A 140,377-nucleotide genomic window follows, 5' to 3' on the forward strand; every position below is an offset into this window, starting at 1 on the left:
CATACCTTAAAAGGAAAAAATAAGCATGAGATGTATGGTTGTGTAAAATGGGGAGGGGGGCTGAGAGGGGCTGCAGGCGAAGAGAAGCAGAAGCTACCAGGATGTGATGTGTCAGGCCTCGGGTGGAGCCAGCAAATGGCAGGGCCGTAAAGGGGGGCAACAATGTAAGGAGGGAGAGGAACTTCCGAATCCTGGAGAGACCGGACGCTGTCTGCGACAAGGACTGATCACCCTTCGCTGCTCCTCCCGCCTGCTCGTGAGTTAAACAGAGTAGTGTGAGAATACCTATTGGTACCACGAAGGAATTTGTAACAGTATAGCTTAGATAGCCAGATGCAGTGTTTTGTTGTTTTGTTCCTGGACTTGCTCAGCTGCATAAGTAAAAGTTAGCATTTGCATTTTTATCTCTGGTTTTCCTTTTAGTACCCTGCCATAGGTATGGGTATTACTGTGTGTATGTCTTTAGTTTCATGAGCCTGTAAGGATCATGTGTAAGGCTGAGGCCAATGACCGGGAAGTTCTGACAGCAAGCTGCCTCAGCTGGGAAGCATGGTCCGCTGAACCTCGTGTGCTACAGGACAGTTTGTTTGTTTGTATCTGTACATCACACTCTCCTATTAACCCTTAAGTCCTATCCCCTGAAACTTGAAACTCTCGCTTCCTGGGGATAGATGACAGCTCTTAGAAATCAGGATGAGTAACAGCCAATGAATTCCCCAACCCGTGGGCTGTTTTAGATAACTACTGGGAGTTAGAAACACCTCAGGGGGTGTTTCTCTTTCTTTTGGGTGTAATCCTATTCCTCCTGTTCGTAGTGTGGTGTAAGCCATGGCTATAACTACATCAGTTTCGTAACAGCAGAATCTATCTCATGGGTGCAGGTCATCATCGAGAAGCAGCCCTCCTTTTTTCCCACTTCACCCACATCTCACCTCCACCCTTATTTAGGACTTGGAGCACAGCGTATTTGCTCCTCAGATCTGAGATCGCTGTCAGTGCTCTTGGCCAGAATCAAGGCACTTCAAGCTGAAATCTTTAGAATCTTGAGGGACAAAGACACTAACTGGTTAGATCTGTGAGGATGTAAGGCAGAGCTGGCTCACCATTACTGTCTACAGTAGCATTTATAGGCCGTGTCTACACTAGCCAAAAACTTCAAAATGGCCATGCAAATGGCCATTTCGAAGTTTACTAATGAAGCACTGAAATACATACTCAGCACCTCATTAGCATGCAGGCAGCTGCGGCACTTCGAAATTGACGCGGCTCGCCGCCGTGCGGCTCATCCAGATAGGGCTCCTTTTTGAAAGGACCCTGGCTACTTCAAAGTCCCCTTATTCCCATCTGCGCATAGGATGGTTCAGGTAGGAAAGGGAGGGATTTTGAACTGCAGAAGGGTTTTGGAAACAGATATTTGAATTAGTCCTGTCAGAAAAATGAGTAGAACAGAAGTGTCTGGGGAGAGAGGTCTCAGCTTGAAGGACGGAAGTTTTGCAGCTAAATTATAATTTTTTCCCCATGGGGGGAGTCCAAGCCTCACAGAGACTGAAAATGAATTCAGCTGGAAAGCCGGAAGACGGATAGAATAAAGAATACAGCAGTCGTGTCTGAAGTAGTCACTGTCCTAGAAGGAGCAGTGTACAAAGTCTAGCATCATGCTCAGAAGGTATCAGAGAGGGCTGGGCCCTGACAGTTGGAAGAGGCTGAACTTTTTCAGGGTTACAGCAGTCTGGGGTTGTGGGGATGAGGCTGGTGAGGCCCGGATGTGGGGGATCAGGTGCAATTCTGAGTGGCTGTGCGGAAGTTCTGTTCAGTAGAGGGAGTTTCTGAAATGGAGGTGTCTGACCAAGAGAGGACTGAGTTAGAGACAGAGAGAGAGCCAAAGAACCTCTGGGGTGCTTCTCAGCCAGCAGGGGGCCTGGTCGGTATGCCGGAGATGAGTGAGGGTGCCTGGAGAGAACAGGGCGGCCGATGGCACATACAAAAGAGAAGAGCTGGTACCTCAGTTCTTTTGGAAATTTTACAGGTAAGCCTCATTTCCTGCCTTCTTGTTGGTCCCCCAATACATCTGCCTAGAACGGAATCTAACTTAAACATTATCTTGGTTTGGTCAGTTGAACTGAAACTCAGTTCAAGTCAGTTCAGTGGCAGGTCACAGGTTACTGTGAGGGGCTGAGGGTGTACTGTGAGACTGAAATGCTACTGGACAATTAGTTGCAATGAGCTGGCTTTATCTACAGGTTGGGTGGGGGACTCTTGAATTCAGCAGTGTTTACATACATAGGAATACTGGACTTTGTGTTACATTGTCCCCAGAGTCAGAAATAATCAATAAACAGAGTGCAGGCCAAATTCAAACCACCAAATGCTTCTGAATGGATGCTGGACATTTCTTTATTTACTTATTTATCATCCTTACAGTTGGGGAGGGGCTTAAATATTTTCTCTGGATCTTGACTATATCTTGACCAAGAAATGGGGACCATGGCAAGATATAATTGACTCCTCTTGCCCTAAGATCTGAATTCTGGACATGGCAGAAGCACATGAAAAGAGCATGTTGGAATGCTAAGCTTCGTCACCCCTAGCAATTCACTGGCAACCAAGTGAACTTTATAAGAAGTTAATCGTTTACCCCAGTGTTTCCCGGAACCTTTGTAAACTCAACAGAATTTTGTGGAATCCCCAATAACCGTCTTATATATGGAGCTGAAAAAGTAGACCACAAATAAGCACGGATAATGTGAACAAACGCTAAACAAAGTTTAACTATACATATTTAAAAACAGAAATCACATCAGAAGTTGTGTGGCCCTGGGGCAGGGGGAGAGGTGGCCCCCTTGTGTTGCCTGTGTCCAAGGTGACAAATTCAGCTCAGAGATCCTGGGAAAACAGGCAGTAACTTTAAAATAAATGATGATAAAGTATTCTTTCATGTTTGGACTTTCATTTGCTGCACCAAGTCATCACCTGGTATAAATCAGCATAGCTCCATTGCTATGGGAGAAGAAGGAGAAAGGAAAATGGCTCTCAATATCTTCTTGTGAATTCTGCCACACACACCCCCCCGCCGCGACCCTGACTCTTCTTCCCCAGTGCTTTGGGGATTAAACTGTTCCTGGATTCTAAATGAGTGATGGCCCTGAGAAGGGTCTGCACTGCACTCCTTTATGCATCCTTCGATGTGGGGCTGCAGGAAAACTCACAGTGCATGTGCAGCCTCAGGCACTGCTCACAACAATCTAGACCCTCCTCCTCCTCCCCTCCCATGTACAGTAGGGATGCAGGCAAGCAACCAGTGACTGTTAATAGCACTCATTCTGGGGGGAGCTTCTTGTATGCTACATGGCCCCTCTCGTTTTTAACCCCCTCATTAAAAGGTATCAAATCAAAACTTGGAATATGCAAACAACAAAGCAAATTTAACCCTCTGAATTCATGTAATTCTTCTTGGGCGTGCAGGGAAACAAAATATCAATAGTAAACTGATGCAGCAGCTCATGTTGGAAAACTTAAGGTTACATAAAATTAATCATTTTAACATTTGCTGGTTTTATTTTTAAAACCTGGGGCTAGTGATTTCTGAGTGGGTTAATGTCTAGTCGGCAGATTCCACTCAATCCTTCTTCAGGAGAAAGATGAAATTAAGTACTCCTTGGTTTGGCATCTTAAGTGCCTTTGCTGAAGCCTATAAGGATCTCAGCCTCGCGTTGAATAACAAAAAGACCAATGGGCTCCACCAACTCACACCGATGGAACGATCTCATGTACCTTCTGTTGAAGTTGTTGAAGCACAAGACGTCTCTGTGTTTAGGTGGCTAACATTCAGCTTTATTGAATTCAATAAGGCAACAGATGAGCCAAACTGGACACTAGTAAAACCAGGTCCAGCCAGGCTGCTTGATGCAGCTAACTCTAGTATGTTATACCCTTCCACAAACAAAGCCCAGTGTCAGAGGCAATTAGTTAGAGAACTGTAGATCACTTCTCCAAGAGAAATGGTTATCAGCCAGGAGAGACAGGTACCGGGGAGCTGGAGCCTTGACTCCAAACAGTTCATTAACACATTCCACAGAGCTCATCCTCCCTGCCATTCCCAAACAGGTCAAGGAAAATACAGGCTCTTGTGTGCATGCAGAAGTAAGGGATGTGAAATGACTTCTCTATAAGATGGCTTCCACAAAGTGGGAGAACTGCTGGAGAATGTGGAGCATTTCCCATGCCTTGGAAGTCATCTTTCCACCAAAGTCGACATTGATGCAGAAATCCAGCATCATCTGAGCTGTGCAAGCTCTGCTTTTGCCTGCCTGAGACAAAGGGCCTTCGAGAACCAGGACCTCTATGACAAGACAAAGCTCCTTGTATGCTGTGCACTGGTTGTTCAGTTCCGATGTCACTGTACGTGCGTGAATCCTGGACACTATACAAGCATCATTTGAAGGCACTTGAACAATATCATCCATGCTGCCTCAGGAGAATACTAAATATCTCTTGCGAGGATGAGCACATGAACATGAGTGTCCTGGACGAGTTGAACATGACCAGTATTGAAACCATTATCATTCACCAATACCTACTTTGGGCTGGTCACATGGTTCAGATGTCTGATCAGTGCCTCCCAAAACAGATTCTGTTTTCTGAGTTGAAGAAAGGACAGAGGAACGTTGGGGACAATGGAAGTGATATAAGGACATGCTGAAGGCACACTTGAAAAAGTGAAGCTTTGGTGTCGACACTTGGGAGAACTCTGCCCAAGACCATTCTCATTGGAGAGTGGTAATCCATGAGGAGGTGACACACTTTGAGAGATCCCACTGCAGTGCAGATGAGGAGAGGAGGAGAAGAAGAAAAGAACATAAATACTGCCTCGCGTCCATCCAACAGCTATTAATACCTGCCCCTTTTGTGATAAGATCTGCGACTCCAGAGTTGGGCTGATCAGCCATCAGTGGACTGATAAATAGGAGAGTGACATGAAGATGTCCTACTCGTTACTGAGTGACCACCAAGAAGAGGGGAGCTTGACAATTTGGGTTACGATGATGACAGTAAGTGAGAGAAAGCAACGCAGGGAAGGAAGAAATATTGGGAGAACCAGAAGCTAGAAAATAGATAGTTAAGTTCAGCATTTCACACCTTCCACCTTCTGTGAATTAGCAGGCCTTTCTACTGAATTATGCTTGCCTAATTTGGAGTGAAGTTGCTGAGTATCTCAAACTTTTATCTAACCTCAGCGAGGAATTTAAATCTTTGTGGAGGGCAGATAGAGAAAATTCCCCTTTCTGTCTCCCCTGATGCTGCCAATACGTTGCTGCTATTGATGGCAGGAGTGACTACTATACAGTACGTGTCATGGTTCTAGTTTTCTAAGTTGTCATAGTAGGTACAAGCTCCCCTGCCAGGCCTCCCATTTGATAGGAGTCTTCTGATTAGATCTAGAAATGAGGAGTCATAACTGTACACTGGAAGTCTTTCATACCAGGTTATGGTCATTGGGTCTCTCACACTTTCCAATAAAAGAAGCAGCAGTCTTGATAGCAGACTCAGCTGAAACAGTTTTTCAATTCTTCTCATTTCATGTGTGATGAAGGAAAGTCAAACAGAGCAAGGCCTCAGTCATTGCAGTGGTGCTGGATTGGTCCAGAAAGTGCTGGTTCATGGAAATAAAAAAAATAGCAATGACACCTAAAATATCTCTACCTTGTCTGCCAGATTTAACTGTATAGAACAACAAGACAACATTTCATCCCAATTTGTCATCTCTACACCTTACGTCATGGAATCTGTCTGGCTAACAGGCGTGGAGAAAAATCATTATGCTGCTATGTGAAGCATAATGATTCAGTGCAGAAAGCGGTCCCTCAATCTACTTTGCAGAAAGTGTTTCTCCTCTTTGTCTTGCAAGAATAATCTTGCTCTGGGAGAGACATCAATTCCTCATGTCCCTGGGTATTTCTTAGCCTTGAAAAGCTCTGACTTCACTGTTAGCTGGTTACAGGTTTATTTAGCAGCTATCTCACTGCGTCATTCAACAATTTGAGACAATGCCTTTTTTTCATTCTTTGGTAAAAGTTAGTGAAAGATCTTCTGAGAGTTTTTACTCTAGTAAAATAATCCTCTCCATTATGGAGTCTTAATATGATGCTTCCCAGCTTGAGGTGACCTCCATTTGCCCTGTTGCCTGATGCTCCCTACTCCAGTTGCGTGTGAAGAAAAGTGTTCCTTGTTGCAATTATATCACCAGGTACAGCGCAAGCCCTTATGGCAGGACCAGGAAAATACATGATTTTTTCATAGGGGTGAAGTTACAGTCAGTATCTCAATCAGTCCATTCACTTACGTGTTTTTTCCACCAAAGATTCATTCATTCAAGGGAGCGGGGGGCTGCAGTACATACTCTAGATGCCTTCTGAGCTCTGCCTTTTTATCTGATTAGAACAGAGCATAGGTTCTCGAGCTAAAAAATTGTGGTGTAGCTGTTTATGCAAGAGTGGAGGGCTCCAGAGCCTGAACCCAAAAGTCTACACAGTGGTTTTCAGTCCTAGAATCCAAGCCCCATGAGCCTAAGTCAGCTGACATAGGTCAGCCACAGGTGCATTGTTGAGTGTCTTTTATCCTTGCGAAGACCTAGCTATCAAAATAAACCCCACAGAACTCCTCCTAATAAAGTAAGTAGTTTTCCTCTTTGTCAGTTCAGGTGAGTTCAGTGCAGTTGGTAATCTAAGACATTAATAGTGAAGGGCGTAGAGGAAATTCACAGGATGTTTAATGACAACTAGACAATCAGCTGTGGTCATCTTTTGTGCAGTGCATGTTCAGAGGACAAACAACAAGAAGTCCTGGGACACCTTATAGACTAACCGATATTTTGGAGCATCAGCTTTCTTGGACAAAGACCCCACTGCATCAGATTCATCTGAATCTCCTCTACGCCTTTCACTATTAATGTCTGAGATTAGATGCGTCTGATGAAGCGGGTTTTTGCCCGCGGAAGCTGATGCTCCAAAATATCTGTTAGTTTATCAGGTGCCACAAGACTTCTTGTTGTTTTTGAAGATACAGACTAATACGGCTCCCACTCTGATACTTGTCACCATTCAGAGGACAGTTCAGTGAAGTTCAACTGGATACAGCCGAGTTTGTGTCTACATGTACCAGTGAAAAAGTAGGTAAATATTTGCAAAAGATTGCTATCAAAATCATTTGTCAGACTGATATCACCACTATTTAGACTAGAACATCACTGAACTACAGTTCAATTAAGTTTATGAAGATTGGCTCAAATTGCTGTAACATACATGGTTTCCTAGATTCACTAGCAACAAGCTAACAACTATGTCCTTCCTTAGCTTTTCCCCAGCTCGGTGGCTTTCACTATAGACAGCATGTGTACTGGGGATGTCAAATCCCATTTAATTAGTGAACCTATTAAACATTAAGTTTAATCAGTTAACTGATTAAAAGGGAGAGGGATGGGGAGGGACCACTCCAGCCCGGCGGCTGCCACTAACGGGCTGTTCCGGCCTGGCTGGGAAAGTTCCTGCCTGTGGTGCTCCTGTGTCCGCTGCAGACCAGGATAGCTCCAGCATTCCCAGGTCCACTGCGGACCAGGGTTTCTCTTGCCAGCTGCAGCCCATGGGATTGGAGCAGCCCCCTGCCAGTGGGTGAGGGGCTGCTCCAGCCCCTAGTGATTAACTAGTATCAGAGGGGTAGCCGTGTTAGTCTGGATCTGTAACAGCAACGAAGGGTCCTGTGGCACCTTATAGACTAACAGAAAAGTTTTGAGCATGAGCTTTCATGCTCAAAACTTTTCTGTTAGTCTATAAGGTGCCACAGGACCCTTCGTTGCTGTTAGTGGTTAACTGTAACTGGTTTCCAGTTAGCTGTTAACGTCCCTAATGTCGACGTTATCAAGCTTTGTTGAGGAAACTAATATTGACATAAAGATGTTTCCACGGAAAAAGTTGCCAAAGCTTGGTTATGCTTGCTCCCTCTGTTGACAGATTGTGTCTACATCTGTAACTCCCTTGTCCACAGTGGGAGAAATGCATTGTGGGTACGTATCCCACATTACCTGGTGATATCAGCTGTCAGTAGGCATTGTGGGAAAATGGAGCAGTGGGGGGCAGCTTTGGATGGTGCAAATCATCCTGTCAGGACCATTTGCATTACTTCCAGGTGGTATAAGCAGTGACAGATGTGTCCTGAAGATAATTTAAGTAAGTTACTCTTCTCAGGGCCTCCTCTTATAGGGATTTCCCCTCAAGAACAGGTTCAGTCATTGCCTCCTGGTGCTCTAGCAGAGGTTGTCCCCTGGTATCAAGAAAGAGGGTTCTGTGATGGGCCCCCTGTGCTTTATGGAAGATGGGTTATATCTATAAATATGCATAACTCAGACATACAAAATGTGGCTTGGAACCTGTAAGTGAATGGATACCTGTTTTCCAAGTAAACGATTAATTGATCTGATGAAGTGGATCTGTCCCAGGAAAGCTCATCACCGAATAAATCATTTTGTTGGTCTTTGAAGTGCTACATTCCTGCGGCTTTGTTTTGTTGGAGTACAGACTAACAGGGCCACCTCTGTTAGTACAGTCTTCCCCCACCTTACGAGGGTAACTCGTTCCTGAAAAACCCCTCTTAGGGTGAATTCTCGTAAGTCGAAAATGTAATTGCCATTAATTTCAATGGGAAAAAATGTTATGTGTTCCTGGGCCCAAAAATGGACACACATTTATGCAAAAAAACCAACAAATCCCATTAAATCCGGTGGAAGGGGGAGGACAGGGCAGAGCAGGGCACAGGGAGGCAGCCCGGCCTGAGCGCAGCTTAGGTTAAGTGGGGAGGGGGCGCTGCCAGGGGCTGGCTGCGTGGGGAGCTAAGCAGGCACAGTGGGCCCCCAGCTGGGAAGGGGCGATGCCTCTCTTGTGTGGGGCAACGTGGCGGAGTGGCCCCGCCGGCGGCAGCGGCGAACAAGCCAGGTGCTAAACGGGAGGGAGAGCCCCAGACGGTGAGCGGCGCCGGAGGCACAGCTGCGCAGGGTAGGCAGCGACGGTCCCCTAGCCACCCAGGGGGTGAGCGGCAGCAGCGGGGCTGGGCTGGGCTGCACGCCCAGCATCCAGGTCTCGCAGAGCGGCGTGATCTACTGCCGGGACTCGGACGAGTCTACCTCCCCGCTCCAGACTGCCTCCCCCCAGCACGGCGCCACCACCCCGCTGCACGGCCTCTTCGTCAAGACCAACACGTCGGACTCCATCCCCTTGGTGCTCGCCTACCAGAGCCGCCAGCCTCCAAATCGGTCCTCGTAAATTGCGAAGAAATGCCTCGTAAACTGAAGTAGGGGTATTAAATTAAACTTGTAAAGTCGAATTCTTGTAACTCGAATGAGCGTATCTCAGGGTATGACTATATTTGTTTTCCAAGTGTTTGCCTGTGTAAAAACCTCAACAGGAGGTGTGGCTACCCCATCCTCAGAGCATGGCTTGTGATGGGAAAGCAGTACTTAATCAACAAAGGGCCTTTAATGGGTGTCAATCCACATCTGAAGAACTTTGCTGTTTACATTCTAAGGAGTTAGCAGTCAGTGGCTGATTGCTTGAAAAGGACTGGGACAGGTGATTTCACTTGGGGATAGCCTCCATCTTGGAGTATCCTTTTACACAAAAAGAAAAATGAAATTCCCTCCACAGGGGAAATGTATAAAGAGGGCCCTGGGGTTCCTCCATCTTTTGCCTTAAGCCTGTCTTGGAAATTGTCTGACACACCCTAAGAAAGTCTGAGAACTTTACTGGAGGCACCCAGGCCTGGGTAAGATCATTTCTGATCTGAAAATGTCACCTGATAGAAAGGCAACGTAGAAGAATACAATTAGCCACATGTTTTCTTTTTTAACTCATTTTGATCTCCCTGTGTTCTTACAACCACTTCAATCCAACTGATTTGCTTAATAAAAACGGTGTTGGTTTTAATCGAGCCCAGTGTAAATTATGACCGGGGAGGGCTCCCACTGGACGCATCTCCCTTTTCTTCATTAAAAAGGGCTTACCTAATGAGCTCTCCTTGTGCAAATATTTTGCAAAGAGAGAACCAATTTATTTTGGGTTTTGGTCCCTTCTTGGGGTTGATTTCCTGAGTGCTGTGCCCTAGAACGACATCCATCAAGAGCTGTGGTTAACCAAAGCCTTCATTGCTCTGCTGGAAGGCAGTAACTCCAACTCTGTATTGGCTGGGGGTGATGAGAAGATCTGGACAAGAAGGAAAAGGTGATAGAGCGTCCCAGAGAGCACAAATGTGTGTGTCAGTGGCATGATGAGCACACGGGGGAAGGTCCCAAGGGGTTCTCTGACCGAACGCTGTCACAGCATCTGTTCCCCATATTTTCCAGATCCCCAAAAATTCAGGGCCGGGAACCCAGTGTTGGACCCAAAAGAGAGGAACTCCCTAGCTTTTCCTCATTCTGATGGTAATCCTGTCCTCCACATATCCTTCCTTAGGTCCTTTAGACGGAGCTTCCGCTTGCAGTCTGCAAATAATACATATTTCCATCTATTCAGCATGCAGGAAATACTTGCATTTTGTGGTGAACAATGCACGTTACCAGTACAAAGGGCTACCATTGGGTTGTTGACGGCTCAGAGAACTTCCACAAAATTCTGACTCTATTAGCAGCACATCTCAGAAAGTTTGCCAGAGCTCAGCAATAGGTTGGTGAGAAGTTTGTCTCCAGAACAAGTGCTAAGCAGCGTTCAGGACATCAGTCCCTGACAGAAAAGAAATGTGAACACCCCTCTTTTATTCCTAATGCTCTAATCCATTCCATGGTGGCTCAGGCATACCTGACACAGACCAGATTCAGCTACTGTTAGAAATGACAAATCAATTTCCTGACAATCTGTGTACGAGCGCAAGGACGTGTCATGTACTCTAGTGACTTCATTCCACAGACTTGCATCTTTGTTCTCGTCAGAGGTGGTTACAGGTGATCTTTCATCCTACTGTTTACCAGACAGGTTGGGGGCATGCACGTACTTCAAGAGGTTTTGAACTCCGACAACTGCTGGAAAGAGCCAGCTCAGCTCAGCACACCACCTGCCATAAAGTTAATGGTGCAACAGCTGCTTCCATGTTGGATTGAGGAGCCCATCTTGCAACTATACAGTGCAGGGTCAAAGTGTCATCTGCACATCGTTATCCTGGAGCTCAGCATACCCTGGAGCTTTCCTGTGTGACCTCTTGGCCTTATCTCAAAGATCAGCATGTACAATTAAGGATTGGTCATACTGGCACGAAGTAATAAGGAAACAAAGGAGAAGGAACCAGATCAACACGTTCAGCCAGGGATACATTCCTAAGGAACTGGTGTATTTGGCACAACATAATGCCAACTGCAATTCATCGACCAGTCTACACAACGCATTGGCAGATCATCTAAGCAGGCATTTTCTCACAATCACATGTGGGCTGGAAAGGAGACCAACCTCAAGTCCACTGTCTGTGCACAAATCTTGTTGTGACCAAACAGAACAAGAAACACAGAGTATTTTGTTCCATGGGAATATGGAATCCAGGTTGTTGAGGAGCTGCCTTCCTAATCTCCTGGACTCAGAGCCTACTGTACCCTTATTCCCCCAGTTCCTCTCATCCCATGTGTGACAAGCAAAGTTGCACCCCTGGATAAAGTGTTCAGTTCTCAAGCCTCTGGGCATTGGCACTCCAGAAATGGAGCACATATGAGGTATATCTAAACCAAGGTATAAAAACCTATGGCTGGTATGGGTCAGCTGACAGGCTCACAAAGCTTAGGCTCTGGAGCTGAAAAATTGCTTTGTAGCCATTTCCAGATTGGCTCAGCCAATGCTGGTTCAAGGAAATTCAAAATCGCTCACTAATACCTCCAATATCTTTACCTCTTCTACCCAATTTATTTGTGGAGAACAACAGGACAATATTTCATTCCAGTTTTTATCTCTTCCCCTTACAACGTGGAAGCCGTCTGGCTCACCAGCATGGAGAAAAATTGTTATGTGGCTATGCAGAGCATACTGATTCAGTGCAGAAAGCAGTCTGTGAGGGCAATCTGTTCTGCAGAATGAAAGTGTTCTTTCATCCTTGTCTTGCTAACATAATCCCTTCTGCCAGAGACATCAATTCATCATATCCTTGAGCAGTTTTTATCCTTGAGAGCCTCTGGTTGTCTGTAAGCGTATTAGATGTTTATTTGACTGCTATCTCCGTACATCGTTTGAGGATTTGAGACCAGACCTTTTTGTTTTCATCCTCCAGCTGAAGTTTGTGAAAGATCTTCTGAAAGTTTTTACTCCAATAATATAACCCTTTCCATTATGGCGTCTGAATCTGATACTTCCCAGCTTGATGGGAGCCCCATTAGCACTGTTGTCTCATGTTCCTTACTCCAGTTGTCTATGAAGAATGGTATTCCTGGTTGCAATTGTATCAGCATGGAGAATCTGTGCATTGCAAGCTATGGGCAGGACCTAGGATTAAGTTACACTTCAGCACTTCAATTGGTCCGTTCATTTCCCTGCCTTTTTCACCCAAAGCTTCATTCATTCAAGAATGGGTCTGAGTTATGTTGTTTGATATGTCTTCAGAGCTCTGTCATTTTACCTGGTTAGAACAAACCCACTGAAGCAGTCTCTTAGGCTTTCTATTTCTATTACTGAGAGATGCTGGCATCAGACCATCTCAGCCATGGAAGTATGTAACTTGGGGTCTCCCTGCACCAAGTTATGAGCTGAGCAGGTTAGAACTACTAGGTCATATATGACAACATAGTAGTAGAAACGGGCCACTTCTGCATCCTCTTTTGGAGGAGTACCCACAGCTGATATAGGTAGGCGCACTTAGGGAAACATGCATACTCTCGCCAGCCATTTCTCTTTATTTCAGGTCTCTTGTTCACATTTGACAGGACAACAAGAAGTCCTGTGGCACCTTATAGACTAACAGATATTTTGGAGCGTAAGCTTTCGTGGGCAAAGATCCACTTCATCAGATGCATGAGTGGGGCAGGTTTCAGAGGGGTATTTAAAGAGGGGAGTCCCAGTAAAAGGGAGGCCACAGCTGACAAAGTCTATTAGTAAGTATCAAAAGAGGAAAAAACAAGTCAGATCAGATGGCTGGGGCGGGAGGGGGTGGGAATGGCCCATTGTCGGAGTCTAATGTGGAGATGTTAACACCCAGGGCAGAGAAGCTGCTTTTGTACGGGGTCAGCCACTCCAAGTCTCTGTTTAATCCTTGGTTGATGGAGTCAAATTTGCAAATAAATTGCAGCCCAGAGATTAGCCGATTAGCATGAAAGTTTATGCTCCAAAATATCTGCTAGTCTATAAGGTGCCACAGGACGACTTCTTGTTCTCGAAGATACAGACTAATATGGCTGCGTCTCTGATATTTGACAGGACAGTGTTTCAGTCTTTGCAGAATTAAACTTGTGTAACTGGGTTATTGCATCCTGTGTCAAGAAGCACTTGAAGAATTGTTACTTACCATTAGTAACTGGACTCTCTGGGGGTGTGTTGTTGATGTGTTCAATAACCCACCTTGCTTTTACAGCTGCTATTGAATCTAATAGGTTGGAATTGTTAGTGGGATAGAAACTGAGGGTTGCTTGGTCACTCTGCCTCCTTTATACCCTTGAGTTGGAGGGGCTTGAGGTCATGAAGGAAATGGGTGTGATCAGTGCATACTGCCTGGTAAAGTGTTCAGTTCTTGAGCACATGGGGTGTGTGCACATTTGTTGTAGAGCACACACAGGCTGCACCTACACTACCAAGTTCTTCAAAAAAAAAAACAAAAAAATGGGCCTTTCCTGAAAGAACCCGCAGAGCGTCTACACACAAAATGCGCTCTTTGGATCTGAAATTGAAAGAACACAGCACTTTTTCTGACAGCCCTCTCCCTCTCCCAGATGAGGAAGAATGCTTTTTTCCGGAAGAGTCTTTCAGAAAAAATTGTGTAGACATCCGGGGGGGCCCTTTTTTCGAAACAACAGTGCTCATGGTGCTGGGTTTTTCAATCCCCGGCCGTTCTTTTGGAAGAGCGGGGACCGTGTGGATGCTCTCTATCAAAACAGCAGATCAATTTTTTGATCTGCTTTTTTGTGTGTGGCGGTGCTCTTTCAAAAGAAGCTTTTTTGGAAGAGATTTTCTTGAAGAAACTTTTTGAAAGATCGCTGTAGTGTAGATGTAGCCAGAGAGTACGTCTACACAGAAGTATAAAACCCCATAGCTGGTCTGGATCACCTGACTTGGAGTCACAGAGCTTAGGTTCTGGATCTGAAAAATTGCTGTCTATCCATTTCTGCAAGAGTAGAGGGTCCCAGAGCTCAGGTTCCAGCCCGAACCTACATGTCTACACCAGTGGATCTCAAACTTTTCGGCATCATGCCCCCCTTTTGATTTTTGAGAAACCCTTAGCCCCCCCCATCTATTCTTTATAATCATCCAACCCCCCTTTTAGCAAAAAATTAAATTAGTAATTTAAAATAAACACAAACTTGATATAAAAATGTTATTTAAAATTAAAGATAAGCACAAATAATTTTTCTTGGTCCCTTGTGGGTGCCTGGTGCAGCACGGCTGTCCGGCTGTCTGAGCCCCATGCCAGCTGCCCCAGCTGCCTCCCGCCAAGAGCCTGCCCACGCGTGTCTTACGCTGCAAGAGCTGCCCACCTGAGCTGACCCAGTCCTCTACTGCTGGGGCCAGCCACCTGCCAGCCGCCTGAACCCTGCGCTGCTGGGGCCAGCTGTCTGCCCAGCAGCTGCTCAAGCCACATGCTGCCAGGGCCAGCCACCCACCCAAGTGGCGGGCCAGCTACCCAAGCACCATGTCTCCAGGGCCAACCACCCACCCGCCAGCCCAAGGCACTTGAGACCCATGCTGCTGGAGGCTAGCTGTCCAAGCCTCATGAGCTGTGAGCCACCCACCCAAGCCCCGCTCCTCTCCTCCCTTCCCCCAAAGCCGGGCACCACCAGCCCTCTGGTCTTCCCCCATCTGTCTTCCCCGAGCCAGGCACCCCCAGCCCCCCATCTAACTCCATCCTCCTCCTCCTCCTCCTGCAACCCACTCTCATTCAGCTTTGCAAGAAGCAGCTATCTCCACATGGAACTTTGCTGGCTGCCTGCTTTTTATAGAGGCATCACCAGGTTGCCCACGTAAAATGGCAGGAGTGGAGAGCCGGAGGCAAAGGCCAGCTCTTTCTTGGGAATGATGGGGGTGGGGAGAGGCTGGGTAACCTTGTGCCCCCCCAGGAATTTCTTCATGCCCCCCCCAGGGGAGCACACTCCCCAGTTTGGGAAACCATGGTCTACACAGTGGTTTTAGTCTTGGAGCCCAAGCACTGTGAGCCTGAGTCAGTTAACCTGGGCCAGCCAGAGGTGCACTGTGGGTGACTTTTATCCCAGCTCATAAATTACATCCCAAAGAACTCCCCTTAATAAATGAGTAGTTTTCCTTTTAGTCAGTTCTTGTGAGTTCAGTGCAGTTGACAACCTAACACAGGAATAGTGAAGGGCTTAGAGGAAATTCACAGGGGGTGCAGCTACACTAGCCAGCTACTTCGACGGAGCTGGCACAATGTCGAAATAGCACACATCACATCTACACATGCTGTGAGTTATTTCAACGTTGAAATCGAAGTTAGGTGGTGAGACGTCGAAATCGCTATTCCTATCCAAAGATGGGAATAGTGCTCTACTTCGACTTTCTACATTGAAGTAGGGCGTGTGTAGATGATCCGCATCCTGCTACGTCGAAATAGCGGGGTCCTCCATGGTGGCCATCATCTGAGGGGTTGAGAGACACTCTGTCCAGCCCCTGAGGGGCTCTATGGTCATCACGTGCAGCAGCCCTTAGCCCAGGGCTGCTGCTGCAGCTGGGGGTCCATGCTGCATGCATGGGGTCTGCAACCAGTTGTCGGCTCTGTGGATCTTGTGTTGTGCAGGGTGAGTGTGTCTGGGAAGGGCCCTTTAAGGGAGCAGCTTGGGGCTTTGCTGGCCCCTTATTTCGATGGGGAATGCTTGTGTGTGTGGACGCTCTTCATTTCTTTCCGTGGTGGCTCCTTTCGACGTTCTCCGTTGCTACTTCGACGTTGAACGTTGATGGCACCAGCCCTGGAGGACGTGTAGATGATACGTGTCAGAGTAGCCTATTTTGATGTTCTTATGTCGAAATAGGCTACTTCAACGTAGTGTGCTAGTGTAGATGTAGCCAGGATGTTAAAGGACACCACTAGACAATTGGCTGTGGTCATTTCCCTTTGTGCAGTACACATTCAGAACACAGTTCAATGAAGTTCACACGCATATAGCTGAGTTTGTACCCAGATACGCTAAAGAAATGTTGGACAAATCCTGTGCAAAACATTGCTGCCGAGGTTTAATTTGGAAAGGTAAATTATATTGAATTGACTTGAACTTCACTGAGCTGGAGTTCAATTAAGCTAATAAAAATTGGATTAAGTTCCTTCTGTAACACACAGGGTTTAGTAGATTCACTAACAACAAGCTATCCCCTCTACTCTTCCTTAGCCTGTCCTCAGTGCAGTGGTTTTCGTGACAGAAAGTTTGCCATTTAAAAAAGCAGTGAGCAGCATCAAACACATCCTTTTGTTGGGGCGGGGCTGAGTGTGGGAAAGACCCCATCTGCGTGGTGCCTGTGGGGGAGGAGGGGGGTTTGGGCACAAATGTAAACCACTGAGAAGTTTCTCAGCCTCTTATGCAATCACAACCCCCACAACAGCCTTGCTGCCACGTGGTGCGCCGGGGCAGTGGCTGGCACTGGGCAGTGCAGAAAAAAATACCAATGTCTGAGACAGAACCACGAACTCCATGCTGGGGCTATTTGTAATGGGTAGATGCGCTCACAGCACTAATCCTGAAGAAAGGCAGACATTTCTCAGGCTCTCTTACAAACAGGAGTCCAGAGCCACAGGCTTCCTGGTCCCGATTTGAAATTCACGGTTTTCCTGTTACCTAATTCCTGCACACCTGGAGAGCAGTGGCCAGAGTGGAGCACTGAGGAGCATTGTGGGATACGTACAGGCCACCTTTGGAGGCTAATAAATTCCATTTTAAGACATGGAGCTTCCACACTGGCCTTTATATGAACTTTTAAATTCCAAGTTGATGCTACACCTAGCTGGTTCTAATAAACTATTTTGCTAGTCTTTAAAGTGCTGCTTGACTGCTTTTTGTTTTGATAGTGTATAGACTAGCACGGCTTCCTCTCTGTTACGAGCGCGTTCTGATGATATTATGGTGTCAATATTAGTGCTCCCCAAATTGAGCTAATGGTATTTACAGTGAAGACAGTCATGTGGCGATATCGAGCTACCTGCCCTAAATTTGAGTTTATCTCTGAGTGTAGACATTGTGGAAGTATAAGAGTTACATTATAAATATCACACTATGATACAATGTTGCTTCTGAGCTCAAGAAGGGGAAGTGACGTTGATGGCTGTGTGTAGGAAAGTAGGGTGGGTTTGGATGGAGCCAGGTGTGCCTGGGAAAGCAGGAGCCAGAGCAGTAGGTGCTAGCCGGTAATTAATTAAGGTAACCAGAGAGTCATTAACAGGAGATTGCTGAAGGTGATATGGAAATGAAGGTATGTGACTGGTCTCAGGGGCTACGGGAGATGAGTGTGAGTCTGGCTTTTTCTTTGTTTATGAATCACTTTCTTGTGCTGAATAAATGAAGAGACCCAAGCCCCAGGTGTCGGGGTTGGGGGGGACGGACACTCACGTTTCTGGATGTATTAGCAGAGCAGCTTTGCTAATAAACAGAGTGGTCTGACAAATTGTGAGTCTCTAGTCTAACTTTGACAACGTAGCCAAGGTGTCTGAGGAGCAGGTGTGGACCCGCAGACACTGCTAACAAAATCTCCAGTTAAGAGGGCTTGGGCATGCACATAGCCTGACATGGAGAACCCATTGGGGGATGCATCTTGAACACCCCGAGTTACTGTAGATGGTAAGTAACCTTCCCTCTCTGGGTGAGTTCTCAATTTGCGTGAAAACAGTCTCCAGGGCTTTCCCCAGCCTTTCTTCAAACTATATCATTAGCATTCAAACTGGCTGTTACCTTTGTGCACACGTAGTGGAAGCCAGTCATTCACCCTCCAAGTTTAGAGGTTAAGGTCTGGTGGGTGTGATTTGGCTAGCACAAAGGTACTTTTCAATACGTCATGCACTTTCCCCTCAGAGAATGCTTATAAAAGTGGAGAATCGCAGGCAGAAAATGGGAGGCAAAGAGGAGGGGATCAAAATTTATTGAGGAACAGCCAGAACCTTAAAAAAGACAGGCAGAATTCAGAGCTGCCCACAGCGTGGACAGGTAAGGCAACAGGGCAATGTTGGGGATCAGTGAGCTTTTAGTGGCTTTGGTCACCACTCTCTTTATTGTTCAGTTTCTGAAACTGAAGTGGGCATGTAGCCGGCTTCCTCCTGGACCAACTCCCCTCCCCTTCATCGGCGCCCTGTGGATGGTGGATTTCGCACACCCAGACGAGACTTTCACTAAGGTATTGTGCAGGTGCATGCAACTTTAACAAAGTAAATGGTAGCTAGCATGATCAAAATGCAAATGTAGAATAAGATACTCTGCAAGCTAAATAACATTTAATCTGGCTGGAGAAAGCAAATGATGGTCATAAACTCCATTGCCTGTTTGTGTGCAAAGTATGACATTAATGACACCTGCAGAGCAGAGGCTGAAGAAGAGTAAAATCTTCCTTACTCAGGCAAAATAATTGATTTGTTTAAAGGAGAGTGCATCAGTCCCTGACAGGCCACAAATAGGCTCTTAAATTTATATGCAACTATCTAGAGAACTTGAACTTTCGAGGTGCTGAGCTCTTACAGGTCAATGGAAGCTGTGGGTGTTACATATGGACATACCTGGATGCCCTACTTTGAAATCTATTCAGCTGTCACCTGGTTTCATTCAGGATTTCCTGCCACATTTGCTTGTATCCAAGGCATTTATGCTACACCAATGGAGGAGCTGGTCCTCAGCCGCCTCCCTACCCCACAGCCAATCCCATGGCTGGGGCTGTCAAGGTGCCCGTACTCAGTACCATCAAGTACTGGCCCAAAAAGCACGGGTCTTCACTGAGCCCATAATGCTTAATAGGCACCATCACATTTGCTTCTCTGGTAAGAACTGGTGGGGGGAGACACAAGTTCTTGCCCTTGCCTCAGGATCAGGGAGAAGGACCAGCCGCCGTGTGAGAGAGAGTAACAGACAGCGAGCTGTGCTAGTCTATATTCTGTCAAAACAAAAGAGCCGTCCAGTAGCGCTTTAAAGACTAACAAAATAATTTATTAGGTAGTGAGCTTTTGTGGGACAGACCCACGAATTATTTAAGGCACAGAGAACCAAAAATAGTGGTTCTCTGTGCCTTAAATATTGAGTCTGTTCCGGTATGGCTGTGGGCTGAAGAGGTGGGTCTGTCCCACGACAGCTCACCCCCCACCTCATAAATTATTTTGTTAGTCTTTAAAGTGCTACTGGATGGCTTTTTTGTTTTTTTTAGTGCAAGAGAGCTTTTTCAAACACCAGGGATAGACGAATGAGTGAGCGCAAATGGTTTGGCAGAAAATGACCAGCTGCCTTAGGCAGAAATTTTCCAATGATAACATGCAGAGAAAATTTTATTTTTGTTGCAAAGGATTGAGAAAACTAGGGCAGGTAAGAGGAACAGTGAAGGGGATGAGGCTGGGGGGACTAAATGAATCAGGATTTGTAATTGTTTGTAATTTGCCATGAGTGCTATTAAAGGAGAAAATGAGATGCTACAATGAATTCAGAAGGAAGTAGCTGCAAGGGACACTTACAAAGACTGAGACAGATAAGACTGGCTAACCACCGCATGTAACTAACCCCAGTAAACTGTGATTCCAAGGGACAATAATGCTACAAGAGGTCACTGTTGTGCAGTTGATCAGGCTGTCCACAGCAGTCTCTTCGGCTAATTACAGAACAAAAAGGATCCCCAGGACAGAATATGCATATTTCTTAGCAAACTTGATTGTAAGCAATTAAGAAGCAGTTCAAAAACCATGTTTAAATTGAATAGTGAATCATGAGAAAGCAGATCATAAATCAAGTGAATAGTTAATGGTCTAATTCTTAATCCAGTTTAGCAGTCTAATTCTTAGCCCCGTTTTAATACACACTCCTATAAGCACATTCACACACACACACTCACCCTCTGTGGCTGGCTGAACCCCAGATAATGTTGGTGAGTTTATTGAAGCAAGAGTCCAATGTGCACATCACTCCAATATGCCAAATCGATGGACTCTGGCCTGTGTGTCATATACATTCCCTTGGCAGATGCCAGTCTTCAGGAAGTCCAGTCCAGTCCGCTGGTCATGCACACAATTTGGGTGACGTGAAAGATAGTCCATTGATTGAACCCCCAATCCAGGTAGGGTGCTGCTAAGTTCATCGGTTGCACCCCTTCTTCCTCTGTGTGTGTGTGTGTTCCCATGACCAATTTTGGAACCTCCTGTTTATACCACCCAATTCTGCTTGCCTCGGCCACGAGCAATGAGCACCAGATTGTCCTCGATGTTAGTCCCTTCCTTGTTAATTTTTTATCTGGGTACTTGCCTCCGTTTGTGCACTTCTGCTGTCTTAGCATAAACAGTTCTGTTCTCAAGGTGGGTAACAAGTCCATAATTCACCTGTTCACTGGCTCATGGCCTCTCTTCAGCCTACTCACTGTTAATTTCCTCATGCTGAGCATTCACACTACCCATCATTTGTAACAATAACAACAGTCTCCCCTGAATGTCACTTACCACCTTTATTCAAAACAAAAAGCAGTCAAGTAGCACTTTAAAGACCAGCAAAATAGTTTATTAGGTGAGCTTTCATGGGACAGACCCAAGTGGGTCTGTCCCACAAAAGCTCACCTAATAAACTATTTTGCTGGTCTTTAAAGTGCTACTTGACTGCTTTTTGTTTTGATAGTGTATAGACTAGCACGGCTTCCTCTCTGTTACTATTCACCTTTATTCAGTGTGTTTTGCAATGCTTATACAGATGGTGTTAGAAGAGACACCACAGAATTGTTCCATTAACTGGGAGGCATGAGCCAAGTTCTACTCCTGGGACATCTTTCCAATCATGAGGTGAAATTCACCTGTGGTAACTCTAACCCCATTCTGTACAAGCCATTGAATCGGCATCCCCATGTTAGCTACAGAGACACCCTGTTGCATTATCTCATTGTTGGCTATGATGTTTGTCTGACTTGATCTCTTCTTTCACCATGGTTTGGGCTTTCACTGCAGCCTCCCTTACCCAACAAGAGTGGGACTATTGATTCCTTGTGTACAATTTTCCTGACTTGTGGTTTTCTGGCACTGATGATCTCTAGCTGTCACAGATATATGGCAACATCTTCACCGTGTGGCTGGGACATAGGCCTGCTATTGTACTGAATGGATTCCAAACGCTGAAGGACGGCCTGATTGTCCACTCTGAAGATGTTTCTGGACGGCCAAAGATCCCCTTTTTTCAGAAAATAAGTGGAGGAAAGGGTAACGTTTTCTTTTCTTAAAATTATACAGAAAAAAAAAGTGCATATGGTATGAAAATGTGCTGCTCTCTAATTCAGCAGCTCTCTCCCACGGGAGAGAGCTGCAAATGGTTAAAATCACTGCAAGAGTAATTGTTCTGCTACTAATCAATGAGGCAAGCAAACACTGAGGAGCAAAAACCTGACTAATAAGAATTTTGTCTGATGCATCAGCCAGGAATGTGAATATTGTTGGCATTATGCCCATTTTACATCTTCTTTACATGGTACCAGTTTTGAGATAGTAGTCACCTGGCTAGACAGCTTTTTCACCTGGGCAGAATCTTCCCACCTGCTGGGCTTGAGACTCTGCACTGTCTTTCAGACACAGCCACCCTTGCTGTTTTACTCATGACTTGCTTAAGGCAGCAAATTTCACCCCTGGAATTCCCCTCATCTCTAGAATTCCTCATGTGAATTCTCAACAGTAGAATTATCTCGCACGTGGAAGGGAGCGCAAATGATTTATGAAAACTACATCCTGAGTTTTTGAAGCCCTACTTCCTATTTCTTGTATAAGAGCCACACGACTTCGTAATATCAAGGCCTGTTCTGCAGTTGTTGCAGTCTTTGTCTAAAGTGGTTCAGCAGAGAGCCATAGTCTGGCTTCTGCGCTTAGAAAAAGAATGATTTGAGATGCAACCGTTACACTGTGAATGAATTTGCGTTGTACAAATAACAGTTCTTGATGGCCTCAGGTATTATTTTTTCAAATGGTCACACCTGGAAGCAGCAGAGACGCTTTGGGTTGATGGCCCTGAGGAACATGGGGCTGGGCAAAAAAGCCATGGAGCAGCGAATCCAAGAGGAGGCCCATCACCTGGTGGAGCACTTGCTGAGCAAAAGAGGTACATCATTGCCAGGACAATAGGGACTTTTCACTTACAGAACCATGTCTCTGTCCTGATAGCAAAAGGAGAGAACTCCAGGTCCCACATGGCTAGTATGGGAAGAGTTAACACTAGGACTTTATCCGATCGCAGGCGTTAATACACATTCTGAACCTGCATAAGTGAGGCTCTAATGCAGGCAGTAATCAGAGCCCTGCAGCTGGACCAAGATCCCATGGAACCCATAGGACCTGCTGCCATAATAGCAGAAGTGGGTGGGAGTATAGCAAGGTGAGGTCAGAGAAAGATTAAAAATAGTTCTGCTCAGGGACTCATTTTATCCAAGCTGGAGTCCAGTGCTATTGTAACCTTTGGGTGGGTTCGTGTCCACTTCATTGCCCTTCTCCTGTACCATAGAAAATTCGTTGGAGACCCAGAGTTCAGTGTCTAGGGATTTTCAGCAAGGCTTGAACAGGATCAACCTCCCCACCTTTAAGCCCCCAAAAGAACGAAAGAAACAAATTTAATTGAAGAACTTTATAAAACTTTATGACAAAGAAACAACTAATCATCTAATTTTTACAGCATAACATGGCTAATTCATAATTCACAGACATTACCATCACAGTTATACCTAGACAAAGAAAACAAATTAAAATCGAAACCATTCAGTGCCCACAGAAGCACAGTGAGAAGAAACTCGAGTTCTGGAAAACTTAGGCTGAGTTCCTCTCAGTCACAGTGTCTTTGATCACCAAAGCTACGTAGTCTGCTGCCTCCAAAACATCTTTTCTCCCTTTGCTCGTAGGAATCCTCCTAACGGGTTCCTCTGATGATTAGCCAGTCTGCTACATAATGAGACAGTCACTCAGTTAAGTGTGTAAATCTTACAAAACAAAAAAAACAAACCCACCAAACCTGTTACAAGGAAATACGAAACGGAGAACAGCAAAATCTTGCTGACTCTTTCCCTTTGCTATAATTAACACTGATCATGCTTCCCTCTTACAGGAAAACAAAAAAGCAGCCCTGTAGCGCTTTAACAACTAACAATATATTAATTATATATATAATTTATATGATAAATATGTTAATAATATAAAATTGCAAGTCGTTAAAGCGCTACAGGACTGCTTTTTTGTTTGTGAAGCTAGACTAACATAGCTATCGCTCTGAGACCCCTCTTAGAGGGTGGACAATATCTCTAACCTGCTGCAAAATGCTGCAGCGACTGGGGTAACAGCCTGCTTTCTGCTTTTGTCTCCACTTTGCCCCTCCCACACAGGGCACATGGCTCCCTCCAAGCAGCTGCCCTGAGCCCAGGAACAGGGAACCTGTCTTGGTGCAGCCCCAGAACGACCACTCCCACTTCCAGAAGCTTTGGGATGTGGAGCGCTAAATCTGCCCAGCAACAGCACCCCAGAGCTCCCTTCTACTTGCCCTGCCATGAGTCTCTAAAAAGATCTCTCCCATGAGTTACTCAAGCTACGGCGAATATGTGGAACATGAGAACTCAGTGGATGCACTCACGGGAAAAAAAATAGTACAAACTCAGCTGTATCCAGCTGAACTTCACTGAACTGTCCTCTGAATGGTGACAAGTATCAGAGAAGTAGACATATTAGTCTGTATCTTCAAAAACAACAAGAAGTCCTGTGGCACCTTATAGACTAACCGACATTTTGGAGCATAAGCTTTCATGGGCAAAGACCCGTGTCATCAGATGCATCTAATCTAAGACATTAATAGTGAAGGGTGTAGAGGAAATTCAGGTGCATCTGATGAAGTGGGTCTTTGCCCACGAAAGCTGATGCTCCAAAATATCAGTTAGTCTATAAGGTGCCACAGGACTTCTTGTTGTTTTTACTCTGATTTATGTTCATCTTAAATAATGTAGGGTCAAGAACAAATCCCTGTGATACCCGACACCATAAACACACACTCAGCGATGAGTCCCCATTTACAAATACATTTTTGAGACCTATGAATTAGACCAGGGGTCAGCAACCCCTGGCACATGTGTCAAGAGTAGCATGTGAGCCAATTTTTATCAGCATGTGAGGTGGGAGCTCGGGCTCACCCCCCCGCAGCCCGCTCCCTGCAGCTGGGAGCTTGCTCAGATAAAGGACCAGCTAATGATACCAACCACCTCCTAAACAGTAATGCTCTACGTCTTAATTTATTTATTGGTGAAGTTCTTGTAAGTAGGACTATTAGTGCCTTTTAAAAGTGTCACTGGCACTCGGCTGGTACCTAGAGGTCAAATTTTGGCCGTCCGCGTCAGAAAGGTTGGTGACCTCGGAATTAGACATTTCTATGTCTCTTTAAGGTGTGCTAGGTTAATTCTGTATTGGTCCTTTTTTAAGTGAACTGTCAAGCAAGGGGATGTTGTGAATGCCAAGACTATAACAGTAACAGCGAGGGAGCCGTGCTAGGCTATATCCTCTCAAAACAAAAAGTAGTCCAGTAGCACTTTAAAGACTAGCCAAATAATTTACTAAGTGAGCTTTCGTGGGACAGACCCACTTCTGGATCTACTTGGCTGCTTTTTGTTTTGAAGACTATAACAGGTTTTTTAACAGCAACGAAGGGTCCTGTGGCACCTTATAGACTAACAGAAGAGTTTTGAGCATGAGCTTTCGTGAGCACAGACTCACTTCATCAGATGCATCAGATGAAGTGAGTCTGTGCTCACGAAAGCTCATGCTCAAAATTTTTCTGTTAGTCTATAAGGTGCCATAGGACCCTTCGTTGCTGTTACAGATCCAGACTAACAAGGCTACCCCTCTGATACTTAACAGGTTTTTTAAAAACCTAGATAAATTCATGGAGGGTAGGTCCATCATGGCCATTAGCTAGGATGGGCAGGAATGGTGTCACCTGGGATTGGGTGAGAGAGGAGAGATCACTTGATGATTACCTGTTTCATTCATTCTCTCTGGGGCACCTGGCAGTGACCGCTGTAAAACACAGGATACTGCTGGACCATTGGTCTGATCCAGTGTGGCAGATCTTATGTTCAGTACCAAGTCAAATGCCTTGCAGAATTCTTAACACTAATACCTTTATCAAGCTCACCTTGTCGCCTCGTCAGGAGAAGATACCAAATTAATTTGACAGGATCTATTGTCCATAAACCGATGTTGATTGACGTTAATTATCCTCCTTTAATGCTTTATTAATAGAGTCCTGTATAAGCACCTCCATGTACCGGGGTGGGTGTGTGTGTGTCGGGGGGAGGTTGGGGAGAGCAGTCTTGGCTGTTGCTTCACCTGGGCATTCACACCCAGCAGGTGGTCTGGTAGGACCACCCATCTGACCACTTTTCTAGCAACAGTTGGCCAAACCTTTTCAATCAAGCTTAATTCATGTCAGCTGGCCAGGGTTTAGTGGCAGACGCCTGGGGGCTGCTTAAGCACCTTAGAAAATCAGATCATGATTAATTTGGTGTTTACTTATGGAGACGGAAACCTACTTATGCAAAATCAGGTTCAGGGAGTGTGTATGTTGAGAGTGCTTGATCCCCCTGCAATACCACAGCATCAGAACCACTCGGCATGAGAGAGGCCTGCTAAATCATGGCCTGCACAGGATTCATCTCCTGGTAGATATAGGGAGGAACAGTGTTGGAGGACATTCAAACAAAACTTCATCACTACATTTGCAGGAGAGCCTCTGGATCCTTCTTTCCACATCTTCTATTCGGTCTCAAATGTGACTGTGGCTGTGCTATCTGGCCATCGCTTTTCCCCTGAGGACAAATATTTCCTCCAGCTGATTGAAAACTTTGACAACCTGATCAAATTTGGAGGCAGTCTTAGTGAAGTGGTGAGTACGTACAAGCTCTTCTCTTTATTTTATCTGTATGCAAAGCAAAGGCAGGTTTCTCACCTCAGGAAGAAGGGAGTGAGCTTTTGGCATGGAGAAGTTCACTAAGTATTACACAATTTGACTACCTCTATGCCAGGCAGAATAAGTCAACCATAGATACGCAATTCTAGCTACAGCAATTGTGGAGCTAAAATCGACGCATCTGTGCTGAGCTCACTTCGCTGTCCTTACTCGGGATAGCCAAAGGGAGAGTTTTCCTCATCAACCTTCTTACTCCTCTTATCACATGAGGAGTACAGGGGTCAACTGTGACCTTTCAGAGGTCAATTTCACACGTCCGTACAATCCACATGAAATTGAACCCTGGAAGACCGACCCCGAGTGGGTCGATTCAGAGTTGATCTTCTAGGGGAATTGTAGACGTAGCCTTAGTGAAGGCAGGTGTACCAAAGGGGGGGACTAAAGAAGGTTTCCAGTTTTTGGAGTAAATAGACCCTTAGTTGGCTAACTCCAGATAGCCATCTTTTTGTCAACAATCAGTGCCACAGCCTCTTCTCCTTGATGCTTTGATATTGCGTACCTTCAACGCTTGGCGGATGCTTCAGCCTAAAGGCATGAGGCACACACAGGTGTTAGACCATGCATACCTGTAATGCAGCCTCACCTGTTAGTCTTAGATTGAGACAAAGCCTGAAGCTTCAACACATGAAATTTTTTCAGCTGTTCGTGTTGGGCCAGCTTCTAGGGCGTGGTTGCTCTTACAGCAGGCTATATGAAGAGCTTCTGGCTGCTAAAACTAAGCACACTTAGTATCAGCAGGCCCTGGGTCTCCCCCGCCTTGGGAACCTTCTCACTTCTCCCAGCCTGTCTTCCATCCCCGATACAAGTTCACCACTGGTCAGCCAGACAGGAATGGGCAGGGAGTCGTGGCAGCTGTTGGTATGGTGGCTCAGGGACAAATTGTCATATATCATTCTCAGCTATAAAAAAAAATGGAGTACTTCAGCTTCTTCCGCATCGTCTGTCGCTAGGTTGCCTTCCCCATTCAGTAAGGGTCCCACGCTTTCCCCGACTTTGTTGCTATCATACCTGTAGAAATCCTTCTTGTTACCCTATGTATCCCTGGCCAGCTGCAAATCCATTTGAGCTTTGGCCTTTCTGATTACAACCCTGCATACTCAAACAATATTTTCATACTCTTCCCTCTCATATTGTGGATGGGAAGGTCCAGGTTGAACATTAGTAAAAACTTTTTCACTAGGAGGGTGGTGAGGCATTGGAATGGTCTACCCAGGGAAGTAGGGGAGTCTCCATCCCCGGAGGTGTTTAAGTCTCGTCTCGACAAAGCCCTGGCTGGGCTGATCTGATGCGTTGGTCCTGCTTAGAGCAGGGGGCTGGACTTGATGGCTTTTTTAGGTCTCTTCCAGCTCTATTGTTCAAAGATTCTATGAGTCTATGATTCATCTGTCTAAGCTGCCACTTCTTGTAAGCTTCTTTTTTTTGTGTTTAAGCTCATTGAAGATTTCTCTGTTAAGCCAAAATGGTCACCTACCATATTTGCTAGTCTTTCTACATGCTGGGATGGTTTGTTCTTGTGCCCTGAATAGGGCATCTTTAAAATACATCCAGTTCTCCTGGACTCCTTTCTCTTATAAGACTCCAAACAGATCCTGCCCATCTCTGAGGGAGCCAGTTTGCTTTTTTGAAGTCTAGGTTCTATATTCTGCTGCTTTGCTTTTTCCTCTCTTCAGGATCCTGAACTCAACCATCTCATGGCTGCCACTGTCAAGGTTGTTGCCTACTTCTACTTCCCCTACCAATCCCTCCCTGTTTGGGAGCAGCAGGTCAAGAGGAGCAGGGCCCCTGCTTGGTTCCTCCAAGAAATTGTCCTCAACACTCTCCAAAAACTACCCGGATTGTCTGTTTATGGCTGTGTTGCTCTTCCAGCAGATCTCAGAATGACTGAAATCCCCCATGAGAGCCAGGCCCTGTAATCTAGAAGTTTCTGTTTAATTGTTTGAAGAAACCCTCCTCCTCGTAGTCTGAGGGTTTATAGCAGACGCCCACCACAACATCACCTTTAAACTTAATCCAAAGACTCTCAACATGCTTTTCTCCTGTTTCATATAGGAGCTCAGAGTAATACCATACTTCTGTCTTACATACAGTACAACTCTTCCACCTTCCCCCCCACTCGTCTTTCTAAACCCTTTATACCTATCCATGAGAGTGTGCCAGTCCTGTGAGTTACCCCACCAAGCCTATGTTATTTCAATCACCTCATCGTTCCTTGACTGTGCCAGGGCTTCCATCTCTTTAGTGTTTCCCAGGCTTCTTGCGTTCGTGTACAGGCACCTAAGATAACTAGCCAATTGTTCTACTGTTTCAATATGAATCAGAGCCAGACAGCTGAAAAGCAGAAACATCTGAAAGAACTAGAGGTGCTAACAAACAGCGGTAATTAGTCACCAGCTGGCAATAGGATATCATGGCAAAAATGACTTTCTGTCCCAGCAGGATTTTCTGTCCATGCCTAGCCAGGGGTGCTGGAACAATTTGTAGAGTGGGAGTGCTGGGAGCTGTTGAACCAAACTGGAAACCCTGTGCAGAATGCAAACTGCTTCAAGCCAGGGAATGCTGCAGCACACCCCAAACTCCCTTGATCCTGCCTCTGTGAGTGGAGGAAGCAGACAGCTGAACCACAGCTTCTCTTTTTGAATCGGTTTTCTTTACCTTCTCCTTTCTGGGCTCTGGGGCTGTTGCACAATAGTGTTTTAGCCATGTGCCTGAGTAAATATAACTGGAGTCCCAAGGCTGAAACTCCCACGCAGGATGCCCAAATGTGCCCCACCAAGTAAATGGCACGATTTTGCCCAGATATGTTATTGTTTTGAGAGACCTACGACGAATTTGTTAAGAGCAGCGAATGAAAGCATCTCACCTTTCCCCCTCTCGCAGCTGTATAATGTTTGCCCCTGGCTCATGGATCACCTCCCAGGGCCTCACCAGAAGGCATTAGATAGCCAAGAGTTTATCCACTCTTTTGCAAGGAAGGAGATCAGAAGCCATCAAGAGAGTGGATCACCTGATGAGCCACAGGATTTCATTGATTTCTACATGATTCAGACAGACAAAGTAAGCGTGCTGTATGGGATGAGTGTGGTTTTAGGTCTTCACTGCTGTCTTCGAAGCTGCCTCATCCATAGGATGCTTTGGGGAAGCAGCTCCAGGCCCTACACTTTGGGGAACCCCATGGCGGCCACTTCAACTGTCCTATGGATGGGACATGTGGGGCCCAGAGCAGCCCAAAGGGGTTTCCAGGGGGTCTGGTGTGGGGTGGCAGCAGTGGGTGGCCCTGCTCCTGCACTCGCCATGGCAGTGGGAAATGGAGCAACCCGGCAACCTGAGCTACTCCACCCCAAAGCCCTCTCCCAGCCCGCCGTGCTCCACCTCACCACGGTGTTTTGTCCATGGGAGTAGGACCAAGTTAATTGATTTTCTAGACAATCTGGGAAGTGATTCTTCCTTAAATACTCTAAGACCCTAATATTAGTTAGTACCCAGAGGCACTGAGACCTCATACTAGGGTGAGTGAAGTCTCTGCTCTGCAGCCTTGGCTGAGCGCCAGCTGGCCTTTAGCTCATGTGGTAGAGCATAGGGCTTTAGCTTCTATGATTGCAGGTTCAGTCCCTGGTACTGGCAACCTGGGTCTGTGGGCATTACATTAGATGAATGCTTTAACAGATGGGAATGAGCTATTACTGCCCAGTAACTTAAATGCTTAGTGATGGAGTGGAATTAATAGTGAGCAGAAATACACATGGGAACCTCCATGATTCAGACCTTGGCTCACTGAGGCTCCCCAGCTGGAGGAAAAGCAGAACAGTGAAGTGATGGTCTGGAGGCTTTCCTTGCAACCCCAACTGCTCCCACAGTGCCTGGGAACAGCGGGAAACCACATTTACCCTCTGGTGTCAGGGGGTGCCAGGTAAGTGCTCCATCAACCTGAGCCCCGATCCCGCTCATGCACCCTCCCTCCTCCCAGACACACCCATCAGCACCCTCAGAAAATTTCATAATCCAGCATTCCCTATTTCCCAGGGTTGCTGCATTAAAGAGGGTCAAGTGAACATCTTTCAGTCAAAACTCAGAGCCATCAGTATTGTGAGTCGTAAATAGAACGAGGATTGAAAATATACGTCATACAGCACTAGACAAACTTCATGGGTTTTTAAAAATGAATCACAAGCCTACTGGATTCACAGAACACATTAGATCTAATATTTGATAGGGTTCATAGACTTTTTCATGTGAAAATGTTCTTGTCTGCAACAACAGTGCCCATGGAAAATGTCCTCTAGTTCAGTGTTTCTTAAACTTTTTGGGACCACAGAACACCAAATAATATTTTTTTATGCTGAACACCTATAAATGTTGCTGTCAGACCAAAAAAATAAAAACTAAACACCAACATGGACAGCAAAAACAAAACCAAGTAATTTAATCGGGTATCATAGCAATGAAGTAACTCTGTATCTGGTTTTAATGACAGAAAATATAGACCATCAGTGCATCACATCCAAAAAGTGTCAGACACTTGGAGCACACCTGTGAGTTGTTCCTGGAACACCAGTGTTCTGCGGAACATAGTTTAAGAGACATTGCTCTAGCTGGCTTGGAAACGGACACTAGGACACTGAACAGAAAAAACTGTGTGAAGGACCCCAAACAATTTAGAATTGTACCTCCTTACAGAAGTAAGCGAATAATTAATATTTTTGGTTTGGGGTCCAAACTGAAAAATCCGAAGGGAAAAAAAAAAAGATGCAGGCTGAAAACACCTGAAAAATAACTGAAAAAAGATCATTTTTGGGTTGAATGTAACAGTATTCGGAGTAAAATGGGTTGCTTTTCAGTTAGTTTTGGGGTGCTTTGCACCCTTTGAAAATAAATATTGCTAGATTTCCAAACAAAAAGTTAGAAATGTTTAGACCATTTTTCATTTTTTTTTTAATCTTCTTTCTTTGGCTGAAACGATTCACCACATTCAACCTGCACTCACACATAGGTTTTGGTACCCCGAAAGATGCATTTGTTATCAGATTTGCTATCTGGGGAAAAAACTGACTGGATCTAGTTTTTCATCATTACCATAGCATCCAGGAGACTTTCTACCCAGCCTAGGGGATTCTTATCTAGTTGGTCAGTGTGTCAGGCCATGAATAAATGTCTCCCGATGTGAGGCACTGCCAATAGTGTTCACAGAGCCCCCAGTTCCTGCTGCCTCCTTTACTACCTAAGAAAAATCACAGATATAAATCACTGCTCATAGAATCATATGGTCGGAAGAGACCTCAGGATGTCATCAAGTCCAACCCTCTGCGCAAAGCATGACCATTCCCATAGCATAGTTGCCCCCCTCCCCCCAGCAGCACTTCATGAACTTTCATGAGCTTACCTGGACTTAAGGCAAGCAGAGGATACTCTGCATATGTCTTGTTGAGAATTGACAGGTTCTGAGTTTGAACAGTACTAACTACAAAGTAATTAGGTAAATCCTGACCCTGTGAGGTGCTGCCAGCAGAAACAAACAAACCACCTAACGTCCCTGGGACTGTCTATCAGTTCAGCCAGTAGGATTCTGCAACTTTTGTGGTGGAAGCAAAGAAACTTTTCTTCACATGCTGCACAGCCAAGGGGTCAGATTCCAAAGCTCTTTCTGTTGCAGTGGGTCCAATTGGGAGGGAGATTTCAGCTGCTAGTGTTCGAGCCTCCCAGTCGTTTAGTTCTTAACAGTCCCTCTGAATACAATCACTGTTTCCAACCCTGGAGCACAAAGAAAGCTCGATTGTCAGGGTGCTGCATGTGGAAACAAGGAAGGAGCATGGAGGGATAGACACCCCCTCCCACCGGTTCATGTTTCTCAGTGTTTCTTTAAAAACAAATGCAGGGTTTTGTTTTGTAAAGTTGTAGACACAGCACATTGCTGGGCATTAAACCAGTACAGAGTGACACTCATTGCTACCTCCTTTGCCCTAACCTCCAACCTCTGACTGTCACCTGCAGAGCAAGGCTGATCCCCAATCGACCTTTGATGAAGACAACCTGGTCCAGACAGTTTTCGACCTTTTCTTAGCTGGCACAGAAACCACAACCACCACCATGTGCTGGGCAATACTTCTTATGATCCTTTATCCAGACATCCAAGGTGAGGGGGAAGGTACATGCACCATAGATAAGGTTATTATTTATGCAGAAAGTACCCACACATCTGGTGGCCACCCCGCATCCTTTATGCATACACAGGACCATCATCTGTGTGCATTGTCCAAAAGGAGGGCCTTGAAGCCTTTGGCCACCTTTCTATATCCCAGCTACTGCTTTGGTCTTGCTAGAATGCCTTTTTACTTGCTGGAATCTGTTTAAAACCATTGCACCCTGGTGGCACGAGAGAGCTCCCCTTTCCTGCTGAGACAACGTATTGATTGCTCTGTACTTTAAACTCACCTGGGTCTTATTCCCACTTGATCTCCCATAACATAAAACTTTGCTGTTCTTCTAGTACCAACCCCCGCCCCCCACAACTCTGTATTACACGGGTCTGGGCACAGCACAGAAACAGAAGTCTCGTCCATGAAATGAAGCCAGGGAAAGCTTTCTCCGGGCAGCAGGCTTGTTGCTGTCTGCCTGAGAAGCAGATGCCATAGAGTGATAGAATTGTGGGATGGAAGGGACCTCCAGAGGTCTTCTAATCTAGTCCCCTGCACTCCTGGCCATGATTGGGTCCTGGTGGGGCTGCTCTTCATATGAGGGAAAACATGAGGAAAGCTCTGCATTAGAGCCAAGATTTGTCTGGGTCTCTGTGGAATTTGCTGATAATCTCTTCCAGGTACCGAGATGCACCAGTTACTGTAAAACAAACCAGCAGTCATGGAGCACTTTAAAGACTAACAAAATGATTCACTAGGTGATGAGCTTTCATGGGACATACCCACTTCTTCAGCTCAATAGCATTTCCAGTACAGACTGGCAGTTATATAACACAGAGGTCCAAAAAAAATGAAATAAAAACTGACAACAGATACATGCAACTAAAGTGGGGCCTAAGGGGGAGAGATACTAATTGTCTTGGCGGAGATCATTACAAATACTGGGAAAGAGTCCTTGAAATGCATGAGATAATTGCTGTCTCTATTGAGACCAAGTGATAATGTATCGATTTTGAGCATAACTCCACTTCACACATCTCCCTTTGTAACCTGCTGTTAACGTCTCTTTGTCGTAGGGCGCAGTTTCAGTAAACTCTTTCATATTCTGCATTCTGTCATCCAGAACTCTCAGATAACCACCTTTCTAACCATACACAAATCTTAGTTACATTTTCCATAAGTATGGTATAGTGAGAGTAAATACAAATAAATACAGTGTAAGTTTATAGTGTACACTGCCACTGTTGTTGGTAAATCAAGTACTCTGCATACATTTTTGTTTGTTTCTTAGTATCTAATCTTGGTTTTTCTTTAGCGTTATGCATTCTAGGTGCACCTCTCTCTTACCCAGAATATTTGAATATCCAGCAACCTCCTGGTCCTGGGACTGCCGGATATGAAAGAGTTTACTGTATTTGCTAACTTTGTCCTGCTCTCTCACTAATCTTAACTCAGCAATAAAGGAGAAATTCAAACAGGATTCCAGCAGGGGAAAAAAGGCTCCAGGTTTAGGGTGACTGGATGTCCCGATATTATTGGGACCCTACCAATATGAGAGACTTTGTCTACTCCAGCCTGAAAAATGGACCCTGATTTTTCTCGCTTGCTACTTGACCAACTTCTCCAGGACCGAAACACACACACAGCCCAAAATATGCATCCTTAATGTGTCTCCTCAGAGAAGGTCCAGAAGGAGCTGGATGCTGTGCTGGGGGCCTCCCAGTTAATCTGCTATGAAGATCGGAAGAAACTGCCCTACACCAACGCTGTGATTCATGAGATCCAGCGCTACAGCAAGATTTTGCCACTCGGGGTTCCTAGAGAATGCGTAAAAGATACAGTGCTGCAGGGATATCACATTGAAAAGGTACAGTGCCGTTTTCTTCTCTTTCGTTGCCTGGTCTTTAGACTGTGTTTTAATTCTGTTCTGCTGAAGAATCCCCAGTTATTGTTCTCTGGCTCTTGCTCCAAGAGCAGCCCCAGAATTGTTATTCCCTTTGTTAGACAGTTGGGAACCTCGCTGCGCACAGTTACAACACTCATGCTCGGCACTCTCTTTCCTGGTTGCAAATATAGGTCACTTATGCATTCAGCACAGTGACAAACACCCCAACTCAGTGCAGCCAGATGTACACACTGTTCCTTGCAGAACAACCTGATGTCATCGTCTCCCTCATCTTCCCCATCAGCACTTGCCGGCCATCATTGTGGCACCTCCCAAAGACGACATCTCTTCCTTCTACTGCCCCGCGGCTCGGATGCCACTTTTATAAGCCATATCACGCTGCTCTGTTTGGTGCCTATTCAGTAGCTGATTTTCTGCCTTCTCCTACATTTATATTTCTTCTGATTTCTTACTAATGGTCGAGTGTCTTTTTCCTATGGGTGAGTGTATCAGCAATGCCCACTTACTATCATATGCAGTAAACCCACAAGTTAAGGGCAGTTGCATTCCTGCAACCCCTGCATAACTCAAATTTTTGTGCGAGTTGAGGGGAGATGAGAACCTGGCTCTGGCTTGGTTCACAGCTCCCCTGGGCTTGCATGAGGGGGGAAGCTGACAGGACTGGTCAGTTTCCTGGCTTGCAAAGTGGTGGGGAGCCAGGAACCAGGGGGACAGCCTGGTTCCCATCTCCCTGCTGCTTGCAGGACCAGGAAACTAACTAGCTGGTCAGTTGCCAGGGTCTTGCCAACACAGGGGAGCTGGGAACCAGATTGCTGCTTGGCTCCCAGCTCCCTGCACCTTGCAGGAACCAAGAAGCTGACCAGCCATGAGGTGGTCAGTTTCCTGGGTCCTGCAAGTGGCAGGGAGATGAGTAGCTGAAAAGGGTAGGGACTTAAGCATGCTCCTGTGACAATCTTCTTTAGCACAACCTGTACGTTAAAGGTCACTATCATACATGGAGCTTGTTAGCTGATCACCAGCTATCTAAATGGAAGATCCCAAACGGATACGCTAACTTTGCCTGAGCTCAACATGGTGTGCCTGCGGGCAAAGGGGGCAACTGCATCAGGGCCAGGTGGGTTTAAGGGGGCCTGGGGCTACCACTGCCCGGGTCCTTTTAAGTAGCACTGCCATACATAGCAGCATGGTAGGAGTGTGGGGAGCCCCAGAGGTTGGCTCTGTGGAGCTGGGGAGTGGGAGCAGGGGCGGAGGCTGTAACCAGGTGAATGAGAAGGGAGGGAGCAAAGAAGCCAGGCTGGGACCAGAGCAGGGTACTGGGCTGAGAAGAGAAGGAGGGACTCGAGCTCTGGCGTAGAGATGGGTGTGGGACTGTGGAGGGCGAGGGCCTAGTGGGGTGGAGGAACTGGGCTAAGAAGGGAAAAGAGTGGAGGGGTGGGACAAAGGTGGGCAGGGATGGCTGGGAGAAAGGAGCCGATCTGCTCTGGGGTGGCACAGGATAGCTGTGGTGCAAAAATGGACACGGGGGAGGTCAGAGAGGGGCAGACGCTGAGCTCAGGACTGCTGAGGGGGAGCTGTGCAGGGGTGACTTTGGTGGCAGAGATGGGTAGGAGGGGCACCTCCCTGCAAGTGGGGGAGGGGGTTGTGGCCAACCAGGGGGTCCTCTGATTGCTGCTCGGGGTTTCCCTGGTTGGGAGCTGGCGTGTGGTCTGGTCTGAGGGAACGGGACCCAAGGCCCAATGATTGTGCTGTCCTGGGGCTGGAATTCCTGTCAGCGGGCCTGCCTGCAGAGCAGGAGTGAGGCAGAAGCACTTGGCCAGTGCACCACCTCAAATTGCCACACCAGTCGTCTTAGCAGGACCCTTTAAATCATGAACGGAGCCTGTGTGGTGCAGTCCAGGCAGCAGTAAGAGCCGGGGTTGGGGGGGCCCAGCCCTGCCCTGCCCTTCTGCCTAAGACCCTACCCCTTTCATGGGGGCCCAGAGCCGCCCCTCCACTCCATCTTGCCCAGAGTCTGGCGAATTCTGTCACCAGCCCTGCAAGCGCATATACAATTGACCTGATTCTCTTTTTCTGCTGAGCTCCTTCCACTTTCTTCCAGCACCTAAATGATAAAGCAGATGGATGAGGAGACTGGGAAACACCCCTTATTTCAGGGAGCTCCTCAGTCAGTACAGGGTCAGCGGGGACCGTATCCCTTCTCCGTTTATTAATCTCACACTGAACATCCTTGTTTTTCAAATTCCATATCAGCCCATTGAACTCTTGTCACTGTCCTGGCTACTTTCACAGAAGGAAAATAGACCTGCCTGTCTAAAGCAATGGTTTAAAAAGACCAACCGTTGCTCTTTCAGCTTACGACAGGGAGGGTTCTGGGTGTAAGACTGGTCTCTGTGTTGCTGGGGTTTCCAGCCATATGACTACCATCATCTGATTCCAAAGGCCAAATAGAAATATAGTGTCTAACAAACCCCACATTTATTCCTGAGGGCCTGCGGTTTTCTCTAGGGGTGGGTCTACACAGCAAAGTTATTTTGGAATAACAGCTGCTATTTGAAAATAGCTTGGCAAGCATTTGCACAGCAAAAGCGCTACTTTGAAATAATTTTGAAAGAGTGGACGGCTTATTTGAATGTGTATAAAACTCATCCTACAAGGAATAGCACCTGTTCTGAAACATATAGATAGAGAATAGGGGCTATTTCAAAATAGGAGGCTCCAGTCCTCCCTAGGGTGGCCTTTAATGCGATTCAACGTCCCATCAGTGTGGACGCTCTATTTTGAAACAGCTGAGCACCATTTTGATGCACATTTTGGCTGTTTCCACATGTCACTTTTCCCAAAAGCGGCATGCGAATAAATGGTCTGAAAAATGCTAAAGAGCTGTGGATGTAAATTTCTGGTGCCTTATTAGCATACAGTCACATGATTTGGCATCCAGAAGAAACTCTTCTGGACTCCAAAACAGTGTGTAGAGCTGTGGCCCCTGGCGAATCTCCTGGAAGGAAATTTTCAGGAAGAAGGGGCTTCCAGAAGGAGGATTTCCTTCCCGGAGACCCCCCGGGGGCCACACCTCTACACACTGTTTTGGAGTCCAGAAGAGTTTCTTCTGGACTCCAAATCATGTGACTGTATGCTAATGAGGTGCTGGAAATTTACATCCACGCCTCATTAGCATTTTTGGGTCGTTTATTAGCGTGTTCCTTTCGGAAAAAGTAGCATGCGTAGAAACGGCCTTTCTGTGTAGACGTGCTAGTTTGAAATAAGCTCTTCCAGAAAGTCTCTTCTGGGTAGACATAGCCTCAGCCACCTTTCATGTAAGGTGATAAACAAAAACTGAAATTTGTCTATCCTAGCCCATCCATCTGGAAGGACACTAAACTGAGTCAAATTTTCCCTTGCAGGGTACCGTTATTCTCCCACATTTAACCTCTGCCTTGTTTGACCCCAAGGAATGGGAGACACCTCAGCTGTTCAACCCACACCATTTCCTGACTCAGGATGGAAATTTTGTCAGCAAAGAAGCTTTCTTACCATTCTCAGCAGGTAAAAGTGGGTTTGCTTACAGTAGGGGAGAATTAATGGATTAGCCCTGGAACCTTGCTAATCCTCAAACTTTTTAAATTACACAAAAACAGCAGTTTCATCCCAGTTTTCAGTGAAGATTTAATAACAAAAGGCTGTAGTGGTCTCTCATATTATTAGGAACTCATTATTTTTGCAGAACGTACTACTGTACACTGGGTGTCATTAAAATGTCAACATCTGCCACTGGATTTGGCATATGGGACACCACTTTTTGCATCCTTAAAAATCCAAATATTTTATTGGCAATTACTATATAGGAAATTCATCCAAATGGTGGGTTCTCAATTATTTGTTACTAGTCAAGAAAAAGCTCTTGGGCTCATTGTGGATAATTCTCTGAAACATTTGCTCAATGTCCAGCAGCAATCAAAAGACCAAACAGAATTGGGAACCATTTAAAAAGGGATAGATAATTAAACAGAAAATGTCATAATCCCACTACCAGTTGAAACTTTAACATAACATAAGAACGGCCCTACTGGGTCAGACCAAAGGTCCATGCAGCCCAGTAGCCTGTCTGCCGACAGTGGCCAGTGTCAGGTGCCCCAGAGGAGGTGGACCGAAGACAATGATCAAGCAATTTGTCTCCTGCCATCCATCTTCAGGCTCTGACAATCAGAGGCCAGAGACACCACTCCTACACTTGGCTAATAGCCTTTTACAGACCTAACCTCCATGAATTTATCTAGCTCTTTCTTAAATTCTGTTATAGTCCTGGCCTTCACAGTCTCCTCTGACGAGGAGTTCCACAGGTTAACTGTGCGCTGAGTGAAGAAGAACTTTCTTTTATTAGTTTTAAACCTGCTCCCCATTCATTTCACATGGTGTCCTCTAGTTCTTGTGTTGTGGGCACATGTAAAATAGCTTCTTCTTATTCACTCTCTCCACACCTGTCATAATTTTATATACCTCAATCCTGTCCCTGGTCAATCTCCTCTTTTCTAAACTGAAAAGTCCCCATCTTTTCAGCCTGTCCTCATACAGGACCACTTCCAAGCCCCTAATCATTTTAGTTGCCCTTTTCAGAACCTTCTCCAGTGAATACCTCTCTCACAGAGCTAGAAGGGACCTCCAGAGGTTGTTGAGTCCAGTCCCTATCACCATCCTAGCAGGATTTTTTTTTAAATCTATTTGCTACAGGTCCCTAAATGCCCCCTCAAGGATTGAATTCACAACCCTGGGTTTACAAAGCCAATGCTCAAAGCCCTAAGCTACCCCTTCCTTCCTTTTTCATGTGGAATACTCTTGTCCTGCAACCTTTATACTCTGGCATGACTTTAGTTAGTCAGATAACCACTTATCAGGGTGCAGCCAAGATTCCCATGGTCCCATAAAATTTGTTTACAACCACCAGTGCTGGCTGTCAGTGTTCTGTGACATTCTTTAGCTGTAATTTACCCTTAACTGTCCTCTAAGAGCCCAGTAAGCAGTGGAAGTGTTGGTAATGCTGCTAGACAATATTGACCTCCTGTGGTCTGGCAAATTCTCTCATCCGGCATGGATCAGGTCCTAAGGGTGCTGGACGAGAGAGGTTCAACCTGTATATAAATCCACGGTATTAGCTGCACCTTGAATACCGTAAGCAATCTGGTCACCCCAGCACAAAAAAAGATGTATTACAATTGGACAAGGTACAGAGAAAGGCCCCAAAAATGTTTAGCAGTATGAAATCGCTTCTAAACAAGGAGAGATTAAAAATATTAGGACTTTACACCTTGGAAAGATGACTAGAGACTCATAATAGAGGTCTATAAAATCATGAATGGTGTGGAGAAAATGTACAGGAAAATTCCAGTTGCAGTTTCATATGAGACAGGGAACTGGGGTCATGCAAAGAAATCGATAGGCTGCAGGTCTAAAATAAACCTAAAGGAGTAATTCTTCACACAATGCACAGTCAACCTGTGGCACTTACTGCCCTGTTCTGTCCATTCCCTCTGGACCTCTGTCACTGGTCACAGTTGGAAGACAGGACAAAGGGCTAGATGGACCATGGTGCGACCCAATGTGGCCATTTTAATGTTCTTATTAACATTAAAGTAAGAATTGTTGAAACAAAGGAAGATATATTTTGTGATTGCTTTTAATTGTTCACTTGCTAATTTGTGAAAATGCTTAATATGCATTAGGTCTCCTGATCATTAGGACATATTAGCCTAATTCTATTGCATTTAGAAATTAGAAGGCAGTAGTTGTTGTGTGGAAAGTGATTGTATCACTTGTATCGCAAGAGCTCTTTGAGTTTCAGAGAACAGAACATATTGTGCTTTTTGTGCACAGACTTTTCCTCAAACCCCAATAAGGTCAGCTGTACTCAATGACTTCACTTTCAGCAGACGGTATTTTTCTGCCACCAGTGAGAAGTAGGATTTGACCAGCTTTGGCCATTTCAGACACGCAGGAATTAGAATCCATGAAAATCCAACCGTAATGCATTTTTTCAAATGGAAAACTCCCCACCTTTCCCCCTCTCAATTACTGTCCTTCTGCTCTTTCAGGGCATCGTGTGTGTTTAGGGGAGCAGCTGGCAAGGACCGAGATCTTCATCTTCTTCGCCAACCTGCTGCGGGTATTCACCCTCCACCTGCCGGAGGGAGTGAAGGAAATCAACACCGAGTCGATTATGGGGGGGACATTGAGGCCTCACCCCTATAAAGTCTGTGCTGTGCCTCGTTAGGCTGTAGCACCCCACAAAGCTCCATTAGGCAGGTGGGCAGGCATGTGTTTTGTGAATTTTCACCTGGTACCTCTTACCCACTTCTTACTTCCAGCTTTGATGGTGATGTTAGTTCAGGCCTACGGACTCATGTGATGGAGTGGGGGATACCTGTGTGTATGTGAGTGGCTCACAGAGGGTGTGGGGCTCCTGCTGAGGGTAACCCTGACGACCAGGTAACACCTTTGTACTGGAGACAAAGGAGGAGGTGGAGCCTGAGGGGTTTGAATTGGAACTGGGAGTTGGAAGCAGAGAGTCTGGGCTGAGGGAGAGAGAGACAAAGGAGGGGGCCAGGCCCCAGCTCTGGGGGCCCCTCGGGGCCTCCTCTCCCCAACATGGATTGGACTGGCTGTCTCTGCCTGCTGCACTGACTCCTCTGTACGATGCTGTGTCCTGTCGGCTAATAAACCCGCTGTTCTCCTGCTAAGTGAGAGACTCTCCTGCCTACGGCCGGGGTGCAGAGCTTGGGGGACCCCAGAACCCCATCACACTGGTGTCAGAAGTGGGATGTTCTGCACCCCGAGGATGGAGCATCCAGCAGTAAGTGACCGGGGCCCCGGAAAAAGTGGGGCCTGCGAGACCCAGGTGTGCTGAAGGGCAGTGAGGTGCAGCTCCCCAAGGCGGAGGGGCCTGCGGCCGAACCCAAGCAACTGCGGTCGTGGTTCTCGAGAGGGGGTGCCACACCCGAGCAGGGGTTACTCCTGGGAATCTGTTGGAGTCGGTCCCAGAAGGTGGAGGGGCCGAGGGCCCAACCCCCAGAAAACAAGTGACCCACAAGGAGGCTGACGCTGAATGAGTTCTTCCCAAGACAGGGTGCTCATGGTCCTTGATAGCGGGTGTCACACTGAAGAAGGGGTTCCTCTGAGAGTCTGTTGGAGTCGGTCCCAGAGGGCGGACGAGCTTAAGGCCTAACCCTGGGCAGCTTGTGACCCGCAAGGAGCCTGGCACACTGAAGGGATTCTTCCAGGAATCATGGGGTGCAGAGGGCATCAGCCTGAGAGCCTGCAACCACACTGAGCAACTCTGCTGTGAAGTGGCAGCACCTGGAAACCGAATCGAGATTAAAGGAGCTGGACAAGGCGGCGTGGATGTGCAGTGGCAGAGCTGAGGGTTAAGGAGAATCCTGCAGAGGTGAGCCCGGATCGGGGCAGGGAACCCTGGACTGCATGGAGCTCTGAACCGAGTGGCCTGCCGCAGCTCAAGGAGGGAAGGAGCGATTCCAACCCATCATCCACTAGTGGCCAAGACAGACCTGCGAAGAGTTTTCCAGGCCTGGGCCGAGGAAGGTGCCTGTGTGTCTGTGCAGGAAAGCAGCTTGTCCACTGGGAATGGCAAGTTGTCTGTGAGAGAAGCTGCTCCACCTTCTGTGTGTGTGTGGAGACCAGCCAGGGGGCTGGGACAAAGGAGAGAGTGTCTCCCATTGTCTGTCTGTGTTGAACAGCAGCAGCAGCCTGGGGAGAGAGCAGAGCCTGCGTTGGGAAAAGGTGCCAATGAGGAAACTAGCCCATTGTCTGAGGAGGATTCCTCAGCCTGGGGTGGCTGGAGAAGGATCCACCAGAAAAGAGCATTCTAGGTGTGTCTCTGAATCCAGCCATGGGGGCTGGAGCAGAGGGAATGGCTCTGGGATGGGCAGTGGTATCCCTGCTAAGGACACTGGTCCTTGGTGCAAGAAAAGTGCTTCTGCTTCTGGGGAAGTGAATCCTTTGCCTGAGCCTGTGGGGGCTCGAGATGGAGCCAAGATCCCAGAGCTGGATCTGAGGGCAGCTGAAGCCCAGATGGGAAGTGGGCCTACCTCTGTGTCTCTCAGGGGGAATGATGCTTTAACTTGGTCTAATCCAGTTAGGATCATCAGGGAATCCCAGAGACCAGACGATTCTGGTACCTGTTCTTTGCCTGATGCTGAGGTGTTACTGGGAGGGGGTGAGAGGACTCTGTCCTACCAGAGTCATCCTCTCGCCAGGACACAAGAACAGACGGGCAATGAAGTTACGCTGACTGATGAAGATAAAGGAGCTGGTAGCAGAAGGGAGGAAAGGGATCCTAACCTTCTGTCCGGTGGTACTGGCTGTCTGCCTGGAGGGGGATTACGTGGGAATCTGCCTAATGGGCCAGAAGTGATCCTGGGCGTAGGTGAAACCCAGGAGCTGGTTGTGGCTCAAGGGAGCAGTGCCCCTGTGCAGGCAGACGGGGGTGAGTTGTTGTTTTGGGGAAGCTCTTAAGGAAGAGAATTTCCCTGAAACTTTTCCTGACCCGTCTGTGGGGACTGCAGAAAATGGGAGTGAGGTGAAGGAGAATGAACAGGAAAGGTGCTTGTCTGTAAGAGCCAGAGCAGCCCTTTGCCTGGGGAGAAGTTTGTTTCAGCTCCTGATGGCCAGGACCTGCCTGAGTATGAAACCACTGGCTGTGCTCTGGAAGGGTCCAAAGCAGGCAGTGTAAAAGTTTCTCAGGAATTGGAAGTTGGTGCAAGTAAAGTGAAAACTATCAGGGAATGTGAGCAGCCCTGTGAGAACCAAATAAAACAGCTGCACAGTCAGTCTCTGTAGGATGCAGGAGAGCACCAGCAATTCCCCATCTCCAGATGGTGGAAACACTTATACTCTCATACTGGATTCGACTTCTGATTCCATGGGGAGGCAGTAGTTGGAGGTGGAAAGACAAAGGAGCTTTGGGCCTGGTGGGCCAGTAAGGGATAAACAGGGATTCCTCCATGTGGATTCTGCGTCTGGGACTCACAAAACAACTCTCAGAAAGCAGTTTGGATTGCAAATTTCCAGGCTGGCTGGGAGGGGGCCGTCTCCCTGAGATCATCAATGGCCCAGCTCTTGTTAGAAGGGAGGGCACAGCCAGAGAGATCAGATTTCCACCCCAGGGGGCAAGGGAGAAGATTAGAACTTGATGGTGCTAAGAAAGGCCTCAGCCATTTATCCCCAAAATACCAGATTCTCGAGGATGTTGCACAAAGGTTGTGGTCTACCAAAGAGCAACGTAAATGTACAGTTGCAATGGGTTTGTTCTGTTACTCACGCTGACTGCTGTAACCAAGGGGTGCTGCTACCAAAAGCTGTAGAATTGTACCATGCACTGAATGTTTGAAAAGAGCCATGTGACATGATGACATTGATGTAGAAGCATGAATTGTATGTTGAAGGAGTCTGTAACTCTGAAATGTCACCATTGTTCCCTGTAACTAGTCTTGCAACCTCTGACATGAGAAGGAACATTCCAAACCTATTGTGTGGCATGGAAGGGGAAACTGAGGCACACAGCCATTGTGGTGGTCTGGCTAAATGCCAAGGATGGAAGCATTTGTACCTTCTGTTACTGGACTGTAACTGAATTCCAGACATTGGCTGGAGCAGCTGTATGGACTGGTGGTCAGATGGGGCAGGACCCAGACCACAAAAGACCTGTTTGATCTGTTGGTGCTGCAGCATCTGTATGGGCTCTGCCTGCCCGACTTGAGAACGTGGCTGACGGACCGGGGCCGAAGCAGGGAGACCAACCAACCCAAGGGAACTAAATGGACTTGCCCGGCTGCATCACATGAAAAGGGCCAAGACCAAGGTCCTGACTTGGAGCCTTCCCCAGCAGGACTATGATGTGGAGGTGGTGCACATCGAGCGGAGAACAGAGGGTACAGCCGATGCCCTGTCACAAGGGGAGAGCCCCGAACTTCCCCAGGTCACCAGTTGAGTGACCCCGCTCAGTTCGGTCTGGAAGGGGGGAGAGATGTGATGGAGTGGGGGATACCTGTGTGTATGTGAGTGGCTCACAGAGGGTGTGGGGCTCCTGCTGAGGGTAACCCTGACGACCAGGTAACACCTTTGTACTGGAGACAAAGGAGGAGGTGGAGCCTGAGGGGTTTGAATTGGAACTGGGAGTTGGAAGCAGAGAGTCTGGGCTGAGGGAGAGAGAGACAAAGGAGGGGGCCAGGCCCCAGCTCTGGGGGCCCCTCGGGGCCTCCTCTCCCCAACATGGATTGGACTGGCTGTCTCTGCCTGCTGCACTGACTCCTCTGTACGATGCTGTGTCCTGTCGGCTAATAAACCCGCTGTTCTCCTGCTAAGTGAGAGACTCTCCTGCCTACGGCCGGGGTGCAGAGCTTGGGGGACCCCAGAACCCCATCACAACTCATTTTCTCAATCAGTTAGACCTGGGGAAATTTATCTGCACGCCACTACTCCTTCATTGTTGTTCTCTGTCCAGGCTTCCTCCTTCGTAGATCACAGAGAAGGAAAATGAAAACCAAGGAATTACGGAGTCAGGCTTTAGACAGGGTGAACCTGGAACTTGTTAGCCATGTGACACCGAAGTTGGAGTTGTGGTAGCAGCACAGAGAGGAGGGGAATGGAGGAACGTAGTTACCTGTCTGTTACCAGGTTTAACTTTATTCAGCAAATTATGCCCCACAGCAATAATTTCTGCTACAGGCCGTGACATCTGATCTGCTGCACTATTCATGTCTGATGAAATGAACATAGAAAAGTGGGCGTGATCTCCAAACGAGTAACACTGCAATCAGAAGCATTGTCCTCTCGCCATTGTTCATTATGCGCACGTATTCTAGCAAAAGGCAGATTTCGTGCACTATTGATCAACAACAACTTTCCGTGACTGTCCTTTGAATGTTTAATGACTTTGCTGCGGCTGTTTTTACACCTTTTGGTGTTTGCTTTTCACAGAGGTTGTAGTGAGTAAGCCGGCAAGAACAGCTGCCAAAGTAGTTAATTTTAGATAAGCATTGCACAGCATCCACTGGGAATTTCACATTCAGAAGTTGGATATGAGCTTGGAAGACGGTCCTGAAAGCCATGGGTGGCAGGTGAAGCTTCCCCTGGGGGTAGTTAGCTTCCTGCCCTGCCTTTTCTGGCTCAGGGTCCATGTGTATTTGCTGCTCTGAGCCCCCTCAGGGGTCCCAGCCATGTGGAGGAAGCTGAGAGCTCATTGTGGGCGGGCCAAGCTGAGTGCTTGGGTGAAGCCCTCAACCTCAGCTTGGACCACAGCACCAGTCATGTCCTGGTGGGAACTTTGAGTCTGGAGTCCCTGTGCTATTCTGCTCCATCTGCCGTGCCACCCCTCATTTTAATTCTCCCCTCATGGTCCCATTGCATTTCAACCCCGGCACGTCCATCCTGAGACAGATTTCTAGACATCAGAGAAACATATCAGCATCTGAAGGATGTTCCCAAAACTGCGGAAGAGAACCGTCTAGGTGTTCTGAGTCACGTTGCCTAGTGCACATAAATGCCTCAGCATATCAGTCTTCACCTATGTTTATAAGACCGTGGAAGCAGGAATGTGTTCTTTATGTAACCCTTCTGTTAATGCCAGATGCCTGCCCGAAGGGCCAGGTTCAGCTCCTAGGGGGTTTTCCTGTCAAGGATACAACCAACCAGCTCGGGCCCCCACCCAGTGGCCTGGGACAATCTCACCCCATTTGCTGGGTGCCTGTAAGGCAGTTCTCTCCCTCCCTCACAAGCACAGAGTCTAAGATAGAAACAGCTTATTTAATGACAATAACCTACCCCAAGTTTATGGTGACGGATGCAGTATATCGAAGCAAAGGAGAAACAAACCCCTTTAACAAGATACCATTCCCATGTGCTATAGAACCAAGTCTCTTGCTGGGGCTCTTGGTTTTTACCCCACACACAGTTACAGGGTGTACCTCTCGCGGTGCAGTCCCGGACCCAGAGCCCACAGATACATCACCAGGGCAGTACTAGCTGTCCACTTGTCTGCAGCATCCCACTGACTGACACCTGCTGCCCGCTGGCTACTCTTCCTACCGGCCGCCTGCCGGTCACGCTGTCTGCCGCTGCTCCCTTACTGGCCGCCTGCTGGTCGCTCCGTCCGCCGCTCCTCCTACTGGCCATGCGCTGGTCGCTGTTGTCCACCACTGCTCCCTTACTGCCCACCCGCCGCTCCTCCTAACAGCCGCCCCCCAGTCGCCGTCATCAGCTGCTCCTCCTACCGGCCGCCTGTCAGTTGCCATCATCCGCCACTCCTCCTACCGGCTGCCTGCCGGTCACTGTCATCCGCTGCTGCTCCCTTACCAGCCGGCTCAGGTGGCCGGCAGAGAGCAGCAGGCAAGGAGCGGCCAGCAAAAAGCAGAAGGCAAGCGGCCAGGAAGGGGTGGCTAGTGGGAGCAGCAGGCGTCTGGAAGGCGATCCTGCTCCTTGGTGCATCTACACTAGCCAGCTACTTCAAAGTATCTGGCACAACGTCAAAATAGTACGCGACGTGTCTACATGCACCGAGCGCTATTTCGACGCTGAAATCGATGTTAGACGGTGAGACGGCGAAATTGCTATTCCTATCCAAAGATGGGAATAGTGCGCTACTTCGACGTCCAACGTCCAACGTCAAAGTAGGGTGTGTGAAGACGATCAACATCCCTGTTGAAGCACAAGACTTCTCTGTGTTTAGGCAGCTAACGTTCAGCTTTATTGAATTCAATATGGCAACAGATGAGCCAAACTGGACACTAATAAAACCAGGTCCAGCAAGGCTGCTTGAATGCAGCTAACTCTGGTATTTTATACCCTTTCACAAACAAAGCCCCATGTCAGAGGCAATTTAAATCACTTCTCAACGAGAAACCGTTATCAGCAAAAAGAAACAAGTATCAGGGAGCTGGATCCTTAACTCCAAACAGTCCATTAATGCATTCCATAGAGCTCATCCTCCCTGCCATTCCCAAACAGGTCGAGAAAAGTACAGGCTCTCGTGTGCGTGCAGAAGTAAGGGATGTGAAATGGCTTCTTATACAAGATGGTTTCCACAACTCCCCGATTTTAACCTTAAAAAGGCTAACTCAGAAGCCATTTCATGGATGCATGTTCATTAAAGTATTTACATACATCTCTTGTTCTTTTCTTTGCTCATCATGCCTTAAAATCCTTAGCTCCATTTCCCTATTAGTAAGGACCTGTTCCGTATTTTTCAGAGCACAGGAAAGACAGCATTTGATTAACAGGAAACAGATGTAAGGAATGTGGCAGCAGGAATGCAGTGCTGCTGAAGGCTGGGAGGAAAGCATCTCCCAGAGGTCATTTGCATGAGAATGCAAAGGGGTGCATGTGTGATACCTTTCAGGCAAAGCCTAATGGGTAGCAAGTAAGCCATGAGATGTTCTCTATTGTAAACACATTGTTGAAAAATCACAATTTATGCTGACACTCAGTATGGGAGTTGTAGGATCTCACCAATGCTCTGGGTTGTTGTGGGGGCCAGGGCAGTCGCCATAGCATAAGACATTAATTGCACAGCACTCCCTGGTTTAAAGTATTGTAAAGGAGACGGGTGAGGGGTATTTGTTGAGCCAGCTTGCTGAGTGCCTTGGCTATACAGCTATAAGCCTGGCTTGACTAGTCCTCCCCACCTGTTGAAAGCTGGAGCTGGCTACTAGGGTTTTCATGAAACACCACACTGGAGATACTAAGAGCTGAAATTATGGAGTGGCTGCTAAGGCCACGCAGAGCTGAAATCACAGGGTTCTGCCTCAGGGGGATCCCTCAGCAGATGCTGGTAGGTAGCTGGTAAGGGAGCAATGACAGCAACGGGCGGCTGGCCGGCTGGTAAGGGAGCAGCAGCGGACGATGGCGACCAGCGAGAGGTCGATAAGGGAGCAGCGGTGGACGACGGCGACTGGCGGGCGGCTGGTAGGAGGAGTGGCCAGTGGCCAGCAGGTGTCAGTCAGTGGGATGCTGCAGACAAGTGGACAGCTAGTACTGCCCTGGTGATGTATCTGTGGGCTCTGGGTCCAGGACTGCACCACAAGAGGTACACTCTGTAACTGTGTGTGGGTGAAGGGCAAAGAGCCCCAGCAAGAGACTTGGTTCTATAGCACATGGGGATGGTATATTGTTAAAGGGGTCTGTCTCTCCTTTGCTTCGATATACTGCATCTGTCACTGTAACCTTGGGGTAGGTTATTGTCATTAAATAAGCTGTTTCTATCTTAGACTCTGTGCTTGTGAGGGAGGGGGAGAACTGCCTTACAGGCACTCAGCAAATGAAGTGAGATTGTCCCAGGCCACTGGGTGGGGGCTCGAGCCAGTTGGTTGTATCCTTGACAGCAACCCGCTAGGAGCTGAACCTGGCCCTTCTGGCAGGCACCTGGCATTAATAGAAGGGTTACACAGAAATAGACACAAAGGATTATTGCCAATATTAATGTTATTCCTTGCAAAATCCAAGTTCCCACATGTTCAACCCAACCTTCCAACCAACCCCATAGGGTTCAATTTTCCTCCTGCTTAAGGCTCATCACAGCCTTTTCAATTTCTGAGGCATCTTCCTCTACTTCATTGCCATTGTCTGTAATGTACACACAGCATTCCTTTCCCACCATGGCACAGACCCCGCCCTTACTCGCTAGGACGTAATCTAGGGCGATTCGGTTTTGGCGTCATTTGCCTCACTTCCCCTAATTCCTTATCGATGGCTCAGAGGGCTTTGGTTGTAGCATTGGGTACTTTCTCAAAAGCTTCCTCCAGCCTCCGGATTTCCTTCTTTGCAAAGGCCACACCCAAACCCTGGGTTGTGACTCCCCAATACTGTTCCACGTTTGTTATGTCTCGGTAGTTTCGGACTCTGCTACCGGGAAGACGGTCTATTATCCGAATGGCTGGGAAGGCTGCCCCAATATAGCAGGTTCCACTTCAATTTATGGGCAGAGTTTTATATGTCCTTTGGCCACATATGAAATAATGGCCAATCTTAGCTATTAAGGCTTTACTGCATTGGGGTTTCATCATCCACTGGATATAGTACCCGAAGATGTCAAGGTTGGCAGGGCCTTTATCTTATACCAAACCCCATTCTGGACAATGCTTATCTCACACCTGCTTTTCCCCATCTGAGCTCCTGTGCCATTGCACGTCCAGTAATATTCTCCAACTGAGGTTATGGCTAAACGGACATATCCGAGGCCATTAAACCCTTTATCTAACATATGTCATTCTGGCCCAATTCACCAAACCACGTGCCATTCATCTGAGTGCTATTTAGCGAGACTGGAATCATTGGGACACCTCCTTCTGAATGTACAGGGATATGAGCATGTATCCAACAATCTGTGGTGTTAAATTCTAGGGAAACTTGGTTTATTAAAAGCATAAAAATATTTGAGCCATATAGGCTATATAGCTACGAGGTATTAAAAACAAAACTAAACATAAAGTCAGCAGGATTAGTTTGGCCAGCCCCATTGGGCTGTACTTCAGGACTTTGTTGCTTTCTTCAGCTATCACTGGCAGGTTTTCTGGGCTACAGTTGGTACCTTAGTCTTGGTCCCTCAGGTTCGTCTGCTTCTAGGCCTGGATTGCTGGTACCAGGCCTGCACTGAATCCCATCTACTTCTGGACATGGGTTTCCGGTACCAGGTCTGTGGCGCTCCTCTTCAGGACCAGCCTCTGTAAGAGCTGGAATTGGTTTGCAGTGGGAGGCGTGGATCCAGGTGGGCAGTCCCTTGCACTTCACAGCAGTATGGGTTGTCAAAAGGACTTGATAGGGGCCCTTCCACCTTGGTTCCAGGGCAGTCTTTCGCTGGTGGCCCTTTACACAGGCCCAATCTCCTGGTTGCAGCTTATAACACGGTTCAGTCAGGGCCTCCAAGAAAGCATCCTTGACCTGTGCATGATAGGACTGCACACACCTCATAAGTTCCTGACAGTACTTAACTATGCTTCCTTTGATAAGTGTGGTATTGGCCTGGTCAATCTCCGGGCTGCTCAGCTGTCTCATAGGCCAACCACACACAATTTCATAAGGACTGAGTCCAGTTTTTCGGTTAGGAGTGGCTCTCATTCATTAGGGCAATTGGGAGAGCTTCTACCCAAGTTAAACCAGAGTTTTCACATATTTTAGTGAGCTTATTCTTTACAATCCTTTTTTATTTTTCTCACTGATTCCGCAATCTGTGGGTGTTGCAGCCAGTGTAGAGCCTGTTGGATAGAGTGGTACTTTGCCAAATCTTGAAAAATTTGTCCAGTGATGTGCGTACCTCTATTACTGGAGATCACGAGGGGTATTCCCCAGGATGGGATATAATGATTTAAAAGTCTTTTTGCCACTGTGATGGTGTCAGCTTTCCTGCATGGCTAGGCTTCTACCCACCCCTGAGAACAAACAAACAATAACCAGCACATATTCAAAAGATTTACATTTTGGTAGTTGAATGGACTTTATTTGTAAATTTAGGAACGGTCCTAAAAGGCAGAGATCTGGTTGCCAGAACTGTCTTTACAGTTTTGCCCATGTTGTGGGCTTGGCAGACAGGGCAAACCAGACCTTAGCCTTGGGCCACTTGGGAGAATTTGGGTGCAAACCAATTTTGTTTGAACAGCAGTAATCATCCCCCCCTTTTGCTTACATGAGCCACGCTGTGGTGCATGCAAGCAAGATGGGGGTCCATGCTGCGTGCAAGGGGTCTGCAACCGGTTGTCGGCTCTGTGGATCTTGCGCTGTGCAGGCCGAGTGTGTCTGGGAGCGGCCCTTTAAGGGAGCGGCTTGGGACTTTGCTGGCCCCTTATTTCAACGGGGAGCACTTTTCTGTGTGGACGCTCCGCATTTCCTTCCACGGCGGCTCCTTTCGACGTTCTCTGTCGCTACTTCAATGTTGAATGTTGATGGCACCAGCCCTGGCGGACGTGTGGACGATACACGTCGAAGTAGACTACTTCGACATAGTGTGCTAGTGTAGACGTAGGCCCTGTGTGGCAAGCGTATCCATGCTGGTGTATCTGTGAACTCTGGGCTGATATGGACCAGACTGTGCTGTGAGTGGAGAGTTGAGGCAGAGGTACACTCTGTAAGTGGGAACGTGCAGATAAAGAGCTCTAAGCAAGGGGCTTGGCTCAGCAGACTCTGGAGACGGTGCCTTGCTTAATGGGGTTTTCCCTTCCTTTGTTTCGGAATACTGCGTGGGTGACTGTACAAGTGTGTTAGGCTGCCATTATTAAACCAGCTGTTTCTATCTCAGACTCTGTGCCTGCGAGAGGTGAAGAACGGCCTTTACAGCAGGTAGACTGAGATTGTCCCAGGTTACTGGGTGGTGGCTCAAACTGGTGTGGTTGCATTCTTGATGGACTCCCCTCGGAATTGAACCTGGCCCTTCTGGCCATCACCTGCCATTAACAGAAGGGTCACACAACTGTCCTCAGAGGTTCTCAGTACTGCCCACCAGCGTTCCCTGTAAGCTGAGCACTTGGGCAGCCACCCAGGAGAAATTCGGGTGCTGCCTGGCTGATTGGCCGAGTGGCTCCAGCCAGAAGTGTGTTTCTGCTGCACATCTCAGCATGTCTTGGCACATACAGAATTTATGCTGCCCCTGAGCACATAAGAACATAAGAACGGCCATACTGGGTCAGACCAAAGGTCCATCCAGCCCAGTATCCTGTCTGCCAACAGTGGCCAGTGCCAGGTGCCCCAGAGGAGGTGAACCGAAGACAATCAGCAAGCGATTTGTCTCCCGCCATCTGTCTCCAGCCTTTGACTAAAGGGTAGGGGCACCATACTTTACCCTTGGCTAATAGCCATTTATGGACCTAACCTCCAAAAATTTATCAAGCTCTATTTTAAACTCTGTTAGGGTGCTGGCCTTCACAGTCTCCTCCAGCAAGGAGTTCCACAGGTTGACTGTGTGCTGTGTGAAGCAAAATTTTCTTTTATTAGTTTTGAACCTACTACCCATTAATTTCATTTGGTGTCCTCTAGTTCTTATATTATGGGAACAAGTAAATAACTTTTCAATATTCACTTTCTCCACACCATTCATTATTTTATATACCTCTATCACATCGCCCCTCAATCTCCTCTTTTCTAGACTGAAAAGTCCTAGTCTCTCTAGCCTCTCCTCATATGGGACCCTTTCCAAACCCTTAATCATTTTAGTTGCCCTTTTCTGAACCTTTTCTAATGCCAGTATATCTTTTTTGAGGTGAGGAGACCACATCTGCACGCAGTACTCAAGATGTGGGCGTACCATAGTTTTATATAGGGGAAGTATGATAGTCTTATTTTCTATCCCTTTTTTAATAATTCCTAACATCCTATTTGCTTTACTGACTGCCGCTGCACACTGCGTGGATTTTTTTCAGAGGACTATCCACTGTAATTCCAAGATCCCTTTCCTGATCTGTTGTAGCTAAATTTGCCCCCATCACATTGTATGTGTAATTGGGGTTATTTTTCCCAATGTGCATTACCTTACACTTACCCACATTAAATTTTATTTGCCATTTTGCTGCCCAATCACTCAGTTTGCTGAGATCTTTTTGAAGTTCTTCAAAATCTACTTTGGTTTTGACTATCCTGAAGAGCTTGGTATCATCTGCAAACTTTGCCACCTCACTGCTTACCCCTTTCTCTAGATCACTGATGAACAACTTGAACAGGATCGGTCCCAGGACTGACCCTTGGGGAACACCACTAGTTACCCCCCCTCCATTGTGAAAATTTACCATTTATTCCAACCCTTTGTTTCTTGTCTTTTAACCAGTTTCCAATCCATGAAAGGATCTTTCCTCCTACCCCATGACCACCTAATTTATTCTGCTCTGTTGAAAAGTCCAGCTGAGGCAGAAGAAGGTGAGTGTAAGAAAAGTGTGTCTTATGAGCCATGATAGGCCTGCTATGTGTCCCAATCATGGGCAGGCTCGCTGATAACAATGCTGGGCCCCAGGGCAGAGTAGTCACTGGGCCAACCCCCAGGAGAGGGCACGGCCTGGGCACCACCCCCTGCCATAGGCCCCTCCCCACCTTGCTTTTCCTCCACCCCGCCCTGCCCCCACTCCACCCCTTCTCTAAGCCTATCCCCCCGCTTCCAGCCCCTGCTCTGCCTCTTACCTGAAGCCCCCTCCACTGAGCAACACAAGCCAGGCAAATAAAATCTCACTCCTAGATAAAACTATTATGTAAGGAAGGTTTGAAATGACAGTACACATAGTTTTCAGTCCGAGAACTCTCACATCCGCATGTTTTCAATCATGAGGAGGCTGCTGTGTTTGCAGACCCAAAGGTTAATGTCCCCTGGGAGTGCTTTATGCAGTATAAAAGTCTGCTCAGATAAACCTGAGGCTGACATATCTCCAGTGGGATGGTGAGCCTAAAGGAAGGAAAACAAAACAAGTAGCGTGGCTCATCGGTGTGTGAAAGCTCTCTGGGACCTGGCCAGACACCAGCACCCTGAGAACTCTGCCTGCTAGCACCCGTGGTTTTGCCCAGAGCCGGACGCTAAAGGCAGAACAAGCTGATGTTGGGGATCAGTGAGTTTTTAGTGGCGCTGATTGCGTTTCTCTTGACTGTGCAATTTCTGAAGCTGCAATGGGCAGGTAGGCGGCTCCCTCCCGGGCCAACTCCCCTCCCCATCATTGGGAATTTGTGGCTGTTGGGATTTAACCTTCACCCTGAGACTCTGGAGAAGGTAACTATTTTCATACACTTAATTAACCGACTTCTCAGACTCTTCCCCAGGCAGCGACTGAGCTCGGCAAAGGCACTTCAGACCGGGGGGGGGGGGGGGTGGCCTGCCAGCACCCCATGTGTGGGATGGTCTTTCTGGGTCTGAAATGTGCCCCGGTGTGTTGATGCTCTGGGGACGCACCAAAGCCAGCTGGGCTGGGCTTTGGGATGGTGTTCACTCTGCTGACTGAGGAGCGCTGCGGGTGAAGGGGTGGGAGAAAAACAAGCATTGGTTGATGGCTGGTTTTGTTAACACTCCTTTTATACTGTATTTTTGGGTTACGTGATGGGCACCAGCCTCCCCCCCCTCCGAGGGGAGGTATTTGGTGTGGCCTTTTAAACCTCCATCTGTTGGATAAGTACTGTGACAGTCAGTGTCACTCCTGGGCCCCCCGCCTCTGCTCAGTCCACAGTTCTGTGGGATGGGGCCAGCTTGCCCTTCCCGGGGCTTGGGCTATGGTCCCTTGGCCTACAGGGCACCAGGTAGGATCCCTCTTGTCTGACTGGGCTGAGTGGCTGCATCTCCCAGCCTCCAGCTGAGCCCTGAGGTTTAGCAGGCACAGAGCCCAAACGCTCCCCGCAGGCGCTCCTCACCTCCTCTGCTGTCTCTGGTACTCTTGGTGTTCTCCTTGGTCACCCTCCAATCTCCTCACCTCTCTCCACCCTCCTCTTCTGCGCTCTCCCCCGCCTCCCTGCTGAAGGAAGGCTTTTTAAAAGGCCCTTGGCAGCCTCACATGGGGACAGCTGGCCCTTCGCTGACCTATAGCAGCTTCTTCCCCGCTACTTCCACTGTCTAGGATGGTACCTGATCAGCCAGGGCTGTTTCTGGCCTGACCCTGTGGCATATCCCCCGCCCCTGCTTAGCACGATGGGGCCAGGCTACTTGGGATGACAGGCGGTGCACCCTCAACAGGCCGTCTGTGTTACCACGTTGGGCTCCAGCCCTCCATCACCCGGGGAGGTGGAATGGTGGTAGGGACAGGCACCGCTGTGGTGTTCTTGCTCTCCTGTCCTGGTTCCGGTGTGCCCACTGCAGGGGTGCGGGGTCTGTAACGAGTGTTCGTTGCCACCCAAGAAAGTAATCTTGCAGACTCTCCAGGGCCCACGTTACTGCCAGGCACTCCTCCTCCACTACCGCATAATTGCGCTCCCGTGGGAGGAGCTTCCAGCTCAGGTACAGGAGGGGGTGCTCTTTCTCCCCAGTCACTTGGGACAGTACAGCACCCAGCCCAACTGCCGAGGCATCTGTCAGGTGCAGGAACTCACTCTCGAAGTCCAGGGCTATGAGCACCAGGTCACTGCTCAGGGCTATTTTTCAGGTCAGCAAATGGTTCCTCTGCTTCAGGTGGCCATTTCGCCACCTCTGGGCCATGGGCTTTTGTTAGGTCCGTCAGGGGAAAAGCCCTGGAAGCAAAGTGGAGAATAAACCTCTGGTACTACCCACTAGTCCCAGGAATGCCTGGACCTGTTTCTTTGGGTGGACAATTCTTTACTGCCACCACTTTATTCAGTTGGGGCCTTACTACACCTTGTCCCATGTTATACCCCAAGTGTTTGGCTTCCACTAGCCCCATCGCACATTTTGCAGGGTTTGCAGTAAAGCCAGCCTTCCTCCAAGTATCCAGCGTGGCCTCCACCTCTCCTAGGTGTGCGTCCTGTTCTGGGCTGGGTATGACGATGTCATCAAGATAAGCCACTGCATACACCACCTACGGCCACAGTAGCTTATCCATGAGCCGCTGGAATGTGTCAGGGCCCCATGCAGCCTGAACGGGAGGACACTGTACTGATATAAGCCCTCCAGTGTGGAAATGGCCATCCTCTCTCTGGCTTCCCTGGCCAAGGAGATTTGCCAGTACCCCTTGGTCAGGTCAAGGGTGGATAGAAACCCAGCCTTTTCCAACCCAGCAATTAGTTCATCTGTTCAGGGCATGGGATACGCATCGAACCTGGACACGTCATTCACCTTCCTGAAATCATAACAGAATCTGATGCTGCCACTGGGCTTTGGCACCAGAATGATTGTGCTAGATCATTGCCTGTGAGATTCATCAATGACATCCAGCATCAGCATCTTCCCCACTTCTTTCTGGACCTCGTCCCGTTTTGCCTCCAGGATCTGGTCGGGGCTCCTGGTCACGCTTACTTTTGGGTCTGTGATGATGTGGTGTTCAACCTCGATGGTCCTGCCGAGTTTTGTTGAGAACACAGCTGTATGTCGCTCCACCATGTTAAGGACCTTCGCCTGCTGATCCAGGGTTAATTCTCTTGGCTTCCTTCTGGTGTCGCCATCCCCAGGGCTGCCAGCTGCACTTCCTGGTCTTGCCAGGGTTTCTGCAGCTTGATGCAGGAGATTTCTTCTGCCTGCCGGTGGCTCAGTTGTTGTACCTTGTAGTCTTCAGCCACTCACAGGGCCCCTGCCACTTGGCAAGAAACTTGCTCTCTGCTGTCTGGACCAACACCATCACCCATTGTCCCACCTGGAACCTCTGGACCCTTGCCTGACGGTTACAGTAGGTCTGCTGGGCTTCTTGGGCCTTTTCCAGGTGGTCCCTTATGATTGGGGTAATCCAGGTGATCCTGTCCATCAACCGGAGGACATTGCACCTGTGGTTCAGTTGATGCCCTGGGGGTTACACCCGTACAATAGTTTGAATGGGGAAAACCCTGTGGATACCTGAGGAACTTCTCGTACAGCAAAGGTGAGGTAAGGTATCCCAGTCTTTCCCATCCTGGCTCACCACCTTCCAGATCATATATTTGAGGGTGCAGGGAAACCTCTCAACGAAGCCATCTGTCTGCGGGTGGTAGACCGACATCCTCAGGGCCCATATGTGGAGCAGTGTGGCAAATCTTTCACCAAATTAGAGATGAAGGGAGTACCTTGACCTGTTAAAATCTCCTTGGGTATCCTCACCTTTGAAAAGATGTGTATTAACTCCTGAGAGAGCATCTTCGAGTGTGTATTCCACAGGGGCACCACCTCTGGGTATTGGGTGGCATAATCCAGGACTACTAATATGCTCAGATGGCCCCAAACTGATGTCTCCAGTGGGCCAACCATGTCCATGCTGATCTGCTTAAAAGGAGCTTCATTGATAGGCAGGGGCACCAGGTACAGGCGGGGTCCATGCACTTGGCACTTGGGACAGAAGGTGCAATATCTCCATACTTCCATGTACACCCCGGGTCAACAGAATCATCATAGGACCCGGTCCAGCGTCTTATCAACCCCTAGGTGGCCTCCTAAACAAATGGCTGTGGGCCAGGTCAAGCACAGGTCTCTGGTGTTTCTGGGGCACCAAGAGTTGTTTAACCTCCTGGTCCTGGACTTGTACCACTTGATACAGTAGGTTCTCTTTGATCATGTAATATGGTCTAGGACCATCTTCAGGTGGGGGGTACTCTGACGGAAAAGTCTGTTGTTCACCTCTGCTGGTGACTAATACTTTCACACAGACAGAAGAATTTATGCCCAGTTGATTATACACAATGCCTTACATAATACCTGTACATGCATGTCACGCTACTGTTTGAAAGAGCTGTGACACCAGCTTTCAGGTAGGGTGCCATATGACCTTCTTGAGTGAACCATGATGTACATACCTGCATAGGCGCCAACTCTGTGGGTGCTCCACCCATCAGCCACCTGTTGATCAGCTGTTCGACACTGGGCAGGAAGCACTAAAGGAATGGGGGGGGAGAGCGGGGGGGCATTGGCAGAAGTGGGCAGAGGAGGAAAGAAGAGGCATAGTGAGAACAGGGCTTTGGAGGGAAGGGGTGGAGGCGGAGCATCCCCTCAGAAAAAGGAGAGTCGGCCTTCCTGCATACCACAGTCAGGACATTAACACACTTACCCACTGGCATTAAGAGAGTCGGGGTCACAGTTGGTTGTATGCAGCTTTTCACTGGTCATGTCTGTAGTTGGCACAGATTTACGGGAACATCTTCACCCTGTGGTTGGGACAGTGCCCCGTGATTGTGCTTCATGGATTCCAAGCAGTGAAGGCTGGTCTCACCACCAACCCTGAAGATGTTTCTGGCCGGCCAACAACACCTTTCTTCAAGGAAAAGTCCACTGAAAAGGGTAACGTTCTCTTTCCTCAGGCACTGTGCAGAAACCTGCTGTAAGCGGGTGTTCCGTTATTCCATAGCTCCCTCCCCATGGAGTTCCATCTCCAGACTGCCAGACTAGCCACGTGAATATCTGGTCTGGTGATGTGACGGTGCTAGCAGCCACTGACTGGGACTGAAGGGCAAACTCCCGAGTGTCAATGACTTGTTTGAACCAGTCGTTATCTCTTTGGGTCTTTAAAATCAATGAGAGTTAGACATCTGAGTAATTTTGAGGATTGGACAACAAACCCCATGAAATAGGGGAGTTTTCTGGAGTTGTCACAGCTGGGCCATGCCCCTGGCCCCAGATAAAGAAGCTAACTAAGTGCTGGTTTTCCTAGATGTCTCTCTCATGTTAGGAAATACATGATCTCAACTAACACTTACAAGGTGAAGGATTTTGCTCATCATGGATTCTCGATGGCCCCAGGGATTGTTCTGACGAGTGGTCACACCTGGAAGCAGCAGAGACGCTTTGGGCTGACAACCCTGCGGAACCTGGGGCTGGGCAAGAGAGGCCTGGAGCAGCAAATCCAAGAGGAGGCCCGTCAACTGGTGGAGCACTTCCTGAGTGAGAGAGGTAGGGCTCTACCAGCACAGCTGGGGCTTTCAGGCCCACGGGAAGCATGAATTCCAGAGGGGCAGCCTCCTCACAAAGGTGACTTGGCTTCTGAGCCGCAGAGCGTTTAATAGCAGACAAGGCACTTAGGTTATTTTGCATCGCAACAGTTTGAAGCAGGTCACTAAGGCAGCCAGCAGCCAAACCACAGAGGGCTTCATAGGTCAAAATCAGGGGTGGTGGGTATAGGAGGCAAAGGGAGGCAATGCCTCCCCTGTGTCTTAGCACTCACCACCTTTTCTCTCCCTAGAGGGATAGCTCAGTGGTTTGAGCATTGGCCTGCTTAAACCCAGGCTTGTGAGCTCAAACCTTGAGAAGGCCATTTAGGGATCTGGGACAAATAAGCAGGGGGAAGGGATAGTGATGGGTCGTGCCAAGAGGGCAGCTGACTACACTCCATGATTTCCTAAGGTCCCTTCCAGCTCTATGAGATGTGGATCCCTATTCTTACAGTTCCTGAAGGTTCCTACAGCCGTAGACTCTTCCCCTCCTCTCCAAGTGCGTCAGCTTGCCAGACCAATTAGCAGGTAGGTCTGGCAATCTGTATGTGCAGTGAACCTGTGAAAGAGCCTTGAAGTAGTAATTAAAACCATTTAGCAGGCCTGTGCCACCCCTGAATATACTGACAATACCAGCTGTACATTACTACATCTACAGGACCTTAGCTGGGAAAATTGCTTAAAGTATTTCATTAGTTTGTGGCTGAATCTTATAAAAATCACATCTCTAAAAATTTCTGCATAGATATTTAGCTGCACAATCTGAGTATTCAGCTTTAGACTTCCGGTCGGTGACTGGGAAGGGCCAGGCTCCATAAAAATGGCTGCCGGAAGGGATACTCTCCTTACAGGTGGTGGGGTGGCCATCCCACCCCACTCCACCATGGAAGGGTTGATGGGCCAGATAGGTCAATTAACTGCCCAGGCTGCACCTGGAGGAGGTGTCCAGGAGCAGGAAATTGATCAGGGCATAAGTTGCCCCAAAGTCTCAGCCTGGTGCTAAGTGAAATCAACAACAAAGACGACCCGCAACTGTGCGTGTACCATGACGGGGTCTGTAACTCAGGTGAAAGGGGTCTTGGAAGGGAATGGAAGATGGATGACAGTGAACGTACGGATGGGAAGAGAGAGCACATCAACTGGGTACGAAATAGGAGAGGGGGCTTTGGTGATGCATTCAATGGACCTATAGTGCAGGTGTCTCACAGCTCATCACCAAACAATGGGGAACACTTACCGCCTCACTCTGCTCCCTTTGCCTGACTGGTGTCATCTGTAGAAAGGGTCAAGCGGAGTATTCAGGAGCTGTAACCAGCTTCCTGCTGCTCTACCCACCTCCTTTCTGCTGCACCCAGCAAGCCCCAGCAACCGCAGAGAATCTGGCCCTGTGAGGTCCATGGGGAGGAAAATGCAGCCATCAAAGACATGCCCAGCAATCTCTCTCATACTGCCCGGGACAGGAGAACCTGCTGGCCTCTGAGGGGTGTTACTACCCGGAAGCTGCACTCCCTTCGCAAAGTGATCAGTGATGTCCTGCTACTGCCTGGACAGCTGCAGATATGGGCAGGGTCCCTTTAACACACTGAACTTTCCACAGCAGATTGGTTTGTGACTGGCTCGAGTTTTCTTTGGCGTTTAAAATGTTTATTAGGGAACCATCATAGAATTGTAGAATATTCGAGCTGGTGAGGCTCTCGAAAGGTCATTGAGTCCCATCTCCTGCCCTCACAGCAGGATGAAGCACCATCATCCCTGGAAAATATTTATCTAACCCACCCCAATGAAGGAGAATTCCCAGCCGCCATAGGCAATTTATTCCAGTGTTTAACCCGCTGTCAGTTAGGAAGTTTTTCCTAATGTCCAACCTAAGCCGCCCTTGCTGCAATTTAAGTCCATTGCTTCAGAGGTTCAGGAGAATAATTTTTCTTCCTCTTCCTTGCAACAACAACCTTTTAGGTACAGGAAAGCTGTTACCATGTCCCCTCTGGTCTTTTCTTTTTCACTCTAAACAAACCCAGTTCCTTCAGTCTTCCCTCCTGATGGTGGAGACTCAGAAACATTCACAACTGAAAAGTCCTGCTAGGTCCACGCTCCTCCCTCAGGCTCCAGAACCTGAATCTCCTCCCAACAGGAGAAAGCCAGCGACAGGCAACATTAATGTTCATAACTCTGCTTGCAGGACAGCCACTGGATCCTAGCCTGGCCTTCAGCCGGGCACTCTCAAACATCATTTGTGCTCTGGTCCTGGGACGCCGCTTCGCCGCAGAGGATGAGACCTTGCAGCGGCTGCTCGCAGCCAACGCCTGTTTGATCCAGTCGGCCAGCTCCATTAGTGAGAGAGTGAGTTCACAGTCTGCCGCGCTGACTGCTTCTGCGCCCCATCCCCAAACCGGCGCTCGGCCCCTCCCTGAATGGATGAGGGTGCGTCTGCCTCCTGGAGCTTGCTGGGTGAATGAGATGCGACTGGCTATGATTTTGGCACAAGTATTTTTATTACTAGGCATGGACAGCACACAAGCGTGGAAATCGACACAGAGCCACCACTTAGGGGTGGCAAGCAGGCCCAGGCCTTCCAACAGCTGGGTGCAAAAGGGGCAGTTGTCCAGGGCTCCCCCCCCGCACTGCTACTGCAGCAGTGGTGGTGCCCAGAGCCCCTGGGCCTTTAAGTTGCCGCTGGAACGCTTTGCAGTGCACGCAGGCATCTCTTAGGGCTGCCTGGTAAGACAGGAGCACCACATGACGCGCTCCAGGCACCACTGAGGGCAGGCTGTTGAGCTGGGGAGCGGGAGGGGAATGTAAGAGACGAGGACAAGCTCATTACCTCATAAATAAATAAACCTGTTAGTCTATAAGGTGCCACAGGACTGCTTGTTATTTGTGAAGCTGCCACCTCCATTTTGCATTCTACAGCACTTTATATGTTCAGAGCCGAGCTCCACAGAGCTCCACGGTTTTCAGTTGCAGCTGCGACTACTCAGATCTTCTGCAGATCAGACCCCGGGTACCCTAAACCGGATACTTTGAAAATGAGAACCCAGCAGCCCCTTGATGGCAGTTTGGGCTACATCTCTTGCTCTGGGGCACCTTGTAGACTGACGGATATTTTGGAGCATCAGTTTTTGTGGGCAGATGAAGCGGGTCTTTGCCCACAGAAGCTGATGCTCCAAAATATCTGTTAGTCTATAAGGTGCCACAGGACTTCTTGTTGTTTTTGAAGATACAGACTAACACGGCTCCCTCTCTGATACATGCCTAGCTCTGCCTCAGGGCAGAGGCAGACCGGAAGCTAGAAACCTCTGTGATGCAGTGTCAAAAACACCAGTGTCTTTGAACTCTGTAACTCAGCAGACCTTCATTCTCCATCTGTACCATGGTTCTAAGGCCAGAAGAAGCAAGCATTACCAGGGGAATCCGGTGTCTCTCTCTCCCTCTGTCCCTCTCCAAACAACTGTCCTTTCTGAACACTGCAGCTAGTTTTCTAGAGCTTTAACCATCAGTGTCTATGATTATTATTAATTGGCATCTATAGGCTGAATCCCCACACATGATACCAAAACTGCGCCTTCAAAGCAGTTGATCCAATAGCAAAATCCCCCACACTGGGTATTTTGGTTTTTCATGAGCTCCACCAGGAATCTGTTAATTGCAGAGTGAAAGCAGCATCTTTTGTGTTTCTCCTGCAGCTGTACAATACTTTCCCCTGGCTCTTGGACTACGTCCCTGGTCCGCACAAGAAGGTGCTCTCATGCCATGGGTTTCTGCATTGTTTTGCAAAAGAAGAGATCAGACGCCACAAGGAGAGTGGAATACCCGACGAGCCGCAGGATTTCATTGACTACTACCTGGCACAGATAATCAAGGTATGTTTCCATGCCGTACGTGTCTGTGACTCCATTGTGCCCTTCAAGCGCAACCTGCTGCCGAGTAAAATGGAAAAGCGTCCGTGTGTGACGGGATCGGTGACCCATCAGTAACGCAGAGGGGTGGGAGAGTGGCAGAGTCAGCAATCTATCAGGTGGCAGTCTGGGCAGGTGGAGGTTAATTGACAGCTCAGTATTGAGTGCTGCGTATGAGCCTCCTGGAAAGCCAGTTCTAAGGAAATGGGATCTTCTGTCCAAAGGGCACAAGGCAAGTGGCGTCACAGAAGGGAGTTGCAAAGGCTCCCAGGGCAGAATTGGAATAGACGTGGGTGACAGGAAGTAACAAAAACAAGAACCTGAAGGGCTTCAAACCAAACATTTGTTCGGCCCTTTGAGATTTTCTGACACCAAAAATAGGAGGAAGATCTTGGGAAGGAGCAAGTTATGCTACTGATCACTTGGACTGTCCTACCCCCATGCACTCATTTATCCCTCCACTGCCACCTGCAGTGCAAAGATGACCCCACCTCTACCTTTGATGAAGCCAACCTGATTCAGGTGATCCTGGACTTCTTCATAGCAGGTACAGAGAGCACAGCCACAACCCTGCGCTGGGCGCTGATCAGCCTGGTGCTTCATCCCGACGTCCAAGGTGAGTGAGAGGCAGAAGGTGGTGGTGAGGGGGAAATGCACGTGGACGTCGGTCCTTGTGTACATGGAAAATTAGCTGGTTCTGCCCGTTTCTATTGGACAAATGGGACTTGTAAGACTGACCATTGGCAGCCGCTGAATTGGTGGACCTGCAGCCAGAAAAGCAGTAAGATCGTTGGTCCTGTAGACACGAGACATGGAAAAGCTCTACAGAGAGGCCTAGGCCACCCACTTCCCCACTCCAGCCCTGGCTCATTATTGGTCCTGGCAGTGTATTTACTTGTACCGTGTTCTCCTTATCCGGATGCCTTACATCTCAGGCAATGAGGCTTCCACCACATCCCGAGGGAGACTCGCCACAGGCTAAAGGATTGCACCACTAGGAAGCTTTCTTCCCACAGCAGAACCTTCCTGATTGGCCCTTTGCTAAGCCGCAACTCTCCTCATTCAGGCTCTAAATGCTCCAGGGGCAGGTTTTCCCCCCCTTGAGCACAGCTGAAGTCCAGCAGAGGGGAGAGACTGCAGGGACCTGGTTCATGGTCCCTGCTCATCAGCTGCTCAGCCCGGAAACACGTTAGAGCTGCCCAGGCACAGCCCAGAGGCCTTATGGTGGAAACTCCGGGCTTGGTTGGGCTCTGCTGGTCCATGTTTCTTCCTCTCTCTGTCCGGTCTTCACCCTGCCCCCTTCTCTCTCCAGATGGTGAGATAGGGGTGGTGTCTGGCTGGCCCCACCCTCGCCTGAACCCCTGGCCATGGCTCCATTCCCAGCTGTAGCTGCATTCCTCTGCCCAGACCAGCCTCCCTTAGTCCTATTTAAGCCCCTCCCCAACCCCGGAGCCATAGTCCCCAGGCCTGGTGGGAGGGATAGGCACAGACAGGCTTGTGGGGGCACAGCCCTCAACAGCTCGGGGACCACGGGCTTTACCACACCCCGTTGTCTGGCCTCAAACCTGCCTGTTGTTTCTGCCTGGATATGGACCTTAGACCCGTATTTTCAGCAGACCCACACACGCTTTCCCAGGCTTGGCCTACACTAGAGTCTGGCTGACACAAGGCGGCTGACCCGGTGCCCATGTGGACCAGCGGTTTTCAGCCCAGTTAGCGCCAGCTGAGACCCAGCTGCCTGCTAAGAACAATCAAAATTCGCTGCTCTGGCTGGCAGGCAGTGGAGCTGCCGGAGGAGGAGTCGGCATCTGGCAGCCGGCTGGAGCACTCCGGCCAGCGTGGGGCTGGTGAGTGCAGCAGGGGGGCAGGAGAGTGGGTCCTGGGAGACTCTGACCGCTCTGTGTATGTGGGGGAGAGGGGGTGCTGGGAAGTGGGGGTTGCAGGGGCATTGCTGCACTCCTGGTTGTAGGTGGAGCTCTGCTTCTGGATCCACACCTTGGGTCTCAGCTGCACAACCCAGCACGGCAGGGCCAGGCCACAGCTGCCTGGCTCTGGGCAGTGGGGTGTCAGGGCCCAGCCCCATGGCCCTAGGTGGCAGGGTGCTGAGGTCTGGCCATCTGGCCCCACGCAGAGCGATCTGGGGTGTGGCCCATGCTGTGGAAGGTCTGGCTGGCACTGCACCCTCCCTGCCCATCCTTGCTAATAGCTATAGATGGACTTCGCCCCCATGGACTTACCTCGTTCTTTTTGGAACCTTACACGTCCTCCGCATGTTTGCAGGCACTGAGTGGCGCCAACAGCCACTCGGAACCCGGAGGAGGGGCGGGGCCAAGAATGGAAGGGGCGGGGCCAAGGGTGGTCGGCCCTCAGCACCACCCAGACCCCAGTACTGGCCTCCGCTCCCTTTCAGCTGTGTGTAACCAGAGCAGCGCTGCTATAGCCTTTCAAAGGTGCCCGGAGGCCACTGTCACCTTTGCTTTGCCCCGGCTGGCTGGTTCTCACTGAAGACCCCCTGTGACCTGCATGCACAGAGCAGGAGCAGCTCATCTCCCCTCCAGCAAACAGGTGTTCTTAGGGTCACACCCAGTTGCCCTCACCAAACAGTGCTGGCTCTCCGAGCGTGCCAAGCAGGGCAGCTGCAACCTGTAACACGCGCCCCCCCCCAGCCTCCATTCTAATTTAATGCTGGCGATTTATGAGAACCGCTGCTAGATGTGCAGCTGGGCCTGCTGCCAAAGCCACTCCCTGGGCCACGGCGGCTGCTGCCACATGCTTCTCCCACCAAGGGGTGGGGTGCATGCACGGAGCAGGCGGACAGCGGTCCTCACAGGTGCCTCTAATTTAAAGGCTCCAAGAGCCGCCTGCAGCACCAGAGCCGGATACGCCACACCGTGGTGTACGTGTTGGTTAAAGAACCGTGAAAAATATACAAGGCCAGCTGTAATAATATTCATCTGAGGTTGTTCTGTGCCTGGCTAACGCCTGGACAGCTGAATCTATTTGAGCCCCATTTTCTCTCCCATCCCCACATTCCCTCTCCCTGAACCACAAGACCTTATGGTAGTGGGAGCGAGGGAATAGCCAGCATAGCTGATGTCTTTGGTGTGGCTTCCTGTTGCCCACGGCAGTTAACTAGCATCAAAAGAGCACTTCTTGGTTCAGCCTCAAGGGAACCCTGCAGGAAACGACAGAGCCCAGAGCATGCACACAGCCCTGGCGTGCGCCTGCTGCTCAACTATGTTCCTTCCATTTGCATCAAGCTACATGTGTCTCCTCAGAGAAGGTCCAGAAGGAGCTGGATGCTGTGCTGGGTCCTTCCCAATTAATCTGCTATGAGGATCGGAAGAAGCTGCCTTACACCAACGCTGTGATTCACGAGATCCAGCGCTACAGCTGCATCGCCCCAGTTGGCGTCCCCAGACAGTGTGTGAAGGACACGACGCTCTTGGAGTTCCCTGTCCCCAAGGTATGGAGATGTTCGCCACGCTCCTACCCTCCTTGCCCACCAGAGGGGTCACGAGGAATCTAACGCTTCCAGATATATAACGCCTGCTTCTCCTTGTGCCCTTGGAAGCCATCAGCACGGGGGGGCCGCATGGCACAGCTGAGTACACCCACTTGGATAACGTGACTCAAGAGTGCAAGGTCGTGGCTAATCAGGTGGTGGGTTTCTTTCTCAATATGCCACACTGCCCCTAATATGCAAATTCTGTCTCAGTCCCCCTTGAATCTCTGACCAGCTTTGCAGCTTGGACATAGGGATGCAGCTGTGTTAATTTGAAGCATTTAAAATACATGAGAACCTAAGAATGGCCATCCTGAGTAAGGCCAAAGGTCTATCTAGCCTGGTATCCTCTCTGCTGACAGAGGCCCATACCAGACGCCCCAGAGGGCATGACCAGAACAGGTCATCGCAAAAGTGATCCCTCTTCTGACATCCATTTCCGGCATCTGACAAACAGATTCTATGGACACCATTCCTATCCATCCTGGCTAATAGCCATTGATGGACCTAACCTCCACAAATTTATCCACTTCTCTTCTGAACCCTGTGAAAGTCGCGGTCTTCACAACCTCCTCTGGCAAGGAGTTCCCTGAAGAAAAACTTCCTTTTGTTAGTTTTAAACCTGCTGCCCCTTAATTTCCTCAGGTGACCCCTAGTTCTTTCATTGTGGAAACTGTAAATATATGTTCCTTATTCTCCTTTTCCACAGCAGTTATGATTTTACAGACCTCTTTCCTATCCCCTCTGAGTCTCCTTTTTTTCTAAGCTGAAAAATCGCTGTCTTTTTACTCTTCCTTCATATGGTATATGCAAAGTTTTAGCATTTTGCTTCCATTAAGGGGCCCACATTAAAGCAGGGAGAATCCTGGGAAACTGTCTCTTCAGCTCGAATCCATGTTACCAGCTGCATGGCTGCTGCCAGCAGGTGGCTCAGAAATAATGACCAGAAATAAAAATGTACCATCTTCCAGGTTACTACAGTGAGACACATTTCTCCCTAGGGGATGTGTCCTACACAGCAATACATGAGAATGGAAAACTTGTCTCTTTATCCATCTCTCTGAGGGAGAAAATTTAATCAGACGCTTCTTCCTTGCAGGGTACTATCATCTTGCCAAACATATGTTCCGTCTTGTCTGATCCTCAGCAGTGGGAGACACCTCGCCAGTTCAACCCAACTCACTTTCTGGATAAGGATGGAAACTTCACGAGCAGAGAAGCTTTCTTAACGTTCTCGGCAGGTAAATGCACCAACAGCAGTGTTTCCTGGATGCTGTGTTCTTGAGAGGCTGCTCGGGAGAACAAGAGGTCCTGTGGCCCCTTATAGTCTTAACAGATTTTTTTTGGAACAAAAAGCAGTCAAGTAGCACTTTAAAGACTAGCAAAATGGTTTATTAGGTGAGCTTTTGTGGGACAGACCCACTGCTTCAGACCATAGCCAGACCAGAACAGACTCAATATTTAAGGCACAGAGAACCAAAAACAGTAAGCAAGGAGGACAGATCAGAAAAAGATAATCAAGGTGAGCAAATCAGAGAGTGGAGGGGTGGGGGGGGAAGATCAAGAATTAGACTGAGCCAAGTATGCAGACGAGCCCCTATAGTGACTCAGAAAGTTCCCATCACGATTTAAACCATGTGATAATGTGCCAAATTTGAATATAAAAGTCAGCTCGTCCACTTCTCTCTCTAAAACAGAGCGATAATTTCTCTTCAGTAACACACATACCTTGAGGTCATTGACAGAATGCCCCATTCCATTAAAATGTTGACTAACTGGTTTGGGGATCTGGAGTGTTTTGATGTCTGTTTTGTGCCCGTTGACCCTTTGTCTAAGGGAGTGAGAAGTCTGTCCAATATACAAAGCATTTTTTTTGGAGCGTCAGCTTTCGTGGGCAAAGACCCGCTTCGTCAGATGCATCTCAGGAAGTGGGTCTTTGCCCATGAAAGCTTACGCTCCAAAAAAATCTGTTAGTCTATAAAGTGCCACAGGACTTCTCGTTGTTTTTGCAGATACCAGCTAACATGGCTACCTCTCTGATACTTGCTCGAGAGAGATTCCAGAGCTGGCCAGCTGAGAAGCAGAGTGCCCACGGCTAGGTTTTATTTCTATTGGTGGGTCACATCTGCAGAAAAGGACCTGGGAGTTGTAGTGGACGAGAAGCTGGACATAAGTCAACAGTGTGCCGTTGTAGCCAAGAAGGCTAGTGGCATGTTAGGGTGTATCAAGAGGAGCGTTGCCAGTAGATCCAGAGAAGTGATTGTTCCTCTTTATTTGGCTTTGGTGAGGCCACATCTGGAGTACTGTGTCCAGTTCTGGGCCCCCAATCATAGGAAGGATGTGGATACACTGGAGAGGGTCCAGCAGCGGGTGACCAAAATAATTAGGGGGCTGGAGCATATGACCTATGAAGAAAGGTTGAGGGAATTGGGACTGTGTAGTCTGCAGAAGAGAAGACTGAGGGGGGCACTTGATAATACCCTTCAACTTACTGAAGAGAGGTTGCGAAGAGGCTGGAGAGAGGTTGTTTACAGCGGTCACGGATGGCAGAACACAGAACAATGGTCTCAGGCTGTGGTTGGGAAGGTCCAGGTTGAACACTAGGAAAAACTTTTTCACTAGGAGGGTGGTGAAGCATTGGAATGGTCTACCCAGGGAAGTGGTGGAGTCTCCATCCCTGGAGGTGTTTGTCTTGCCTCGACAAAGCCCTGGCGGGGCTGATCTGATGGGTTTGGTCCTGCCTAGGGCAGGGGGCTGGACTCGATGGCTTTTTTAGGTCTCTTCCAGCTCTATTGTTCTATGATTCTATGATCTGCACCTACCTCAGTGCACGTAAAGAATGAATTCTGCACATGGATGGAAAAACTCCACACACGGATGGGAAAGATTAGAGGGAACATCGACTGACAGCAAAACATGTTTTAAGAGGTGTGATGGGGTTCTGGGGTTCCCCAAGCTCTGCACCCTGTCCGCAGGCAGGAGAGTCTTTTACTCAGCAGGAGAACAGCAGGTTTATTAGCCGACAGGACACAGCATTATACAGAGGAGTCAGTGCAGCAGGCAGAGACAGCCAGTTTCATCCATGTTGAGGAGAGGAGGCCCCGAGGGGCCCCCAGAGCTGGGGCCTGGCCCCCTCCTTTGTCTCGCTCTCCCTCAGCCCAGACTAACTGCTTCCCAACTCCCAGTTCCAATTCAAACCCCTCAGGCTCCACCTCCTCCTTTGTCTGCAGTACAAAGGTGTTACCTGGTTATCAAGGTTACCCTCAGCAGGAGCCCCACACCCTCTGTGAGCCACTCACATACACACAGGTACCCCCACTCCATCACATCTCTCCCCCCTTCCAGACCGAACTGAGCGGGGTCACTCAACTGGTGACCTGGGGAAGTTCGGGGCTTTCCCCTTGTGACAGGGCATCGGCTGTACCCTCTGTTCTCCCCTCGATGTGCACCACCTCCACATTATAGTCCTGCTGGGGGAAGCTCCAAGTTAGGAGCTTGGTTTTGGCCCTTTTCATGTGATGCAGCCGGGCAAGTCCCTTTAGTTTCCTTGGGTTGGTTGGTCTTGCTGCTTCGGCCCCGGTCCGTTAGCCACGTTCTCAAGTTGGGCGGGCAGAGCCCATACAGATGCTGCAGCACCAACAGATTAAACAGGTTTTTTGTGGTCTGGGTTCTGCCCCATTTGACCACCAGTTTATACAGCTGCTTCAGCCAATGTTTGGAATTCAGTTACAGTCCAGTAACGGAAGGTACAAATGCTTTTCACCCTTGGCATTTAGCCAGACCACCACAATGGCTGTGTGCCTTAGTTTCCCCTTCCATGCCACACAATAGGTTTGGAATGTTTCTTTTTATGTTAGAGGTTGCAAGACTAGTTACAGGGAACAATGGTGACATTTTAGAGTTACAGACTTCTTTAACATACAATTTATGCTTTTACATTAATGTTATTATGTCACATGGCTCTTTTTAAACATTTAGTGCATGGTACAATTTTACAGCTTTTGGTAGCAGCAACCCTTGGTTACAGCAGTCAGCGTGAGTAACAGAACAAACCCATTGCAACTGTACATTTACGTTGCTCTTTGGTAGACCACAACTTTTGTGTAACCTTCTTGAGAATCTGGTATTTTGGGGATAAATGGCTGAGGCCTTTTTTAGCACCATCAAGTTTTAATTTTTTCCCTTGCCCCCTGGGGTGGAAATTTGATCTCTTTGGGTGTGCCCTCCCTTCTAACAAGAGCTGGGCCATTGATGATCTCAGGGAGATGGCCCCCTTCCTGCCAGTCTGGAAATTTGCAAACCAAACTGCTTTTTGAGAGTTGTTTTGTGAGTCCCAGACGCAGAATCCACATGAAGGAATCCCTGTTTATCCCTTACTGACCCACCAGGCCCAAAGCTTCTTTGTTCTTCCACCTTCAACTACTGCCTCCCCATGGAATTAGAAGTTGAATCCAGTATGAGAATATAAGTGTTTTCACCATCTGGAGATGGGGAATTGCTGGCCCTCCTGCATTCTACAGAGATTGGCTGTGCAGCTGTTTTACTTGGTTCTCACAGGGCTGCTCACATTCCCTGATAGTTTTTACTTTACTTGCACCAGCTTCCAATTCCTGAGAAACTTTTACCCTGCCTGCTTTGGACCCTTCCAGAGCACAGCCAGTGGTTTCACACTCAGGCAGGTCCTGGCCATCAGGAGCTGAAACAAACTTCTCCCCAGGCAAAGGGCTGCTCTGGCTCTTACAGACATGCACCTTTCCTGTTCACTCTTCTTCACCTCACTCCCATTTTTTGCAGTCCCCACAGACGAGTCAGGAAAAGTTTTAGGGAAATTCTCTTCCTCAAGAGCTCCCCCAAACAATAACTCACCCCTGTTTGGCTCCACAGGGGCACTGCTCCCTTGAGCCACAACCAGCTCCTGGGTTTCACCTACACCCAGGATCACTTCTGGCCCATTAGGCAGATTCCCACGTAATCCCCCTCCAGGCAGACAGCCAGTACCACCGGACAGAAGGTCAGGGTCCCTTTTCTCCCTTCTGCTACCAGCTCCTTTATCTTTATTAGTCAGCATAACTCCATTGCCCATCTGTTTTTGTGTCCTGGCGAGAGGATGACTCTGGTAGGACAGAGTCCTCTTACCCCCTCCCAGTAACACCTCAGCATTAGGCAAAGAACAAGTACCAGAATTGTCTGGTCTTTGGGATTCCCTGATGATACTAACTGGATTAGACCAAGTTAAAGCATCATCCCCCCTGAGAGACACAGAGGTAGGCCCACTTCCCATCTGGGCTTCAGCTGCCCTCAGATTCAGCTCTGGGATCTTGGCTCCATCTTGAGCCCCCACAGGCTCAGGCAAAGGATTCACTTCCCCAGAAGCAGAAGCACTTTTTTTGCACCAAGGACCAGTGTCCTTAGCAGGGATACCACTGCCCATCCCAGAGCCATTCCCTCTGTTCCAGCCCCCATGGCTGGGTTTAGGCACACCTGGAATGCTTTTTCCTGGTGGTTCCTTCTCCAGCCACCCCAGGCTGGTGAATCTTCCTCAGACAATGGGCTAGTTTCCTCATTGGCACCTTTTCCAAACCCAGGCTCTGCTCTCTCCCCAGGCTGCTGCTGCTGCTGTTCAACACAGACAGACAATGGGAGACACTTTCTCCTTTCTCCCAGCCTTCCGGCTGGTCTCCACACACACACAGAAGGTGGAGCAGCTTCTCTCAGAGACAACTTGCCATTCCCAGTGGACAAGCTGCTTTCCTGCACAGACACACAGGCACCTTCCTTGGCCCAGGCCTGGAAAACTCTCCGCAGGTCTGTCTTGGCCACTAGTAGATGATGGGTTGGAATCGCTCCTTCCCTCCTTGAGCTGCGGCAGGCCACTCGGTTCAGAGCTCCAGGCAGTCCAGGGTTCCCTGCCCCGATCCGGGCTCACCTCTGCAGGATTTTCCTTAACCCTCAGCTCTGCCACTGCACATCCACGCTGCCTTGTCCAGCTTCTTTAATCTCGATTCAGTTTCCAGGTGCTGCCACTTCACAGCGGAGTTGCTCAGCGTGGTTGCAGGCTCTCAGGCTGATGCCCTCTGCACCCCACGATTCCTGGAAGAATCCCTTCAGTGTGCCAGGCTCCTTGCGGGTCACAAGCTGCCCAGGGTTAGGCCGTAGGCCCCTCCGCCCTCTGGGACCGACTCCAACAGACTCCCAGCGGAACCCCTTCTTCAGTGTGACACCCGCTCTCAGGGACCATGAGCACACTGTCTTGGGAAGAACTCATTCAGCGTCAGCCTCCTCAGGGGTCACTTGTTCCTGGGGGTTGGGCTCTCGGCCCCTCCACCTTCTGGGACCGACTCCAACAGATTCCCAGGAGTAACCCCTCCTCGGGTGTGACACCCCCTCTCGAGCACCACAACCGCAGTTGCTTGGGTTCGGCCGCAGGCCCCTCCGCCTTGGGGAGCTGCACCTCACTGCCCGTCAGCACACCAGGGTCTCGCAGGCCCCTCTTCTTCTTCCGTGGCGCCCATCACTTACTACTGGATGCTCCATCCTCGGGGTGCAGAACATCCCACTTCTGACACCAGTGTGATGGGGTTCTGGGGTTCCCCAAGCTCTGCACCCTGTCCGCAGGCAGGAGAGTCTTTTACTCAGCAGGAGAACAGCAGGTTTATTAGCCGACAGGACACAGCATCATACAGAGGAGTCAGTACAGCAGGCAGAGACAGCCAGTTTCATCCATGTTGAGGAGAGGAGGCCCCGAGGGGCCCCCAGAGCTGGGGCCTGGCCCCCTCCTTTGTCTCGCTCTCCCTCAGCCCAGACTAACTGCTTCCCAACTCCCAGTTCCAATTCAAACCCCTCAGGCTCCACCTCCTCCTTTGTCTGCAGTACAAAGGTGTTACCTGGTTATCAAGGTTACCCTCAGCAGGAGCCCCACACCCTCTGTGAGCCACTCACATACACACAGGTACCCCCACTCCATCACAAGAGGGCAGACGGTGAATGCGAAATTCACAGAGAGCAGGGGTGACTGATGCCTGCAGAGGGAAGGGGTGTGGGGCGGGGACACGGGGGCACCCCGTTTAACAATTAACATTTTGATGCGGCATGCGGGGCGTGCTCCATCGTGCTACACACGTCACTGCTGATAGAGATTTAGCGTTAAACCTTGCTAATCTGCATGCTATATCATTTGCATTTAGGATGGCAAACTCACCTCACTTCCTAGAGCTGATTTATTTGCAGAATGCTGCAGTGGGCTCTTCTACTCTGCAATTTCATTCCTGTATTTGGACAAAAATCACAGCGGGCTGGTCAGCCTTAAAATGAAAACATTTACTGCTAGTTGCCAGAACAGGGCCTCTGAAAGGCAGAGTTTTCTCCAGTGTTCCCTGTAAGCTGCAGCCAGCAGCATGGGTTTCTACTGGTGCACACCTCTTCAGGCCTCAGCGCATGTAACAAAATTGATTCCATCTGTGGATGGAACAGATGGCAGGGAACACTGGTTTTCCCTCTTTTCAGATTCAAACATTGACTTTTTAATGCCAAGCACTGTATAAACTCATAGACTTCAAGGTCAAAAGGGAACCATCCCGATCATCTGTTCTGACTACTTGCACAATGCCAGCCACAGAACATCCTCCACCCACTCCTGTAAGAGACTCCTAATGTCTGGCTGAGTTTCTGGAGTCCTCAAATCATGGTTAGGAGACTTTGAGTTAAAGAAAATTTGCACTGACACTAACTGAAACCTGGAAATGAGTGATGTTCTATGTTGCAGAGAAGGGTGAACTTCCCTACCACTCCAGGGTCTCTGTTGATCTGGCCCAGGGGAATATACCTTCCAGAGCCAAATATGGTAATCAGTTGGGCTCTGAACATGTTGGAAAACCCACCAGGCAGATAACTGGGAAAGAATTCTCTGCAGTAACTCAGAGTCCTCCCCATTTTTGTGTCCTGTCTCCAGCCACTGGGGATTTTTGCTGCAGGCAGTCAACGATGGATTACCCGCCATTGTATTCAGCCCCATCCCACCATGCCCACTGTAAACTTCTCCAGCTCGGTCTGAATCCAGCTCCATTTTTTTGCGTTCTGCATAGATGTGAAAAGTGAATGGAAGTTGTCTGAATCGATTTGAATTGTTTGCTTATTCATCTGTGAAATTCATGAACAAGCAATGGGTGTCTCACTCACTAGTGCAGATTTGCTCAGCTCTACTGCACTGAGAGATCTGTGGGCTGTGCAGGTAACCCCCTGCGTGCTTTTGGGAGCAGCCCTGGGAGAGCGATTCCTGATGCTGGTTACCTGAGAAAGAAAAGTCAGCGATGCCCATGCAGCCGGACCATGATTTTGCTTTCAAACAGAACTTACCTTTCCTTCCTCGCCAAGGACTAGAATCCTGCTGCACTTGAAATGTCTCATTCTCTCATTTGTGAGTTACCCAGGCAATAGAAAGGAAACATCCGGGGGCTTTGGTAACTCACTAAGCACCCGTCCCTTTTTCCCGGCAGGGCATCGTGTGTGTTTGGGAGAGCAGCTAGCAAGGATTGAGCTCTTCATCTTCTTCGCCAGCCTGCTGCAGGCCTTCACATTCCGCCTGCCGGAGGGAGTGACTGAAATTAACACAGAGCGTATTTTGGGGGGCCTCTTGCAGCCTCATCACTATAAGATCTGTGCTGTTCCTCGCTAGGCAGCAGTGCATCACAAAGCCCCAGGAAATGCAAGAGGCAAGGCTGTTTCTCATAAAGTATCTCCATAAAGCTACTGTGTATTTGTGAGGCCGTTTATGAGTCTGTCTGTTCAAGAACTCGTCCAACAGCTCATACCTAACCCTCTCAAAGTTCTCCCTCCCAGCACTCAGGTTCCTGGTCAGCCATCAATAACACCAAGCGGTATCATTATTTGTTTTATAGCCTACTAGCAGATTTATCCTGCGTTGCTCTGGTCCTTAAGTCAGTAATCATTGCGGGGGGTGGGAATAAAAGGAAAATGTACATGTTTGAGTTAAATGGCTGCATTTTTCAAGGCCTGCATCCTCCCACCCCCTGTCCTGAGCTTTTCCTCACCTTCTCCGCCCTGTGACCTGCACACCCACAAAAACTCCTGCCCTGAGCCCCTCCTCACCCCGACCCTGACTCCTACATCCCTATACCCCCAACTTTCGGCTCTGAGCCCCCCGCATACTCAGCCCCCTGCCTTGACTCCTGCTCCCCTCCACACACACCCCCATTCCCCCACCCCAACCCCTCCGCACCCCCAGTCACTTGCTGTTCCCCTTCCAGTCCCTGTGAGGGAGTGAAAGCAAACTGCACAGCTTGCCTGCTCCCCTGCCCCCACAGCCTGAGCGAGGAATGCAGCAAAGTGTGCACTTTTCCCTCACTCCCTGACAGGGAGAAAGGGGAACTGCGAGCAACGAATCTGGGTATGTGGCAGTTCAGCTTCCCACTCCCCAACCCAGCACAACCAAACCCTGCATATCGCCATCATTGGAAGTATTTAAGGACAGGTTAGATAAATATCCAACAGTGATGATGTAGATGGCGCTTGGTCCGGCCGTGAGGACAGAGACCTGGACTTGACCACCTCTCGAGGTCCCTTCCAGTTCTGGTGTTCTGGGTTCTAAGTTATAATAAGAGGAAGCTGTATACCAGTTTTGGTGGTCCCAGCTTTTACTGTTTAGGACTGTGCACGTGGGGGGTCTGTGAGGGTATTGCAGGGGGTCCATGAAAAAAAAAGATAAATAAAAATGATCATAGAAAATAAGTTTTAAATAAATTGCCAAGTTACAAGCCATTGCGGTCCAAAAATCTATATTGTGGCTCTGCCTTTGTGTGATGAAATGATTGTGAAGGTTAGAAGCATACAAACATTCACCATACACTCAACATGGATCTGTGGCTGCAATGAAGTCTCGCTGAAGAGAAGTGAGACTGAGGAGCAGAGTAAATGAAAAGTGACAGAACACGCCGCTGACTGCTTAAAGGTTGGGATCTACTTTCCCTGCAGTGAGGACGAGCCATGACCAATGTGCACCCTGTGCTATGAGGTGTTAGCAAATGAAGGACTAAAACCAGCCAACCTTCACCATCAGCAAACAAAGAAGAAAGGTGAATGTGAGTCCAAGCCTCTTCATTTTTTTCAAAACAAGCCTACTGAATTCAATCAAAACGAAAAAACAGTCCAGTAGCACTTTAAAGACTAACAAAATAATTTATTAGGTGATGAACTTTCATGGGACACACCCACTTCAGATGAGAGTCATACCAGAAGTGACTCAATATTTAAAGTACAGTAGGTAGTAGGCATCCTTCAGTCTGCATAGACTATGGATCGTGCCCTTTATAGTTTCAATTGAGGACTTCATTTACAGGGTCTACTGTGACTATGAAGACCCACACAAGAGTGACAGTCCTTGCTGCATCTCTTGCAGATGTGGCGGGTGTCTGGCAAGTCCTTAGTGTGCTTTCCGTGTGCTCGCTTCTCCTCTGCTAGCTGTCTGATCCTCATCTCGCCCTTCTGAAGGCCCTTGTGTAACCCCTGCTTCCATCTGCTGCGGTCATCTGCTAGTTCTTCCCAGTTGTCCAGCTCGATGTCTACCTCTCTGAGGTCTCTCTTGCAGACATCACTGTAGCGCAACTGGGGGTGTCCAGGAGGTCTTTTGCCAGAGGCTAGCTCACCATACAGGATGTCTTTTGGAATCCTTCCATCGTTCATCCTGTGGACGTGGCCAAGCCAGCGGAGCCGACGCTGCCTGAGGAGGGTGTGCATGGTTGGGATTCCAGCTTGCTCGAGGACGGCGGTGTTGGTCACTCTGTCCTTCCATGAAATTCCAAGGATGCGCCTGAGGCAGCGCAAGTGGAAGACGTTCAGCCTCTTTTCCTGGCGGGCATACAGGGTCCAAGTCTCGCTGCCATAAAGGAGGGTGCTGAGGATGCAGGCTCTGTAGACTTGCATTTTGGTGTGAGTGTACAGCTTGTTGTTATTCCACACTCTCTTGCTGAGTCTGGACAGAGTTGTGGCCGCTTTTCCGATCCTCCTATTTAGCTCAGTGTCCAACGACAGGGTGTCAGTGATGGTGGACCCGAGGTAAACGAACTCATGGATGACCTCTAACGTGTTCGCGTTACACGAGAATAAAGTACAGAGGACCAAAGTTATCAAGATTGACAAATCAGAAAAACTGTTATCAAGGTTGGCAAATCAGAAGAGGACAGGGGCAGCAGGAGGGGGTTGTGGGGTGGGGTTAATGACCTGAAAGTCTGTGTTTTACTGAAAAGGAACTTGAACAATTGTTTTCAGTATCTAGAGTGCTCTGAACTCTCATTTATATTCAAATTTGACACGTTAACACATGATTTGAACTGGGACAGCAATTACCTGACCCATTAGAAGGACTCTTTTACATACTTTGATGTTTTATCTAATTCTCAACTTCCCTATGCCACACCCTCCTCCTGCCACACTCTTCACATTTGTAAAAACAAAAAAGCAGTCCAGTAGCATTTTAAAGACTAACAAAATAATTTATTAGTTGGTGACCTTTCGTGGGACAGACCCACTTCAGACCATAGCCATACCAGAACAGGCTGGTAGTCTATTTTGTTAGTCTTTAAAGTGCTACTGGACTGCTTTTTTGTTTCGATAGTATATAGACGAGCATGGCTAGCTCTCTGTTACTTTTCACATTTGTGTTGAAGATCCACAGTTTCGTCTTTACAGATATTATTTGTGAACTCCATATGGGACGAAGAGTCGTGAATGCAGCTGTTGCTTTCTCTCTCTTGGTGGTGATATCCTTGTCTGTTCCTCCGTCTCTGCCCATAATACTCCCCAGGTAGGTGAACTGCTCCACATCTTCCAGGCCATCCCAGTGTGATGGTGGTGGTGGATTAGTTGATCCTCCTTGTCTTGGTCTTCCCCTTGTTAATGCTCAGTCCAGTCATTGGGGCAGTTTTATCTAGTGCTGGGACCTTTTCTTCCATGCTTGTGTGAAAGGAGGATGACATCATCAGCAAAATCAATGTCCTCTAGCTGTTTGAAAGACTTCCACTGAATGCCCCATGGATGGCCAACTGTTGTCCTGCTCATAATCCAGTCCATTGTGATCAAGAACAGGAAAGGTGACAACAGGCACCCTTGGCGCACTCCTGATGGTATGTTGAAGGATTCTGTCAAGACACCACTGTGAACAACTTGGCATGTCGAGGGTTCATACATTGAACAGATCAGGTTAGCAATTTTGGATGGGATGCCACAGTGTTGCAGCAGTTTTCACAAAGTCTCTCTATCAACGCTGTTGAAGGCTTTTCTGATGTTTTTGAAGCGTTTGTACAGGGGGAAGTTCTACTCAAGCGACTGTTCTGTAATCACTCTGAGAACTGCTATTTGGTCACTACAAGATCTCTTACTTTGGAAACCACCCGTTCTTCCTGGAGCTCTTTATCAATTTCTGTCTCCAAGAGAATCCTATTGACCTTTTCATGGAAGAGACAGTGCTGTGATGCCCCTCCAGAGCTTGCATTCCTTCAGGTTGCTTTTCTTTGGAAGCTTGATAAGGTAGCCATGTCTCCAGTCTTGTGGGATTTTCTCAGTGTCTCAAATTTTCCCATACAAATTATCATCATGTTGATTGATGTCTCACTATCTGCCTTGATTGCTTCTGTGGGGATGTTGTGTGGACCAAGTGCTTTTCAGATGGGCGATGGCTTTTCTGATTTCTTCTTTTGTAAGTCTGCTGCTGTTAATTTGCAGAGGTATATTTGCTAGTGGTAACTTGGGAGGTTCCATGTGGGCAGGGTGCTCCAGTAGCTCTTCAAAGTGTTCCTTCCATCTACTGAGTTGCTCACGTAGGTTCATTAGCACCTGCCCCTTCTTAGCCTGTACTGGCTGATCCACTGTACACCATGACCCAGTTACCTTCCATGTGATGTCACACAGCTCTTTCAAGTTTCTGTCCTGCAACTTGTTTGGCTTGTTGTGGAAGGTTTTCCACAAAGTTCTTCTTGTCCCATTTTATAGCCTTTTTAACTTCTCTGTTGGCTTCTGAATACAGCCTCTGAGCTTCCGCCTTGGCTGCTCTTGTTTTGCAGTTGTCAATTACTGCTTTTCTGTCCTTTTTGTTCCTTCTCTTTGTTTCAGTTTCTGCTGTGATTATTCTTTGTGACCTCTTGTCCTCTTTTCCAATGTTTTATCACAGGTCTCTTTCCAGGCTGTACTGGTGTGTTCCCAAATTGTTCCACAGTGGCATCTTCTGGGATAAGGTCTGTCAGAAGTGTGTGTCTGTTGGATGGCTCCACACTGAAACCGGCTCTTGTCTTTAAATCTTTCAGCTGCTATGTGTTGAATCTCAATCCCGGCTTCGTCACTTTTGTGGTGTAACTCTTGAACTTGAATTTTATCATGACCAGATGGTGGTGTGAACCTACATCTGCTCCTCTGCTAACAGACATCTTGCATCGATCTTCTGAAAGAATTGCTGATACAGATGTGATCAATCTGGTTTTCTGACAGATGGGCCGGTGAAACACAAGTGACTTTATGGATCCTTTTGAGTGGAAAACCACTTCCACCTACCACCCAACCATTGAAGGAACAAAAGTCACTGATGGACTCTCCATTTTCATTCATGTTCCCTAGACCTTCTTTTCCCATGGTCTGTTCTCTGCCTGCATTTATTCTGCCAATTTTCACATTGAAGTTGGCCATCAAAAACAAGATATTCTTCTGGTTCACACTACTTTGTAGTTTCTCATAGAAGTTTGTTTTACATTCCTCAGCTGCTTTGTTGGTTGGTGCATCACATCGCACAATTAGTACTTTTTGCACTTTGGTGTACAATCTGGCTGTGAAGATGCGTGACGATACTGCTGTCCTCTCCATTAAAGCACCGGGTGCCTCTCTTGATAACATCAAGCCTACTCCTTCTTCATGTCCTGAGTAGATGAGGGTTTCACCTGTGTCAGGTGTAGCTGCAGATTGTTTCCATCTTGTCCCACACAACCCCAAAACTGCAAGCTTGTACTGCAATCTGTGCAGTTCTGAATATTCCATGTACCAAATTGGGTGGCTGTCCTAAATGGGAGAAGCGTCATCTGTGGGGCAGCTCCATTTTGGCTTTCCCTTCCATGCTTCTTACTCAATCTGTGCAGACTGCCAGCTCCTCCCAAGACTTGTGTAGTTGTAGGTTTCTTTGTAGATGTTTCTGTAACAGTTTTTATTTTAATGGAAAGAGTTGTTAATCCTAAGCCAACCCCTTTTACTTCTGAGAGAGATGATCCAAATTTACCTGGTCTCTACCCCTTGACCTGTCCAGTTTGGGTGTGTCTGTGTGATGGAACATGGTTTCAATTCTCCACATGCTAACCCATTGTCCTCGCACTGCCAGACCTCCTAGAGCTCAAGAGCTCCCACCAATATGGGTTATCGGAACCTCCCACAGGTCTGTGAGGAACTCCCTTTGATAGCTGCCCATAAACAGCTCACCTGGAGAAAGGTGCTGTTTCAGTCAAGTTGGAATGATTCACTAATTCGATACAAATTTACTGTGTAGTTTTGGCCAAACTACAAAGTGGCGGGAGATTTAGGTGCCATACAGAAAATGGGAGAGGAAGAAGTGGTGAGACAAGCTTTAGTCCAGGGGTCAGAACTCTCAGCAGGGCTGCAGGAAACTTGGGTTGAATTCCCCAATCCACCTGATGTGGCATAGGGATTTGAACGTGGGTCTTCCTGGCCATCTCAGGAATATCCTGGGATAGAAGTTTCTCAGTCTCTCCTTCTGATGCTCTTCTATTGGATATAAATAAGTAGTTGTCGGAGCACGACTTGGGACTCCCCATTTCTGATTATTTCCCCCACTTCGGCCACCAAACCAAGCAAAAAAAAAATTAGTTTGTTACATGGCTCTCATTGCATAACAGATACCCTAGGCTCAGAGAGGCTCTTAAATGGGGTTTAGCCTGATAGCCTCTCCAAGAGACAAGGCGGGTAAGGTCATCTATCTTATTGGACCTATTTCTCCTGGTGAATTAAACAAGCTTTGGAGCTGTACATTACTCCAGATATAGCAGTCGCAATACTCAGTGCTACTGCAAGCCAATATCACCATCTTATGGCCAAACTTGTTCATGAAGAATAAAATATGTTTGTTGACTTGTAAGATCACACACAAGAAATAAAATGGAGTTTGAAGAGGAAAAAAAAGATAATCTTTATTATCTAACAGAATCCATTTGTCCCTTGCATAATCCAAGAGGAGAGAAAATCATGTTTAAGTGTGTTTCTGGCCTGAGTGCTTAGCATGGGTTAAGCTAACAAATTCTGTAACCATACATAAGCCATTACTAACAACAATTAACCCCCCCCCCCGCCCCTCCAATGTCATTAGTAAAATGTGACTTAAATCCTTTTACTTTTGGTAGCGGGAGGAAAGTGCTCTCCTGCCCATGCATCAAGCTGCAAACAAGCTGTTGTGTAATAGAATTAAAAAAGAGCTTTGAGCTCTGATTTCCCAGAGCAATTCATGTGAACTTATCATGTCTCTTCTCTGATGTGTGTCCCTCTAGCTCTCGGTGGCTGCGGCTTTTGTAAAAACTTACACCGTCTGGATGGGACAAACACCTTGATTGTGTTGACAGATTCCAAGTAGTGAATGAGGGGCAGACTGACCCATCACACTCTTCTTTAGTGACCATGTTGGGGGTGAGGAAATCTCCTGTACATGATGAGCACAAGACACAGGCCAAATGGAATATCTGTCCTTAGTGTCACACCTGCAAGCTGTGCTGCTCCCTTTCGGGGGTGGATAGAGTGCAGATCTGCTGGGGGCCACCAGCTTTTGAAATGTTGACTCTGTCTTGTGCATTCAGCACACAGAATTCATGTTTTCACATGGGGGAGCCTCCAGCAGCTGTTTCTGATTCACTTGGGCTAGGAGCAGGCACCTGGGTTTGTGGACGGGTGGCACTGCAGCCCTGCTGGGCTTTTTAATGAGTGACACAATCTCCTGACCCGTCAGGTCTGTCTGTCTGGCTCTGGTGAATAGAGAAGCTTACTTGCCATTGAATCACACACACAACAGTGGCATGGGGAGGGACCTCAAGAGCTCATCAAGCTTAGTCCTTTGCCCTCATGGCAGGACCAAATACCATCTAGATCATCCCCAACCTGCCATTCTCAGCATGTAACACCAATCCTAAACTCCACAGGCTGAAACCTTGCTAACTTTTCACTGTCTCTTGCGTCAAAAGATTCTTCAGTCAAATGCACTATAAGGGCCTTAGAGCAGAAGACAAAAGCAGTTTCTGAGGACCCAAAGTTGTTTCTTTTTCTTGAAGAAAAGAAACTAATGGGTCTCTAAAGCATCTCAGAGGATTGAGCTAAAATTCTGGTAGCAAAGCTGTACTGCACAATGGGGACACCAGGCTGGTCTCAAACTCCCCAAGACAGCAGGAGTTGGAAGCCCTGTTTTTTAATCAGAGACCTGGTCCTCTGAGGTGCTGTGCACCTTCAACTCACTTAGTCTTACACGGAGACCCTCAAATCAGTAGCGTTAAAAGCTGCCTGGAGCATTTATATGAACAACAAACATCCAGTTACTTTTGTATTTCTAAAAGGGAAGCACTTTGGAAGAGATGCGATCCCCCATTCTTCATAGCCTCTTGGAAGATGACCACAATCATCTATTGTGCTTTAAACCCTGTCTTTGCTAGTGCCGTGGCCCAAAGCAAAAAGACACCTATGTTCCTAGTCCTGCGGTGGCCTCTGAGCTAAGCAACACTGGCTTGCTTCCATACGGCACACAGGAAGGCTGTCTTAGTGCTTAGGTTGCTGGCCAGGGCCACAGCCCTGGGTTTAGTTCTCTGCTCTGTCACACTTCCTGTGTGATCTCGGGTAAGTCATTGCCCTGCCTTATAAGGATGTTCTTCAGAAGAATAAAGACTGACACGCTCACCTACTATGATGAGTACCTTGGGGGAGACAGTGTCTGTATTCCAGGGGGTCCAGTTAGTGGTTGCTGAGTTTCAAAACAGTTTCAACACAGTCCACATCAAAGGTAGTGGAGAAACAGAAGAGCCTTTCACCAGAAATGCATTCAGGCAGACACCAGACGTGCTATCACAGACACTTGTGAAACAGAGAAGATTCTTGTGTGAATGGTGCTACAGGAGTATAAAGAGGCACTGATAGTAAGTCCAACTCTCAACAAATCAAGATGGTAGGCAGCAAGAAGTGAAGTCAATTCTCCATCAGTAAAAACAGTAGATCAAAGTTTGATTCTTTTTTCCTTCTATTTCTGGGATCACTTCCCCTGCTCCCTCCATCACTGCAGGGACCAAGCACTGTGGTAGGCATGGCAAAACTTGCCTTCCCTTCTCTCTGATGCGGAGGTCCATTATCAAGTGGGTTAGTTATTGTATATGTGTAGGATGCAAGTTCCCAGCTTTAGCCTGGAGAACTCCATATACGTATAGGGGAACAGCTAGCTAGAATGAACCTCTTCATCTTCACTACTCTGCTGCAAACATTTACATTCCACCTTCCAGAGGGCATGAAGAAAATCAATCAGAAGCCAGTTTGGGAGGGGGAACCCTGCAGACCCATCCATATAATATATGCGTTATTTGTAGCTAGACTGTGCTTTATCTAGGTGGCAAATGGGGAATTAGTTTTAGATTCGTGGCTGGCTTTTCTGATATCTGGTACCCGTCACCTTTATTCCTCTTAGCAAAGAATGAACAACAGTTGCTGGCAGGCCTCCCTTTGTACTAAGTTGCTGAAACATCTTTTAGAGCTAAAGCAACGTGCTGTTTCCTTGTAACTTAGTCTCCTCTCAGCTTTGGCTTTTGTGTGTGTAACAGATGTCAAGTGAAGCCTTGCCACTGCAGAGAAAAGCAAAGCCGACCAGTGGTATATTTTTATGAACTCAATTGGCAGTTATTAACTTGCAACAGAGAACAAACAGGAGGGTTGCATACATTTAATTTGTATGGAAACAAAAATGCAAACCTCAGCTTGCAAGCCTGACGTTCAGACTCCAGAGGTGGGTGGGTCAGCATCGGCCTTCAGGCAGCAGGCATTTGTTTCCCGGGAGTAGAAATTTTAGCACCTCAGTAAGTGACCTAATATTTTGCAGCGTTGAACCCAAACTTCCAGGGCTGAGAGGTAAAGAGAACCTAGAACTCAGCAGTCATGTAGGGCAACACCATGTGAGCTGAGTACCTGATCCTGTAAAGTCAAGTTTGGGTCTCTAAGGCCATGTCTACACTAGACCCAAATTTTGAAATGGCCATGCAAATGGCCATTTCGAAGTTCACTAATGAAGCGCTGAAATACATATTCAGTGCCTCATTAGCATGTGGGCAGCCGCGGCAGTTTGAAATTGACACGGCCCACAGCCATGTGGCTCGTCCAGACGGGGCTCCTTTTCGAAAGGACCCCGCCTACTTCGAAGTCCCCTTATTCCTATGAGCAGATAGAAATAAGGGGACTTTGAAGTAGGCAGGGTCCTTTTGAAAAGGAGCCCCCTCTGGACAAGCCACATGGTGGCGAGCGGTGTCAATTTTGAAGTGCCGCGGCCGCCCGCATGCTAATGAGGTGCTGAATATGTATTTCAGCGCTTCATTAGTAAACTTCAAAATGGCCATTTGCATGGCCATTTCGAAGTTTGGGGCTAGTGTAGACATGGCCTAAGTGTTCAAGTCTGGCTTTTCCAATGCTAGCTCTGCAGGACAGGAAGGAAATGCACTGTCTGACCCAGGAACAGCTGCATTCATCTACCTTCCCCCAGGACTTTACTACAGCCAGGTAACAGACCTATTTGCATCCTGGGATGGGGGCCTAAGTATGGCTAGAACAAATGACCTACTGACCCCTCAATCTGGGGAGGAGCAAAGGCCCCAGAAGACATATTTTAGTGGAGGGAGGGGGTCATAAATGAGAGTCAAAGGCTCGGAATAAGGACAGCAACCAGAAACCCAAAGCAGAGTCCCCTGGAGGGCCCCCCCGCCCCATGAATGAGTCAGAGGACACCACCCACAGAGGAGCCAGAAGAGGAGCAACAACACAGCACACTCCATGGAGGGGGGCAGCAGGACATCCCTGGTGCTGCAGAATGGCCAGGTATTGGGACTATGGCCAACCATATGCTGTGCTCCTGGCTTCCTAAAGGAGGTGCCAGGTTCTGTCCCCAGTCAGCCATAAAACTAAAGGGAAGCAGACTGGCCTGTCCATGCCCTTCCGCCCTGCAGGTGCTAAAGGGCCTATTCTTTATCAGGGCCAGTCACCAGGAAGCGGCTTGTTGCTCCCAGCATTTTCTCTGGCCACTGGGACAGATTCTGCCCACACACGTAGGGTTGCGTGCGGGAGGCACTGGGGCGGGGCAGGCAGGCGTAGGGGTGGCCCAACTCTCCAGCCTGCCCTGGGACATCCAGGAACCGGCGATTAAAGATTAAACCCCATTTCCAAGAATATGTCCAGCAGGCCCTGGGGTGGGAGGCCGGGGACAGAAGGCCCCATGGACGGGTGCAGGGCCGGGCCGGGCCAGCGCTGATGGGAGCCCCAGGAGCAGGTGCTGGTGGGGGCAGCAGGAGGGCAGCGAGGGAACGGGCGCTGACGGGGGATGGGAAGCCCTGCGGGCAGGTGGTGGGGGTCGGGGTGGGCGCCCATGGGAGGAGCCCAGAGGACTCTCACAGGTGGGGGTGGGACGCCCTGAGGGAAGGGGCGTGAGGCGGCCGCGGGGGGAGGGGCGAGAGGCTGCCGGGGGGGAGGGGCGTGGAGGCCGCGGGGGCAGCTGGTGGCTGAGAGGGGGAGACCCAAAGGGCTAAGGCGGGACCGTCGCCAGGAGCCCGGCAGGCGCCAGAGCGCCCCGCCAACGGCCGCGCCCAACACGGCGGAGCGGCCGCCCCTCCCCCCAGGTCTCGCGAGAACGGCGCTGTCGTTGATGGCGCCGGGCGGAAACGGGCGCCCGGGCCGCGCGGTTCCGCTCCCGGAAGTGGCGGAAGGGTGACGGCGCGGAGCGGAAGGCACCGGAGAGACGGGCGGAGGCGGCGAGCGAGGATGAACAACAAATTCGACGCGTGAGTCTGGGGCGCGCTCCTGTCGCCCGGCAACCCGGGGTCCGCCTGCCCCGCCCCGGCAGCAGTGGGGGGCGGGGTCCCGCGCCGGGTGGCTTCCCGGGCCCCTCTCTGGCCGGGCCGGGCCGGGGCCTTGGACCGAGTGACCCCGCCGGCGCAGGGCCGTGTCTGGCGGCTCGGGCCCGTCTCCAGCCTCTGCCCCGCCCCCGGCCCCGCACGTGGAGTGGGTCCGCCCGGGCCTTCTCCCGTCCCAGCCAGGCCTGCAGTCACCGTGCGGCCGCCCCCGGGGCTGTGGGTCAGGCGCCTCTCAGCCAGGGCCAGCAGCCAGCTCCAGGCGGGGGCCGGGCCCCAGCTGGCAGGGACGTCTGGGCGGAGGCTCGGACCTGTATTTCCAGCTTTGCCAACCTCGGTGATCAGGGCGCACTAGGGGACCTGTTTGGTGCAAGATGCTCACTGAGAGTCGACTCACCAATGCCCCTTGGGCCCGGCCTCCACCCAGCGTAGCGCAGCGCGGCTGGGGGGTGCTCAGGGGTGTGCCAAAATTCCCTCCTTCGAAGGTGGGGTTAAGCTGCCCTGACTCCCAGCGTAGCCACCGCTGGGTTGACAGAGGGATCCTTCCAATAAACGGGGAGTCGATGTACTACAGCAAGTGGAGAAGCGTCTTTTAGTCCTGAGGTGTCTGTAGACCCCTGCGCGGAGACAAAATTTGAATCCTCATCCGTAAAAGTCATCTGCAGATATTCGCATTCATGGACGTGAAGTGGCTATGCATGGATATAAGTGGGTATCCACAAATTTGCAGGCCTCTAAATGTTTGTGTAGCATACCTGTAAGTTGTGCCACTGTAGTGCTTCTGGTGTAGTCATACTGTAGAAACACCCCGTCTTTTACCTTCCCTAGCTGACGGTTGTCAATTTTAGTTGGTGTGTAGGTTCTGTAGTGATGGGTGTGTTATAAATATCTTTGATTAGTTTCCTGTTTAATGGTCTTTTAAACAGATCTCCATCTAGGAAGAAAACCCATAAATGACCTAAAAATCTGATTTTTAAGAGTTGATGCTTGAGTGTGGGGCTTCTGTTGGGCAAGTGGTGTGTGACAAGTGCAGAGCACATAGGTTTCTTATGTGTTTCTCTCCGTAAGAATCTGTTGTCAGTTGACTTCCATCACAGTCTCCTTTCTGCTAACCATTTGTGCCTCAAGCAGAGGTCAAAACATGTCGGTTTTTTGTAGGATGGCACCTCAGCCATATGCCATTCTTTCTCCCTTGCCTTTACCAGCTTGAAAGATGACGACAGCGGGGACCATGACCAGAATGAAGAGAACAGCACACAGAAAGATGGTGAGAAGGAGAAAAATGATCGTGACAAATCCCAGAGTAACACCAAGAGGAAGGTGAGTTCTTGAGGCCCAACTGCCATCACGGGGCGGTATTAGGCATGAAATGCTGACATCTTGTGAGGTCAGTCTATGTCAGTGTAAGGAGAATATCTAGAAATAACTGCCCTGGCTTAGTGCTGTGATGCCGTTGTGATGGGGGTGGGCCACATAAGCTATTGAGTAAATAGACTTTCAGTTCTCTGAACCTGAGCCAAGTTGAAGCATCCTCTCTACTCATGCAGCCGGAACTCTGCATAGCAAATTATGTTTCATATGAAAACAAAAGGCAGTCAAGTAGCACTTTAAAGACTAGCAAAATAGTTTATTAGGTGAGCTTTCGTGGGACAGACCCACTTCTTCAGACCATAGCCAGACCAGAACAGACTCTGAAGAAGTGGGTCTGTCCCACGAAAGCTCACCTAATAAACTATTTTGCTAGTCTTTAAAGTGCTACTTGACTGCTTTTTGTTTTGATAGTGTATAGACTAGCATGGCTTCCTCTCTGTTACTATGTTTCATATGGAGATGGAAAGCAAAGCTGGACATTTTCCCAAACTTCTCTTCGTTTTCCAGATCAGCCTTGTGCTTTTTAAACAGTTTGCATTTCTTTGCTCCCAGGGACTAAAGAGAATTTAATGCAAAGTTTAATCCTTCTCCTAAGTTGCCAGGAGGGCTTTCTATTAAGAGATGTTCCTCCTGGGACTGAGCTGCAGCTTCTTTCAAAAGTCCTGGCAGCTTGGGGAGCAAATATGCTCCCGATATCTAATATTCTATTTGAAATATAGTCACTTGCTTCCAAACTAATGGGCTGTGTCAAGCTATTAAAGTGAGATGAGATTTTTTTTCTAGGAAAATGAGGTTAAACTTCTCATCTTACACTCTGAGCTTCTAAGGGTGTGCGCGTGTAATGCTGTGAATGTATCTTATATAGTCTTTCTCAGAGAGAAATGTGAGAGGATAAATGAGCTGCTCTGTTCCTCAGGCTGTTGTTCCAGGACCAGCAGAGCACCCTCTGCAGTATAATTACACTTTTTGGTACTCCAGGAGAACACCTGGGAGACCCACCAGCTCTCAGAGCTATGAACAGAACATCAAACAGATTGGCACCTTTGCCTCGGTGAGTGCATTCCTGTTGTTTCACTTCATTGACCAAACATTGCAGATTCCTGGGGTAGCTTTTCTTCGTGGTTATATGTCCATATGCTTATATACCTGCCCACCAGACATAAAGAAAAAAGAATTAATTTGCTGTGGTCAGAATTTTGGATTCTGATTCAGCTGCAATGTATGACAACCCTAAAAGAAACAGAAAGCAGCACTGCCTGCCTTGTCTAGGGGCTGGTGCCTTTACTAATGCTGTCAGTGGATGCAGAACACCCTGTGCTTGTAACTAATAGCAGATAAGCATTTTCATTCCCCTTTATGTCTGGCAGAAGATACTCACATGCCAAGTCCTGAGCCTGAATTGTTGCATAAGAGAGGGAGTGATTTTTCCTATATTTAGAAATATTGATTGGCTGTAATTCAACCCTCTGATGTGTGAATCAAAAGCTTTTCTGTCCACTTCTGGGAATAATGTTGTAGATTCCCATCTACATGCATCCCCTTCATGAATAATATACTTGGAGCAGACATTTGTCGGTCGTATGAGTGGAAATAGCTGATGGTTTTGTGTCTTTCTCTGGTGGTGAGAACTGAAAAGTTCGATAGCACTGGCCTTCTGAAAAACTATTCTAAAGCAACCTGATGTGGGAAACACTGCCAGATTCACAGAACTACATTATCACTGTCCAGGCAAATCACCCTAAGTTCAGAGTTAGCCACTATCTTCTCTTGTGAATACTTTCAGAAACACTGTTCAGCATGATCAGGCGTACAGAGGGAACAAGATAGGTAAACTTGTTGTTCCATGAATTTTCCTAAGGTCTCTGTCAGGGTATTAACCCTGTCTGCTTCAGAAGTCACTATAGGACCACTTGAATTATTAAAATATCCTGTCCCTTTCATACAGCTTTGGAGGAAGCTTGGTTGAAGAACAGTCTGTTAGGCTACAGCCGCATAGCCTAGTTATTTTGTGATAACAGATGTTAGTTCGAAATAACTGTGCTGTCATCTACACTACGCACACTCTATTTCGAAATAGCGGGTATGTTATTTTGAAATCGGTAAACCTCGCTGCAGGAGGAATAGCGCCTATTTTGAAATAGGCACGGTTAAGATGTGGAATAGCATTTATTTCGAAATAAGTTGTATTTCCTATCATGACAGTATCCCTTTCAACATAGGTGCCATTTGGAGATCAGTGTGACGTGTGCAAACAATGTATTTTGGAATCATAGAACACTAGAACTGGAAGGGATCTCGAGTGCAGGACCAAGCACCATCCAGTATCTCTGGACCAGTGTTTCCCAATTTTATTTGGCCATGGAACCCTTTTAAACTTGAAAGAATTTTGCGGAACCCCCAACAGGCAGTTGCACCACTGATTGCGTGCACAGGACTGAGTATTGACAATGTTGTCCCGCTTTCTGACTAAGCTGGCTTTGCATAGGGATGCTTCTTGTGGCAAACATAAGTGAAAATTGTTTTTAAGAAAATTCATAAATGCTTAAATATTAATTATTATTTTTAAATCATAAAATGGCATCGTAGTGGGATTTTCTTGCAGAATCCTTATTTTCACTTCGCGGAACCCTGGTGTTTCACAGAACACCGTTTGGGAAACACGGCTCTAGACCAAACTGATAGGTGTTTATCTAACCTGCTCTTAAATGTCTCCAGTGATGGAGATTCCACAACTGCCCTAGGCAATTTGTTTCAGTATTTGACCCCACGACAGGAAGTTTTTCCTCATGTCCAACCTAGACCTCCCTTGCTGCAGTTTAAGCTCTTTGCTTAATGGCTGAGTGCTGTTTAGGACTATGCTTTTGTATATGTGAGAACAACAAGAAGTCCTGTGGCACCTTATAGACTAACATGTTTTAGAGCATAAGCTTTCGTGGGCAAAGACCCGCTTCATCGGATGTCGCATCTGATGAAGCGGGTCTTTGCCCATGAAAGCTTATGCTCCAAAATATCTGGTACTGTATACGATGCCACAGGACTTCTTGTTGTTCTTGAAGATACAGACTAACACGGCTACCGCTCTGATTTTTGTATATAGCAGCCCTTTTTCAAAAGAGCTATTTCAAAATCGTTATTTCAAAATAAGGCTTCTGTGTAGATGTAGCCTTAGTCTGCAAATGCTTAGTTCAAGGGGAGCTGTTGTGTGTCTGCCTGGATGATACCATTCCACAGAAATGGGGGCAGGGTTGGGTAGAAGCTCTTGTGATTCCTCAGTTTCTCCTCAAGAAGTGAAATGTGCTTAGCTTCACTTCCAGCTGTGGTGAAAGGAAACCGGTTGGAACGAATGGAAACCAGCATGACTTATGCGTAAGGCGAGACTGTCAGTGGCCATCTAACAAAACACTCCTCACACACTGGTTTCTTTCTTTTTTAAGGAACTGAAAAAAAAATGTGACTCTTTTGCCTGCTACAGTATAGAGTGAGGAGAAACTTACTGATTCACCAGCCTGGACTGGAAATGTTCCACTTTTGTGGGGGATGGGAGATTTTATCTTAAGAAAAAGACTTGTTTACAGGAGGGTAGCGGATTTCAAGGGCAAGGGAGAAGAGAGAAAAGCATTATTGTGAGCACAAGCCTGCTGCGTTGTGCTGTGGCTAAACACTGCTAGGCATTTGCAAATACAAAATTAGCCACAAGAGGGCATAGAACTCAAACATTTTCACCATATTGTAATGATAGACCATATTCAACAAGATTTTCCCCCTTTATTTCTTGGGTCCCTAATAAATTCAGCTTTTGATGGGGATTTTCTTCCTTGAAGATAAATACAGAAGGTGTGAGCATAATTCCTGGGGTGAAATCGATGGCCATACAGTCAGGTTTTCTCCTAGTCGTGGCATTGCTCTTGTTCAACTCTTGAGTAGTCCTTCCCAAACAGTCACTTAGCTCGTTATTGAGCAGAATCCTTTAAAATGCAAATGAGGGTTTTTTGCATGAAAACGAAGCCATCTTTCTGTTCTGGCTGTCCCTCTTCCTACACCGTTGAACCAAGTTTTAATGTTGAATTCAGTGGTTGCAAGATCTTGTCCTAAGTGCTTTATTTAAGGAGAAACCCTCTGGCATACAAAATGGCTCAAAGAACCAGTATAAAGCAGAAAAGTTTTAAGTGGCATGGAAAACTTTAAGCATTTAAAAAAAACCAAATCTTAATTCTCTGCTGCCAGGGACAATGAAAGCTCATTTCTAGTGGAAACCTGTGCTCTGTGGGGTTACAATGTCTAATTATGGTTAATCTTCAAGGTGAGCAGGCTGCTGAGTGACTGTGCATTTTAAAAGGTGGTTTAAGATCTTAAACCTGCACCAGAATGTGTAGTTTGTGGTGCAAACACCTACGGTTAAACCCCAACTCGTTTTGGTTGAAGGGTCCTGTGTGGGTTGTTTCAGGAGTACCCAGTGTCATTAGAGAGGAAGGGTATCGTGCTAACGAGGCTCTGTGTAGCATGGAGAGAGCTGGTGGTATCTGACTGCTTGGCTGAAATGCTCTTGACCATGGGCTGCAGGTTGAGGTTCTTGGATGGGACTTGCACATCTCACGTCGCTGGCCTCCAGAGCAGCCTCCGTACCACTCAGGTGTCTTGTACCCAGACCTTCCTGAATTTCTTTGTGTGACTGCTGATCTGCTGTGCATCACAACAAAGGCCAGATGCTAATAAGTGGGCTGAGTACCAGTCACACAGCTGTAACCTTTCCCCGAAGCACCTGAACGAGTCCCATTCATCCCACTGCTCTGTTCCCAGATGTCCGGAAGGCCACTGTCCTTAGGTGTAATCTGATAGGGAAGCAGCACAGCTACTCCGCTGGAGGGAGGGATACTCAGGCCAAAGGTGTAGGGTGTCCATCTGTTCCCCAAAGGCCTGAGTCCTGCCTTTGTGAAGCTCCCCTAATTGCGTGGCTTGTCTCTGACTGCCTGGCACATGTGGCATTACAGGTGGAGCAGTTCTGGAGGTTTTACAGTCATATGGTACGTCCCGGGGACCTGACGGGCCACAGCGACTTCCATCTCTTCAAAGAGGGAATCAAACCCATGTGGGAGGTGAGTTGGCGCTCAGGTGCCTGCCTGGGATTGTTAGCAGGTCTGTTCCGGCAGCGTTTTCTGCAGTGACTGGTCTCCTAGAATTAAATGTCAGGCCCGGCTGTCATTCCGGCTGCCGTTACGCTCGTCCTCCTGCAGAGCCCTGTCTCATGTTGCAGAGCCACTGCTGACACAACTAATGAGACACTTGCCCTGATGGCGGGACGTGGGGTGTGTTTGGAAGCAATGCAAGCTGCTGTTGTCCCTGAGATTGAGGGAAATTGCCTTGGGTGCTCAGCCGCCTCCAATCCAAGACAGCAGATTCCAGAGAGAATCAAGAAGCTGTGGCCCAAGGGAACACGGCTAAATTACCATGTGCAGTTTATGTGACAGATGTGCCTTGGTCTGGCTGAGTCTCTCCACTGCTGCTTGATTGGAGGAGACGCTCTTCTCTCCTTGCGTGCAAGGAGGGAGCAAGTGTGCGATAGCTCAAGCATTGAGAATAAACAGAATCCTGATAGAGTCGGGGGGCAGGCTGGGAGGGTTGGAGCTGATTTTCTGCATTCATCTTTTCCGTGGCATTCAGTGTGTTACTGTGCAGTGGTCAGCCCATAGGTCTGCAGGGCAGTTCCCTCCAGCTTATTCCCCTGCCCCCAACAGCGCCCAGTTGCAATTGCTGTATGAGAATTTTATGTCTTGCTTATGAAGCACCTGACTGTGCTGTTCTGCCTTGAAGAAATGATTTCTGATCCCAGTTGGCAGTTAGTCTGTGCCCTGAAGCGTGGGGATTTATAGCCATGTTGCTAGAAATATTGTTCTGCTATAAACGTCGAACCCCTTTTGGACTCTCCCTAAGGTAGATGCTTTGATAACCTGCGGCAGGGTCAGTGCCGTTCCTGGGCCCCAGCCCTCTCTTCGGTCCATAGTCTCGCCAAAGGTTTGAGTTCTGTGGTATGGGTTCTGCTTGCCCTTGCCAGGGTTCGGGCTTTGGTCCCTTAGCCCGAAGGACGGCAGGTAGCAGCCCCCTGGGCTGAGTAACCAGTCCTTCTCAGCCATGGGCTCAGCTCTGACATTACCAGGAGCAAGGAGCCCAAACTCTGCTTGTGGGCGCTCCCCATTTCCGCTGGTGTTCTCCTTAGCTACTCTCTAGCTACTCTATCTGCTCACCTCCCTCCAACCTCCTATTGCACTCTGGGGGAAGGCTTTTTAAAAGGCTTGGGACAGCTTTGAGTGGGCTCACCTGGCCCTAATTGATTTATAGCAGCTTCCTCCTACCCCTTCCCCACTGTACCTTTGATCACACCTGATTAGCTAGGGCCCATTCTGCCTTTTAGAGCTGCCTCTGTCCCCTTGTAAGCCAGCCCTCTGGCCTGACCCTGTCACACACACTGCAGCAGAAAGTTCCATGAACGTGCGTACTTAACCCTTTAAAAAGCATTTCTTCTGGTCCATCTTATCCCTGAGGCCTCCTCTCGCCCTGTACCCTAGTTTTGAGCTCTCACTCCACACTTGTCAGCTCCATCCCTGCTGCCCATCACCTCCGTGTTGTTGCGCATAACAAAATTCATTCGGCACATGCATGGGGCGAATGAAAGGGAACGTTGCTGCTGGCTGAAGTGAGGTGCACTCAGCCTGAAAGAAAACTGTCCCTCATAACTTCAAGGCCCAGGCCCGCCACTCCAGCCACCATTCGTTCTGGTCCCAAAAACCTCCCCGGCCTCTTCTGATGATCTTCAGCCATCGCATCTGCTCCTTTTTGCTTCCTTGCCCACCTTGGTAGGTGTGGGAAGGTCTTCATGGGGTCAATCTAAATGTTCTGCAAAGACAGGAATCCTGGACAGCTCACTTGGGGGTGGGTAGATCTCTTCTCCCAGGCCTGAGCATTTGCTCTGCAGGCTGTCTGTTCCTGTCGGTATGTGCCATGTTCCTGGGGCTAGTGCTGGTTTTTTGTGTTCTCCTTTGCCTGTTCTTGCCACCTTCTGCACTGAAATCTCCAGCCTGTACCAGCGCCCACAGTTAGCAGGGCTAGGCCTGTAACGTCTCCAATGGGATCTTCTCAGTGGGGAGCTGCTTCACAGTTCTCCTGATGTGCTGGAAGAGCCTTTTCTCTGCCGCTCTTTCTCTGCCTTTAATTAGCCCTTCATAAATATTAGTTCCATAACACATCCCTGTGATGGAGTGAGGTGTTATCCCCATTTTACAGGTGGGAAAGCTGAATCACAGACTGGGGTGACTTGCCTAAATCTAGAGGGGCAATTGGTGTTAGAGAGGAGAGCAGAAGTCAGCAATTCCTGTCCCCTAGTTCCTCCTGCAGGCTACAGGTCATACTGAAGTGATGTATCAACGTGTCCTAATTTAGAGTCAACCAGAGCTCAAGTACTCAGTGCACAGCTCAGTGGAGTCTCTGTAGGAGGTCCTTGGCTCAAATGCTGCTTGGCGTTCCATATGCCCTTGTCATGCCTCCGCCCGCATTAGCCCTAGTAGATGTGACAATGCTTTGGCATGAACCTTCCTTTGTTCTCTCCCTGTTGGTCCCGAGTGACAGATATTTGCTCACTTCTGAAGCCACAAAACAGCTGTCAGAAAGTGAATTAATTTCTCGCCCCTCTCCCAGGATGATGCCAACAAAAATGGTGGAAAGTGGATTATCCGTCTGCGCAAGGGTTTAGCATCCCGCTGCTGGGAGAATCTCATTCTGGCCATGCTGGGAGAACAGTTTATGGTGGGGGAAGAAATCTGTGGGGCAGTTGTCTCTGTCCGGTTCCAGGTAAGTTGCTGCGGGGACCATGCTGATGTAGGGGGTGGAATCTGTGGGCAGTCATCTCCGTCCTAGTCAACACAAACTGCCCTGCAGATTATCAAGTATGGGTTTCAGCAGGCGCTCACAAACTCCCATCTGCTTACCCCCTCGTTGTTACTCTCTAGGAGGATATTATCTCCATATGGAACAAGACAGCCAGTGACCAGGCGACAACAGCCCGGATACGCGACACGTTACGCCGTGTGCTTAACTTACCTCCGAACACCATCATGGAGTACAAAACACACACCGACAGCATCAAGTACGTGCAGGGATGGGGAGGGAGTGCAGCCCCCTGCGTGTGCATCTGCACTTTTCTGTAGGATCCAGGCACAGCGAAAAGCGTCGCCCAGGCTAATGCTTTGGGGCTGTCAGCCGCTAGCAATACTGCCAGCCGCAGCTGTCACAGAAGTGACTTCTGAATGCCAAAATTCTGCCGTTGCCATGCTGTTGTGGCGCAGTAGTTGCCTCGGTTTCCCTGTAGCCTGTACTCCTGCTTTTTGTTAGGAATCTGCCTTGTTCTTCATCTGGAAGCGAGCTGCCCATCATGGGGACGGGGCTTTTTCAATTTAAGAAACGAGACTGTGGTGGGGACCAGCTCCTTTGAATGAGTGTGACTTCTGGAGAATAGAATGCAAAAGTTAATTGGGATTTATTAAATCATTTAGTTCATAAACGCTCGGGTAAGGCACTGTGTAAATTTACAGTGCTGTGCAGCTGATTTCTAACCATCATGAACCCTTATATTAAATTGTCCCGACCCATGGTAATGTAGAGGCTTTTTAACAAAACTAAAGGATCGTGGGACAGAGAGGACAGCTGTAGTTTAACCAAGCCCATTATAATTTGCCACGCTAACCTATTCAGCATGGCTTTTATTTCTCAAAGTGTCCGAGTTCCTGCGTGTAATGACAGTAAATAATGTGAAACCCTTGTCACTTAAATATATTATAAACCAGATAGAAATTGGGTTGTGTGGATTAGACTAAGAACAGTTCCAGGTTCACCTTCACGCTAATAACAAGGGGCGGGGGATAGCTCAGTGGTTGGAGCATTGGCCTGCTAAACCTGGGGTTGTGAGCTCAATCCTTGAGGGATTTAGGGACTGGGGCAAATAGATGTCAGGGACGGTACTTGGTCCTGCCAAGAGGGCAGGGGATGCACTAGATGACCTCCCAAGGTCCCTTCCATTTCTAGGAGATGTGCATCTCCAATTACATATAAAATGAGGGAGAAAAGTCAGTGGAGTAGAAGGTGTTCTAGGCCAGCTTTTAAGCAAGGGTCCAAGTACTTGTGAATCCCCTTCCCTCCCCCACTCCTTAGGGTTGTCTGGTTTCAATGGCTAAACCTTCCCAAGTCTTGGCATGTCATCGGTTCAATTTCAACAGTGGCCACAATGACTGGTCAGGTCAGCCTCGTTCTTAGGGGCTAAGTGGAAACCATAGTTTTTTGCATGTTTAGACTGTGGATTACGCAGCCAAATAATATATTGTTTGTACTAAAGCCAAAAACCCCTTTCCTTGTCGGTCCGTTCCCTTGCCAAAGAGCCTCCTCTTCTCGGATGACGTCTGGTGTTTTGGAGTGGGCGTGGGGAAACTTGTGCGCCTGACCCTGTTCTGTTTCCGAAAGATCTAACTTGTTTTATGGGCTGCGCCTCTCGTTGGGCTGTGAGCCAGCTTGCTGTGTGGCAGTCCGCCTCCTGCACATGCTTATGTTAATTGCATGTGGAGAGTAAAATTGCTGTCATGCCCATTTCATTACAGGCGCTCAGCAGGCCCCGGCAGACCCACTTTTAGCTGTGTTGCGTTTGACCTTTGCTCAGAGATGGTGCAGTCTGCAAGCTGAGGTTTTGGGCTTGCTGTGGGTGAGGGGACTGTAGAATTTCCTCACTTCCCCCCTCTTCGCCCTGTTTTCCTCCATAGCTCTGTGCAGGACGCCCTGCTCGGAGCCAGCATTCCGGCCAGAGTGGCTGGCAGCAGCTTTGCTGTCTTGGTGAGGGGGAGAGGGTGTACCAGGGATACTCCACTGTAGCCGTCCCGGCCTTGACCTGGAGACTGAATTTGTTCCATTCCTTCCCTTTGCTGCCCGAGGAAGCTAGGATTTCTTGCACGGCCCCTTGGCTGCATGGCCCCTTCTCTCCAAATAGCATCACTTGCATTTTGTCCTGCTGCAGTGCGATCCAGGATGCCACTGCCTAGGACTAACGGTGTTTGAGGAGGGAAGTCGCTTAAGCAGGACGTAACGTTGACTAGCTCACCTTACAGCGGGGCACAGTTCATAAAAGGGGCTACAGTGGCTGGTCTCTTGCTCATTGTGGGCACCTTACGAATGCAGGAATGTGCTTGCAGCCTCTTGAGAGCAGAGCTGGGCTATTCATTGACTTACCCGAGAGAACAAGAACTGATTGCTGTTAGCTAGTTTGAGTCCACTGCTGTGTTTCCAAGCTGGTCCCAGCTCTCCCTTTAATAGTATTGTTTTCCCTGACTAGATTCTGATCTCTTCCACCATGTAAACCCAAACTGTACAAGCCCGAAGTTACCCGGTGTTACACCTGAGTAACTGAGAGCAGGATCTGGCCTGTTGTGTCTTGCTTTCATGTCCCTCGCGTTATTGTGTAGTTGCTGCTAACAACCAGTTTAATTGTTGCAGTTGTAAGCTCTGGGTTGGATGCAGTCTGTGACAGATTAACAGCTCTGTTAGTGGGTTACAGCACGGGTATGTGGCTTAGCTGGTTTGCATTAGCTCAGTCCTTTTGCTAATAAAGAATCTCCTGCAGCCCTGCTGTCATCCTCCAGAAAGTCTCACCCCATTACCGTCGCTGTCTGTCAAGCCCTCTTGAAATACATGACTACGCTCCACTTATGCTGCACGTATAGCATCTGATTTATGACTCTACGGGGCTTTCAGGCTGGCCCTCTATTCTCCGGGGCTGTGTTTTGTGAAAGGCCCTAATGGAGCTGCCCTGCCGGAGATGCTGTTAGGGCCTCCTTTCCAAAGGCTTTCTGGTGGTCTTGTTCTGTACGGAGTGCACCCCCCCCACTGGAGCTTGGCTCATTAGCACCTCAGCGCTGGGGCAGTGGGGTTGAGGAGACAAAACCAGTCAGAGTTTTGATTCGTTTGGGTGTTGGGCATTGCCCTTCGTTAGGTTTTGACATATTGCGAATGAACATCCCCAGCAGTACCCCTCTCGCTGCGGCTTCTGGGCCCTGTGGCGCAAGATTCAGATCCTGCGCCTGTGACGTTAAACCAGCGTGTTAAGCTTATTTCCTACGCACCGTTTCTGCCAGGCACTGAGTAGTGACAAGCCCCTTGCTGCTGAAAGCGCTGGTGCTGCCACATCTTCATTGTACCCCTGTCATTCCCAGGGCTCGTTCGGCGTGCTGTTCTTCCCGGGCTCTGGGGACAGCGTTGGAACTGACACCGTTTTAGCTAGATGATACGTGGGTCTTTCAGAGTCATTTTCCTGTGTCCCTTCGTTCTCATGCTCATGATTTTGACAAATGTCCTGAATCTCAGCAAGTAGCAGGTTCCATTCATCTCCATATCATTAGAAGCGCTAGGCCAGTCCCTTGCAGCATTGCGTAAATCCAGGGGCTCTGCCGCACCAGAAGCATCAACGCTGGGCTCTTCTGAAATGCTTGGGGTATTTCAGGAGCTGCCTTGTTTTAGTGGTTGGAGAGAGAATTTCTTCCCGTTCCCCAAGAGTACTTCCTTTTAGCTGTTGCTGTTCAAAGGCCCTCACTTCTCATGCCCAGGAAATCCTGTTCTAACTCTGCAGCTGTAACTGTTCCTGTCGACACAAGCATGTACAGCACCAACCAAGGTGGGGTCCCCAGCCCATTCACCCTGCCTCTGCCGCAGTCTGGGAATGAAAGTGGATCGCGGACGGGGGCGTCTTCATTTGGTATTGCCTTGCTTTGGAACGTTGCACCTTCCCGTTACCTGGTGAGGCTGTGCCATTTTGCAAGGGAGGGGGAAACCCGCCACAAGCACAATAGCTCCTAGCTTAAACCCCAGAAAAGATTGACACTGGTTGTGGCTGAACCTGGAGCTGCTTGGGGCCAGTGGTGCATTTGGGGAGACCTGGCTACTGCAGCTGCTGGGTGTTTGTGTGTTGGGTAAAGGGGTTTCCTTCACTGACCCATGTGCTTTTCTCTATATCGCCCCTTTTCCTTTTTCCCAGCTCTCATGCTGTGTTGGGTTGGTTGCTCCCACCCACAACATTCGGTCAGCAACCTAAAGCTATATATGAGTGTGGCTTCCAGGGCGGGAGGAGCACGTTCCTTGAGTGGTAACACACGCAACTTCTGCTGGGCTGGCTCTAGTTGAGTGAGAGCGACTCTGTGGCTTGTCCTGTTGGAGCTTGAAGGGGAGCTGCTTTTCTGCAAACAAAGTCCCTGTGATTTGTAGGTGGTGGCGGCTGCTGCAGTGGGAGCTGAGCGGGGTATAAAACGCTCCCTTCCCTTCCAAGTCCACCCGGATAAAAAACGGGCTGGTGAATAAATTGGAAGAATGGCTGATCTTATTAAGGCTGGCATCAGGTCTGTTTGGCTGCAGACACTTGGAGAAAAGAGGTCTGAGCTTAGCTAGAGACATGGTTGCAAAAGGGAACAGAGGGGGGAGCTCTGCGCTGGGGAGAAGTGATATCAATGGCTCTGTAGAGCTTCGGGGGACACGCACAGGGAACCAGACCGCCGTGCAGCTGAGGACCACTGGCAAGTGAAACCCCCCCAGAGTTCTGCGCTGCTTGGCCAGGAAATCCTGGAGGCATCTCTGGTTCTGAGGGCAGGCCAGTGGGCTTGGTGTTTGGAGGGGAGCGTTCCCCTTTGCTGACACATCACAGCGCAGCTAATTCTACAGCTCGTTTGCCCCACTGGGATGCCCATTTCCATCTGCTCGCAATTTCTCCAGAGCTTGCTGGGAAGCGAAATTGCTAAACGCTGCAGCCACCTCTGCGAGTGCCTCTTGACGCTGCCCTGGCGGTGACCTGCCCCCGGGGCCTCTAATTTTTAGCCCTCTTGGTATCATTATGCAGATGCGGCCCTGATAGGAGTCCTGCCTTGACTGACAATGGCTTAGTCTGGTCACATGTCCGTCGAGCCTAGGAACAGAACAGTGCAGTAGACGGTCCAGGTCTGAAGGTTGTTCCCATTTCTCAAGTCTCTGTGGCAGTGGCTCGGGGGGGTAATCGCTCCACCCTCCAATTCCAGCCCGGAGCTTCTGCAATGGAAAGATCGTTTTCTAATGCTGGGTTTTGAAATGGTGGCGGTGCCTCCAGGGCCACTGTGAGCTTCGCAATGCATGCTGGGTACCAGTGATTTGGAAAAGTTCCCTTTTGGTGGCTTGTCTTTGTAATCCGAAAGTGACTAAAGTGGAGCTAGTCCATATTTCTACTCAGTGAGCCCAGCTCGGCCACATTCATTTCAAAAGCTCACGTCCTCCCTGGCTGTTACTAGGGCTGCAGATGTCACCCAAGAGCTGAAAAATGTGGTCGGTCTAGTTCCAGGAGCAAGAACCCTCCTTTAACAGATAGGAGCTTTGTTCCTAGCCCTGCTGCAAACTTCCTGCTGACCCTGAACCTGTCTCGTAATTTCAGGGCTTCCATTTTGCCCCTGTAAAACGACGGTAATCCCAAACATTTAGGATAAATGCATTTAAGGGGTGTGTGCTGCTTGGATACAGTGGTGAGGTGGCATGACAATAAGCTTACACCATGGCAGGGTTAGACTGTGGCCCTGCCATAGATCAGAAAGCTGCCCCGCACAGAATTCAACTGGCGGCTCTGACGCACAACACGATCCGGGTGGCATCTTGCTCTGACCCGGCTGCAGAGGGATGTTGTGGCCAGCCAAGCTAGGGAGGTGGTTTTACCAGTAAAGTCAGCAGACCTCTCTCAGGCTGGTGGTGCTATAGTAGCACGGAGTTTTATCACTTAAAGCCCTTGGCCTGAGGAGTTTGGTGCTGATGGGTGAGCAGGCTTGGGAGTTAATGCAGCGTGGGTGCTTGTTGTCAGGGTGTCTTGGAATTTGCTGAGTTGAAGGGGCCGGCGGTGCTGGGGTCTTGGACAAGAAGAGTGTCCCCAAGCATATGGGGACATTGTGGAGGGATGGCAGAGAGAAGGGGGGCAGTTGAGAGAGGCGCTTGTGAGGCAGTCGGGCCCGGATAGGGGGTGTGAGGAAAGGCTGACGGGTCGAGCAGCAAGGGGCGTGCGCCTGAAGCAGATGTGTGGGTAAGAATGGTCCTGCACTCTAGTTTGTTACCTAACGAATGGGGGGTTCTGCACATCCAGGCGCTCTGCTCAGCCCGGGCAGTGCACGCAGGGGTACTGTCTCTGGAAGCTCCCGGGGCTTGTAGCCCTGAAGGAAGGAGCTACCTGGGTGTACATGAGTTGGGAAGATTTCAGGGCTGAGGAGGTTCATGGGAGGGGCCCATCCAGGCCTGGGGAGGGGAATAGGCTTTTCCCCGGTGTTGTAACTTGCCTGGTTCTGTGCTGTTTTCTTCCCTGGGGTAATCCCGAGCAGCCGCTGCCAGGCCTGTCCAGGAGGAGCTTTAAATGGAGCTAGAAGCAGCAGGGAGGCCCTGTTCCAGAAGTGCGGGCTGTTGGCTTTGGACTGAAAGGAGCACCCGCCCCGCCCCAGCCAGCTGTCAGCAGGAGGGTGACTGCACTGCCCTGTGCTGTGCTGAGTTCGGCAGCGCTGCCCCCTTGCGTCTCCTTTGTGAGGCTTTAGACCAAAGGCCGGACTCCGGCCGGGCTGGTGTAACAGCAGGCGGTGGTCTCTCTCTCCAGGCTTGTCCTCTCTGCCAGTCGCCCATGCCGAGAGAGGGAGCTCCAGGAGGCGGTGGGGAGGTTTGAGCTCCCCAGCAGGGCAGAAGAGAGGAGAGAAAGCAAGTCAGCACCAAACAGCCGCCTTAATTAAGGGCTTTCCCAGCTAGAGCTAAGGGCAGGTCTACACTGCAGGGAAAGACCCGGGGCTAGTCAGGTCGGTGGATCGGGGCTCACAGGCCTCAGGCTGTGGCACTATAAAACAAAAGCGTAGACACTTCAGACTGGAGCCCAGGCTTTGAGACCCCCTTGGGGGGTGGGTCCCACGACCTTGGCTCCGGCGTGACCCCAAACGCCTGCCTGGCTGATCTGGTTCTGAGCCCTGGTGCTGCAGGTTTGTTACTCTGCTGTTGATGTACCCGAAATTGCAGCCTCCAAAGAGGCCGCGGGCTGAATGGGGCACAGGGGTGGCGTTATCCTTTTTCCCCCGAACCGTGGGTCCTCCGTGTCAGGGCTGAACGGCATTGCTGGGGGGATCTTCTGTTCCTGCTCTCCAAGGTCCAAGTGAGGACCTTAGTGTCCTGGGCTGTTTATCTAGCCATGCAACATTCAGCACTGGGGGTGCTTTTTTAAGGGGAGCTCAGTTTCACAAATTCTGGAGGTTCAGTGTGCAACAATAAAGTTCCTGCATTGGGCCAGTTCCCCAGGAGAAACTGACCAGAAAGGGGCAACCTCTCAGGGCAGGGTATGCAGCTCTCAAACGTGGCTGGAAAAGTATGCAGGCTAAACACTTGCTAGGAAGCCCTGGCATCTCTTTGGACAGTGCTTTCACCAGACAAGAGCAGCTGAAAATGCACCCTCGTGACTTTATTGCTGCTGAATGCCTCACACTATAAGACACTGTTACAGCTGTTACTGGCCCCAGGAGCTTCCTGCCTGGCTGTTAGGCCCAAATCATATGAATGCCTCGGGAGACCCCTGCGGCACGGCGATGCAAAACCAGAGCATTATCTGGACTCTCTTGGGCAACGTGGGGATGGAGGCATTGAACGGTCATAAACCCGCTGCAGAGCTGGTGAACTCTTAGGTCGCTGGTAAACATGTGGCTTTAGGTCTGAACATTAGTACTAGAGGAGCAGAATCGCAGACGGGAATCGGATTTTACAACTGAAATGGGTTGCTTGTAATTTTCCTCTGCCTCCTTCGGATTGTTTGGCTGTGTGAAATGGAATGCGCTGTAGCAATAAGCTCAGTATTCGGGGGCAGTGAGATAGAGCGTTCTTTGATGGGTCTGTTCTCAGATAATAGTTATGTTCATGTTCACCTCGGTATCTTTTCCCTGGGAAACCCTTCAGCATGCCATCTCAGTAAAACAGACAGTAATTTTTCAGTCTGCTAACTTTGTCCCGAACAGATTCTTCGCCGGGGAATGGAATGATGGGCTAGTCCCTGTAACTTATCTAAAAACATTTTCATTGCAAATAGCTGTCATTTTTTTAGTGAGGTGTCATTAGCCGTGCAGGCTTATGATAGGAAATGAGGCTCTCGCTCTAATAACAGTTGGAATCTGCAGCCTGGTCAGGGAATGGTGTAATAACTAAACCATACAGCATGAAAAGTGGTGTATTTCTGGGGAATTACCGCCAGCCCTGGTAGGTGGTGCAGAAGCAGGCCACAGCCTGGGTGAATTTAACCAGTCAAGGAAGATGATGATCCTCTGGAAAGACACAACCCTGCATTGCTTTAGGAGGAATGGGAAATGGCAAGTCTAGCTGAAAAAACAGGTAGAGGGTCCCTTCTTGTAGCCGGTGGATATTAAGATGCTATGAGGTCACCGGCAGCCAATCAAAAAGCTTCGTGTCAGTGCAGCCCATTAAAGCTGCCTCACGCTGTCCGATGCTTGGCTGTGTTTTAAGGCTGCTTCTGTTGAGAACGTGGCCTTGCTTGCCAGGCAGCTTTTCAGACACCACTGAATGTCTCTGTGCTCGTTAAACGTTAAGAACCCTTTGACCTGAAGTGCTGATTTTTTTTTTTTTCTTCCCTCTGGCTTACCAGGGCCTGGGAGGAGTTTCATGGCCTGGTGAACAGCAGCGGTCGCTGATCGAACGCTCCCCCTCTCTGTCACACCCAGGGTAGGGCCTCATCTTTCTTCTTACCTTACTTTATGGCACACCTCTCAGCCGCACCTGCCTTCCTGTGGGACAGGGTTCCACGGCACGCCTGAATACCTGCTGGCCTGGCTTCAGTCCGTCACCATTGACCCCCTTGCTAAAGTCCAAACGAGCCTTTAAATCAAACAGCGCTAATAATCTCCCCCTGGGAAAAGCAGCTCCCTTGGCATTTCCTGCCGTGATGCTGTCCGCCATTCAGCTAAGGCATCCCCTGTTTGCAAGACAGCTGTGTCCAGACCCAGTGCCCAGGCGGCTGAGAGGTATGGCTTCAGCTCGTTTGTATCGTCTAGAGTCGGCTGTTAGGAAATGGTTGTAATTAGTGGCTAAGCATACATACAATGTCCATTGGTAATGGCATGTCTAGCTTGCTCTGGACAGAGGCCCTGGGCAGAATAGCTAGACTGGGTCAACAAAGGTTTGTCCATGAAGCGCACCCAGTAGGTGCAGTATTTAAAACTAGCCCATGCTGTGGCTAACGAGATGAGTGCGCCCACAGCCCCTCTGCTAATGGCAGCCCTGTGCAGGGAGAATAACTAGCTACAGGTGTCCGCACATGGCCAAGGTCACATTTGCACCCTGGGCCACTTATCTGATTGTGAGTGCCTTATGGGTAAGGAGCAGAGTGCTGCTAGTAGTGGGAGGGGTAGCTCAGTGGTTTGAGCATTGGGCTGCTAAACCCAGGGTTGTGAGCTCACTCCTTGAGGGGGCCATTTGGGGACTGGGGTAAATAGATGCCAGGGATGGTGCTTGGTCCTGCCAAGAGGGGTAGGGGCCCTGGACTAGATGACCTCCCAAGGTCCCTTCCAGCCCTAGGAGATGCGCATCTCCAATTATTTTCTTTTTTTTCTAGTGAGTGGAGGTGGCTTCCATTATCCTGAGGCTGGTTGCCATCAAGCAATCCCTCCCCCTGCAGTGTGTCCCAGTGTGGTGCCCAGTAACACTCCCAAAGCTGCATATGCAACAGCTGCTAAATAGCTCATTGGTAGTCCCCCGGCGTCCACCACCTCTCCCTGCGGCCTTGGCCAGCCCTGAAGAGGGTTCTTCTTTAGCTGCCTCGCAGGACTGGCTGCTGGGAAGGGTTAACAAGATGATGCTAGATGAGCACTTAGTGATGTTTTATTATTAGAAAGACATTCAGACGACCTTCCAGACCAAAAAGCTGCCAGCACAGGTTGTGAAATACCAGCCTTAGAAGCCAGGAAATGTGCCAAGTGCTTTTTGCCTATGTGGGGAATGTCGATTTCACTTTCTTAATTGCCTTGAGTTGCCTACCCTGGCCAGAGAGAGTTGGGCAAGAACAAATATTGAATAGTCTGCAGAGAGAAATATTAGGGCTGGTGTAATAATGGGGCCTGAGATGGGAAAGTGGCATGGTTGTAGTCCACCAACCCCCCCAGCCCTCCGCCCCAAGTAAGAGCTAACCCAGCAATCGGAGTCCCACGGAAACCTGCTGTGGAGGTCGATGCTTTGCCCTTGGTGTGTCTGGCGTGGGCGAGGGTGCAGAGTGGGAGCTCACGTGAAGTTGCACCGTGGCGAATTAGCTCTGGGTTCAAGAAGAGTTCAGACCCGCTCTCGCCAGTGCTCAGCAGTGCAGTTCTGTCTGTGGCGCCCGCAGGAGCAGACTGGTTAGTGCTGCTCTTCGGAGGGTGACCTCCGCGTGTGTGTCGAAGCAGGGAAATGCTCTTGGTGCCCCACGGAGCAGAAGGGCAAACCATGCAATCACCTTTAAATGCGCTACCTTCAGGTTGCCCGTAGGCACACCAGCCTGCCAGCCCGGGACATCTTTCAGGTGCCTCCAAGTTCTGACTGCCTTGTGCCCTGCTACTGCCGGGGGAGCTCTGCCCATAACCACAAAGTGACCGAACCTGCCTCAGCAGGTGTGGCTCCCTTCCATCCAACCCTACTCCTGGCTGGAAAGACCCGTTAGGAACCTGAAGTGACGGTTTGTCCATCGCGCTCAGCCCTGCTTTAGTGGCTGTGTTGCTGCTGCTGGAGGGCTGGTGGAATGCATTAGCGCAGAGGCTAAGGAAACTGTTCACATTAGCAGTGAACCCCAAGAACAGACAAGGGACCAGTGACTAGTCCCATGCCAGCGGCAGCAACTGGAGTGGTACTAGTCACATAAGTAATGGCTGTGGGATCAGCCCCTCTGTGTTTGCACTCAGCGCTTCCCCTGCAGGGCACAGGATTTTTAAGGGAGGGCACAATGGTGCCGAACCTTCTTGCCAGTCCCGTTACCAAGAGACCCCTGGGCGAGGGGCTACAGGCAGGAGAGTTCAGGCAGCCATCGGTGCAGATGCTGAGCAGAATGACTTGTCGGTCCTTTGAGGGCAGAAGAGATGTGTGAGAAAAAGACCCTGCCATGAGGCATCTTAGTCCAGGCCTGAAACCTATAAGGCAGGCTGTGCCAGGTCTAATGCACTGTTACTGGCAAATAATACCCTGCCCATCTCCAAATGGATAAGGCTGAAACCAGGATCTTCTCGCTTGCCAGCTACATGTGTGAGCAATGGCTAGCGGCTTGGAAGAAAGCGGAGACACTGCTTGGGTAGACTGGGGCTGGTTGGCAGTCAGCCAGCAGTGATCTGGGAGCGAATCAGGTGGTTTGTGGCTGGGGGCCGTCAGGACGGTGGAACGCATCAGGCTCCGTGCCTGCAGTTGGTCTGTGCACAACCCACGTATTAACCCTCTCTCCTTCTCTCTTCCAGGGACAATTCAAGTTTTCGAAACACAAAAATCACTTTGTGAGAACAAGGCTGTCGGGAACGTCCTCTCTCGGTGCGAGGCCTCCAGCCGGGCCCGGCCGTTTCTGGAGGGCTGCACCGGCTTGACTGACAGCGCCACCCTTTTGCACTCAGCCCCGGAGGAAGGATTTCATTCAGGGCCCTTCTGTGTCGAGGCTGATAAGAGGCTCACTTCCCTTCAGTGCCAGGGCTGGAGGCTGACTTTCCAGTTAGCAGGTGACCTCCCAGTGCCTCCTTCAGCACTTTTGTTCCCCTTTCCATACCCCGTGCAGAGGCTGTTAGGGTCCCATGCTCTTGTGCTGGGGGGGGTTCCCAGTATTAATGAATCTCCGGGGCCAGGAGAGCAAACCCATTGGTTTACAAACATCCCCTTTCTGCTCTGCCAATAAATTATTGGGTCTCTGTTTCTTTCAGTCTCTCTGCTTTGGTTTGAGGCTAGCTGTGGCAGCAGAGGGCTAGCTTGGCACTTCCTCCTATGCTCTTGCACCCCAAGAGCCCAGCCAGGCTGCCTCCTTCCCCTTCCACCTGCATCGACCGCACAGGGACTGCCCCAGCAATGGGCTAGCTTTGCGATCCGCTCTGCCCACACCATTGAGCCCTGGCAGAACCCTCAGTTTTCAGTGCAGTCACAGAACTCGATCCACAGAGTGGTGAGCTTTAAAAAGGCCTGGGGCTGTGTTCTCTACTGTGCCATCAGGCTCTTACCAGTACCCCTGCCTGTGCCACCATCACACGACAACCAGCTGCCTCGGAAGGGACGGCCATCCCAGGCCTTAATTGCCGGGCCTCTGGTTGCCTGGTGCCCCTGCAAGACGGACAGGTCGAGTGTGATGTTGACCATGTAAATGCAGACGGTACTAGGGCGGAGTCTTGTCTCCTTGCAGTCCGGCTGTGTTCCTGCTCTGTCACTGGAGGCAACCAGCCTGGAGCCGCCTTCGCTGGGGCAGGCTTGGTGGGGGTGGGTCCCTCCGAGAGCCAGCCGGCAGGAAGTGTGATGGAGGCTCGGGAGGGGCGTACGGCCAGAGACAGCTGCCTCCCTCGCTTCTGGCCAACGTTGATGTCGCTCGCTGCAAATGCACTTCAGATTGCACAGCAACTGAGGGAGTGGATTTTACCCTCTGCTTGGGGCTGGAGCCAACACCAGTTCCCCTCCCCTTTGCAGTGACAGGCATTATCCTGAGCTGAAGCTTTGCTAGGCCTTGGTCCACCTGCAGCAGGAGCTGGGTCACACTGGAGAAGACTTGGCCAGTCACCCAGAAGCAGGGGCTGCGGTGGGCGTGGTACTCGGCAGTCTAGGCAGACGGCTGCTGGCTGTTTGACTGTGGAGACCTTCCACCACTTACCCTTCAGGTAGCCACCAGACAGCTAGGTCTGGAGGGAGGAGCTCTGAACGTCTTGCTCCTGGAATCACGGCCACGCCACGCTCTGGGGGACTGGCGCCTGCAGTTCCTGACGGTGCGTGGCGGCGGAAATGAAAAACAGCTGCTGTTGCTCTGCCTGGGCAGTGCGTCCTGGCACAGGGCGGCTGGGTTGGCGTGGAAGAGTAGGCATGAAAATCCCCAGCGGCTGACTGTGTGGCGGGATGGTGCCAGGGCCAGCCTCGTGCTCTATAGCTGTGCGATTGCAGCCACATCCTCCCTTTTCACCTCCTGCTTGTTTATCTGCTATCAGTTGCTAAAAACAATGATTCCCGTCCAGCTGCAGCTTGTTTTGCGTGATCCTGCCAGGTAACATTCCCTCCCTGCAGTACTTAACATGCTTCTGTCTCCATACTCCTCTGTCCTGCTGCCTCCACTATTGGTAAGGGGGATTTATTCTCAGCTGTAATTACACTCTGGCAGTATAATCAAGTCTGAGATACTCACCGCAGGCTCCTTTGAGCCATGTTGTGTTGAGCTTTTTGCGGCTGACAGCACTTAAGGTTTTAGTTCTGGTTTTAATGCCAGCTGCGCGTGGAGCCCAGTGGTGCTATTTTATGCCATTTCAAAGCTTTCCCCAAGGCCGTACTTGCAAGCAGGCTTGTCGTGACCTCTGGCGGGGAGCAGTCGCTCTGTTTAAATGCCCTTCACTGTGAGCTACCCTGGGGGACTGCCCTGGGTTGGATGTCTGAGCCTTAGGAGGGGATGGTTAATTGGCTGTGGAGGTTGGAGTCTTTCCTGCTGAAACGTGGCTGTGGTGCTCACGAGGCCAGCTGGCAGGGGTGCCAGATGCGTGTCGTGGTGGCTGGTGAGAAGTGGGTTTTCAAGGGGGGCTGGCCTTTGGCGGCCTGTTTTTGCTGCCCTAAAAAACCCCAAGAGTAGCAGTGTGGGCTGTTTTCGCTGAGGAGGAGGGAAGGGCTTGGGTGTGGGCCAGGGGCTGGACTTTGACCTCCTGAGGTCTCTTCCAGACCTGGGATCCTAAGTTTCCATAAGGGCTTGGTTCAAACATGGGTCCTCTGCTGCCAGCTCTCAAATCCCCTCCTAGCAAAAGCCAGTGGCAGCCTAATCCCCCGTGGAAGGTGATTTCAGTGCCACTTCTTGCCAAGAGCGGGGAGCTGCCTTGCCCTGGGTGGCTGCTTCACCAGTCACCTCTAAGAGCTGACAGGAGTGTTGGCCTGGCAGAGAGAAGCCCCTTGTACCGCTCGTATCCTGCCATGCATTTGTCAGTTCCACCTGGTGCCTGGCCAGGCAGGACTTGCTCCTGCAGTCACACAGCAGACCTCTGTTGCATCTCTCTGCATTGCCTTCCGCCAGAGGGGGAAGTGCCCTGTCCCTGCAATCAGGGCCACGGGCTCTCAGCTGCTTGCTGGAAGGAATAAACCAGTGTCTGTCCGTCTCCCCCTGCCCTGCCCTCCCTCACATTGCAAGGCATGGGACCTCCATGCTCAGTCCCTGTGAAATGTGGGCCCATGGTAAGGCTGGGTTGGGCAGGGCTGCAGGGAGGGTGATGGCCTGGCGGCAGGGCTGGAGGGATGGGGTGGACTGAAATATTCAGCTGCCTTGGTTTACTGTTGCACCAACACCAGCAGCAGTAGAGGGACAATTCAGGCAGGAGCTCAGCCACCTGAGCGCTTCCTGCCCCTGCTTCAGCCTATGCAGACCTCTCTAAGTGCTGCCGCTGCTGCCTTCCACTCTGCTGGGGAGACAAATTGGGACTGGTTAGGACCTGCGGCATCTGCACCAGCCTCTGCATTAGCCAACCCCATTGATGGAAAACGCCCTTCCGAAGGCGAGCGGCGGGGCTGTGGGGAGCACGTCGGAGCAGCTGTTGTAAAGCAGAGGGCACCCAAACCAGCCGCAGTGAGCTGCCAGGCAGGGGTCAGGCATGTATAAATAGACTCTGCAAGCCGCATGCCTCCCTAGCAAAACAATGGGCCGTGAGTGCATTGTGCCAGGGCGCTCCTCAGCGCCGTGGCTCCCTGGCGAATACACGGGCCAGCTATGGCTGGAAGTGGACCCTCCATTGGCATGGCCCTGGCTCCAGGAGATCGCCTGGGTCCTTCTGCGCCCTGGTTGTCCCTTGGCACCTTTGTTCTACAGGCCGACTAGAGCAGGGGCCCAGGAGAGTGGAGGGCAGAAGTGGAAGCCAGCCCTGGGTGCATGCCACTAGGCCGGGGGACCGTCACAACTGACGGAGGTAAGAACGATACAGCAAACCCACTCTGCCTTCACTAGGCAGGAGAATTACAGTGGCCGCGGTGCTGGCAGAGTGTTAGATGGAATGATGTGTCCTTTGCCGGCCCACAGACAACCTGGGCTTTTCAGCTGGCTGCTGCAAGCTGCCAGGCGACGGTGGACCCTGTTCCCAGCTGTCTTTGGTCCATTGGTGGTGGCTGACCAGAGCCTGTGGAGAGAGCTGCTCAAATCCTGCAGGAGCAATGCTGGGTCTCCGCCCAACAGAGAAGGGGCCTTGGGCTGAGCTGTCGTGAGGGGATTGTCTGTTGCTGCTGGGATGGGAAAAGGCCATCAAAGCCCTAAGCAGAGAGAGTCTGATGGTTTCGGGTATGGGACGCTGGTCCGTGGCTGCTGGTCCTCTCTGCCTCTACTCACGCGTGGTAGAGGCATAAGTGTGATCCCCATTGTAAAGCCTGGGGTGAGGTGATTCTCTGTAGCCCCTGGGAGGGGGAGAACAAGCACCCAGATGTGTTTCCCAGCCTCCCGAGGGTACCTGAAGCTTTTTGGGGCCAGGTTACCCTGGAACCAGACAGGCTGTCCATATATTAAACTAATTCCCCTCTCCTGCAAGGCCAGCCCTGGTCACAAGAAACCCAGCCAGCTCTGGTAGAGACACCTGAGCTGCCCTTTTATAATGCTGATAACTCCCTCCAGTTCCCTTTCCGGCAGGGGGAAATTTGTCATTTCCTCTCAGCTGAGCAAGAGGAAAAACCTCTTGCCTCTGCTGCACCTGCGCTGTAGGGTGTAGGAGATGGAGCAAGCGGGCAGCGGGGAGATGGGCTCCGTTGCCAGCACTTTGCCTGTCAAACGGCTGCTGGGGTGGCACTGGCTTTGGGAGAGGGCAGATGAGTTTGACCTACAGAAGCCTTGGCTACTGGCCAGCCTGCATTCTCCTGGGCAGTTGCCCCAGTCGCAGGAGATTAGGAGCCAGGGCTCCTGGCTTAGCTCCTGCCTGGCTCTGGGGCAGTGAGCAACAGGTTATGCCTGTAAAATAGAATCATAGAATGCTAGGAGTGGAAGGGACCTCGAGAGGCCATCGAGTCCAGCCCCCTGCCCCAATGGCGGGACCAAGTACTGTCTAAACCATCCCTGACAGACATCTATCTAACCTGTTCTTAAATATCTCCAGCGATGGAGATTCCACAACCTCCCTTGGCAATTTATTCCGCTGTTTGACCACCCTGACAGTTAGCAACTTTTTCCTGATGTCCAACCTAAACCTCCCTTGCGGCAGTTTAAGCCCATTGCCTCTTGTTCTATCCTCAGAGGCCAAGAAGAACAAGTTTTCTCCCTCCTCCTCATGACACCCTTTTAGATACCTGAAAACCACTATCATGTCCCCCTGCAATCTTCCCTTTTCCAAACTAAACAAGCCCAATTCTTTCAACCTTTCTTCATAGGTCACGTTCTCTAGACCTTTAATCATTCTTGTTGCTCTTTTCTGGACCCTCTCTAATTTCTCCACATCTTTCTTGAACTGCGGTGCCCAGAACTGGACACAATACTCCAGCTGAGGCCTAACCAGCGCAGGGCCGAGGCTTGTTCAGGCTTAGTCAGTTGTCGGATGTCCCTCTGAGCAGCCTGTGTTCTGATGTTAGAAGCCCTGGGATGATTTCTGCCCCCAGCATGTGGACAGGAAAAGGCGCCTGGGCGGGGTTGGCTGGGCGAGGTTGGGATAGTCGGGAAATCTGCCTTGCAAGGTAACCCCATAGGTCTGCGACTCCAGCATTTGTCCCATGCTTCTGGGAACCTGCCACAAGCTGGCAGGGTGAGGGGGCAGCAAGGCTCGTCAGTGGGCAGGGAGCTGGGTCATGCATCTAGCAGCACTCCAGAGCCAGTTGGTTAACGGTCTGTGCCATTAAGCAAGGCAGGGTTGGGCTGTGTTACTGTGCTGTGCTAGCCCTGGTTCCTGCAGCCTGGTTGTTCCAGTTGCTGGCTCCTACAGCTGCGCCCCTTTGTCGCCTCTGGGCCTGTGTTCAGCTGCGAGCCTGTGAGGTGGGGGGCCGCACCCAATGCAATGCAACCCTCCCGCCATTCCACACCAGGCTGCTGCCCCCAGGAACCTCTAAACGACCCGGAACCAACTCCCTAAATTGCTCCTGGGACGATTCTCTGCCAGCCCTTCCACACGCAGCTGCCCACGCAGCTCCTGTCAGCCCAGCGGGAAAGTCTCAGGCCTTGATTTAACCGCATCCACCAGTGCTGCTGGAAGCAGATTTGAGGGTTTAATTGACTTCCTGCAGCAGGCGCGCAGCTGGGAGGGTGGGGGCAAGACAGGAGTAGGGTACCCAGTAAGTGCCGGAGCGGAGCCTGGCACACACTTGCCCTGTGGCTGAAGACTCAGCGGGTGCTGGGTTTGAATCGGTCGCTCCCTTTCATGCTGCCTGTGTGATGCTGCTGCTGGAGCTGTCAAGGGTTCCCAGCACCATACCATAGAGTTCAGGGGGTAAAAGAGCAGGTGTGCCTGCTTGGACACGAGTGCAGCAGTAATGCAAGTCAGGGCTGGATTTTACAGTGACCCAGGAGAGGAAGGGTTGCCTAGTGGGCGGAGCCACAGCTTTGCACTTGGGAGCCTGGGTGTCTGTTCCCTGCTCTGCCACCAACTTCCAGTGTGACCTTGGGCATCTCCCTTAGCCCCTCCTCTGGACAGGGGGGATCCTTGCCCTGCTCTGCCTCCCAGGTGTGCTGCACTGAGGACGAGGAGGGGCTCAGGCACACTGGTGGTGGGGCCGTGCGTGTGCTGAGAGGAAGCGTGTCAGATTCCAGTGTCTCCACTTGCCTTGCAGAAGCCAGGTGCTGAGCGCCATCCCCGCCCTCCAAGAAGACCTGGCAGCTGCAAGGCCCTGGCGGCTGGTGGGATGTCCGTGGGTCTAGGACGCCTGGGTGGAGCTGCCGGCCGTGGCCCTGGGCTTTCAAGGGGGTCTCTTCCAGGCTGTCTCAGCTCATCTCGAAGAACAGCAGGTTCTGGGGAAGGGCGAGAAGAGGTGACTTGCGCTGGCTTTGCTGGAGAGGGAGAGGTCTGGGGGAAGGGAGGTCCCCCACAAAGAACAGGCTGTCCGGACTTGTACCACTCCTGAGTGTCCTGCCTGCCTGCAGCTTAACGGAGGTGGGGGAGACCGGGCCCAGCCCCCCAGGCTTTGCCTGCAGCTAAGCCATCAGCTGGGCTGGGGATGTTTAATGTCCAGGGTGGCCTGCAGGGCCTGGGCCATGCCGAGGAGCTCAGTGGCCAGTTGAGTCGGATTCATAGCCGGCTTTGGGGTAACTGGCACCCCCGGCTGGGGGATCTTAGGGAGACCTCATGGGGTGAGACCGTGCTCTGGGGAGGTTGAGGGGGCTGCTGCCAATGGAGTGCCCAGCCCACTAAGTGGGCAGCATCCGTGCAACTGTGGGTTTCAACCCCCCCCGCACCCCAGCATCCGCTGCCCCCAGCCTGGCCATCCCAGCGTGCAGTGGATACGGCGCCCGCGCAGGGCTGCAAAAGCAGAAGCCTTAATGCTGCTCAGGAGGCGAGAGCATCCCTGGGCTTACGGCCAGTGACTAAACCTGTGGCTGCTGCTGTGTGAGGTGCTGGAGGTGAGCACGGCCCGGGCAGGAGGGGCACCCTTGTCAGAGCTGGGCCAGGCCAAGCGAGATGCCTAAGGCCAGCGCGAGGGAGGACGGGGATGGCAAGGAAAAGGCCAAGTGACTCCAGCCCAGCGCTCGTGGCACAGGCAGCCCCCACGGCAGCACCTGCCCAGGTGTGAGCTGCAGACAGCACAAGGCGGTGGGAGTCTCGCAGGGCGGGTGGGTCTAGCGTAACTAGTCAGTGGAGGGGAGACTGAGGCAGCCAGCTGGAGGGAAGCTGGGTGGGGGTTTAGACCCCTCAACAGAACCCTGTGTGAGGGCCAAGGTGACTCCAGGCGCCCTGCTGCAGGGGTCCCAGGCACGGCACCTTTAGGCCTGGAAGGGGCCATGTCCCTGGCTGGGGGCTCTGGGTCACATGAGCTGCTGGCAGCCCATGAGTATGAGCGGGAGGTGGGGGGGGCAGCAGGACGGGGGGCAGCTGCTGGCACTTACCAATAGGAAAGCAGCTGCCAGCAGCAGAGCTGTGTCCTCCACCCCCAGCGCTGCTGAAACTGAGAGAGAAGGTGGGAAGGTGCATTGCCTGGGGCTCAGCTGCGGTATGGAGCAGCCACCGGCCCCCCTGCCAGAGCCACCCCACTGCTCACCACACTGGCAGGAGGTTGGGGCACCCCTCTCCCCCCAGGATGTTCTGCCGCCAGGAGGTGAGTATCCTGCGCCTCTCCCTGGCCAGGGCCCAGGATCCTCTGCTCTCGGCGGGGACTAGACAGCAGGGCTGTTACCCCCTCCCCCGTGCTCTCCCTGCAGCTCTCAGGGCAGGTGAGGCCAGTTCCCTGCTCTTTGTTGAGCTTGGCAGCTTTGGGGGTAGGTGCTGGAGGAGCAGCCGCTCCTAAGGACAGAACCAAATGACACCAGAGCCCCCCTCCATGGCCACTGTGCCCCCCTTGGTGGGCAAAACGCACCAGGAACCTTCTCTTGCGCCAGCACCAGAGTTTGTCCCGTGAGGGGACATTGGGGAGAGCGGGGCCCCCTGTGACCCCACCGGTCGGTGTCCCCCAGGGCATAGCCAGCCTGCCCCTCCCAGAGGCACACACAGCCGGGGACTCTGCCGGGCAGCTCTGCACCCCCCCACTTACAGTCCACCCTGAAAAACTCATGGTCCACGTCCCGCTCCTCGTTGAACCCCAGCCACCTGTTCCAGATCACTGCCACGGGGCTGCCTGTGCAGGAGGTGACCTGGCTGGGCGGACAAGGCCAAGCAGATGAGGGCCAGCAACGGCCGGCTGCATGGACATCTCCCAAGGAGGGGGCTCCAGGCTCCTATGTAAGTGCTGCTCTGCTAGGTCACACCATGGGCCATCGGGCCCAGCATCCATGGCCAGCACGAGAGCTTGTGGGAGGGGGGAATTCTGGCCAGGGCAACCCTGGAGGTGTCCATCACTGACTTCCACTCCCAGCTGTGGCCAGTCGGAGGCTCAGGTTCACCTGGGGCACGGGCAGGTGGGTCCTAGCCATTGACGGATCTATCCTCCACCAACTCCTCCAGCTCTTGTCAGAACCGGCTTGTACTTGTGACCTCCCCTGGCAGGGAGTTCCACAGGTTAACTGTGTGCCATGTGAAATGCTGCCTTTCCTAGGGCTGAAACCTTCACTGAACTGGCTGAGCCCTGGTGCTTGTGGCTGGGGAAGGAGGCCACACCAGCCATGAATTTATAGCCCTCCATCCTCCCCCCGTTGTCTCCCTTGTAAGCCGAACAGCTCCTGCCTTTTCGGCGCTCCTCGTATGGCGGCTGTGTGATGGAGTGGGGGATACCTGTGTGTGTGTGAGCGGCTCACATAGGGTGTGAGGCTCCTGCTGAGGGTAACCTTGATGACCAGGTAACACCTTTGTACTGCAGACAAAGGAGGAGGTGGAGCCTGAGGGGTTTGAATTGGAACTGGGAGTTGGAAGCAGTGAGTCTGGGCTGAGGGAGAGAGAGACAAAGGAGGGGGCCAGGCCCCGGCTCTGGGGGCCCCTCGGGGCCTCCTCTCCCCAACATGGATGGGACTGGCTGTCTCTGCCGGCTGTACTGACTCCTCTGTACAATGCTGTGTCTCTGCCGGCTAATAAACCTGCTGTTTTCCTGCTGAGTGAGAGACTCTCCTGCCTGCGGACAGGGTGCAGAGCTTGGGGGACCCCCAGAACCCCATCACACTGGTGTCAGGAGTGGGATGTTCTGCACCCCGAGGATGGAGCATCCAGCAGTAAGTGACCGGGGCCCCGGAAGAAGTGGGGCCTGCGAGACCCAGGTGTGCTGAAGGGCAGTGAGGTGCAGCTCCCCAAGGCGGAGGGGCCTGCGGCCGAACCCAACCAACTGCGGTCGTGGTCCTCAAGAGGGGGTGTCACACCCAAGGAGGGGTTACTCCTGGGAATCTGTTGGAGTCGGTCCCAGAAGGTGGAGGGGCCGAGAGCCCAACCCCCAGGAACAAGTGACCCCTGAGGAGGCTGACGCTGAATGAGTTCTTCCCAAGACAGTGTGTTCATGGTCCCTGAGAGCGGGTGTCACACTGAAGAAGGGGTTCTGCTGGGAGTCTGTTGGAGTCGGTCCCAGAGGGCGGAGGGGCCTACGGCCTAACCCTGGGCAGCTTGTGACCCGCAAGGAGCCTGGCACACTGAAGGGATTCTTCCAGGAAGCGTGGGGTGCAGAGGGCATCAGCCTGAGAGCCTGCAACCACGCTGAGCAACTCCGCTGTGAAGTGGCAGCACCTGGAAACCGAATCGAGATTAAAGAAGCTGGACAAGGCAGCGTGGATGTGCAGTGGCGGAGCTGAGGGCTGGGGAGAATCCTGCAGAGGTGAGCCCGAATCGGGGCAGGGAACCCTGGACTGCCTGGAGCTCTGAACCGAGTGGCCTGCCACAGCTCAAGGAGGGAAGGAGCGATTCCAACCCATCATCTACTAGTGGCCAAGACAGACCTGCGAAGAGTTTTCCAGGCCTGGGCCAAGGAAGGTGCCTGTGTGTCCGTGCAGGAAAGCAGCTTGTCCACTGGGAATGGCAAGTTGTCTGTGAGAGAAGCTGCTTCACCTTCTGTGTGTGTGTGGAGACCAGCCGGGGGGCTGGGACAAAGGAGAGAGTGTCTCCCATTGTCTGTCTGTGTTGAACAGCAGCAGCAGCAGCCTGGGGAGAGAGCAGAGCCTGCGTTTGGAAAAGATGCCAATGAGGAAACTAGCCCATTGTCTGAGGAGGATTCCCCAGCCTGGGGTGGCTGGAGAAGGATCCACCAGAAAAGAGCATTCCAGGTGTGTCTCTGAATCCAGCCATGGGGGCTGGAGCAGAGGGAATGGCTCTGGGATGGGCAGTGGTGTCCCTGCTAAGGATGCTGGTCCTTGGTGCAAGAAAAGTGCTTCTGCTTCTGGGGAAGTGAATCCTTTGCCTGAGCCTGTGGGGGCTCGAGATGGAGCCAAGATCCCAGAGCTGGATCTGAGGGCAGCTGAAGCCCAGATGGGAAGTGGGCCTGCCTCTGTGTCTCTCAGGGGGGATGATGCTTTAACTCGGTCTGATCCAGTTAGTATCATCAGGGAATCCCAGAGACCAGACGATTCTGGTACTTGTTCTTTGCCTGATGCTGAGGTGTTACTGGGAGGGGGTGAGAGGGCTCTGTCCTACCAGAGTCATCCTCTCGCCAGGACACAAGAACAGATGGGCAATGGAGTTATGCTGACTGATGAAGATAAAGGAGCTGGTAGCAGAAGGGAGGAAAGGGACCCTGACCTTCTGTCCGGTGGTACTGGCTGTCTGCCTGGAGGGGGATTACGTGGGAATCTGCCTGATGGGCCAGAAGTGATCCTGGGCGTAGGTGAAACCCAGGAGCTGGTTGTGGCTCAAGGGAGCAGTGCCCCTGTGGAGCCAGATAGGGGTGAGTTGTTGGCTGGGGGAGCTCTTGAGGAAGAGAATTTCCCTGAAACTTTTCCTGACCCATCTGTGGGGACTGCAGAAAATGGGAGTGAGGTGAAGGAGAGTGAACAGGAAAGGTGCTTGTCTGTAAGCACCAGAGCAGCCCTTTGCCTGGGGAGAAGTTTGTTTCAGCTCCTGATGGCCAGGACCTGCCTGAGTGTGAAACCACTGGCTGTGCTCTGGAAGGGTCCAAAGCAGGTAGTGTAAAAGTTTCTCAGGAATTGGAAGCTGGTGCAAGTAAAGTAAAAACTATCAGGGAATGTGAGCAGCCCTGTGAGAACCAAGTAAAACAGCTGCACAGCCAATCTCTGTAGGATGCAGGAGAGTGCCAGCAATTCCCCATCTCCAGATGGTGGAAACACGTATATTCTTATACTGGACTCCACTTCTGATTCCATGGGGAGGCAGTAGTTGGAGGTGGAAGGACGAAGGAGCTGTGGGCCTGGTGGGCCAGTAAGGGGTAAACAGGGATTCCTTCATGTGGATTCTGCGTCTGGGACTCACAAAACAACTCTCAGAAAGCAGTTTGGTTTGCAAATTCCCAGACTGGCAGGAAGGGGGCCATCTCCCTGAGATCATCAATGGCCCAGCTCTTGTTAGAAGGGAGGGCACAGCCAGAGAGATCAAATTTCCACCCCAGGGGGCAAGAGAGAAGATTAGAACTTGATGGTGCTAAGAAAGGCCTCAGCCATTTATCCCCAAAATACCAGATTCTCAAGGAGGTTACACAAAAGTTGTGGTCTACCAAAGAGCAACGTAAATGTGCAGTTGCAATGGGTTTGTTCTGTTACGCACGCTGACTGCTGTAACCAAGGGGTGCTGCTACCAAAAGCTGTAGAATTGTACCATGTACTGAAGGTTTGGAAAGAGCCATGTGACATGATGACATTGATGTAGAAGCATGAATTGTATGTTGAAGGAGTCTGTAACTCTGAAATGTCACCATTGTTCCCTGTAACTAGTCTTGCAACCTCTGACATGAGAAGGAACATTCCAAACCTATTGTGTGGCATGGAAGGGGAAACTGAGGCACACAGCCATTGTGGTGGTCTGGCTAAATGTCAAGGGTGGAAGCATTTGTACCTTCCGTCACTGGACTGTAACTGAATTCCAGACATTTGCTGGAGCAGCTGTGTGGGCTGGTGGTCAGATGGGGCAGGACCCAGACCACAAAAGACCTGTTTGATCTGTTGGTGCTGCAGCATCTGTATGGGCTCTGCCCGCCCGACTTGAGAACGTGGCTGACGGACTGGGGCCGAAGCAGCGAGACCAACCAACCCAACGGAACTAAAGGGACTTGGCTGGCTGCATCACATGAAAAGGGCCAATACAAGCTCCTGACTTGGAGCCTCCCCCAGCAGGACTATGACGTGGAGGTGGTGCACATCGAGGGTAGCACTGAGGGTACAGCCGATGCCCTGTCACAAGGGGAGAGCCCCGAACTTCCCCAGGTCACCAGTTGAGTGACCCCGCTCAGTTCGGTCTGGAAGGGGGGAGAGATGTGATGGAGTGGGGGATACCTGTGTGTGTGTGAGCGGCTCACATAGGGTGTGAGGCTCCTGCTGAGGGTAACCTTGATGACCAGGTAACACCTTTGTACTGCAGACAAAGGAGGAGGTGGAGCCTGAGGGGTTTGAATTGGAACTGGGAGTTGGAAGCAGTGAGTCTGGGCTGAGGGAGAGAGAGACAAAGGAGGGGGCCAGGCCCCGGCTCTGGGGGCCCCTCGGGGCCTCCTCTCCCCAACATGGATGGGACTGGCTGTCTCTGCCGGCTGTACTGACTCCTCTGTACAATGCTGTGTCTCTGCCGGCTAATAAACCTGCTGTTTTCCTGCTGAGTGAGAGACTCTCCTGCCTGCGGACAGGGTGCAGAGCTTGGGGGACCCCCAGAACCCCATCACAGGCTGTTCTGTGCCCTTGCCCATCTCTGTCTCAGGCCTGCCACCTCCTTGCTGAGGTGGGGCAGCTGGAGCAGGACATGGCCCTCACGTGGGTGCTGGTGGGCATTATGCTGCTGACTTCTCTCCGGTTCCTACCGGTGCCTGTTCACCCTCACCACGCCTTCGCACAGCACACGGCCCCGAGGGCAGCCGCCAGCCTCAGGGCGGAGGAGACGGGAGCTGGATGGGGTGAAGGCGCCTCCCCAGCCCTCCAAGATGGCCGTGATTGATGGGAGCTCCAGGGAGCTGCCCTGCCCCATTCCAACACGCCCCCCCGCCCCCCCGACCTTACCTGGAACTCCTGGTTGGAGGAGCAGCGGCTGGCCATGCAGGAACCCCGGATCCTCATGCTGGCCGCACCGCGAGAGTCACACATGTCCCAGAGATGGGCCAGGAGGCCCCATCTAGACACAGAGCACGCGACGTGCCACAGCGAGCCAGGGCACAGAGCCGCGTGTCAGCCAGAGGACTGGCTGGTGCCCATGGGCTGCACTGCTGGGCACAGGGCAGGGCCTGATCCCTGGGTCATTTGCTGCCCACCAGCGGCCAAACCCTGGTGCCTCGGAGCCGGGTGCTGCTGCCATTCACCCACACCGGCTGCTAGCCCAGCTCAGGCTCTTGGCACCTCTGGGTGCTGGGAAGCCAGCGCTGCCTGAGCCCAGGTGCCCTCACCTCTGCTGCACGCTGCCCACCAGCTGGTCGCTGGTGGCTAATGCCTGCATCTCCGTCCCCAAGGGCCGTTCCAGCCACAGGAGGGCCTGGCCAGGTGCGTCCTGGAGCCGGCTGCAGCAGGAGCGGGCAGGGCTGTGCAGGTGCAGGTACAAGTGGGTGGTTTCTGAAATGGGCACAGAGAACCGGGAGGACCCAGCGGCCATTGCATGTGGGGAAGTCTGTGCCCCAGGGCTGTCCCCCAACGCTGGGGGGGGGCTGCACTGGGGCCCTGTGCCCCAATGCTGGGGGCGTGCTGTGCTGGGGGGCCCTGTGCCCCAATGGTGGAGGGTGGGGGCTGCACTGAAGGCTGTACCCCCAATGCTGGGGGGGGCTGCACTGGGGCCCTGTGCCCCAATGCTGGGGGCGTGCTGTGCTGGGGGGCCCTGTACCCCAATGGTGGAGGGTGGGGGCTGCACTGAAGGCTGTGCCCCAATGCTGGGGGTGGCTGTGCTGGGGGTTCTGTACCCCAATGGGGGGGGGCTGCACTGGGGGCCATGCCCCAATGCTGGGGGGGCAGCTGTGCTGGGGGGCCCTGTACCCCAATGCTGGGGGCGGCTGTGTCCCAATGCTGGGGGGGGCTGCGCTGGGGGTCCTGTACCTCAATGCTGGGGAGGGGCTGCGCTGGCAGCCCGTGGCCCAGTGCTGGTGGGAAGAGGCTTGTGCGGGGGGGGGGGGGGCGCCCTTCACCTCAATACTGGGTGGAGGGGCCCTGTGCCCCAATGCTGGGGGTGCTGTGCTTGGAGCCCTGTATGCCAATGCTGGAGGGGGGCTGCACTGGGGGCCCTGCTCCCCTTTACTGGAGGGCCGAGAGCCTGGGGGGGTGTCTAGAGGGGCTGGACGCTGTGGGCACGCTCCATGACACAGGTCCTGCTGCAGGAGGAGCTGATGGGGGGCAGGTGGGGGCTGGGCTCTGCCCTGCTGAGGCTTCTACCCAGCGCCCCGCCCCCCCAGCTGAAGGGGTTTGTGCCTTGCCCCCCATGGCAGGCGACTGGGGGGTGGGGGGCGACGGGGCCAGGCACGGAGGGGGGGCAGTTACCTTCGGTAGCTACCAGCAGCCCCTCTGCCCACGCGGTGCCCACCACGTATGTCCTGCCCGGCTCCCCAGCCAGCCCTGCAACAGTCACAGCCACCGCGTCTCAGCCGTGCCCTCCCCGCCGGCCTCGGGCCTGCAGCAGCCTCAAGCAGGGCAGGCAGGTGGTGCCCGGCTCAGAATGGGGGTTGGCATTCGGGAGCAGGCGGGGGAGTCAGCAGGGAACGGGGGTGGGTGTGGTCAGAGCCCTGTCGCCAGGGCCCCTTGTGAGGTGCTCACGGCCCCCTGGCAAGGGCTGGGGCGAGGGGGGGGCCTGGCGCCAGCCTGGGTTACAGAAGCACCAGCGCGTCCAGGCAGGGCTCTGACAGCCTGTGGTGGGGCTGATGCAGCCGGCGCCTGCTTGGGGCAGGGACAGACCCACACCTGTACACGGCTCCCGGGGCATCTCCCCCAGGCCTGGCGCTGGGCGGCGGGGCCAGCAGGTGGGTGCTGAGCTGGGGCAGTGCCCTGCCCTGGGTCCTGGCTGCTCCCAGGCCTGGCGGCTGCTGGTTTGGGGGGGGCCACTCGGTTTAGCCCCACTGATGGGCTGAAGGCTCTGCCCCTGAGCCATGCAGTGCCCACCAGCGCTGGGATCCCAGCAAGTGAGCACTGAGGGCCCCAGGTCAGTGTGGTGCCAGGGCCGGCCAACCCAGCCATGCAAGGTCCTTACCGCATGGCCCGGCTGGGGCGGTGCCGTGCAGCTGGGAGACCCTGGCCAGCACCTGCAGCCCTGGCGTCATCCTCCCAAACCCGCTGCAAGCCTGGCTCCGGCCCCCGCCTGCGGGCTCGCCGGCCCTGCCAGCCCCACTGTGCCCAGGGGCTGTCCACGCCCCCCCCCCAGCACACTCGCCCCGGGGGCCGGTGCCCCTCCAGCTGACAGCAAGGCTCTTCGGCGCCCCAAGGGGCCCTGGCACCAGTCTGCCCAGCTGGCTCCGGGCTCCTCTGGCTGCCCCCGACGGGCAGCAGCTGGGCCCAGCTTGGACCTGCCAAGCTGAGGCCCGTCCCTGCAGCCTGGCGGCCCGGACCCCCACCTCCTTCGTCCTGGAGGAGTGAGCGTGGACGTGCCTCTCCCGCCTCAGGTGCCCAAAGGGAGACGGCTGCGGGCTGAGCGCAGCCATGTGGAGGGCAGGCCCCGGGCGGCAGCAGGAGAGCTGGAGGGCTGCGGCGCTCTGCCGTCGGAGGGCCCCTTGCTCTGCTCGGCAGCTGTACCGCCAGCCCCTCCTGCAGCCCAGCCTCTGCCACAGCCCCTCCCGCCCGCCAGCATTGCCATCCCAACCAGCCGGATCTCCCCCACGGTGCGGGACAATGCGGGGCTGGAGCGCTCTGGCCTCCCCAGGTCAGCCAAGGGCAGGTGGAAGCGACAGCTTTGCCGGGAGCCGTTGGTGCCACGTGAGCCCAGCTGGGGCAGGAAGCTGGGGGTTGCTGGCAAAGAGACGCAGCACCCACCCCCCCCGGTAGCCAATGGGGTGTTCTGAATCTCAGCCAGGATCCCAGCAGCACTCGGCTCCCCAGCCCTGCGGGACTCCCTGCTGCCCTCGGAGAGCTGCCCCAAGAAGGGGGTAACATCCGGGGGCTGTGGGCTTTGGCATGGTTGCTGGCCTGCCCCCTTACTAGCCCCACTCTCATGCCTGGCCCGGCCGCCCCCTGCCGAGCTCCAGGGCAGTTCTGCCGCAGTGAACAGGACAAGGGGTTTCATGCCTCCTTGGCACAAGTGGCCAGCTGGCCAGGCCTGGTTCCCACCGTGCCCTGCACAACCCACCCAGTGTCTGGGCCAGGCCAAGACAATCAAGGGCTGGCCAGAGCTTCCCCCACTGGGATGGCACTGGAGGGACGGCAGCATGGCTGGCTTGGGGATGAGCTGTAAAGAACAGGCACCCCGCAGCACGGGACAGCCGAGCCGAGCGTGATTGCACCCACAGCAGCGTCCCTGGGTGCTCAGCAGCCCGTGAGCCGCAGCAGAAGTGCCCCGCCCCATCTCACTCTGGCCAGCCTTGCGGCATGGTAACTGGAGAAGGGCGCCTCTCCCTTGCCCCCAGCGCCCACCCGTGCCCCCCGCCACCAGCCAAGGAGTTCAGCAGGGGTTTGGTTTACTCCCACGCCCGGCTCATACCAAACACACGCGGCCGCCGAGCTCTCCCGCCACCCACCCGCGCCTGCCCTGCCCCGCTCGCTGGGCCCACGGACAGGCTCCTTGCCGCTGGGCTGCCAGCTGCTGTGCTGGGTTGGGGGGGGGGCACATTCAGCCAGTCCCCCTCAGCTCCATAGCCCTGTGCCTGGCACGGAGGCAAGCGAGAGGGCTGCAGCTGGGCAGAGCACGGGCACGGAGGGGTCTGCACCCTGCAGGTCAGCTGCCATCGCTCCCTGCAGGCCGGCCCATCGCTGGCTGCAGCTCCCACCAGCAGCCCTGGCTGAAGGGAGCAGTGGGTGGGTGCGTGGCTGCAGCTCTGTCCTCCAGCAGCTCGGTGAAGCCCCCCGCAGGATGCAGCAGCTCCATGCATGGAGCCCAGGGACTCCATGGAGCGTTCGGCCTCCAGCGGCAGCGCTGCGGGGAGGCTCTGTGCAGCCCTGGGGGCGGCGGGGGGGCCTTGTGCAGATGGCCTGGGCTTGCTGGGTGCTACGGCAGGTAGCGCTTGGGGTCCCCGGGGAAGGGCATTGCTGGCGCCTGGTTGAAATGGGCCATCAGGAAGATGCTGACCGTGCCCAGGACGAAGAGCGAGGCCATGACCAAGAAGCAGACGCGGTCGATGACTCGCCCCACCAGGATCCATTCCTCGTTCTCCTGCCGGGGAGAGACAGGTAAGTGCCTGGCCAGACCTCCTCCAGGGCTTCATAAGAATGGCCATTACTGGGTCAGTCCAAAGGGCCATCGAGCCCAGCCCCGGCCCCCCCAACAGTGGCCAGTGCCGGGGGGACTGAAGACAATGATCAAGCAACTTCTCCTGCCATCCACCTCCAGCCTCTGACAAATGGAGCCCAGGGACACCACTTCTACCCCCGGCTAACAGCCTTTTATGGACCTAACCTCCATGAACGTACCGAGCTCTTCTTTGCACTCGCTTTATAGTCCCGTCTGCAGCTTCAGCCCATGGACCGCTGCCACTGAACTCAATCAGAGCTGCGTCCGCTTCCCTTGCGGCTAGACCCAGCCCCTTACTCCCCTCCTCCCAGCTCTGGGGTCCCAGCTTGGTCCCCGACCTACCTCTCCATACCTAGGGCCCGGCAAATTGGGTCGTCCCCCCCCGCCCCTTCCACTCTGACCATTTTTCCCCTCTCATTTTTTAACCTCCATGTGCAGAATAAATTATTACATGCACCGTGGATGTGCACCACGAGGCCAGCTGTGGAGTTCTGCAAATCAGCTGGGCAGCACCTGACTCCCCTCCTGGGGGGCGGGTCACCCAAGCACTCAGCTGTCAGGGAACACGGCCTCTGACCCGAGCTCCCCAAAGCCCCACTCTGCGTTAATGCTCTGCAGGGGTGGCACTCACGTTGTCAAAGTCATTCTGGGCCCGCAGTGTCTTGGCGATGTGTTTGCAGGCGTCCACGCAGGCCCGGATCTCGGGACCAGCCTGCACCAAGCTGTGGCAGAGATCCTGAGTGCACCCGTTTTCCAGGCCTTTCCCTGGGGGGGGCATGAAGAGGCGGCTCAGGGATTACTCCAGACAGCTGGCACTAGTGGGGACTTGCCTGCATCCCATCCAGGAGGCCCAGCAGCCCCATGGGGTCAGGTAGGCCAGCGCTTACCTCCCGGGGTGGGGGAGAGCTTTAGCCTTTATTTTGCTGGTGTTGTCACCCAGCGGGGGCAGGTTGGCCCTGCTGGTGGGCACTGAGCTGGGTTTGCATGGGACTGGGTGTCAGCGCACTGGGGGGTTGATGTGATTGGATTGTGACGTCCTGACGGATCATTGTTGCCACCCTTGGTCTGTATTTCCGCCAGATCACATACAGAGCGGGCCCAGCGAGGGGCTACAGAGCGTTTACGGGTCTCTGGTTAGAGCTGAACAGCTCTTGTCCAGCGCACTCTGTCCGCTTTCCTTGCGGCTACACCCAGCCCCTTACTCCCCTCCTCCCAGCTCTGGGTTCCCTTCCCAGCTTGGTCCCTGATCCACTTCTCCATACCTAGGGCCTGGCAAATTGGGTCCCGCACCCACCCCAGTCCCATGCAAACCCATCTCAGTGCCCACCAGCTGGGCCAACCTGCCCCTGGCTAGGCCGTCCCAGCTGGGAGACTCAACTCCACCAGCAGAATAAAGGCATCAGCTCTCCCCTCAGGAGGTGAGCACTGGCGGGTGTGGGACCCTGATCAGTGCAGGAGGAGAGAATTTGCCAGGTCATGGGAGGCTGATATTGTCTAGCACATCACCAACACTTCCACTGCGTACTGGGCCCTTATTTAGCTGTAATTTACCCCTCCATGGCTGCTAACAGCAGAGAACCCTGAGAGCCAGGACCGGTGGCCAGAAACAGATGTAATGGGACTGTGGGAAACTTGGCCATACCCATGATAAGTGGTCGTCCAGCTCACCTAAATCATACTGTTGCCGGAGGAGAGTTCTGGCTCAGAGACGTTCCACCTGTGCTAGTTGTGTGCATGTGTCATTTTGGTAAGTGAAGCTTCGAACACGCACTCTGGAGCTGTATTTCACGTCAGCTCCTGCAGTAACACAGGCCAGCCAGCCAGCCGGGCTGGGAAGGGCTATGCAGGCTGATTGGCCCATCAAGGAACATTCAACGTGCAATGACGCAAGGGAGGCACTGCCTGGACCTTCCTGTCCAGCCTGCAAACTGGAGTTGGGGGCGGCCTTGGTGTCTGCTTGGAGCAGCCTGAGTCTGGCTTGGACAGGTGACTTGCCCAGGTGTCTCCTAACTCCAGCTTGGACAAGGAGTGTCCCCTCACATGGCCTAGGATATATACAGGGCCCTGGAGGAGTTTCCGTTTTTGTCTCCCATCCTGCTCCTCACCCTTTGAGGTGCTTTGTTGAGACCTGACGCTCTAAAGAACAGGCCCGACGACCCATCCGAACCCCAGACCGGCTCCAGAGACGTGACTTAAGCCAGCAGTTTGCCCCATCTCTGCTACACGCCTGAATGAAGCACTTGGCACCCAGTGTGTGTATCTGAGTCTTCGCACCTTTAACTCTCCCCCTTTCTTTCTTTTTATGAATGCACCTTTAGTGTTTCGCTGCCGCAGGATCGGCACACGACACTTTTGGGGTAAGAGCCGAGGTACACATTCACCTGGGGCTGGGCCTTTGGGCTCAGAAGGACCTGGCCGGATGTGTTGGGGCTGCTTTCCACAACCCGTCCTCGGGTGGCACAGGAGAACGGAAGGTCTGAGGGAATGGCTCCTTGGGAGCCAGTGTGCCGACAAGCAGTGCTCTCTCGGACTGGGTTGGTGCCGTGTAGCAGACGCCCCCTCAAGCTCTAAACGCCTCCCCTGGAATCAGGCCTTTCAGAAGTGCCCCCAGAAATCCCATATTACAGGGGGCTATTAACCCTCCTGGGCAGCCCAACTCCTGTCTCTTGTGACACCCTCACTCGGGTCCCGTTCCCTCGGTGGCACAGCCTGTTCCAGCCCTGGGAGGGCGTGGAGGAGGTGGCTTTGCTGCTGGTGAAAGCCTGGGAGAACTGTGTGATGGAGTCGTCGGGGGGGGGGGGGGGGGGGAGTGCATGTGTGAGACTCAGGCTGGATGTGTGTGAGACAAGCAGAGCAGCTCCCGGCGGCTAAGGATGACCCTGGGGCTATAACCTAGGCTGGCAGGTAACACCTCTGCTCTGAACAAAGAGGAGGGAGGAGCTGAGCTGGGTTTGATTCGGAGGCGGCAGTTGGAAGCTGGGGGAAGAGGGAGCTGGAAGGCAGCCAGCCTGGCGAGGGGGGAAGCTACACCCCAGAGGGGACCCCTTGGGCTCCTCTCCCCAGGACGGGTTGGAATGACTCTCTCGCCGGCTGTACTGACACCTCTGTGAGAAACTGGGCCTCTGTTGCCTAGTAAACTTCCTGCTCTACCTGCTGCGTGAGAGTCACTCCTGCTGCGGCCAGGGTGCAGTGCTTGGGGACCCCTGAACCCCACCACAAGCTGCGTTCTGTGTGGCGGGGGGAGACATCTGTGCTAGAGGGCTCAGGCCCCGGCCAGCCGATGCCTTGACGCTTGCCTACCCCTGCCCCACCGAGCCCTTGCTCACCAATCTTCTCCAGGACAGCCTTCATCAGCCCGGCCCTCTCCTTCTGCTTCTCAAAGAGCAGCTCGGTCCGGGCCTTCCACAGCATGTACTCGTCAGCCTTCACCATCAGCCCCAGCGAGCTGCGTCGCCGCGGCGACGGCCTCCCGGCAGCCACATCGCCACGGCGCATATGCATCCGCAGGAAGAGAGGCAGCCGCTGCAGGCAGATCTGGGGACAGAGGGGGGCCAATGGCACCCTGAGCAGGGAGCTGGCACTGTGTCACGCAGGGGAATGGGGCAGCCAGCGCCAGCCTGCTCAGCGCAAGGGGAGCCTGTCTGCTGGGAGTGGGGCGCCCGGGACTGGGGTAGGCACCCATGTCCCACACCTCTGCCAAGTGGGCACCTGTCAGAGGGGTGTTTGCACCCCCCATTTCCTTGGCAGCTTGATTCCACCCTCGCCACCCTGCTCACAAGCCCGCCTTTGGGCCCATGCAAAGCAGTACTGAGATGCCATCAGATGTGGGGACGAGCTGGCGGCCCCGGGGTAAGAGGCGTCCTCCCGGAGGAGCGTGCCCCATAGCGCCAGAGGTCAGGCAGGCTGTCCACATCTCTGGGGTGCTGGATCCCACGTGGCATATTCGCCTTTTCCCTCTGTCCCGCCCCGCCCCAGTTACCAGGGAGCTGCGTCTTCCTGAGGGCGGTGTGAAAGTAGGAAGAATTACATTGTATGAGCGAGGTGAATTATACTGGAATAGTAGTGTCAGTTCAAGACCAGGAAAGAGAAGCTAATGTTAATGTTGTGTGTAGTTGTGCAGGATGGACCAGAGTGGAGCCAGGTGTGTCTGGGCTAAAGAAACATTAGGGGCATGTCCACACTTGCATCCCTCTTTCGAAAGAGGCATGCAAATGAGGCAAATAGAAAATGCAAATGAGGTGTAAATTTGCATACACAGTGCCTCATTTGCATATTCTAATTTCAAAAGAAGAAAACCAGTGTAGACGCTGCTCTTTCAAAAGTAAACCCATCTTCGAAAGGATCCTTCTTCCTTTTAGTTAATGGGAGGAAGGATTCTTTCAAAGATGGGGTTTTGAAAGAGCAGCATCTACACTGGCTTTCTCCGTCCAAAGATGCGCTTTTGAAATTAGAATATGCAAATGAGGCATCGAATATGCAAATTTATACCGCTTTCGAAAGAGGCATGCAAGTGTAGACACGCCCCCTAGGTGTTAGACAGGAAGCAATTGAGATAACCAGGGAGATAGGGACAGGAGATTGCTGAGGCTTGATATGGACATGAAGATACTGACTAGTCTCATGGGATTCATGTGAGTCCTGCCCCCTTTTGTAATCTTGTTAATTTTGCTTTCTTTCACCTGTACAAACCAAGGGGTTTGAGCCCTGGGTGGCACTCACATCTTCTGGGTGCATTAGCAGAGCAGCTTTGCGAACAAACAGAGCGGTCTGGCAAATCTGTGAGTCCTGAGTCTGACTCCGATGGCGGCGGCTGGCACAGGCGGGAGCCCAGGGCTGTCCCAGCCCTGCAGCCTGCTGCGTTAAGTGGGCCGCGGCCCAGCGTGGGAGCCCGTCTCACCTGCCGCACTCGCTGCGACATGCAGTGCGTGTTGGGTGTCCTCAGCGACACGTTCAGCACGATGACGGCGTTGGCCACGATCAGCACTGTCACCACCAGCAGAAAGGTCAGGTACCTGCCGGAGAGAGGGGGCCGGGACGCCGTGGGATTTTTACAGGTGTAAAGCCGTTTCTGTGACCCTTGTGTATAGTGGTACCAAGTCCTGTGCTGAGTGGGGTGTCTCATGAGAGCTGGTGGTGCCTGGACGCCGTTAGTGTGACTTGGCCGTGCTTGCGTGGGAAGTTACAGGTAACGGCTCTGTAGTGGTATGAGAAGTGCGGAAGCGCTAAGTGATGCGCTGGGGGGGCGGGGTCTCCCCACCCCAGCCAGGAGGATGGACTGAAAACAAAGGCTCAGGCTTGGAATCCACAGCCCAGGAATATGGGACGTGTTATCCACACCAGCCCAGTGACCTGCTGTGATGGAGAGAGAGAGAGAGAGAGAGAGAGAGAGAGAGAGAGAGAGTGTGTGTGTGTGTGTGTGTGTGTGTGTGTGTGAGAGTCAGGCTGGATGTGTGTGTGACAGCAGAGCAGCTCCCAGCACTAAGGGTGACTCCCTGGGGCTGTAACCTAAGCTGGCAGGGAACACCTCTGACCTGAGCAAAGCAGGGAGGAGCTGAGCTGGAGTTTGAATCGGAGGCGGCAGAGAGAGAGAGTTGGAAGGCAGCCAGCCTGGCTGAGGGGGAAGCTGCACCCCAGCTGGGGCACCCCTTGGGCTCCTCTGCCCCGGATGGGTTGGAATGACTCTCTGCCTGCTGCACTGACACCTCTGTGCTGAGCTGGGCCTCTGTCGCCTAATAAACTTCCCGTTCTACCTGCTGAGTGAGAGTCACTCCTGCCTGCGGACGGGTGCAGAGCTTGGGGACCCCTGAACCCCATCACACCTGGGCTGAGTAACGGGCTTGAGACCAGCCCATTCCACCTGCCACGGACATGGACTGGGTACACTAGCAAACCCAGAGACCAATGGCAGTTGGCCACAGCAGCTCACCCAGGTCACACGGACCCTCAAGGGCCTGTGGGAAGAAGAAAGGACTTTTTCCCTCCATCAAAAAAACTAGAAGACGGCCCTGCCAGTGCCCAGCTTGGTTCCACTTCCACAGTGCCAGTCTTCAGTTCTCCAGTTTCCATGAACTAAGCCAACATAACCTGGGATCACACCCCCTTCAAGAGTCAGCACAGACCTTGCTGGCCTGCATCGATAGCTGTGACTGACGTACATAGCGTATCACTTTCTGTTTTTCTCTCACCCTGTTCTTTCTTTCTTTGGTGATAAACCTTTAGATTTTAGATTCGAAAGGATTGGCCCAGCATGGTGATTTGGCTAAGATCTAAGTATATATTGACCTGGGACTGTGGCGGGACCTTTGGGGGCCCGGCAGTCTCTCTGGGGTTGGTGATATAGGTTTAATAACCTCTTGCCTGAGAATAGGGGGCTGTTGGTCTGAGCATGTGTAGCAGCTGGAGAACCTGTGGGTTTGCTTGTGTGGCTTCTGGCTGGCCACTGGGGCTGGCAAAGGTACTTTTGTGGCTGGCTGGGTTTGCCTTAATGAGAGACAAATCCCAGCCTGGGGCTCTAAGTGGCCCAAATTTCACTGAATCACAGGGCTGGAAGGGACCTCAGGAGGTCATCTAGTCCAGCCCCCTGCTTCAAGCAGGATCAACCCCCCACTAAGTCATCCCAGCCAGGACCTTGTCCAGCCACGACTTAAAAACCTCAAGGGATGGAGAATCCACTACCTCTCTAGGCAACGCATTCCAGTGCTTCACCACCCGCCTGGGGAAGTAGTTTTTCCTAATATCCAACCTACACCTCTCCCTCTTCAACTTCTGACCATTACTCCTTGTTCTGCCATCTGACACCACTGAGAACAGTTTCTCACCCTCCTTTTTAGAGCTCCCCTTCAGGAAGTTGAAGGCTGCTATTAAATCACCCCTCAGTCTTCTCTTCTGTAAACTAAACAAGCCCAAATGTAAGCAAATATACCCTGGGTTGGTTCCCTCAGCTGTGCCCGGAAACCCCATCATATTGCATGTATCAGAGGGGAGCTGGGCTAGTCTGCATCTTCAAAAACAACAAGAAGTCCTGTGGCACCTTAGAGACCAACAGATATTTTGGAGCATACGCTTCCGTGGGCAAAGACACGATCTGACGAAGCAGGTCTTTGCCCAGGAAAGCTTATGCTCCAAAACATCATATTACAGGGCCTCTGTCATGGTTCACCAGGCCTGCTGCCCCCGGCCCTGCTTTGCTAGCTTCAGGGCCTGAGCCATGGCGGAACCTCTCATGGAGGCTCTCGGGGCTTGGCCCAGGCTGGCTGGGGATCATGGAATTAATCTCTCATGCCACAGCAATTAGTGCTGCAGCCTGTCTGCATGCAGAAGATTAAGGGAGCCCAGACCAGACTCCCCAGTTGTCCAGCTAATCGGCTATCCATCCCCTGCAGCAGATATCTCCTCTGGTAATGCCCCTGCTGGGGGGCTCTCCCCCCTGTCACTCGTAACATGTGGAAGGGTGGTGCTTATCACTTCCCACTAGGGCCCAGTGCACATGGCCGGGGCTCACCGTGCGCCTTGCCTCAGCGCCCTCATGCAGCGGTGAGTTCTGCAGATTAACGGCAGCCTGTGCCGCAAGGCCCGTCCTGTGGGCTGCTAGGAACGGCTCTTCCTACATGCTGGCATGCTCACGTTCCAGGGCGGGGAACCTGGGAGCCACACAATCACACCTGCGCAGGCCTCTTCCCTCTGTGCTGACGCTCACGCTGAGCGTCCCCGGCCCCACCCATGACAGCGTGGTTGCTGGTTCTGCCCATTCTGCTGTGTCGCTTGAAGCAGGGCCTACCACGACCCCTCTGTCTCTGGCACCTGACGCGAATCGGCTCAGTGGGGGTTGGGGCAGTGCAAGGAGCCCAGGGGGTTTAGGAGCTCCGTGGCTGGGGGCCGGCATCACTTACTTGCCAATGAGCGGCATGGCGTCGGAGGTCTCGGGCACCTTCTGGGCGATCAGGAACAGGAAGACCGTCTGGGCCAGGAGGACATTGATGGAGACTGTGCACTTCTGGCCACCCGCTGCCGGGAAGCAGAAAGCTCAGCCCGCAACTGCACCCACGCGCTGGCCCCCACACCACCCCGGCCACCCTCTGGCTGCAGCTTCGCTCTCCTGCGCGCCGGCTCCGCTGTGGTGGCTGGAGCAGAAGGCCGGCAGCCGCTGACTTGCTGGGTGATGTGGCTGGTGAATGCCCCTTGCGGAGTCTGGCCCTCGGCCCTGCCCTGCTGCACAAGGCCACGTAGTGCTGAAGAGCCAAGCTCCCGCCTCCCCCCCCACACCACCCCTTCACTGCTGCCTGTCCCCATCCACCCCGGCTGTCCTGGCTGCTGGCCTGAGCACCGAGCTCCTGGCTGGAGCTGAACCTCCACCAGCTTCAGGGGAGAGGGGACGAGGCCTGGGGTGAAGCACAGGAGGGGTTAATGTCCTGGGTAAGGAGAGGCACAGCCTCCCCTGGCCTTTGACACCCCCCCAATGTGCCCTGGGCATGCAGGCTGGGGAAAATGCTTCTGAACCCCAAGGGGCTGGTGAGCTGCCCAACCCTGCCTAGGATGTCTCATAGCCTGGAAGGCCAAGAGGGACCAGCAGGACCATCCAGTCAAATTCCTTAATGTCACAGGCCACAGAGGCTCACCCACCCACTCCTGCGGGAGAGCCCCAGCCTCCGGCTGAGCTACTGGCACCTGCTAATGTTGAGTGAGAACTGCAGGTGACAAGGAATCTCTTGCCGACTCTTGTTCTCACCTGCGCCTGACTCAGACCCCGTGTGGCAAAAGCCCCCCAGGCTCTCTGCCAATCTGACGGGTGGAGGGGAATTCCTTCCTGACCACCAAACATGGCACTCAGTTAGGCCAGGAGCATGGGGGTGAGACCCACCAGCCAGACCGCTGGGAAAGAATTTGCTGCCGTTTGGATGTGTGCAAGGGAGCCATGAGCTCTCAGGCAGATCTCAGGAAGGGGCTGGGATCAGTGGGGATAGGGGAGTACCAAGGGGTCAGAAACGGGGTGTAACTAGGTGGCCGGGGAGGAGCCAATCTTTGCATTTCAGCCCATTTCAGGTCATCTTCTCGGGGCCGGGGGCGTGATTCCTGTCAGCCACCCCCACAGAACATCCCCACATCACCTGGGCAGTAGGGTGACCCTCTCACTGGCCTGTTGCATGGGCAATGGACTGGACTGGGTCCGTCTCCCCCACACTGCTGCCCCCGCTTTTCCACTCTGAGAGCTGCAGGTTGAACCAATCCCAGAGCTTGAGCCGTGGTGGGTGGCTGGGAACGCAGGTGCCCTCCCAGCAGCCAGGGCTCTACCTTTGGCGGGCAGGAAATAGACCAGCACAGCCACGGAGGAGATGAGCACACAGGGCACGATGATGTTGATGACGTAGAAGAGCGGTTTCCGCTGGATGATCAGGTAGAAGACGACCTGCTGGTAACCCAAGTCATCCGGGGTGAAGCGCTCAGCGTTCACAATCTTCTTGGCCGGCCGGTGCTTGATCACCCACTCCCCATTCTCTGTGGGAAGACAACACCGCCCGGCCCAGCTCATGAGCATCCCACTGCTGGCACCAACGCCCCATGGGAGCAGCAGGCATCAGCCCTGGGGAACGTGGACCTTCTCTAGTGCCCCCTGCTGGTGGTTGCCCAGAACTGCCATCGTTATCTGGAGCCTTCAGCAGCAAGTGAGCTCAGAAGGGGAAGCCCCTGTGCTGCCACGGAGACCTGGGTGCAGCCAGAATGTCAGGGAGCTGTTGGATGTCCCAAGGCATTGGGGGGGGGGGTGTTGGTGGGAGCAGCAGGGGGCAGGCAGGCTAAGGGCTCTGTGCCAGGATGTTCCCATTTGCTGCCTCTCTGCATCTCTCCCCCAGGCAGCACAGGACGCCTGGCAGGGCCAGCTGAGCAACTCTTGCCATTGGGTCTGTGCAGGGGAGCCCGCTCCTGCTCCCGCCATGTCCTTGGCGCCAGAGGGCATCTGAGCCAGTGCCCCATACAGACAGGGAGAGGAACCCTTTGCTGGGGGCTTCCCACGAGGGGGACAGGGAAAGGGGCTGGGAGAGGATTTACAGCCCTGCCTGGGAGCTCTGCCTAGTTCTGTGGCTCAGCAGGATCTGCACAGCTCCCAGCTTCCTGCAGCCCAGTAAGGGACTGGTGCCCTGGGGCCTGATCCTGCTTGGGAGCTAAATGACACCAGCTCCCATGGAGCTTAGTGGTGCAGGGGTCTCGGCTGAAGGCTCAGTTGCTCTCCTGCCTGACACCCAGCTGCTGGGCGAAGCCACGCGTGACAGCTTATTAAGACTTCTTGTTTTTCCCGTCCGCTGCAGGAGCAATTCTTTCTAACCGCTCGAGCTCTCCGGCACGGCCTGGTAATGAAAGAATAAATCGCGCTGCCCCAACAGCATTTCCTTTCTTCACGATGCAATTAAAAGGTGATGGAAAACGGCCCTGGCCGCCCGTGACAGCCCCATTCCCCGAATCACTCCGGCCCGATTGCTGCTTCGCTTCCGGAATGATTTGCCGGCAGAGAGCCTGAGAACCGGGTGAGAAAAAGAAATCGCCTCTCTCTCTCTCTCTCTCTCTCGCTCTCAGAGCATGGCTGTTACAAGGACCTGTGGGAAGGTGCCAGCTGCTGCTAACCAGGGTTCTCTCAAATCTTTTCCATCCAGGGCGGAATAAATTTTATGTGTGCCGGTGCACCAACAGGGGAAACACAAAGTCTAACTGTGGCTGCTCAGTGGGGCAGTTGGATTCTCTCCTGTGGGGTCACACAAGCGCCCTGCGTACAGGCCACACTGCTAATACCCCGCCGTGCAGGGGTACCGGTGCCCAAGACCAAATCCCTCTTCCAAATCCAGGCTACGTAACCCAAACTGGAACACTGCTCCTGCCAGCAGAGAAGGGCCAGGGCAGTGCAACCAGCCCCAAGAATTCCAGTGCTCAGGGCCCCGGGGTGTCTCCTGGAGCTCTGCTGGCTGGGAGCGGTGTGGTGGTGCCCAGGTCCTGAACAGCTGTCCTGAGTGTCACGGATGGCAGAACACGGAACAATGGTCTCGAGTTGCGGTTGGGAAGGTCCAGGTTGAACATTAGGAGAAACCTTTCCACGAGGAGGGTGGTGAAGCAGTGGAATGGTCTGTCCAGGGAGGTGGTGGAGTCTCCATCCCTGGAGGTGTTTAAGTCTCGCCTCCACAAAGACCTGGCTGGGCTGATCTCATAGAATCATAGAAGAGTAGATCTGGAAGGGACCTCGAGAGGCCATCAAGTCCAGCCCCCTGCCCTCATGGCAGGACCAAGCACTTTCTAGACCATCCCTGAAAGCCATCTATCTAACCTCTTCTTAAATATCTCCAGTGATGGAGATTCTACCACCTCCCTTGGCAATTCGTTCCAGTGTTTGATCACCCTGACAGTTAGGAACTTTTTCCTAATGTCCAACCTGAACCTCCCCTGCTGCAATTTAAGTCCATTGCCTCATGTTCTATCCTCAGAGGCCAAGAAGAACAAGCTCCCTCCCTCTGCCTTATGACACCCTTTTAGATTCCTGAAAACTGCTATCATGTCCCCCCCTCAATCTTCTCTTTTCCAAACTAAACAAGCCCAATTCTTTCAGCCTTTCTTCATAGGTCATGTTCTCTAGACCTTTGATCATTCTCGTTGCTCTCCTCTGGACCCTCTCCAATTTCTCCACATCCTTCCTGAACTGCGGTGCCCAGAACTGGACACAATACTCCAGCTGAGGCCTAACCAGCGCAGAGTAGAGCGGGACAATGACTCCTCGTGTCTTGTTCACGACACACCTGTTAATGCATCCTAGAATCATGTTTGCTTTTTTTGCAACAGCATCACACTGGTGGCTCATATTTAGCTTGTGGTGCACTATAACCCCTAGATCCCTTTCTGCTGTACTCATTCCTAGGCAGTCCTTTCCCATTCTGTATGTGTGACACTGATTGTTCCTTCCTAAGTGAAGCACTTTGCATTTGTCCTTATTAAACTTCATCCTGTTTACCTCAGCCCATTTCTCCAGTTTATCCAGATCCTTTTGAATTATGACCCTATCCTCCAAAGCAGCTGCAACCCCTCCCAGCTTGGTATCGTCTGCAAACTTAATAAGTGTACCTTCTATGTCAATGTCTATGATCTGATGGGTTTGGTCCTGCCTAGGGCAGGGGGCTGGACTTTTTTAGGTCTCTTCCAGCTCTGTTATTCCATGATTCTATGAATCAAGCAGACAAGTCGGGAGTTGTCCGTGGACCCGCCCGGCCTGCAGGAGGCCCACAGACAACAGGCTCTTTGCTCCCTGAGCAGGTCCGTCCGGGGCACTGATGGAGGCCGGGCCCTGTGGAAAAACACTCGTGACCGTGGAATTAAGGGCCGGCGTCAACTGGACGCACGAGACGGCCGGATTCAGGAGCCCTTCGCGCCTAACTTCGGAGCCCTGGACGGTGGCTCCTTGGCAGTGTCTTTTACCAGGGGGGTGTGGGGTGTCATTGCTAGGTCCCAGAAAAAGCCCATGGAAATCAGCAGGGTCGGGGCACCACATCCCCAGCCACAACCCCTGGCCCTGGAGCTCCGAGAAGACTGGAGTGCATCTTCCAGGGGGGCCGGTCCTGGTGTGGGGGCAGCAGAGGAGGGTGTTTCAGGGAGCCGAGCTCCGGAGGGAAGGGTGCTCCAGTGGCTTCTGCCGTCCCCTCAGACTAAGCTCTGACCCTCCCACCTGGGCTTGGCCCAGTCCTGCCTGCCCCAGCCCAGCCCAGCCCTGCCTCTGCTCCGTGGGCTCCACAGCCCAGTCTCTGTGCTCAGCCACTCCTCTGCCCATATCCCCCGTGCCCAACTCAGCACCCAGCCAGCCCCAGCTCTGTGCCAGCCCAACTTCCAGGCCGTTCCTTCCCTTGCATAGCTTTCCTGCTCCATGCTGCCTGGGCATGGGCAGTGGGACGGGCTCCCTGTGCTAAGGGGCCAGCCCCACCCCGCCCGGCTGTGGGCATTCCAGGGGAAGGCTGGCGTCGTCCTGCACCCCAGTTGCTCTGGGGCAAGGCCCAGGCACTGGGCGGGGATGGAGCACACTCAGTGAGGCCAACCGCTGGAGATTTTAGCTGCTAGTCCCTACCAAGCAGGTAGCAACTGCAATTTTTTTCCCCCGAGGCTCAGCCCGGGGCCAGGTTTTGGGGCCTAGCACCGGGAGGCTAAAACGTCCCTCCCACCCCAAACACCTCCCCAGCCATGTTTCACATCCCTGCTCCAACTGTTGAGGGCTCTGCAGCTGGTCAAAGGAAAGGCTCCCGGGATTTCTTCCTGGTCTCATTCTTGCACTCGGCTTCAGCTGCTACTTTTCCCAGCTCAGCCCGAGGCTAGTGCCCAGCGTGGGAAATATCAGCCGAATGCTTTGTCTGGCAAAGGTCTTAAGCAAAAGAAACCAAAATCTTACAGCGGGAAGGGTCATAGAATCCTAGAATCCTAGGACTGGAAGGGACCTCAGGAGGGCATCTCGTCCAGCCCCCTGCTTCATGCAAGATCAACCCCAACTAAGTCATCCCAGCCAGGACCTTGTCAAACTGGGACTTAAAAACCTCAAGGGATGGAGATTCCACCACCTCTCTAAGCAACGCATTCCAGTGCTTCACCACCCGCCTGGGGAAGTAGTTTTTCCTAATATCCAACGTACACCTCTCCCTCTGCAACTTCAGCCCATTGCTCCTTGTTCTGCCATCTGACACCACTGAGAACAGCCTCTCCCCCTCCTCTTTAGAGCCCCCTTTCAGGAAGCTGAAGGCTCCTATTAAATCACCCCTCAGCCTTCTCTTCTGTCAGGAGCCTCAATAACAGGCCGGGCTCCCAGTCCCACCTATCGCTTAAATGTCACTTTCTCTATCAATGCCTCGTCCCTGTTCTGGACGGCTGGGAGGTTGTGATCCTGCTGCACTTTGGTCCACGCTGGCTGCCCTTCTGGCCACTGGCCTCCCTAAATAGGTATGGCTCTGCCCGTTCTGGCCTGGGCAGTCCAGGCTGCATGTTGCCACCAGCTGGAAGTTCTACGTTGGCTTGGCTGGGCCAGTGGTGACCCCGGGGGCTGCAGACGGAAGCAGGTTGTTACCTGTGAAAGCTTCAGGGTCAATGACGATCCACTCGATGGTCTGCCCATCTTCCACCGTCAGCAGCAGGTTAATTTCATTGGCGCTGTAGGTCTGGGACCTGTGCAGCAGGGATGGGGCAGCCATGTGTGCTCGGCCTGGCTGGCTAAAGGCCACTCTCGTGCCAGCAGCAATGCCGAGATCCCACCAGCCGGCAGATGCTTCAGCCACTCCTGAGCTCGGCATCACACCTGCGGAACTGGCTTTCCCTTTTCTTTGGGAGCGAGGCAGCGTCTGGGCTGCCTGCCTGATGTCCCCAGCTCCAGCACTCGGGGTCACTCCCGCCTCTGCCTCAGCCCCACAGCAGTCATGGGCCTCGCCTGGCTTTGGAGAGGGCAGACCTGGGGAAATTTCCAGGCAGGCCCCAATCTGCCCTGTGTCTGCCTTCAGGGCCGGGACATGGGGGGTCGCTGGCTCTGCAGGGCCGGGACGTGGGGGGGTCGCTGGCTCTGCAGGGCCGGGACATGGGGGGTCGCTGGCTCTGCAGGGCCGGGACATGGGGGGTCGCTGGCTCTGCAGGGCTGGAGACGTGGGGGGGTCGCTGGCTCTGCAGGGCCGGGACGTGGGGCGGGGGGTCGCTGGCTCTGCAGGGCCAGGACATGGCAGGTTGCTGGCTCTGCAGGGCCGGGACGTGGGGGGTCGCTGGCTCTGCAGGGCTGGAGACGTGGGGGGGTCGCTGGCTCTGCAGGGCCGGGACGTGGGGGGGTCGCTGGCTCTGCAGGGCTGGAGACATGGGGGTCGCTGGCTCTGCAGGGCCGGGACGTGGGGGGTCGCTGGCTCTGTAGGGCTGGAGACATGGGGGTCGCTGGCTCTGCAGGGCCGGGACGTGGGGGGGTCGCTGACTCTGTAGGGCTGGAGACATGGGGGTCGCTGGCTCTGCAGGGCCGGGACGTGGGGGGTCGCTGGCTCTGCAGGGCCGGGACGTGGGGGGGTCGCTGGCTCTGCAGGGCCGGGACGTGGGGGGGTCGCTGGCTCTGCAGGGCTGGAGACATGGGGGTCGCTGGCTCTGCAGGGCCGGGACGTGGGGGGTCGCTGGCTCTGTAGGGCTGGAGACATGGGGGTCGCTGGCTCTGCAGGGCCGGGACGTGGGGGGGTCGCTGGCTCTGCAGGGCTGGGACGTGGGGGGGTCGCTGGCTCTGCAGGGCCGGGACGTGGGGGGGTCGCTGGCTCTGCAGCGCCAGGACGTGGCGGGTTGCTGGCTCTGCAGGGCCGGGACGTGGG

The 140,377-nt window shown here is 51.5% G+C and overlaps 3 protein-coding genes and 1 pseudogene across 6 annotated transcripts in view; 2 read left to right on the forward strand and 2 right to left on the reverse strand.

Moving 5' to 3' along the window:
* Positions 1-18,326: 18,326 nt before the first annotated feature.
* LOC142018234 (cytochrome P450 2J2-like) lies at positions 18,327-74,957 on the forward strand. 2 transcript variants are annotated; one of them, XM_075003830.1, is made up of 9 exons: positions 53,943-54,113; positions 58,076-58,238; positions 58,698-58,847; positions 61,065-61,225; positions 62,569-62,745; positions 63,256-63,397; positions 66,060-66,247; positions 67,386-67,527; positions 74,779-74,957. In XM_075003830.1, exons 1-9 carry the CDS (start codon positions 53,943-53,945, stop codon positions 74,955-74,957), a joined length of 1,473 nt encoding a protein of 490 aa, XP_074859931.1. The 2 variants fall into 2 exon arrangements, with proteins under 2 accessions (XP_074859932.1, XP_074859931.1); XM_075003831.1 differs by lacking the exons at positions 53,943-54,113; positions 58,076-58,238; positions 58,698-58,847; ... (4 more) ...; positions 67,386-67,527; positions 74,779-74,957 and adding exons at positions 18,327-18,539; positions 21,417-21,570; positions 22,307-22,456; ... (3 more) ...; positions 37,786-37,927; positions 40,468-40,965.
* An 11,275-nt stretch (positions 74,958-86,232) lies between these two features.
* On the forward strand, positions 86,233-107,738 carry EIF4E2 (eukaryotic translation initiation factor 4E family member 2). Of its 2 annotated transcripts, XM_075004065.1 has the most exons (8): positions 86,233-86,340; positions 87,615-87,729; positions 88,697-88,831; positions 92,769-92,873; positions 95,467-95,619; positions 95,778-95,914; positions 104,471-104,547; positions 107,295-107,738. In XM_075004065.1, exons 1-7 carry the CDS (start codon positions 86,321-86,323, stop codon positions 104,514-104,516), a joined length of 711 nt encoding a protein of 236 aa, XP_074860166.1. In that variant the 5' UTR covers positions 86,233-86,320; the 3' UTR covers positions 104,517-104,547; positions 107,295-107,738. The 2 variants fall into 2 exon arrangements, with proteins under 2 accessions (XP_074860166.1, XP_074860167.1); XM_075004066.1 differs by lacking the exon at positions 104,471-104,547.
* Positions 107,739-113,920: 6,182 nt separating this feature from the next.
* Positions 113,921-123,315, reverse strand: LOC142018662 (phospholipid scramblase 4-like; annotated as a pseudogene).
* A 987-nt stretch (positions 123,316-124,302) lies between these two features.
* CHRNG (cholinergic receptor nicotinic gamma subunit) overlaps positions 124,303-140,377 on the reverse strand; it is a 20,025-nt gene continuing 3,950 nt past the window's right edge. Inside the window, exons 5-11 of one of the 2 annotated variants that reach the window (XM_075004002.1) lie at positions 139,120-139,217; positions 134,343-134,546; positions 132,944-133,058; positions 129,952-130,066; positions 128,381-128,588; positions 125,686-125,819; positions 124,303-124,976 (exon numbers count right to left, since the gene is read on the reverse strand). In XM_075004002.1, the coding sequence (XP_074860103.1) occupies positions 124,812-124,976; positions 125,686-125,819; positions 128,381-128,588; positions 129,952-130,066; positions 132,944-133,058; positions 134,343-134,546; positions 139,120-139,217 (1,039 nt within the window). In that variant the 3' untranslated portion in view covers positions 124,303-124,811. Of the gene's footprint in view, positions 124,977-125,685; positions 125,820-126,722; positions 126,903-128,380; positions 128,589-129,951; positions 130,067-132,943; positions 133,059-134,342; positions 134,547-139,119; positions 139,218-140,377 lie in introns of those variants that run through there. The other variant, XM_075004003.1, reaches the window with a different exon arrangement.

Source organism: Carettochelys insculpta, chromosome 10 (assembly GCF_033958435.1).
Source record: "Carettochelys insculpta isolate YL-2023 chromosome 10, ASM3395843v1, whole genome shotgun sequence".
Classification (NCBI taxonomy): Eukaryota; Metazoa; Chordata; order Testudines; family Carettochelyidae; genus Carettochelys; species Carettochelys insculpta.

Coding starts and splice junctions, on each gene's coding strand:
- LOC142018234 (XM_075003830.1), top strand. CDS start 53,943: ATGTTGGGGATCAGTGAGTTTTTAGTGGCGCTGATTGCGTTTCTCTTG. Junction 63,398..66,059: donor GCTTCATCCCGACGTCCAAG/GTGAGTGAGAGG, acceptor GTGTCTCCTCAG/AGAAGGTCCAGAAGGAGCTG. Junction 66,248..67,385: donor TGGAGTTCCCTGTCCCCAAG/GTATGGAGATGT, acceptor TCTTCCTTGCAG/GGTACTATCATCTTGCCAAA.
- EIF4E2 (XM_075004065.1), top strand. CDS start 86,321: ATGAACAACAAATTCGACGC. Junction 88,832..92,768: donor AGATTGGCACCTTTGCCTCG/GTGAGTGCATTC, acceptor GTGGCATTACAG/GTGGAGCAGTTCTGGAGGTT. Junction 95,620..95,777: donor TTGTCTCTGTCCGGTTCCAG/GTAAGTTGCTGC, acceptor GTTACTCTCTAG/GAGGATATTATCTCCATATG.